The sequence below is a fragment of the Manis pentadactyla genome, chromosome 17 (genome assembly GCF_030020395.1).
Source record: "Manis pentadactyla isolate mManPen7 chromosome 17, mManPen7.hap1, whole genome shotgun sequence".
NCBI classification, from domain to species: Eukaryota; Metazoa; Chordata; class Mammalia; order Pholidota; family Manidae; genus Manis; species Manis pentadactyla.
Window position 1 is genome coordinate 25,879,189 of NC_080035.1, and position 144,179 is coordinate 26,023,367.

Here is a 144,179-nt window from a genome sequence, read left to right on the forward strand (position 1 = left end):
GTACTGAACAGATTTCAATGTCTGCTGTGTTTAAGGTCCACTGGGTTGTGAAATGGCTGCTCCCTTCACACAGATGTTAATGTCTCCAGGCTCTTCTCTGGCATTGTGACTTCTCATTTACATATCTGCAGCAAGTTTGGTGTTCCTAAAGTGAGATACAACTCCTTGTCACTACTCTTTGTTATAATGAAACATGTTTGAGGCAAAATATGGGTGACTAATTTTAGCTCATTAAGGCTTAAGAAGAAAAATATTAAGGAACATAGCAATAGGTATTCAGGCATCAGTGCTTCATTAATTCTTTTACTGGTTAAATACCTGAAGCTGATGAATATAAATTACTTAAAAATATACAGTTTGAAAGTTTTATACTCTTTTTTTTTTTAAATTCCAACTGTGAAACAGTATCAGATAACAGTATCAGATCTCTTCTAGAGAACGCAGATTTTTATTTTTTATATGTTTAGCATATTTTTCATGTAGATATGTATTTTTGAGCAATCCCCAAGCTATTTAGATGTCAATCAAATAAAATGGAAAATACATGGATTCTAGATGTAGAGGTTAAAAAGCTATAGTGTAGCTAATTTTGTTTTGCATTCAGAGATATCATTGTCTGTTTTGATGAGGTTGAACATACTAATGTCTGAACTGCATGCCCAGCCATATAGCTGGCATCCTTCAACTAAATCTATTGTCCTTATATATATAGTCAGTTATTTTGCTACATGCCTCTACTCCAGTAAATCAAACACACCTTGACAAGGAGCTGCTCAGTCCTGGTATTCATGAAGACACACTTGATTGTTTTTTCACCTCAAATGCTAATAAGAATGCTACTTTTGATTTTGGCTTTGCAGAAATATGCTCTTGAAGTACTCAATAGTTTATACTCCAGCTGGTTTTTCAATTTCCTTGGTAACAATTTGCTGTGTTTTGTATTATATTTAAATGGAAATCCTTGTAAATGTAATTTAGATATTCCTAATATTGCTATTAAGTATCATTTAAAATATCCTTTCATATTTTTATATAGTTCTCAATGGAAATGATCTTTTATTAAGTTTTAAAGAGAACATTGACAAAACACTCTTACTTACACTGAGTTCATAAAAAATAGAAAATGGCAATACTGTAAACATTTTCTTAAAGCTATATCCAATTTAATTGGTCATCTAATTGATCATTGAGATATGTATGTACATGTATATATTTATTTATTTTGCATTTATTAATAGAACAATTATTTTTATTTTCTTCAAAAAAATTACGAACTTGAAAAAACTTCTATCATATTTATCTTTAATTATTATTTCAATATTTAATCTTTTAACTTGGCCATGTGTGTATTTCAAATTCATAAGAAAAAACAGTTTAAATAAAATTTTAACTCAAAACAGGAATTGAAATCTATAGCATCTACTGTGTACCTAAAATTTCAGTGACAAAGTAAGAGATGTTGCCTTCTGAACAAACTTAGGTAGGAGGGCAAACACGTATAGTTTAAATAACTTTTGCTGTAAACAAAGAGTAGGCCTGGTGGAGCAGCAAGGCCAAGTCCACAGATGTAACTACCGGTGCTGGGAGTTTATTTCAAGGAATAAGCTATATCTTGGATAATGTTCATGATAATAATGGGGTGACAATTATGAATCAGACCCTGCACTAGGAAGTTTACACACACACATATATATAAATGTTCATACTTCCCAGTGAATTTGTCTGATTCAAATTGCCACCCCATTATTTTAAATTTATATGTTATATATGTATTACCATTTCATCATTTTAGGTACATAATCTAGAGAGCAGAATAATAAGTTTGTTGTGGTTTGTTAAGTCTTGAGTTATAGATGAACACTCCTTACTTAGTTTTTGATGCCTTTATATGTATGCACTACCTTTAAGTGCATTTCTGTTTGAGATCATTTACTGGGTCCCCATAAGCTCCGTAATAAAAGACTGAGCTCCTTGCTATGTGGTAGACTGTTTGTCTCTTCCAATCTGCTTTCCGGCAGTGCCTCTGATAATATTTCCCCATCCCTTTAATGTCAGAGTTGACTTTGTGACCTGCTCAACAAAATATGGGAGGAAGTGACAAGTGTCACTGTGAAACAGAGACTTTAAGAGCCAGCATGCCCTCTGCTGACTTCCTCCTGCCAGGCCTGTGAGCAGCACTCCAGGTAAAGGCTGTTGCATCAACTGGGGCCCAGTGTTAAGACGGCAAGGGACAGAGCTGCAGCTGACCTGTAGTAGATATGAATGGAAATTCAACCTCTGTTGTGGCAAACTACGAACATTCTGTTATTGTTAGTTCCTGCAGCATAATCTAACTGATTCGGAGAGACACGTTTTGACTTCCAGTTTGGGTCATGATCTGTTCCTTTACCTCTCCAACCACTACAATATGTTATCACTGAATCTTTCCACCTTATCAATATTCTGTAACTCAAATCATTCTAAATACTAGTCAGTGAAGTCATTTTGAAAGACAAGTTTTGTCATTTTCTAATTCTTATACAAGTAATGCAGAAGCTTCCCACTGTTCCTGGGTCAGGATTTCTCTCATGGTCCATCGCTTGTTTCCAGGCGCCTGACGCCCGTTCAGTCACCAGCATCCCCCAGGTCTCTCTGCTCCAACAGTGGTCCTCTTACCTCCTTTCTAACTCCCAGCACATTCCTTTCTGCCCCAGGAACATTGCCCTACACCTGCCTACCACAAATTCCCCATTTCCATTTGTAGTTTTCCTTGTCTACTTTCAGACCCCAACCGAGTCCTTACTCTTCAAGGAACCACTCCAAGTTCCTCAACAGATTAAGAAATCTTAATCACTTCGAAGTGACAAAACTAGATAACAGAACTGTTGGAATGATACGAGCTGTAGCTATATCCTCTGTCTATTGTGTAGAATGGTGTTTATATACTGACTCCAATTCTTAAAACAAATGTACATGAAGTATTTTCTCATTATCACAGGTGAGGGCAATGGATTTCAGGGATGTTAAGTTACTTGCCGTATATCATTTAGTATTTAGAGGTAGAATTTATTTTTCTCAGTGTCAAAATTTTCTTTCTGTTATAATATACATTTAAGAAACCAAACAGAACTTATTTTATGGATAAGGCTATTGTTTAATTTTCCTCAATGAAAGCCAGAGGAAAATTGTGAAATTTATAATTATTCTGTACCTGCTGAATCACTTAGCTCTTAAAAATGGACTATACTGCTTTTTAATTCTTTTTGCTATGACTCCTTAGTCTCCAATTCAAATCTTTGTGACATTTTATGCCAATTTTGGTAGTAAATCACTTGTGATGCACACTTTAGTTTAAAAGATGTCCTTAGACTGGGATTGCCTCAGTTTTCTAAATGAGCTGGTTTCTTACTAGGTACACTACCTGCCTTGACTTATGTTCTATTGAGAATTTATCTCCATTCCAAATTTACACAGTCTGCAGATGTACCATAATAATTTTTAATTGTATGTCAGCACTATTAAAATTAACTGGGACATAAAAGAGACATATCTATGTCATTTTTGCTTAGAATTCAATTATGTTCTAACACTTATTTTACATAATTTAAAAGTAAAAATAGGTCATTTATTTAAATAATTCAACTGAAAGTTCAGTTACCTCTTAATTACCAGGTCAACTAATATAAATTAGCAATCTCCCAAATATAATTATTTGTCAATCATATCTCAATAAAGCTGGAAAAATGTCACTATTGCATACCCAGGGCTTAGCAACATGCCTAGCTTATATAAGTGACTCAAAAACTATTTGTTTAATAAATAAGATAACAAATAGTTTGTAACTTAATATGTTGACTTGCCTAAGAAACTAAAATATAGAGAACCCACTATGTTTTATATTGTATCTAATTGATACAATAACGTAAATGTAAATACCATAAGCATGGAAATGTAATATATATCTGAAAGAGACTTAAATTATATCCACAGGCTTTCATAGTTTGAAGAATTTATTTATAAAAAATGCTAATCTTCAATAATCTGTATTTAAAAGTCTCTGTTTCTTAGAATAATTGGGTCACATATATATTTACCTGGTAAAATCTTAAAAGTATGGATTTTTGGACACAGTTCTTGTAATCTCAGTATTCCTTTCAATTGTTGAAGTATTAACATGATGAATTAAGTCTCAAAGTGAAGGCAAAGATACTACTTTGAAATATATTTTGATTATACTTCTCTAGGTAGGGGACTTTTTTGGTATTTTGCAAAATAATGACATTTAAAAATATTTCCTAACCTCAAATATGTATAGGTATTTCCTTGGTATTATTCTTCTTATGCAGAAATAACAGGAGCAAAATATCCTAGGCATGCTCCATAATTACTATAAAAGGTCTATTTATTTCATATATCCATAGTGAAGCACAGATATAAATGCCGTAACTTTCCTTTTTCCTCTTCCTTTCTCTCTAAGCACCTTCTCAATTAATATATGAAGCAATTATCAAACACAGATTTAAAATGATAGGAAGCATACTAAATTATTTCATTTTTAGATAACAAAGGTAAATATTGGCTTTTAATTACTTATTAAGAGGAAATGATTGATTACATTACCTTATAGTTTTAAAGCAAAGTGACAAAATTTACTGGTGCTTTGAGTAAACACACACACACATGTGCACACACACACACACACACAAACTTTCCTTCAGTAACATTCTCTTGTTTTCTCTCTCTGCTTTCATTTGAAATCTTTATTGCTTGAGATATTTCACAGTTTTTCCAATACACATATTCTGATTATAGCCATTATATTGCAATAGACTTCATTTCCATTGTGGGGGTGAACATTAAGGGAAGTCAGACATACCTGGGGTATGGTTGTCTAGAACTTATGATGTGATAACAATGCACAAATGGTATGTGTATAATAATTAAGAGTACTGTAGAGATGTGTATTATCTGGTATTTATTAAATTTATTTTCAAACATATATTTTGCTAAAATCACTTTGAAGTAGACAGGTTCTTTTATTTTTAGTGGTGATAAGAATACCTGATCATATATTGAGGGAGTGGTCCACAACTTATGAAAATAAAAGCAATCAGAAAAAATCTAGCTCACACTAATATTTAAGTAATACACTACTTATTTCTGGAAATGAAAGATGTAAAGTTTTATTTATTGTATTTTTCTTCATTCATCATAACAGCTCTGCTTTCCATTTGTAAGTAAGACATCTCATGTTATTTTGGTAGCAACATAGTGAACCTTATGACAAGCTTAATCTGTCAGTCATTATGCATTCCAATGCATCACTTCCCCTTAATCACTTCATTATATCGGGACCTGCTTCTCTTATCTCTGTTTGCAAGCAGATGGAAACCATTATGGGAAAACCATCTTCACTTTCAAACAAAGATGTTTATTTATATTAAAATTTTCAATATATTCTGCTTACGTCTTTGCAATATAAACAACTTTTAGTTGGATGCCAGTAGTATCATAGAAATTTTTAATTAAAGAAAAATACTTCAAACTCATTTCAAACATTTTTAAGAAAATAGCAAACAAAGTATAACCAAATAACCCAAATCCCCACTGTATTATCTTCTTTTTCCTTGGGCTACATACTTAGCTAGACAAATAAAAATCTGGCAAGCCTCCTTGAAAGAAATATGCCCCGAATTTTATATGTCATCATTAAAATTCATTTCATTATTCAAAAAGCACTTATATTTAGCTCTATACTAGTATTTGTCTAGTTCATGAAAATTAATGTAAGAAAAGTCATAATGTACCATGACTGGGTTTCCCCCCAAACAGACCCTGACACAAGAATATAAGTGCATATAGTTGATTACGGAGTTGTATGAAATCCAGGAATGTAAGGAAATGGGAAGTGAAACAGGTAAAGAAAGGGAGTCAAAAAAAGAATACGTTATTGATCCCATAGGGAAATTCTGGGAAATACTGTAAAACAGTGTTGAGGTAGGAGGAATCTGGGGTATTAGGTCAAAGCTGCGTGGGTGGGCTGGGGGATACAGGATTGGGAGGGTAAGGGATGGAGGGAGAACTTGGCTGGAGGGTGGTGGTGGTAATTCCCAGGCACTTTTTGCCTTTTTGGCCTCTGGACAAAGCAGCCACATAATGTTCTAGATTGAATATAGAGAGAAGATGCAGAAACTGGCTGCCTGAAATCGGCTAGAGGGAAATGAGCAGGGCATTGACGTTATTTCCTATAGGCTGTCTGGTGTCTTTAATGTGTGTCTCTACTAGAAGTACTCTTCTGGGGGTAATAAAGAATTTAAAAGGTGGAAAACATTAATAAGGGAGTTAAGACATTCAAATTCTGGTTCCACATTAACAACTATAATGGGCTTTGATATTCTTCTTTGTATGTCATCTGTGTTTCTGAGATATTATTAATCTTGAACCATAGACATTCATAAATGGAAAACAACGGATTTAAATGATGTCGTCTTCACTGTGAGAACTCCAGCTCTCTTTGCATCTCTGCTAAATCATTCTTTGAGCATCAAAGTGGTGTTTCACAACTTGGCATATTCTATTTTCCTTTGTGCTGTGACACTAGAATTCTATGACTCTCTGGGTGTTTCTTTCCCTCCTTGTGCCATGAAGTGTGTTCTGGCCCATGTGCATTAGAGGCTGTGGTCTTACTATGCCTGAGATGGGAAGAGTGGAGATGTACATATTCAGATATATCTGACATATCTTAGTACATGTGGACAGCAACATAGTGAGTTAAAGTTCATTATCCTCTTGTATAAATATATTAAATGTTTTTGAAATGTCAAAACCGAAACGACGTTATGTCGGTTTAATGACTATTCAGAAAGAACTGGGAAAATATCCTTCTATGAATTTGCTGCTGACAGTTTAAAATGATTGAAACAGAATGTCTTCTGTTCATGAATTTTGAACATAGATGAATAGAGTGTCCTTATGTTCTCCTTCTACTAAGATGTTGTTGCTGACCTCCCACATTTCATATCCATCATAAGATGAAACCCCATTAGCAAGTTCACATCAGAATTTGTCCTCGTCAACTCAAGTTTGTCACAAATGATTCCCTGTTTTCCATTGTGAGGTTATGAGGGAGGCGTTGTGGAGAGATGTGTAGGATATACTTAAAGCCATAGCACATTGTTGTGATAAACTCATTAGCATTGCCATTATTTTAGGAATTTTTTATGTCATCTATAATATTGGACATATGGATACAACAATCTCATTAACCTCTTGATGGCTATCCAATACTCAGCAATTCATTACCCTGTGCCAAAGAAGACACCATTTTTGTTTCTGACAAAGGAGGTGAATTATTCTGTATATTTATTTCCCCCCTACTCTCACTTATTTCTTGACCATTCTTATCTGAATGGGAGATCACAGGTTCAGTTGTGCTGAACCAGCAAGAGGTGCTTCCAAAAGAGAAAACGTATATCCTCTTGTGAGTATTGAAGGTGATTGTTTTTTTTCAATATCAGAACAGGCCAAAGTATAACTGACAGATGGAAACTGGAGTCTTGGAGGGTAAGGCCCTAGTTTCATTTAATTTGATCCTATACAGAACCACGCACTATGCGAAGCATAATGCTTTCTGATGGATTTTGATTAGCTGTGCTTGGCTAGCTCCTCTTTACATTATTTCAGTTCACACTCGTTTTAAAGACTAGATGGAATTTCTTCATGGCAGGGGCACGTCCATTTGGGTCAGGGGTAATCAGGCCCAGCAACTATTTCCCTTGCTTACTCAGATACACAATAACCTGTATTCCCTGCTGCTTCACAGGAATTAATGAAACATTTTCCCCCTATTGCCAGCTGGATCGGTCTCTGTGACTTTCTTATATTTTGATTCTAAATATTATTGCAAAAACAAATGCATTATCCTTTAGACTTCACGAACAGGACTGAAAGTCACCTTGAGATTCACTTAGTGTTTCTCTCATCTTCAGTGTAAAACACATCTGAGTCCTCCCTGAGAATGAGAATCTGATTCCTAATGACCTCAAGGAAAGAAGACTCCATAACCTTTCAAATTTCTATTCTCTATTTATCAAGCTGCTAATATTGACTTTTTAAACCTGTTTCTGAAGATTAGGCTTATCTCATCCCATTTTTTTGCCACTCAATAAAGATAGGAAAATAGGTCTGTGTCTCGGGTTTTCTTTATCAAGTTGGTGTGTTTCATTAAGGTTTATATGACTTTTAGATAGGTGATATGTAGCCTATTTTTTTTCCTTTTATTTTCTCAATTATTGTTCTATTCTTATGGAAACTAAAATATCCACTTTTGAATAACAAAAAATGGAGTCGTTACATTTAGCTTAGTAAAGCTAAGTAAAAATTATATTCCTGAAATTAAGAGCATGTGAAAATTCAAATAATCTAAACTGTCTATGCAAAAATTGATACTTAAAGTTTTCTGTATTTGATGTACATCTTTTCTCATCAATCCCTTGAAGAGATGAGAAGTCATCTGTTTCTGAAAAGTAATTCACTGTTATATTAATACTTAAATAAATTATATTATTTCAATTTCTAGTTCAAATTTAGCACAAATAAAATATCAATAATGTGGATTTATATTAATAGTGATTTGGAGGTAGGTGTTTGGAGCTGAAGAGGAAGGTCTGATCTAGAAATAATGCAGATTTAATTCTATTAACATAGATGTGAAATAGTAGCTCTGGATGTGGAGGAGGTTGAGATTTCTCAATGAGGTAAATTTCTAATTATATTGATATCGGTTGAAACATCCCTGGTCCTTTGGTTAATACCTTCTCTCTTCCTCCCTTCTCTCTCTCTCTCTTTCTCTTTCACACACACACACAGTTAACCTATAGACCATCAAGGACATTGAAGGATCTTGGACCAGCCAGCTCAGTTTTCCTTTCAGGTCCTTTAGTTTCATGTAGCAGACTGTACTTGGTTTGCAAATAGTATAACATCTTGTTCTCTACACTCATTTCTTCAAGAATAGAAAAAGTGTGAGTTTTATGCTCTGTGCTTCAGAAGCTCTCCATTGATAAAGACCAAATGCTCTGGTATTTATCACTATGAATTATGCACTAAAATATTTGCTATTTGTTCACTTAAATTCAGGTTTAATATTCTGCTTTTCAACTTGTTCTTGCCTACAGAGCTAAAATGGCTTATGCTTTTGTGAACCTCATATAAGAAAGGCACTGTTTGCTTACTAATGCAGTATAGTTGCCTTTACATTTGTATTTTCTCCAAATGGAATTCCAAAGAGTAAAATTTCTTACATTTTGCAGGTTATGAAGTAAAACCACAATAATTTGATTCAGGCCATTTTAGAAGGTACAAGAATGGCAACTGAGAAGCCATGTGATTTATATTAATTGCACAGGTTTAGGAGTCATAATAGTCTGAGCTCAAATACCAACCTAATGCCATTGTGATTTTGTATCCATCTCTTAACTCTAAACCTCATTTTACTCATTAATTTAGTAGATAGAAATCTCATGCCTCATTGATTAGCTGGAACATTTACAAGAAATATGCAATCTCTGATTTATAGTGGGTGTTCCATAAATGTGCTTTACATTTTATCTATTTTTCTGTTTCTGTATTCAAACTAGAGGCCCTCTTTCCTTGTTCTAACCTTTCTCAATAAAAGGGAACTCATCAAAGATGACAATAGGGATATTCATATAATTTTTACATATAGACGTTGTGTGTTTGTGTATTTGCAGAAATTCTAAGATGGAATTTTATTCATGAAGTTATTTAGGTATATACAAAGAGAATTTAATGAGCTCAAGAGAATATGGGAGGTAATTTGGCCTTACGATATGATAATATTGAAATATTTTTATAACCTACTTAAAATTGATTTCTTCTTGAATTGACTACTTATGTTAATCAGAGATCATTAATGACTAATGATAACCTACTCTTTATATATAAATATCTGTTAGATAGTAAATAAAATCTAGAAAAAAATTTCCTTTCCTAAAATAATATTCAATAGCTAAACTTGACATAATAAAAAATTTGTAAGTAAACATACTTCATGCTGGTTTTATCAAAAGTCTCCCCTCGAATGATACAATAAAATAACAACATACGTCTGCTACATTAATATAGTAAGAATGCTACCAAATACATAATGAATAGCATTTCAATTTTGGGGGGAAAAATAAGACATAAGGATTATCTTAAGGGGAGATTTAAGTTAACTGTTTTCCCAGAGTCAGGGCTAACAGGTGCCCACACACATACCAAGAAAGCAAATTGACCTTTTATCTATGTTTTCTCTGACACTAACACTCATACTTTAGTCTCTTCTTTAATTGTACTCTATGAGCAATGGTCAAAAAAAGTAGCATTACTCTTTTCTTATGGGACAAAACCCTACTCTGATATTCCCTCTCATATGTTGCCTTCTGTTATTGCTCTTGTTTTGTTGTTTTTAAACACTTTGTATTTCTTGATGTAACTTACTCCCATCTTGATTCATCTTATTTCATTCTTAATCTTTTTGTCTATTGCTTAACTTTCCAGTATGGTCCATTGCTTCCTTGTTACTATTGTCCCAGATTGGTTTCTTTATCTGTCATATTAATTAAGGATCTCACTCTCTTATTCCACTATTCATCCCGACTAATCTCATTATGTACAAGTGAGGTCATGGGGTGATATGCTAAAATGGTGAGAGAAGTTAGTCGCCTCTTATTTGTCAGGCATGATTCTGATCAATCAAAATTATAAAAAGTAACAATAAATATGGGCCATTGCTTGACTACATACAAATACCTGGGGCAGCAACACAATAAATTGGCCCTACTTGTAATTCTGAACTCTTATGTGTGTTTACCTGCAGTGATAGTAGCTGAAGGGAAAGGTAGAAATGATGTTACCTGTTTGTAAACTAACTTCTTAAAACATTCCTGAAATGTATCCTTCAAATAAAATGGCAACATCTTCTGCTTTATTAGCATATTAAGGAAAATAGGAGCACATTTCACCCCTTAAGTGTGATGGGAACCTGTGTACACTGTGAAAGTTGAGGTACACCAAATCTCCTCCATCACATCAACATCACTATTCTGGACTTCTATAATATATACTACATAAATTCACTTTTTATATTTAAGCCATTGAAGATGCCTACAAAATGCAAATTCATTATCTTAGAGAATACATAATTAACAAACATTAACTTTTAGACTGACTATAATAAATATATTAGCTCTGTGTTCTGCTATCAAGAAAATCAGATTTACAAAATTTTACATTTTGAGAAGCAAAAAGAGTAGAAGCAAAAGGAAAATACTAACATATTGGTACATTGCTGAGACTCATTTTTATCATAAACCACATAGGGAGCCAAACCAAAAACACAAGGTAACAACACACAGTATCTTGGGTGAATACTTACTAGGTTAAATCATGGAGTTTGAAATCCCTTCTAGAGATTAATCAGTACACTATTAATATACTTTTTCCCAAGTAGGGAAAAATGTGTTTTTGAAATTATACACTCTTCTCTATCTTAAAGACACAAATAATGACATGTATTATGAATGACATGTGGAGGAAAGAAAGGGGAACTGGTCCGTGAACACATATACATAAAAAATCCTTACACCATTTGGAAAGAAGGAAAAACATTGCAAATGGCTGTACCCAAGAAGCGACAGTTCATCGGTTGCATTCTTTTAGGGTTGCTAGTAAGAGACCCATCCAATCACCTTAAGCAGTGCAGATATTTTTTTTAAATATGTGTGGACATAATGGACATAAACTCTCACGGGAAGAATATTAATAGCAATAAAGGTTAACATGTAGGTGTGCCTTCAGGAATGCAAGTGTTTAGTGTCACTTTACATTATATCATTTCTTTGTCATTAGAAATTTAGAAATCTCTATCAATGTTGGCATTTCTCTTCTCTTTATTCTTCTTTTACTGCCTCTGCCACTGATACTCTACAGTTTCTTGACTATGGCTTTTGCTTATTTGAAGTTTCTGCTTACAGCTAAGGCCCACTTACTGTCCATAAGTACCTCTCCTGTTCCATGCCATACATCTATACCCAGTATAATTGTCTGTTCTGACTAGCAATTGCTTGACTTGTTCATATTTCCTACTTATAATTTCCAAAGAAAAGGATTTCCTTGTGTCTTTCTTTGAGGTCATAATTCTTTTCAGGCCAGACTACTTCATATGTTGCTGGCTAGTTTATGAATTGTGGTTCTTAGGTCAGCTCATCTTTCCTGATCCATTCAGTTATGTCCAAAGAATATAGGATAGAATTTGGCCTCTAACATTGTTTTCTAGGTAGGAAACTTGGTGTGGATCAGAATGCTATGGGAATAGAATATGGCAGCCTCCATGACTGACCTACATGTGATATTCAAAGTCTGAGGACAATTTATTCTCAATAAGGTCATGTATCATAATTCATTCTTGATGAATTATGACCACAATTTCATTCCTTCCTACCCTCTGTGCAGCATATGGATTTCCACTCTTATCTCTTTTATCACTTAGTTTTGGGGACATACACATAAAGGTCCTTTTTGAGCTCTTTTAAAGAACTCAAAATAATAAAATTTAGATATCAGGCAATGGATAGCAAGACAATTTGATTAAATAACTTGTTCAATTCCACTAAGCTGTATTAATTTAAAGTAGTAATTGATCTTGTTCTTTCAGTCTGCATGCTTTCTCTCTATAAAATCTCTTGTAATGATGAAAGTGGAGATATGTGTATAGCAGCTAATAACTTTACATCATAGTTTGAAAAAAAAGTGAACGACTTAAGAAAGATGAATAGCATTACAAAAGCTGAAGTCTGCTTTGAACTAACAGATCTTTAAATCGTTTTTTCAGGTTTTATTACCATGTAATATGGCAATGCAAATGGGAAGTCACAGGCACTCTGGTGGAGAGACTGAGATAATTTGATCTTATATTTTATACTTTATGGACATGAAAAAAAATTGTAAGATGTCATTAATAATGACTTGACACCATTTAATAAATGTGAAGTTGAAAAACAAATTGTGATTGTATAGGCTGTGTTATTTATCTCTAGTGGCCCCAAACAAAGCCCTTAAAACAATGTATTTTCTTATTTTCATTTGGTCAGAAATTCATATGTCGCTTAGCTGAAGTGACTCCTTATCTCTCCCTTCCTCTGCTTCAGGGACTCTCGGGAGGTGGCAATCAAGCTGTCAGGTGGGGCTGTGCCATCTGTAAGCTTGCAGGGGCTGGAGGTTCCCTTGCAAGAGGGTCCCTCACAAGGGTCCAAGTTCCTTGCTCAGACATGGGCCTCTTGCTGTATGTGAGTAAGCCTGTAATGGGGCATCTGGCTTCCTCCAGAGCATGTGATCCTGGAGAAAGACAGGGAAGACGGGGTGATGTCTGTAACCTAGTCTCCAAAGTTGTACACTGTTGCTTCTACTTTATCATTATTTTTTAACATATGTATTGGTTGGAGGTGAGTCACAAAGTCCAACTCACACTCAAAGGAAGAAGAATAAGACTCCTTCTTTTCAGGGCAGTTTTAAAAAATACGTGGACATATTTCAACCTACCATAGAAATAAAAGTAAATTTCCTGAGGAATTTTCTACCGAGAATAATATGAAATCTTTAGTGATTGTAATTATAATAATGACCTTTTCCTGAGCAAAATGGTTAAGGGTGTTTCTCATGCATCTATTACATTGCGTTTTGGTCTATGACTTTACTTCCAAGGCCACAACTTAATGGAGCAAGGATTAGTGTCTGTTTAAAGGCAGCTTCCTATAGGCCAAACAAGACATATTGCATAGACTCTCTGGAGCATTCTGCCAATTAAATAGAACCACACCAGTTCACTCCCCTGCTTAGGAGAATGTGATTATGAGGCTGTATTAGGTTTCTGTTGCTGTTGTAAAAAAACAAATTCATCAGATTATAGCACGTTTATTATCTCACATTTCTTTAATTCAAAAGTCTAGATTAATTTGATTGGTTCCTTTGCTTAGAGTCTCACAAAGTCAAAATCACAAAGTCAAAATCACAAAATTGTATGCTGGCCTAGGATCTTATCTAGAGGCCCTGTGGAAGAATGTTTCCAGTCTTATTGAGATTGTCATCAAAAACTATTTCTTTGGAAGTGCGGAAGTGAAGTCCCATTTCTTTGTTGGCTGTCACTTGGGATTTACCTTCAGCTTGTAGAGGCCTCTTTCTGGTTCTTACACTCGGACCCCTACATCTCAGAGCTTAAAAAAGGGCATCAAATCATTCTTCTGCTTGAAATCACTCTGAGTTTTCTTTTTGTCACATCTCTTTGATCCTAGCTGGAGAAAGATTTTTGCTTTAAACCTATGTGGTTAGATTGGGCCAACTGGATAATTTGGGATAATCTCCTTTTTTTAAGGGCTGTAACCTTAATTATATCTAAAAAGTTCCTTTTGAGATATAACATAACATATTCAGAAATACTATACCAGAAGGAGTGACATTTTAGTACCAGAAAGTGTTTATATTCTTCTAATTTTTATGTATATTTTTATAATGGTCTTTGATCCTGGGAGTAACCTGAATGTATTTTTATTCCCAGAGTCCAAAAAGAGCTTCACAAAAATGTCAAAACATAAATGCATGTGAGTGTCTTGTTATCTAAGGAATGCAGAGTATATTTTTATTTTATTTGCACATGTATGTGGCGATGACAGGAAAAGGAGGTATTTGTCCACCTTAAATATTTTCTCTCTAATTTGTCCCATTTGTCCTTTTTAAGTAAAAAGCATCATAAATTTAACAAGCCTTTTTTAAAAAACTAATTATCTGAAAACCATCATAAATATAACATAGAAAGGAACAAAGGTACAAGAATTCTTAAAGGCCCATTAATAATTGTCACCCTGATCTTCATTGAAATGTAAATAGAATTAGATTTGCCCTTTTTTAGATGCCCTCTTAGTCCTGCACTGATTTGCCTCCCCCTATTCTTGTCTTGAAATTTCATCCCACCCACCCCTTTCTTTTCGACATACCGCTCTGTGCATACTTTAATGACGGCATTTATCATTCTCTCTAATGATCTTGACTTCTTATCTCTCTCTCCTACTGTTTTTCCCTTCACAGTTTTAAAGGACAAGAACTATATTCATTTCTAAATTTCCAGGGCTGAGTATAGTTGCAAGAATAAACTAAACACAATATAGTTTGTAATAAGTAAGAATAAACAATAAGCACATACATAGCATTGTATATGAGTGAGTAAGTGAGCAAATAAATGAATGAACATACTTTGGATTCTCTCTTCTCCTTTCGGTAAGCCTCTGTCTCGAGGTATAACATGTTAAATGTTTGCATGATAGGCCCAGAGAGATCAAGGAAAGCAATTTACATCTCACAACAAACATCCTATTATCTCAAAACTGTACAATATAATACAGCAAAGTTATCTTACACATTTGTTCATATGCTATCTGAAATTGTATTTTTAACATATTGATAATTTTTTGCTGAAGATGCATTGCTGCACAGGAGCACTAAAATAACCCTCAGCTGAAGCATAAATAAAAATTTTTACTTTGCTTTCCTTTTTATTATCAAAATGGTCACTTTTTTCATTTAAACTCTTGGTAGGGTCATTCAGCTTTGACCTGTCAAGCTTTCATTTCCTACTGTCTAAAATGAAACATCTCTCCCACCTGTAACTGACAGGAGCCACATTTCTTGTGGGATTGATTTCTTTCATCTCTTTCTTTCTTGTGCCCTTATCTTTATTTTACTTTCTTCTTCTTCTTCCAGTGATAAGGGCCTTATATTTTTTTGTTTTGTTCATCTTCTGCTGTTTAGCCTTCATTTATCAGATTCCATTTTCTTAACTTATATATTCAGCCTACATTTTTCCTCCTTTTATCTGTGATTTTATCTTGTCCTTTTCTCCCAATATTTTGGAATTTTCTCCATTTAACATGCTGACTTTTTTCACCTTTTATATCACTCTCATTGATTCTTTGGCTATTGTTTCTAATCTTTCACTTTCCTTATACATCTTCTTGCCTATTTTCCTAACTTTCTGGCTATTTTCATTTTATTCTATTTTCTGTCCTCATTATTTGTCCTTACTACTCATTTCAGCTGAACCTGAGTTTATCAGATTATTTGTATCTACTTGTGAATTTTTCTTCTCCTTATTATGCTAAGTGTACATACTCATTTTCTTTCCCACATCACAGCAATGAACATTTTGCACTGCTTTGTAGCAAAGCCTAGAAAATATTGGGTCTGATATTTGTGTAGAAAATTATACTTATTTGCCTTATAGAAAAAATTTCTGTGGTGTAGTATCATTCCAGAAATTATTTCTTCTCATAATTATATATAGGAAGAGACATAAAAAGACAATAATAGAATTATGAAACACAAAGTCACTATGCAGCTGTCTGTGGCTAAATATGCCTACACTGTAAGGAAAGATATAAGTCGTACTCCCATCTCTAATCTAGTCATTTTCTGTTAGGTATCTTAAAAAGCCTCCTCACCTTTTGAAATTACATGATATAATTAAAAATATTGCAGGGCTATAGTGTATTTCCCAATATATTTTATTCCAAAAATGTAACTAAATCATCTGACAAATGACTTAGAGTAATACAAGGAACACGAGTATCACCACGTTAAAACATTTTCCCCCAAAAGAAACTGTCTTCTGACTAATCCTATGTAGCTTTGTTCCACAGGCTCCTCTTGCTTACTGTCCACTTCAACTTTATCAGTGAAAAGTATGAAAGTACCCTACCTTCCTTCTGATTAATTTGCCTGTAAATTATACACTATGCAGTTCAGCAAACTTAGAAAACCAGCATATTTCTCTGATTCTGGAAATGAATTAAATGTTTTCTATGAAAAAAAGATCATTTTGGCTTGTGGCAACTCATACAATGTGCAAGGCAAGGATTTCAGGTATACTAATGTGTCCTAGACACCTTTCATAGAAGCAGTTGGCTCTCTGAAGCGTGCCTTTTAATGATTGATACCAAACAATGGAATATAACACAAGCTGAAGAAACTTATAATGTCTGATTTCTGTTTTGTCTAGTCTATGCCACCTCGATTACAAGACAAGCTAATATTTTAAGAAAGAAACTATTTAAGAAAATAATACTGCCAGTTTGCTGTGTACAAATACCTGTGCCTAGCCATGCCAGGCAAACACCTTCTCTGAGGTCGTACCACACCCTTTGCACAGTACCACAGAGAAGTTCTCTGCTCTTTTCTTCAAAAGACCCACTGAAATATCAAGATTTCGAATCTCTGCTTCTGTTAGTTTCACAAAGGCAATTTTATCTTCTCCACTCCCTCCAAGTCACCAGCCATAGTCTTCGATGAGTTCAGTCTGTTTATAAAATACAGAAGAGGGAGTCATATATTTAAGGCAGCTATTTTTTACTACCCTTTCAGAGGCCTCCAAGCAAGAATAAAGTACTATCTGAAATGAAGAACCAAGGATAATGCATGCAAGTAACGGTAACCATTACTCTTTGGGTTCCTGCAAAAGTTTAGCTTGAAACAAAGTCTTAGTTGTATGAATTTGCTTTGTGAGATTAAACAAAAGAAGGAGTACGGAAATAGAACAGGTAGGTGAGACAGTGGCAGAGATAATGTTAACGAAGGCTATGTTATAAGGTCCCTGTCATAAGGCCTTTGAGATACGCACACAGCTCCTCCCTGATCCATTCTTCTAAAGGACGAGGGGTTAGAGCATATATACCTTTGCTTCCTTCCCCTATTTTTTGAAGAGCACCCCTGGAGTTAACTTTCCCAAGTTTCTGAGTTGGGACTACTCAAACTGAGCAGCATCTTGGCCTTCAAAGTAGAGCTCTGAGGCAGAAAACCTGAGATCCATTCTGAGTGCTTAGGAATCACTTGCCAGTGTGCACCAAGCTCTCTTCCACATTTGTGGGTGATATGAGAAGTAGTCCAAGAGGATGGCAACAGAGAACCAAAGCATTTTTTAGAGGTCATCTCTTGCTTTGTGCAGATGGTCTCATGACTCAGCTAAATCCACACTGTAATTTTTCCAGTTTTTAACTAGATGTAATATGTAAACATAGACAATACCAAAATGCTAGGAAAAATTAGTCCTCACTTATGCAATTGCTCCTGAAACTGTAATTGACATTCATCATTTCTTTTCTTTTCTGCCATCCAATGTAGATACCCCTCGTTATGAGCCATCCGGATCCAGCATGAGTGGTAGAAGAGGAGGTAATAACAATTACCGCCTCAAGATCGGCTGCAGAAGTAGAATCTGCAGCTTATTCCAACCTAGTTTCCTTGGGTCCCCAATACAGCCTTGAGGCCAAGGGATGACTGAGGGATAGATGTGTAACCGACGTGACAAAGACAAGTTACAAGGGGTCTGAACTAGTCACTGACATAACTTACATGTTCTGTGTTCCAATTCTAGCTTTAATCCCAAAGTATAATGTCCATGGGTTATTGCAATCATTGTCTAATGATTAATATTTGCTGGACCCAAAAATACTTGTGTAGCTCATTTTTGACAGCTCCAATCCCAGAATCACTTCATGCCTCTTGAGAAGGTGTTATCTCTACTATGGACTCAGGAGATCTTTTACAAGTATTGGATTTTTCTCTGTAAGAGGCACAATTTTGCTCTAGATGCTTAGTGGTTGCTCTTGCCATTCTTCTTTTGAGATTTTTCAGAAACTCCATCCACTGTACTTACCTAGATGAAGCAGAGATATTTATCCACCCGCTCGCATCTCACATTTACTTAAGCTTCCTTCAGTGACACGTTAAGTCTTCTCCCAACTGCAGTTGTTGCTATGTGTGCTTAAGAAGCCCCTGTATAATTTTAGAGAAAAGCCTTGAGACAGAAAAACAGCTTTACTTGGAATCATGGTGATGTGGTACAGACACTAAAGTTTCCAAAACTTAATAAGAGGAACCTATGTATTTTTCTCCTGTTTAAGATTTTCAATGAACTGGGTAGAATTGTTCTCATCATGTCACAATGTTTAGTCTCTTCCTAACTGAAAATGACTTATTAGATATTTTGGACATATTTTGTTGCTGTCATTCTTTTATCTTGGAATACATGGCAGATATATTTTGCTGTTGGGAATCAATATCAGTATCAGAGGAGTATAATCTAACATTTAACATAGAACTTTTCATTTCTTGTGGGACATTAAAGTGTGTCAGCAGAATGAAAAATTTCTCACCAAATGATATATGAGCAGATTCTCATAAGGATGATGGATAAAACTGGAAGTACCTTTATTCCTGTCCCAAACCGTGGGCCAGGGGTATTTTAAATATTTTAATGCCTTTTTATTTACCTAGCTTAGAAAATCTGCATCAAGTATTTATTCTTTAATTTAACCCTAATATAGAATTCCCACCTAGAACATTTGACACTTGTGATTCAAGCATGAAAAGGAGAGGAACAATTCAAAGTATAAAACTTACATTCATCAAATGAATTCAGTCAATGTGGGCAAAAAAAAAAGGGGTCAAAAGTGGGTTTTCATCCATCATAACATGGATAATTTCTCTTCCTTTCTTATATATGGGTAAGATTAGAATGTTACAGCATATTAGATTCTGAGGTAGACATGATTTGTTCAATCCCATATACATTCTCTAGGGCATGCCTTCCGCTTCCTTCACTTCTGGCATTTGTAGCTGGGTAAGGGAACCCCCACACTTCCTTCCAGGAGGTCAGTGAGAGTCCCACTTGCCGTGGTAACTGGTTCCGTGAAACATGAAGCTATCCTTGCTGACGCTGTCAGGGCAAACATGATGCCTATCCTTTGGTTTGCTAAGCTACAGGATGTACCACCCGAAGTACTGGTCTTTGCAAGTATACACAGGTCTCCAGCCCTGCCTGAGATTGACGTCAACACGTTGGAAGCAGGAGGGCAACAACAAAAAATGGGATAGATAATAATGAAATAGTTGGAATCCTAGGTTCACCTATGCTTAATCTATATCAGTATTTTTTAGTTAAATGAGTCAATAAATCCTCTCCCACACCCTAGATGTTTTGCTTTAAGCCAATTTTAGGCAGAATTCTCTTTAACTTGATAAATCCTCCCTGTTCCCTGGTATGAAGTAAAACTTTATGATGAATGATGATTGTCCTATTCTCTGGAACTTGATCCAGTCCTGCTTATCATGAGTCAAAGAATGAGAGGCACTTGTCCTTTCAAGTTAAAAAAATACAGGTTTCGGTAGCACAGATATCACGCAAGGATATGGTAGGTAGTAACTGTAGCAAGCAAATGCATGTTTATTTCATCAAATTCACTCTAATGTAGGTATATCAAATTTAGTGCACTTAAGTATTGATTTACTTAATGGTACCTCAGTCACCTGAATTAATGGAGTATGAAAATGCACATTACTTATTCTATTTTATGAAGTGGAAAGAATCTGGGTCATTAAGTGCCTAAACATTCATGATGGGGTGGCATCCATCATGTATGCATATAACATTTTTAAGTATATAGTATTTTTCAGTTGTTCAAATATCCATCTTTTCAGCAAATAAAATGTCTACAGACAGTCTTCTTTTATATCTTCTAATGTTCTCCTCGACAGTGAGAAGGGATGGTAATAGTATATGAAAAACTCTTATCTTGAAGCTCTTGAAATCTTGGCAGAAGTGGTGAATTGTGTGCATTCCTTTGAAGTGCTTTGTTAATATTTCAAAAATGGAGCATCAAACCTCCTATGTGGTAGCAAAAGAGTCATCTCTATGCAAAAAGAGCACTTAGGACTTGGCAGACCTATTGGCTCAGATAATGACATCAAATAAGGATCCAAATCAACAAATATTTTATAAGCATGCACTCTATGGAAATCCTCATCTCCACTTAAGCATTATGTAGCTGCTATATATTTTCTGATAGAACCTAACATTATAGAGTTTCACCCTAGAAAATTCTTCATCCATCAAGTCTCAGCTGAAGCATTGCATTCCTTTACACAAGTAATCAGGTAAATTATTTATAATGTGATATATAAAACAATGAAAAAAGTACTGAATACTCTGAATTCACCTAAAGAGAATCAGTAGTGGCAATAGTGTGGTGGTTGTGGTGGTGTGTGTGTGTGTGTGGTTATACTTCACTGTCTAGAGAAAATACTATCTAAGGATTATTGAGGATTATTATAATTTAAGTTCTGTAGAGAGAGACTTTTTAAATTAACTACTGCATCATCAGAGTCTAAATTAATATCTAATGCAAGACAGATACTCAAAAAAATGTTGACTAAATGAATAAATTGATTATTGAAAGAAAAAATGTTACATTTGAGGTATAAGTATGGATATTTGGGGGAAGGGGGAGGATGTGTATTTTAGAAAGAGGTGAAAAGAAACATGCAAGTACACTGTCATTTCTGCATAGAATACTCAATAATGTTATGTCAGCATGTGCATGCTTTTGTAGGAGGACACTGGCAAGGCAGGAGGGGGAGTGGCGTTTGATACAGCTCAAGAGGGGGTAGACAGTGATGAAGCACTTTATAGTCACATGTACTGAAGATTTTCATTTATTTTGAAAAGCAATGATAAACCACCTGAGTGTCAATTAAACCCAATGAATAAAAAAATAGCTTTGGGTACAGATAATAAAGTGATGTAAAGGGTATATTTTTCTCACTAGTTTTATGAAAACAACTAATATGTATTTGTTTTAGAAAACTGCCACTTTTCAATAACATCAAATTTTAAAAAATTCTTATAAAAAATCACATTTAAAAATGTGGTAGTAATTTTACTCTTAGAAAGCAGTTTGAGTTGTTTCTATTTTTTGACTATTATGGATAATGCTCCTAGGATACACTCATATACAAGTTTTTGTATATTTCAGTTCTCTGAAATATATACATAGGAAGGGAATTTCTGGGTTATATTAACTTCATATTGAACATTTTGAGGAACTGCTAAGTTGTTAAATTTTTAAAAATAATAAACAATTAGTGATATCTAATAAAATCAAGTGATATTGTTTTGATTCACTTTCCCTATTGACCAATGATATTGAGAATGTTGCCATGTGCTTATTATTAGTTCATTAATATGTTCTTCTTTGGAGATATGTTTATTCAAATCATATGTCTTTCTTAAAATTCTGTTGTATTTTCATTATTGAGTTATAAGAGTACTTAGTATACTGTGGATACAAGTCCCTTATCATATACATGAATTGCAACTCTTTTCTTGCATTTTGGGGGTCACCTTTTAATTTTTTTTGATGGTGTTCTATGAAGCTCAGAATGTTTTAATTTCAATTAAGTCCAACTGTTCTTTTATCACATGCTTTTGGAGTTGTAGCTAAGATATTGTCTAACACATGATCAGCAACATTAATTTCATGTTGTTTTTCTAAAGTATTTATGGATTAACAAAGTATCATGTATTTATACAATAGAATATTATTAAGCAATAAAAAAAGAGATAGAACACTGATATATTCCATAACATAGATGAATCTTGAAAACAACAGGCTAAATAAAAGAAGCCACACACAGAAGACTAGATATTGTGATGATAAATAGGAAGTCAACAGAGATGGGAATATATTGGTGGTTGCTAATTTGTGGAAAGGGGAAAATGGGAAATGACTGATAAACAGTTTATGGTTTTTTTTAGTGAAGATCAAAAAGTCCTAAAGGTAGATTATGGTCATGGTTGCACAGCTCTGGAAATATACCTAACACCACTGAAATGAACACTTTAAATAGGTGGGATATATGTTGTGTAAATGGCATCTCAAGCTGCTAAAAACATTTTGTTGATAAAATTCAAACATTTCAAATCATAAAAACAAAGTTATATGAAACATAAGTATTCAGGAAAACAGAATTTTCAAAATCAGCCTTTATCATTTGATATATTTTATCACCTCAGTTTAAAAATATACTTACAAAGGTAATAAGTTTAAGCATCATTGGCCTTAACTTGGGAGAATATTCCGAAGCATATGTACTCATCTGAATGGAATGGAATATTAAATTAAGCATTTAAAAATGTCTATTTTTCCTCAATAAAGAAGGTTATAACTGCAAACCCTGTTCATACCACTGGCCTTGGTAGAAGAAACTTAATTAAGAGTAATTAATTTCTAAACTGAGAAACAGGGATGGAAAAATACTTTTTTTTTTTTTGCAAAGATAAAACTTCTACAAAATTTTGAAGAATATTGCTTGGGAGTAGAGATTTGCTGAGAGCAGTTGGCAAATGAGAGGCTCTTTAGGGTGTGATTTATGAGAAAATTGGGGGAAATGCAGCTATTCAGAAGTATTGCTGTGGTTATGAATTAGATGTTTTTAATGTTCTGTGACAGATGTGAGTTAAGAATGGAATTCCTTTTTAATTATCCTTGCATGGAGAGCTGTGTGTAATGCTCAGATCTGAGCTCTGATGTTTGTCAATACATTTCTTTAAACAGATATCTGGCAGATAACTAAGGAGGTGAAGAAAAACATTAATATCTGTATTTCATAAACCTCTAACAATTAAAGCATCATTTCATATGTTCATGTTATTTTTCGAATTTGCCTGAAAAAACAAGGGAGATTCAACTGCATTTAAATCCCTACTAACTTTCCTGAAAGTTTTTTGAAGAATTAATCAACTGCAAAAGCTCCTGAATAAAATGCTCACAATATAATATTTTAAGCCACAGCTAGCCATTAACGTTCTGAAAGATGAACTGCACACATGTTTCATGAAGATTTATATGAAGGGCTGATCTGAAAAATAAGAAGATGCTGATAGAGAATTCACCAGGCTTCTAAATGAGGCAGTACTTTCCCTGAATGTGTTTATTACCAATGTATTTCCATTGTGAGAGATGGTATAAGAACTTGGAAGCCACAAGCGTCTGGATATAAATATGAAGATGGCTTGACCTTGCGGATGATAAGTTATTTGCTACTGCTCTTGGGTGTTATTCCATCTGCTGCGGGTAAACAGCGTGATATTGCCAACAGGGGGAGCTACACATGGAAGACAAATGAAGCTGATTTTTTTTAGGACTGTAATTTAGCTGAACTGACAATATATTACACCCTAATGGCCCCTCGGAGTGAATTTAATTGATTACTCAACTTAGATATTCTCTTAGAGTGTCTTTGTACTGGATTGGATGCAAGCTGGGTGCTTAAGTTTGTTTCCCTGCTGTTAAAAGAGTCACTGCCATCTGGAGAAGATATCTGTTAATATTACAGGAATTTTTCCTATTGTTGCCGCTTTTGAAAAGAACTTAAAAAATTTGTGATAAGGCCAGAGAAAAAGATAAAACTAATGCTTTTCTCAGTGAGATCTCAAAAGATTTAGGAGATAAAGATCACTAACAATTTAAATGTGTTTTTAGCTTCATTTTCAGTCAGGTAAAATAAAAATAAAGTTTGTTTTGGATAGTAAAATTAATGTTTTAGTGTTGGAACTGTGTATTATAGACTTACACAAAATCAAATAATAATTTGGGAATTAGAATATTTGTAATAAGGAAACTACAACTGAGTAATATTGGTTGCCCATGTAATTTTAACTTTTTTAATGTTTTTTTTGTATTGAAGTATAGTTGATATACAATCTTATATTAATTCCAAGTATATAACACAATGGTTCAACAGTTACCCACATTATTAAATCCTCACTCCAACTAGTGCAACTACTGAAAGATGTTATTGAATCATTAGCTGTATTCTCCATCCTATGCTACCATTCCCATGACCAACTTATATTATGATTAAGAATTATTGTGCCCCTTTATCCCCCTCACTCTTCCCACCCACCCATTCATACCCTTCCTCCATGGAAAACACCGGTCACTTCCCAGTGTCTATGAGTCTAATGCTATGTTATCATTTTGTTTTGTTTTGTTTTTAGATTTCACAAATAAGTGAAGTCATATGGCATTTATATTTCTCCTCCTGGCTTATTTCACTCAATTTAATACCCTCTAGGTTCATCCATGTTGTTACAAATAGCAGGATTTCTTTCTTTCCATGGCTAAATATTACTCCTTTTTGTATATGTACTATGTATTTATCGATTCATCTATTGATAGACACTGGTTGCTTCCATATCTAGGCTATTGTAAATAATGCAGCAGGGGTGAATACATCTTTTTGAATCAGGGATTTTGTTTTCTTCAAGTAAATTTCTAGAAATGGAATTACTGGGTCATGTGTTATTATTATTTTTTATTTCTTAGGAACCTCCATACTGTTTTCCACAGTGGCTGCAACAATTTACATTTCCACTAATAATGTAGGAGGATTCCCTTTTCTCCATATCCTCACCAACACTTGTTATTTCTTGTCTTTTGGATGGTGGCCATTGTAACTACTGCAAGGTGATATCTCATTGTAGTTTTCATTTGCATTTCACTGATAATTAGCAATATAGAGCATCTTTTCATGTGCCTGTTGGCCATCCATGTTTCTTACTTGAGAAATGTCTGTTCAGGTTCTCCACCCATTTTTTTTTAAATGGGTTATTTGTTTTTTTGGTGTTGAGTCATATGAGTTCTTTATATATTTTGTATGTTAACCCCTTATCAGATAAATCATTTACAAAGATATTCTCCCATATTGTAGGCTGCCTGTTTGTTTTGTTGATGGTGTATCCTTTGATATGCAGAAGCTTTTTAGTTAGGAGTCCCACTTGTTCATTTTTATTTTGTTTCCATTGTATGGAGTGATATGTCCAGAAAAAAATTGCTTATGCTTATTTTCAAGAGATTTTTGCCTATGTGTTTTCCTAAGAGTGTTATGGTTTCCCATCTTACATTTACATCTTTAATTCATTTTTGCATATGGAGGTAAACAGCAATCAAGTTTCGTTCTCTTGCATGTTGCTGTGCAGTTTTCCCAACACCAGTTATTGAAGAAACTATCTTTTCCCATTGTATATTCATGGATCCATTATCATAGATTAATTGATCATAAATGTGTAGGTTTATATCAGGGATCTCTATTCTGTTCCATTGATCGATGGGTCTGGTTTTTTTGTGCCATACTCTTTGATTACTATAGCTTTATAGTATAGCTCGAAGTCGGGGACTGTAATCTGCCCAGCTTTGTTCTTCCTCAGGATTGCTTTGGTAATTCAGAGTCTTTTGTGATTCCATATGAATTCTAGAATTATTTGCTCTAGTTCATTTTAAAATATGGTAGATATTTTGATAGGGATTGTATTGAATCAGTAAATTACTTTGGTCAGATAGTCATTTTGACACTATTAATTTTTCCTCTCCATAAGCATGAGATAGATTTCCATTAATTTGTGTCTTCCTTAATTTCTTTCATGAGTGTCTTATAGGTTTCAGAGTACAAGTCTTCCACCTCTTTGGTTAGGATTATTCCTAAGTATTGTATTATTTTTGCTGCAATAGTAAATGAAATTGTTTTCCTGATTTCTCTGACTGCTAGTCTGTTGTTAGTATATAGGAATCAACAGATTTCCATGTTAATTTTGTATCCTGCAACTTTACTGAACCCAGTTACTCTAATACGTTTTTGGTGGAGTCTTCAGGGTTTTCTATGTAGGATATCATGTCATCTGCAAACAGTGACAGTTTAATTTCTTCTTTACCAATTTGGATGCCTTTTATTTCTTTATCTTGTCTGATTGGCATGGCTAGGACCTCCCATAACTATGTTGAATAAAAGTAGTGAGATTGGACATTTTTGTCTTTTTCCTGATCTTAGAGGAAAAGCTTTCAGCTTTTACCATTGAGTCTGACGTTAGCTGTGGGTTTGTTGTATATGGCCTTTATTGTGTTGATGTTCTTTCCACTATGCCCATTTTGTTGAGAGTTTTTATCATGAATGGATGTTGAATTTTTTCAAATGCTCTTTCAGCATCTATTGAGATGATCAAATGGTTTTATCCTTTTTGTTAAAGTAGTGTATCACATTGGTTGATTTACAAATGTTGTACCATCCTTGTATCCCTGGAATAAATCCACTTGGTCATGATGGATGATCCTTTTCATGCATTTTTTAATTTGCTTTGCTAATATTTTGTTGAGGATTTTTGCATCTATGTTCATCAGGGTTATTGATCTATAATTTTCCTTCTGTTTTTTTTTTGTAGTGTCATTGTCTGGTTTTGGTATTAGAGTGATGCTAGCCTCATAGAATGAGTTTCAAAAATCCCTCCTCTTTAACTTCTTGGAGCAGTTTAAGAAAGATGGATATTAGTCTTCAAATGTTTGGTGGAATTGAGCTGTAAAGCAATCTAGCCCCGGACTTTTGTTCATTGGGAGTTTTTGATTACCATTTCAAATTCATTACTGGTAAATGGTTTTTTTCAGGTTTTCTGCTTCTTCTTGGGTCAGTTTTGGAAGTTTTTACTTTTCTAGGAATTTGTCCACTTCTTCTAGGTTGTCCCATTTATTGGCATGGAATTTTTCATAGAATTCTCTAATAATTCTTTGTATTTCTTTGGTGTCAGTTGTGATTATTCCTTTTTTATTTCTGATTTTGTTTATTTGTGTCCTCTCTCTTGTTTTCATGATAAGTCTGGATAGGGATTTGTCTATTTTGTTTATCTTCTCAAAGAACCAGGTCTTCTTTTCATCAATTTTTTTCAATTTTATTTTTCACTATTTTATTTATTTCTGTTCTTTTCTTTATTATATCACTCCTACTATCTCTGGGTTTCATTTCCTAACTCAAACTTTTCCTAGTTTCTTTAGTTGTGATTTTAGAATTTTTATTTGGGATTGTTCTTGTTTCTTGAGGTAGTCCTGTATTGCTACTTCTCTCTTAGATGCTGCTTTTTTGTGGCATCCCATATTTTGGACTGTTGTTTTTGTGTGTGTGTGTGTGTGTGTGTGTGTGTGTGTGTGTGTGTGTGTTCATTTGTCTCCATTTATTGCTTTATTTCTCTTTTGATTTGTTCATTGATTCACTGATTATGTAGAAGCATGTTGTTTCACCTCTATGTGTGTGTGGGTTATTTTTGTTTTCTTCATGTAATTTATTTCTAGTTTCATACCACTCTGATCTGAGAAGCTACTTGATACAATTTCCATCTTCCTGAATTTATTGAATCTCCTTCTGTGTGCTCATATGTGATCTGTTCAGGAGAACGTTCCGTGTACACTTGAGAAAAACATGTATCTTGCTGTTTGGGGTGAAATGTTTTGTATATATCTTCTAAGTCCATCTGATCTAGTGTGTGGTTCAGTGTGTCTGTTCCTTGTTTATTTTCTGTCATGATCTGTTTATTGATGTAAGTGGTGTTTTACAGTACCCCAATATGATTGAATTGCATTCTATTTCTCCCTTTAATTATGTTGATATTTATTTTGCATATTTAAATGGATAGTATAACTTTAAAAACTAATGATGCATAAAAAGAATTATTCTTATAATTAAAAATAGTCATAAAATCAATCAATGGCCATTTTAAAATATAAAAATCTTAATTATAAAAATCTTTTTTCTGATACAATAGCAGTTAAAAAAAGGCCTAATCAGTTTTATTTATTTATGTATGTACTAGAGAGTTTGGGCGTTTCATATTGTGACAATATAAAAAAAAAGTACTAATTAAAAATGTTCTGTAATCCTCCTAGGTCAAGTTTACAACAAGATCTCAGATATTTTTCTGATTTGATATTCATTCATTCGTTTATTTATTCACGAAGAGTTGTTTATTAAGTATATTCTGTGTGTCAAGCATTAAGTTATGTGCAAGAAAAATAATGACTCAGAAATGCCCTCTGCCTTCAAATTGTGTGTAGCTTACTAGGAAGAGACAATTATTTAAATATATGACTGTAATAAGATTACAAAGTTAGAAATATGCATAATATATACAGGGCATAAAGAAAGCTGTTGTAATGCTTACTTGTCAGTTATGATCTGTCTAGAATCTATTCTATAAAAGACATACTAGGCAAAAATCACTTTGAGGCTCTGTGGGTATTGTTTAGAATAAAAAAGGCCATGCCCTTTGGGAACTTACACACTGATGGGATCACATGATCTTAGCACATTTCCAAGTTCTTGCTGATCATCTCTTTTTTAATGATCTACTAATGTCTTAACATCAATATGTACCAAACTAAACTTGTCTTCTTTCTAAATATTTTCCTACATTTGCATCTCTGTCATTTTTCTACTATCCAAAGCATGAAGACTCAAGAGTTATTTTCTTCTGCTCACTTATTAGTCACTTGCCCCTCTCACACACTCTTTTTATCTCTGTTGTCACTACACAGTCCATTTTGTCATACTACCTAAATTTATCAACATCTTTAGTCTTTTTCCTTTCCCATTCCAATTTATATTAAAACAGGTTCCTAATGAATTATAAGAGTTATTCTTCCAAACTTACTATTCTCTAATTATATTAATGATTCCCCTATACATTTAGAAAAAAAAAACCTTAACCTGCTATTAAAGGTACTCTTTACTCATATTCAATGTGTACCTAGTTGTCCAATGTTCCTAATTATTTCCTGGTATATTTCAATAGTTCATTTAAAGGTAAAAACAATATTTCCTTTATCCTACAAATTTCTTATTCTGTGTTCTTTTTTTTTTTTTCTTGTCATTCATTCTGCAATGTATTTCTCCAAGCAGAAATCCCATTTCTCCTTGTTAGGTAGAACATTATATTGTAGCCTTAAGACTTTCCTCAGTAGAGTCCTACTGACAGACTTTCTCATAAATACAAGCTTTTGTGTGCACCTGTAACAGAAATGATCCTTTGAGGTTTCTATGCTGTAATAAGGAAAGCATTAGATTTAGACTTAGACATTGAGGTTCGACTGATGTGAACCTGTCACTATTACTCTTGCTTCTGTGACTAGCCAAATCCTATGCTGTCAGTGTTAATCATCACATAAGTAGTAATAGTTATCAATAATAGTAATGCTGATGTCCTTAATATTTGATAATGTAAATAATTCTTAACACAATTTGGAAAATGTTAATCAATGGGAGATATTTGACCTAGGTTTTAATCTTTGGTTCTTATCTTCTATATGAAAAGGTGATTTTCTTAGGGTTCATTGTCTACTATTACCATTGGGCCTACATAAGTCATTTTGGGTTTAAGCAAGAGTAAAGGTAAAAGTGAAGAACTGGTCTTTATACTTACTAATCACTTGTGAGATATTTATATTGAATAAAGACTGAATGACTAAATGAACTTCAGTAATAAATACTTCATCTCCCTTAGGTAGCTTTAGGTTATATACAAAAATCAGTAAGTATGTATGTTATAAATCCCTTTAAAAATAATGTGATTTAACAGCAGCATGTTCAAAATTATCACTGTGAGTTTTAATTTTTTTCAAAAAGTAGAAGAAAATGATGGTTCGGTTGAGAAGAACAAAATTAGTTTTACAATCTCAACACCTCTCATAATGAAGACCATATATGCTAATAGTGAAAATTAGGTTTGGAAAAAGGAACACAAACAAAATTACAGAGATCTATGAAGCTATTTTTAAAAATGCCATAGGTAATGCTTCAAGAAATACTTTTTGAGTTTTCATTGTGACTTAGACACTATAGTAAAAATAAGCTTTACACTGCTCTTAAGTTGATGTGTGCTTAATTATTTCACTTCTCTGTTGATCTGTTAGCACAAAAGTACAGTTGAAGAACAAAATAAACAAAAAGGAAACCTAACTCAAGCAGCTCTTAGATCCTCAGTGTCATTTCTTCATCCTCCAATTCATACTGCCTAGAAGATTGTAAGAAATATAAAATACTGTTGCATATCAAAATATTATAACACTTTAGGTGGGAACCAGGAGAATATGTTTTCAGAGATTTTTAAGTGATAATAAAATGAAAGATATAATTCCTTTCTTTAAAAATAAAATAATCACCTTATAGAACAATGTTTCAATTTGTCAAATAGTTTGCAGATGTACCTATAGATTGTTATTTTAATTTATTCAAGTGAAGTCACTGCTTTTAGACAGTTTTCCACAGCTGAATCTGAAGCATTTTATCTGAATTCTTACCTCTGGCCCATTTAATAAGAGAACAACTCAGAGAACTGGAGTGTCCTCTGCATGAACGCCAAACTATGCTTTGATTGAATATGCTTCCTGGCACCCGTTTAAAACACACACTCAGCTCACTAAACTTCCGAACAGTGGAGATTTCACTGAGTCCTTTCTTACTCTATTAATGTCCAATACCTATTTCATAAGATTACAGAATTTAGAGCCTAAAGGGACCTTCCTCTAGTTTAATTTACAAACATATAAACTGAGGTCCACGCATTGAGAGACTTGCCCAGGGTTAAATAGCTTCCTATTAAGAGTAGAGTGAAAACTGGGGTTCCCTCTCACTCTCCCTCTCTCTCTAATTTTAGAATAAATACATAGTCATTTTTTAGTCTGTCTGCTGGCACTATGTAATTGATCTTCCCAGACTTGTGTACATTAAAGTCATAAGATATAAAGTATCCTCCATAAAACTATGAAATAATTCTATAATTCTAAATGCATCCATAAATCTTATTTTGAGTTCAATCATATGCTTAGTACATGGACATAAATAGGAAGTTTTCTAACATATGCTGTACTAACAAAAAAAGAAAGGCGGATATTTTTAAATAAGCCAAATTTTAATATAGATAGGAGACATTTCTTTATAGTCCTTGGAATTTCTCAATACTTTTAAAATTACAATGTGCAAAAATGTTCACACAATTTGACAATAATTGGTAAAGATACATTTATTAACATATACCCTGGTTTTGTTTTATTTTGTTAAACCCGTGCCTAATGGTAAAATTTATTTGGGTAAGAAAAAAAAACAGAATCATCCACAAAAATAAATATAAAATGAGCTATAAGCATATTAGCAAACTTCCAGTTAAAGCAACTTTTGTTTGGCATAAAAAAAAACTTTCAATGAGTCAGTATCAATGATATCTGATTTTTGAGATACAGTTTTAAAACATTAATATTTCAATATTTCATATTTTCTATTATAAATTAAAACACTGCCTATGATATCATGAAATCAGATGTCCTAAGGAAAATAGGGAGACTTTAAAAAGTTCAGTATTCATTAGAAGTATGCTGAACAACATTAAACTTTTAACTTTCTATTTTAAATGCCAGTTAATTTTTCTTCTGATAATCAAAATACAGTTTAAAAATGATTTTAGAGGAAACAGTAAGAAAGAAAAAAAATAAATGTATGGTTATTTTTAGTTCCACATGGTTAATTAAAGCTAAGGATAATTAAGAATAATTAAAGCCTATGAAATAATGAATGGTTTTATGAGAGGACAAATAATTAAAACATTTTCAATGCATCTGAAGGTCAATTGCTAGATATCAAGAAAATGTATTTATAAAATGTAACCACATTATATGTGTATGTATTTTTCACTTAATAAGCATGTTTTAATGTCTCCTTTTTGATTATTTACAAAAGTTGTAAATGAAAAAGATCAAGCAATATTATTACCTGAAATATATAGAAAAAGAAATAAAGGAGAATGAGTGCTAATTTTTATTTATGGGCTATAACCTCATTGTTGCTGGACTTACTCTGAAGGCCAGGTGGGCTAAGGTCATGGCAGCCTCTTATTCATTACCTAATGGAACTATTCCAGGCCTCTTTCTATATATATCTGTAGAGGTTGTTCCTAATATTTTAAGAGCATTGTAGTTTTATATTTTGAATTGCTTTATTTAATTTCCTCCAATTTTAAGAAATTAAGCTCTAGACAAATCTTAAAATCCCATAGAGAATAGCTACTTTTAATGGAACTTACCTGTAAAGCTTTAAGTGAGATCAAATGAGGGGGATAGCATCATATTCAGGGGGATGCAAATTATATTTCACAGTCTTTGGACACCTTTATTCAATGAGCAAAACTGATAAAAACTATTTTTTGAAGTACATGGGGCACTTGGTGCTACATGAGTGAAACCATTGATTTAGTTTAATCTGGTGGAACAGTGCTTCTCCAACTATCTGGGGTGAAGTACCAAGTTTTTGTTTTAGCTTTATTTTCTTTGCTTTTCCAGACTAGTGTTTTTGTAAAATAAAATGAAAAATTAATGACTAGAAAAACTCAATGAAAAAAAAAGATAACATTTAAATCCTCAATTTTCTAAATATTAGACTTAATAAACCTTACATAATATTTAAATGAATAAATGAGAACACAGCACAGTGGAAAGAAAATAATTTTAAAAATCATATGCATGGGTTATTGAAAGTGTATCAAGAAATGGATAATTTAAAAAATCATTATTATATACATAACATTTTGTTCTGTATTTTAAAGGTCTATGTTTACATTGAACAAAAACTATGGATATATCACTATAAAAGTTGTGATATGATGAATAAGCTTAATTTTTGCATTAGTTATTTTAGGATAAAGTGATGACAATACTATTTACCAGGGATAATGTGTATTGAAACTGTTTCTGTGTTTTCTTCTAATAACTCTCATTAGAAAACTTATTATTAGTAGAGAAACCTATCTGTGGGATTGGGAGAAGAATTATCAAAGCAATGCAAGTAAAGTAAGGATTTTTACTTTTCATTTTATCCAAAATGAAGCAAGTAATATAATTTCAAGAACTTCTTTAATTCTTCATCAGTATTTGTGCTATTAGCTTATTCTGCTTTATATTTAGATTCAAGTGATTTTTCAATGAGAGAAATGGGTCATAGTTTACAAATTAACCTTAAAATATCACATGTTTTAACATGGTTCTATCACACATGGTTAATTTGCACATAACATCTATGACTCATCGGACAAGTTCAAAAACATCTAACCTCGCCTGTTCAATTAAACACAGTCCTTCATCAAAGGTTTGCAAGTTCCAACAAGTCAAATTGCTGTACAAGTTCAAAAATACACATTCCTAATTTTTTTACATATTCTTCACAGTTTAGTAAAACCCACTGGATTGCCACTAGTCTTCAAAGCATGCTTGGAGTAGTAGCACCAATGCAAAACACAGTTATTTGTTGGTCTCCAGCTTCCATGCTCCTCTCTCACTTTACCATTCAAAGTTTCTCTGTAGAACAATCATTTCCTCTCAGAAAAAAAACTAATAGTTTGAGTAGAATAAACTATTTCTCAAAAACTTACTTGGCCTGAGCCAAGCGGTGTAATTCCTTCTCTAGTCATCAGTGTTGGTTCAATTTTAGGTGCTCAATTTAAATTGACTCTATCAAAATAAAACTCAGAATCTTTTCTTTATTTTGTAATGGTAAGGGATGCTCTATTAGCATAAATACAAAAATGTATCCCTAGAAGTTATGGCACCAGAAAGTGAGGCCACCTTAGAATGAAGCTGTGATTGCAGCAAGTAGATAAGTGAGATAGAAAGGCTTTGGGTCAGCAATGCAATTTGCCATAGTTAAAAATGGATGCATGTGGAGCAGACCTCATTGTGCAAAAGTACATAAAAACAAAATGGTACATAAAATAAGATGGCTACTTGTAATGAGGAATAGGAAGTGCAAAATAAGGAATGGGAGTGCAAAAATTGGGTTAAAATGAAAAATATATATATTAGATGAGAGTTACATAGGGAAACAATGTATGTGATTAACTGAAATCTTTAACACTTACTGTTATACATAACTCTACCTATACTTATATCCATATTCATATCTATATCCATATTTATAGCTATTAAAAAGTTATGTTCATGATGTTATTGAGATATTGGATCAAACCAACTTTAAAACCTCCCTGATTATGGAAAATACAAGGAGCTTGCTGACAGCATAACTTGTAGGATACCACTTTTGGGCACTTCAGATCATTTTATAACCCAAAACAAAAACCTGATTTTATTTTTACAGTTAATAGTCACTTATATACAACACACATTTATTATTCGCTTCTCATTCCTTCTTTTCTCCAAAATTTACCATCTCAATAGATAATTACAAAATGTTCTTTAAAGAGGTCTGCTGATGACAAAATACTCTCCATTTTTCTGAAAATAAATTTATAGTTGCTCTACTATGAAAGATAATTAAATTCAAGGTTGAAAGTCATATTCTGTCAGCAATTTAAAGAAAAATCTTATCCCACTATCCTCAAAATGCCAGTGAGAAAGCCAGTTAGCCATAAATATGACATTTCATGGGAAGATATTCTGTTCTCCCCCTCTCACCCCCAAACACTTCAATCTGCTCTTTAGAGTTATTTTTCTTTTTGAATCTGTGGTTTTATTCTGATATTTTTTGTGTGGATTTATTCTTATTTGTCTTCCGTGAGTTTTGTTGGTATCTATGGATCAGAATATCCTAGAATTTTTAACTTATTTCAAACCTTATTTCTTCAAATATCCTCTGGTGATTTTTTTTTTCCTTCTCATACGGAAGTCTGATTTCAGGCTTCTATGTTTCACAAACTCACACAAAAATCTATACTATACAGACATCAAAACTAAGTGAAAGCTTGAACACAGACAATTTTCAGAGGTGGATAAACTAAAACTTTTCATTGGCTCCAAATTTGTGAAGGTGACGTTTGGAGATTTGGAGAGGGTATCTAGAAAGGAACATCCTTTTTAATATTATTTTAAATGACATATAAATATTGGGATTTATATATGCACATTTGATATTTTTGCAAGAAAAATGTGATGTGTATACTGTTCAAAGTAAGCTCACCTTGTGTTACATTTTCCACGAGTATGAGTGAGTCACTTACGTGACCTGCTGATTGCTTAGCACTTTCATTTGAATCTGGCGTTAGGTAGTTATTTTCTTTTATTTGTGATGTACACACACACACACACACACCACATACAATCTTTTAAAGAGGTTAAATTCTGTTTTGGATAAAATTTATAATGTTGCTGCTAAGAATGAACACATTAAGAAAATCAATGTTTCTTAGCATAAAAAGAAATAGGGTATAAGATTGAAAGCCAACCATAGCTTAGATCCATGGTGCTAAAATGTTTTTGAGATGATAGAAAAGGCACAAAATTTTAGGAAGAAGGAAAGGTGGTGGTGACCAAAATGAGTGTTGTGAAGGTGTTTCTAATTGGAAACATCTTAGGATGAATCTCCATCATGGATATGCTTGCTCCCCACCCACATTAGATTTTAAAACAAGTTTGGTAAAGTAGAATGGAAGTAGAAAATGAGAAAGAGACATGGATGCATTAAAATCTTATTTATGATTTTTTTCTGTTTTGGAGAAGTTTAAGGTTGTAGAAGTATTTGTTCTATTTAAAACAGTGAAGTGAATTTATGTTGTATAACAAAAATAGTTTAATTCCACAAATCATAATTATCTGCCTCTGAATAGTAAACAATGACCTCTCTTTAAATAAAGTAGGTTGCATCATCTCGTATATTACTTACTAAATATGCATGTGTGCATGTGTGATTTTGCATCTTTATCTATTTGTTTTGGAGAGTTAAAGCAAATGCACATATAAATGGTCTTGGGATAACTTCCCATCCTAATATTGGTTATAAGAGTTTTAGCCACATATCCAGTCAGCACCAAGTTTATTGATGCAATAATACAATCCTCATTGCTCATGATATTTTATATACTGAGGATTGAAGTTGCCATAGCTGAGTCCATTTTTGAAAATATATGGCTTCAGCAAATTTAATCCATGAACTTCTGCTGTCAGTTTAACACATAGTTGATGTTGTCTCACAATGTGAAATCTCCTCATCCAGAGTAGAATGTGATGTAGAGAATGATGAGTTTTTAGATGATTTGTTGTCAGAAATGTGACATGCTGGAAATGAATCTTGCCTATGTATCCAACAGTACTCAACAGACGTTTAATCAAATTTAAGCAATCAGAAAAAGATACTGAAGTCATTAGCAAATGAATTGAACTTGACAATTCCATATATACACTGCTCTAAATTTATCTAAACAGAGGCAGCATGAAGAAATAAAAGTTATTCTTTTAAAACATGATTACACCCTCCTTTCTTAAGTATGTGAAGCTAGAATATGAATCATTGTGCTCTAACAAATGTATAAAATGAATGCAAAAGAGTTATATAATAAAGCTGTTCACACAGATAATCTACTCTATGGTTATAGGAAGCCCTTGGTCATCCAGTACATTGTCTAGTATAGAAATGTGTATGAATAAAATCAGGAGATCATGGCACTTTGTTCATTTCTTCATCCACTGACTTAAAAAGAATGATCAGTTACTACTAATCCAAGGAAGTAAATGTGACTTCATCATCTATGTGTTAATGATCCAACTTCCACATTCACAATCAATCAAATTTTTCAGGACAAATAATTTTTTTTCATCACTCTACATCTTTATGTTAGAAGATATAACTCAGATAATTGCTTTTGGTTGCTTTATTACCTCTAAAACCTTTTCTGTTTTGTTACCTTTGTTGAAGAAACTGATTTATAGGAAGAATGTCTTCACATGCAAAATGGCAGATAAATCCTCAGAAAAGACTGGTTAGTTCACTCTCTACCAACTATTTCAATTTAGACATTGCAGTGAATTTAAGAAACTTTTAAAGTCATAATTCAGTAAATTAAGAAGCCTGACAAAATACACATTCTCCCCAAATTACTTGTGGTTTAGAATGAGCTATTGTAAAAATATAGGGAGATGATTGTTTCCATTTCCTTTACTTGAATATGATTAAAATTCTCTGTAGTATATACCAAATAAAATAAAAGAGACAGAAACAGATTTATAGAGAGATTGTTCCCAATTGGGGTGGTGGGGGTAGGAATGAGCAAAATAGATGAAGGGGATTAAGAGACACAATCTTCCACTTATAAAATAAATAAGACACGGAGCTGTAATGTACAGTGTAGGAAATACAGTTAATGTTGTAACAACTTTGTATAGTGACAGATGGTAACTGGACTTACCATGATGACCATTTCATAATATAGATCAATATCAAATAACTACATTGTACACCTAAAACTAATATAATATTGTATGTCAGTTATTCTTCAACAACAACAAAAAAAACAGTTCAAAAAATACTCTAATTACATACTGCTTTGCAATGAAAACACATTTTAAAATATAAAGTGTGGTTTGGCCGGTCAAATATGAGCTATAGTGGCATCAAGTACAGATTAGCAATGAGTTTTGAGACATTTACCCATTTCTTAGGCATTTACCATCCTCCGCATAACTGAACATGTAGGCATCTGGTATTAAGACCTGGTACTATCCTCCATGGAAAGACAAATGCCGTGGAGAGAAAAATATGAGAAAACAAGGAAAACTGATTAATAGCTCCAACTGAGGTCAAACACTACAGAATTTAGGCCAGTGAGGAGGCACAGCAAGAAAAAGTCAACCCCTCACCCATGGACTTTCCATCTTGGCAAGTTTATTTGAGCAGTTAGAAAAGTGAAGAAGTAAGTTCATCAGAAAGACTGGGTGATATTGCAGAAATTATGAGAAGAAGATAAAATAGACTCTTTGATGTGCAGGAAAGGTTGTATTTAGAATAATACCTCAGTTTTAGGCTTCACGAGTGTGCGAACTGACTATAGATCCTACAAGCTTGGTAGAAAATGTAGATATTCACAGTTTGGGAGTCTGGGGTTACAGACCTTATCCTCAGTTGAAATATTTTAGAAACAAAGCTATACATAGTATTACATAGCAGTAATAGCCAGCCACAACTCATTGGATTGATACAAAGTAATATGGCTGTAAAGGTTTTTGTTTTTGTTTTGTAACTCTGAAAGATGTGTTTAGTACATTAAGAAAAATGAATACCAACATATACACTATACTATTTAATTTTAGATTTAATCATTAATGTTTATAAAGGATGGTGAGATTAGGTCAAATGTTCCCTTCTGGAAAAGGTGAAATGAAACATTATGTAAATTTATTTCACAGTGTCTTCCTTGTGATTCTTTTTTATTCTTTTTTGGTCCTTTTTTTTATTGCTATCTTTGATAGGTGGCCCTTCATGCAGAAATATCTTTCTAAATCTTTAGAATATCTTGGAATTGGTATTGTTTTGATTAATGAGCTAATTGTTATTCACTCCAGTTGGTCATGCTGAACATGAATATCCTTTTCTTAACTTCAGCAATACTCCTTATTCTCAAGGTTACCACTAAGGTGCTCACATGTTACCCTGTGCACGTTCCCAGACACCTGTATAAAGCAGAGCTTCAGAACTCTGAGCTCCCAATCAGCAATCCTTTTCTTTTAGTGTAAGAACATTTGCTGTATAGCCAAAATTTATGAAGGTTTTTACTATTTTTATTTAAATAAATCTGCACAGTAAAGTTGATCTTCTAAAGTTAACATTATGATAATCATTGTAATGAATACACTATTACCCCACAGTTTCCGTAATTCATATGTCTTATATGTATTTGTTTTGTTCATTGTTCCTCTAGTGCCTATCCTTAATCATATTTAAGAAGAGGAATTTAGTGTAATTCCTTCCTGTGTCACATAGTGTTTTGAATGTCTTAAATAGTTCACATGCTACAGTTAGATATATTTGATGTTCTTGTTTGGGTGAAACCAAGGTAAATGGGAGAAAGTTAGTTTAACTTTTCCATGACAGGAGTTTACCCAGATTATTTAAAAAGAAGAGAACATAAAAATATGTTTTCATTGAAATGTGCATATCTATTTTCCTATAATGTGATGGAAATGTTCAGATTTGAATTTCTTATTATGTTGGTAGGTGGAAAAAAGGTGGGTTTTATATTATTTATTTCTCAGATCCTGTGTGTATAACATCATGAATTATTAATTGTTTACTGATAAAGTAAAGTTTACTTAATAATTGTCATGGCTTTATTCTGAGGAGCACTGCACAGGGCATGTCAAATCATTTGTTTTGTCTGTCCACCTCAGCTGTATATATATTGTTGCAGTCAGATTGATCAAGAAACCGTGGCATCAATTGCTAAGGTGGCCAAATGAACTGCAGTATTTTCATATGGACATAACGAATGCATTTTTCACAGAAATGTGATAGAGTGTCTTTGATCTATAGGCAATGTAAATATAACAAAACTCCTGGTATTAATTCAGCTACAATCTGTCAATTATCTTTATATTTGCTTATGTGAATATATTTTATAATATAATACAGCTTCTATGAAACAAACTTGCTATTTATTTTCATATTTCATTTTAAATGTAAAGTACTAACTTTCCTGTAAGCAATCATTACTACAGTGAGAACATTGGGAAACATATTGGAAATTAACATAATTGTATCAAGAGTTCCCTAGTGGTCAAAAGCATTAGTTCTCAAATTGCATTATGAATATGCAAATCCAGTATTTTTGATTTAGGTCATTTGTCACTGATATCAAAAATTGCAAGTCACGGCCACTGCCTAAACTTCTGAGAGAGTGTCAGATGACTGGTGATTTAATTCAAAAGAACCTTCTGGTTCATCAACAATCTATCTGAACTATGTAAGATCCACTAATTTCTTCATGTTCTTATTTTGTTTAAGCACTAATATATATTCCACTTTTCCATTCACATTGTATTTTAGAATGATGAAGATGCATTGAATGAAAAGCATTTTTTCTGTAACTGGTGTGTTCAAAAGCAACTATATTTGGTTAACATATGAATTCAGAATCAAATTCATACTCTGTTTTCTCATCTAACTAGTGCTTATTCCTCTATCATGGAAGGATCATTACTTTTTAACTGTGAGTTCAGATCATTAATTTGTTAATTTTTAACTGTGAGATCAGATATTTGACTTGCAACTGGATTTATATAGCGTGCAAACACTTGTACAGGATATAAAATTCAAACAGGTCACAAGTGCATATGCTGTATTGCTAGATACTTATCTCATGCCATGACAAATAGGTGCAGCTCAGTGAATTGGATATTAGAATGTTATTTTGCTGTGTACTTTGGCCTCTGAAGTAAAGATAAAGCTGCCGTTAGTTGCATAGTAAATATTGCTCTTAGGACATTCAATTCAAATATAAGCATTTAAAAGAAAGCAAATAAAATTAGTTAATGATCAATAATTTTCAAAATTAATAAAAATGAAAACAGAACTGATAGATAGTAACCACTCTAGAGGGGGTGAGGATTTAATAATATGGGTAACTGTTGAACCACTGCATTGTACATTATGAAACCAAGGTAAGATTGTATATCAATGATACTTCAATAAAAAATGAAAAAAGAAAAAAAAGAAAACAAGACCAACATTGCTTATAAAAATAGCCCAAGTTCAGGACACCTGTTTTATAACTTTGTCAAATTATATGACCTCTCTAAGGTTTATTTACAGGATGATTAGGAGAATTAAATATTATTATTCATTTTAAGTAGTTAGCATCATGCTTGTATATGAAAGATACCACAAAGTAACTTAGAAAATGCATGTATTATTATAAAACTATGCCTCTGAAACAAGAAGTATTGCCTAGTGTTTTGAAATTATCCCTTCAATTTCATTTTCTATCAATGGCTGACTCATTCATTCTCACTCCAGCCATAATGCTTGCTTCTTGGATACTTTAAGCATTCATTTTCCACAGGCCCTTTGCACTCACTACTCTGTTTCCGTAAAGCCAAATGTCTTACCTCCTCATTCTTTTCAGACTTTGGCTCACACCACACTCTTGCAATGAGGCCTCCTCTGACTATGCTATTTACCACAGGTTACAATACTTATAAGCCCCACATAAAATAGCAACATTCCCACACCTGGCACTCATCATCTCCCTTAGCTTGCTTTCATTTTAGAAATTTTCACTATTTTGCTTATTATACATTTACTCATTCATTCATTCATTCACTATGCTCTTCTCCTATTTGCCATTTCAAATAAAATATAAACTCCATGAAACTAAGAAAATTGTCTCTATTCTTCAGAGCATAGTCCCCAGTACCAATAACAGTCTTTGCCAAAATCAAGAAATTATTTTTAAATGAATGAATCAAGAATAAATTCATTGTCAATGTTTACATAGTAAATAAAGTTTAGTATGCTATTTAAAATACAATCCAGTCTATACTTTTTAATCCATAATGATGCAAATCTAGTTTCTTCTGTCTCAGGGGTAGATTTTCATGTTTACAGCAATTAAATATTTTAAATCTGGGCTTAATTTTTTTTAATTAATGAATACAGAATATGTCCATGGGCTTTTGCCTGACAATAAACAGCTATTGTTTTTGCTCCATTTCCAGGTAATAATAGTTATTGGTCTATAGTCTACATCTGGAATCAAAAGCTACAGGTGAGCTGTCCAACAAAAAAAGATTTTTAAAGTATGTCACAATTGACACAGTATTTTTCAAATGCCTGCCACATTTGCTTTAGCTTTGCTAAAAGCTATGGGGAAAATCAAGATAAAAATAAATGCCGTTTCCTTAAAGATATTTAATATTTTAGGGAATTTAAGATGTGCATGATAATTATGTAAAAGGTAAACTATGATGAGTGAAATAAACAGTAAAATTATGACCTGGAAGAGGTAAAGCTTACATATTAGAAAATATTATCACTAAGGCTAGGAACTAGGCCTTTTGGCATGAAAAGTCTTATTCTATATGATTAATTATAAAAAAAACTACTCATTTGAAGAACACAAATATGACATATAACTAATAAACCTCACAATAAAGTCATTTGAAATAATAAAAATCAAAGGTAGGCCTATGACTTTTTAAAAGTAATTATATAGAACGCTATATTCAGAATTCACCAGATATGTGAAAATTTCATTGCCAGAGATTGTTCGTGGAGAATGATATAAAGCATCTTATTAAAAAGTTAACTATTTCTCTTCTCTTTTCCTAATGTCTTGCTTATTCTGCTAAATATATCCACAGAGTAAATACATTGAGAGTCTCAGTAGGTTAAACACAAACCTTAGCTCCTCAACAGAATTATTTCTTTGGGGCTGTTTATAGTTTATAGGGTATATAAGTCAGTACTGCATTAAAACTAGATGATCTATATTGGAAGTGTATATGAATGAAAACACATAGCATCATGGCAAGATGTTTATCAATTAGTTACCCAGTCTTCACTGAAACCTATATTGCTCAAAAGTAAATTTAAGAATATCAAAAGATTTTTCAGTTATAAAAATGTTCAAAAAATTTATTATTTGAGTGTCTGTAGTCCTGTAAATATTACTAATCTAAGAAAGTCTTTGACTTATTTAATTAACTAATTCCAATAGAGTGTCTTCTTTAGCATGCATAGAAGACCATAGTTGTTTAACAAAAATTGTCAAATTGTTTCCAAAATTCTTACTGGTCCTGAAAATGGTCTAGATTTATTTATCTGTTCTTCATAGGAAAGTGTAATATAAATTAAAATTCATAAATATGTCATAAGTGCAAAAAGATATGGCATGTTGAGAAATTCTTAAAAGACATACAAAATCAATCTTGATAATAAAAAACCTTTCTAACCACTCAAGTTTTTATTTGCTTATGTTTTTATTTGAAACATATATCCTCCTCCTTAGATCTAGTTTGTCAGCATTAACTAATTTTCCCCTTTATTTTTCTCAACATAAGACAGACATACAAACATACTCAATCACCATTTTAAAAAGCATAAGATTACTTAAAAATTATTAGTAGCAGTTCACATTTTCAGTCTTATTTAAAAAGAGATATTAATTCATTATTATAAACTCACATCCATTTCTTTATTCAAAAATAATGAGGTACCCTTTGACTATTAAAAACGATATCAATTTCCCTTGTCATGTGATTGCTTCAACTGCCTTTACCATAGCCCTTTAGCAAAATCATACACCATCTTATGTTATTCTTAGTTGTTTTTGTTAATGTCATTTTGCAAGATGATAATTCCTTTAAAACCTGTTACAGCATCATAAAAATGTGTCTCAATTGCTTACTCTTCTATAAACCAAACAATTCTGTAGTATTTCTTTTAAGGTGTTTGTTAGAGATTAGCAGGCAGAAGATACATAACATTCAGCATCCTCTCTCTCAAAGATCAAGCTCGTCAGGCAGGTCTTCTCTGTTCCTTGAACAACAAAGTCTTTCCTGCCTCGGGATTTTTGCACTTTCTGTTCCCCGTTCCAGGAATGTTCTGTGTTCGGATCCCATCCCTTCTCCCATATGCCTATCCTTTGTCTTAGGACATATCCTCAGCAGGGTCTATTCTGATCATTTTATTTAAATTCATCCTTCCAAAACACCTCACCTCGTCACATATTTGGTCATGTACTGTATTTATTTCATAGCATTTCTCACAATCTGTAATTACCTTGTTTATTCACTTAAACTGTCAGGCCTCCTTACCCCCTACAAGTGAATACCATTAGGGAGAACATATCTCTCTTTTCATTATAATTCCTCTCTCAAAATGAATGCTTGCACTCAATAAATGTATTTAAATAAATAAATATAGATATTTGTGAACAGTTTGAGGAAAAATAGCCTCAAGTTACTCTGAAAAAGGAAGCCAGATAAAGCTAATAGATTTGAAGACTTCTAGGCTGATTGTTATACAGTGAATGGAACATTTCTAGGTGAATAAAAATCATTCACCACTTCATCTAAGTAAAGAAAAACCCATGATTTAGGGCAGTTATTTTTTTTCTATTATTACTATATGAACCTTTAAAGAATCTGTTATCGTAAAAAACTACAAATACATCGTTTGGGCCAAGAAACTCAATTCTTACTATGGAGGAAAAATTGACAAAAACTGCAAGTTGAATAGTTTGTCACTTGTCACTTAAATTATTCTACAATTGCTATGCTATAATAGTCACTGTAAGTCATGGAATTAGCATTATTACTGTTGTTTTTGTTGTTACATTCGAAGTGACGTAGTCTAGTGTAAGCAGCTTCCGTGCTGTAGATTTCTGCTGTGACATTACTCTTCACAGAGAAGGAAAACCTCCTTACATAGCGTTGTCTTCTACTCTGCTGCCATCAGGTATATTGGGTGGGAAATGTCATTAGATTTCCTTCCCAAATCTAATTACTGGCAAAGAGTATATGTCAGACTGAATAGCAAACATACCAATTACCAATATGGGCTAGTATCACCCCCGTGTAGAGGCAGGCAGCTTTGGACAGCTGTTGTAGGTAATGTATTTTGCCTGGTGAAATCTGCTGTCCTACTCTGTCACACTGTCCTTCACATTATACCTACTGATAGAAACAACAGTATAATTTTTAACTTGCTGCCTCATTTTGCAAGTGATGAAATAGTTATAGGACTTACAGTTTTCTCATTAAAAACAAAAACAAACAAATGGCAGTAAAATTGAAGAGAAAATGCTTCAGCTTTTGGATTTCTATCTTATGAGTGTATCTATATCTCTCTGTATATTAATCTATGCTTAGTAAGCCAATATAACTTAAAAGTACCAATTTCATTGCACCTGCAAAGGCAGCATTTACTATCAAAAAATATACTGTCCATAGTGATGTTTCCTGTACCTTAAAGAATAATTCCTTCATAAACAAATTTTTCATTTAGAGCTAAGTTTAAATTACAGTAAATTTTAACAGGTTGGGAAATGTTATTGGGATTCCTGGTGCTGAGGATGTACATGAGGAGAAAGCACAAAACAGTGTCATTACTGGAAAGGAAATGATCCCATCTACATGAAATGCACAGGTAGCCAGTGTATCCGCAGGAAGCAATATTTCCACTAAATTGGAGCGATTGCAGTTGGATTCCTTCAGAGCCATCTCTCAGCTTGGCACTTAGATCTACAAATTCATGAGTAACTTCTAATGGTGACAGACGCACTTCTGGATCTGGTGATGCCATTTTTGCCAGCACTTATTTCTCTGAGGGAGAGAAGAATTGGGAAATCCATAGAAGCTGGCTCTCTGCTTTAGAGAAAATGTGTTTTTGGTAGAGAAGATTCACATTTGTGTTTGATTATCAGAGACAATCTAATAATACAAACTGTTGAAGAGAAACAGATCCAGACCCTAGTTAAAGGCAATAATGACAGATTTTATTCAGTCTTTTTCCAATAGGAAGAAGAGATTTTAATATAGAACTGAGCTCAATCGCAAAGTCAGCAAGGGCATCTGGGAATTTATAGCCAAAGAACAAAGTGAGAGGGTCAGTGGATGGACAATTTCTAAGAGAAGACATCATGGGTAGGGAGATTCTTGCTGCATGGACTGAACAGGATCCTTTTTGATCTCTTTTTGATTCTAGTGAAAAAGAGAACTCAGAAAAGCCTGTCTAAAGTACGGTCGGTAAGACAGTCTTTGCCAGAACTCATCTCTCAAATTCAACATGTCCAAATTGGAGCCCTCTTTTCCCTCCCAAATCTGTTTCTCCCCCAGTCTCCCATCTTACTAAGGATTTACCCAATCATCTCATTGCTCATAAAAATCTCTGAAGTCTGATCTATCAGGAAATCCTGTCAATTCTACTTAATAAATAGATTTTGAACTCCATCTTCAATACCATAACCCTAACCTATGCCATCATTTCTCACACTCTGTTCTGCAACAGCTTCCGTACTGGCCTTTCTTACTGCCTTCATGGCACCTCCAAGCTCCTGGCCAGAATATGTTTCAACCTCCCCATACCTGCCATAAGCCAAATGTAATACTATTAAAAGAAAATGAAGTTCTATAATATTTAAACCAAACTAAAAATTGTGATTGCATGTTAAATGTTAGAAATACATATCTTCAACCCTTCAAATTACATTCATTCACTTCTTTAAATAAATGCACCTGTACTTTTAGCATGCACATATACATATACATACACATACATGTATGCATTCATGAACACCCACTTTCTCTAATCTTACTCTATAATTCCTGTAAAATCATCTCAAATTAATTGTAACAATTTTTATGTTATTGCAGGACTAGTATACTAGTGGTTTGTGTGTGTGTGTGTCTGTGTGTGTGCAAAAGAGATACATATAAGGAGAGAGATGGGATTTTTGCATATTATTGAGAAATAATTGACATACATCACTGTAAAAGTTTAAGACGTACAGCATGACTGTCTGACTTACATATATTGTGAAGTGATTACACACTAGGTTCAGCTAACACTCATCTTATACAGATACAATAAGAATAAAGGAAAGAAGAGAAGAAGGAAGGGAAAAAGAATTTCCTTGTGATGACAACTCACAGGATTCACTCTTACCAACTGTCCTGTCTACATGCAGCAGTGTGAGCTAAACTCGCCACATCACTAATACTCCGTGCTTCCTGGCAACTCTCCTCCAATTTCTCCAACTGGTGGTCTTAATATAACCAATTTAATATAAAATTTAACTTACACTATTTTTCTGAATTAGGCACACCTGGGAATAATCACCTTAGCTGAACAAGAACTATTAGATCTCTTGATAGGGAGAGGATAAACAATAAGTTTATAATGTTAACCATCATTATATTAATGACTAACTCTATGTTTACTCTTTTGTAAGTGTCATCCTGAATACTTTTAGATTCATTTTTTTAAAAATTTTCTCAATATACACACAAATACACACAGAAACACAATGAAGTAGTGGCTTCTCAGAAATACTGTTTTTAATCAATAAATAATATAGAACATACAATATCTTTTTGTGGCTTGTCTTTTACTGATTTCTAGTTTTATTCTACTGTGGTCAGAGAATATACTCTGTAGGATGCCAATTCTTTTTAAGTTTATTGAGGTTTGTTGTATGATCTAGAATATGACCCATCTTGGTGAATGTCCCATTGGTGCTTAAAATAGTGTATTCTGTTGTTGGATGAAGTGCTCAGTATGTATATTAATTAGATATTGTTCATTCATTGACTGTGTTGTTCAGATTGGGGGTGTTGAAGTCTACAACTGTAAGTGTGGATTTCTTTAATTTTCTTTTCAGCTCAATTGGTTTTTGTTCATTTATTTTGAAGCTTTATTTTTTAGTGTGTACCAATTTAATATAAACCAATTTATATGTCTTCCTGTTGGATCAAACTTTCATCCTATGTAATGTCCCTCTTTGTCTCTAGTAACTTTCTTTGATACAAAGTCTAATTTATCAGATGTTAATATAGCCACTTGTGTTTGTTTTAAATTTATGTTGCATGTGGTATCTGTTTTTCCCAATACTTTTACTTTCAATTTATCAATGTCATTGAGTTTGAAGTGAGCTTCTTATAAGCTGTAAATATGGCTCAATATTTTAAATCCAATTATCTGTTTTTTGATTTTCGTATTTAGATCCTATACATCTAAAATAATTATTAATATGCTAGTGCTTTACTCTGCTATATTATTACTGATTTTCTATGTGTTTCCTCTGTTTATCTTTTCTGGCCTTCCTCTGTGTTCATTGAATATTTTTAAAGATTCTGTCTTATTTTATCTACAGATCTACCTAGACTTACAGTGGGGTTGCATCCTGATAAGCCCATGGTAATTTGAAATTGCATTTAATGCACATAACCTAGGAAGCATTGTAGCCTAACCTAGCCTACCTTAAACATGCTCAGAACTAGCCTATGTTTGGGCAAACCATCTAACACAAAGCCTACTTTATAATAAAAGGTTGAACATCTCATATAGTTTTTTGAGTGGTGCACTGAAACTGAGAAACAGAATAGTTGTTTGGTACAGAATGGTTTAAGGGTGTTTCTTGTTTACCCTCCCAGTCACATGGCCCACTGGGAGCCGTGGCCCACATCCAGAGGGAGGATCGAGCTGCCTAACAATAGCCTGGGAAAAGATCAACATTCAAAATTTGAAGTACAGTTTTTGAATGCATATTACTTTCACACCACCATAAATCATTAAGTCGAACCATCATAAGCCAGGGACTGTCTGGATAGTGGTTTGAGTGTTGTTTCATATTGATTTTATCATGGTTCTGTGGGTATTAAAATATGTGTCTGACATCACAGTCCACAGGTGCTATACTTTACCACTTTAGGTAAAATGTAAAACTCTCACTTCTATTTATGTCCCTGTACATTGTCCAGTAAAACATTGGGTATCAGATAGTGTTACAAATTTAAATTCAACCATCAGACATGACATAAAATTCATGAGGAAAATGGTAGTCTGCTGTATGTATATTTGCTTGAGCTCTTTACACTGTTCTTCCTTCTGATACTCCAGAATTCTTTCTTTCATCCTGACTTTTCTGTTCAAGGAACTTCCGTTAGCCAGTCTTAAGCATTGGTCTTCTAGCAAAATATTCTTGTAGTGTTCCTTCATCTAACAGCGTTCTGATGTCCCCTTAATTCCTGAGGATATAGTTTCACCGTATAAAATTCACAGTTGACAGTTTTATTTCAGCACTTAGAAAATTGTGTGTCAGGTTCTTCTGGCTTCCATGGCTTCAGGTGATTTCTTTTGTATTCAAATTGGTGTCCCAGCACACGCAATGCATCATTTCTCTCTTTTAAATGGCTGCTCTTAAAGTTTTTTTTTTTCCTTCTTCTTCTTTAGTTTTCAGAAGTGTAATTATGATATATCTTTGGCATGGATTTCTTTGGGATTATCCTTTTTGGGGTTTGCTCATCTTCCAGAATCTGTAAATATATGTCTTTTGCCAAATTTGGAAAATTTTCAGCTACTATTTCTTCAAACAGTCTTTCAGTGTCATTCTTTTGCTCCTTTCCTTTTGCGATTGTGACGATAGGGATATTGGAAGTTTTGTTGTTGATCTACAAGTCCCTGTAACTCCATTCATTTTTTTGTTTGTTTTCTCTTCATTGTTCAGATTGGGTAAATGCTGTCTGTCGCTCTGTTCTTAAGTTCACTGTCTCAGTCAACTGTGATCCATTGAGCTCTTCAATTCACTTTATTTCTTTTTTTTTGTAATTTTTTTCATTTCTGTAATCAATTCTTTTTTAATTATTACTAAGATTTAATTTTAACAATAAATTTTACTTTTAAAGTTTGAAGTTTTCACAAAAATTGAGCAGAAGTACACCACCTGATCTGTTACCCCAAACATATCACACACTTTCCCGTATTATTAACACCTTGCATCCGTGTGGTACACTGGTAACAATCAATGAGTCAACATTAATATATTATTATCAACTAAAGTTCATACTGTCAGGGGTTGAGTTTTTCCTCCTCGGTTCTTGCCCCACCACAGCAAAGAACTGAAGGGCAGAGACACCATGGTGAAGCAGAGTTAAGGTTTTATTTGAATACACTCCAAGGGAGGAGCCAGCCAGAGTCAAGGTAGACAAAGGCAGGTTTATTTGAATAAAGCAGAGAGGAAGGAAAAATACAGGGAGGAAAGCTAAGTGCACTGAACTCCTGCTCAGCACTGGGCAAATCCCTTGCCAGCTCCTAAAGCCAGTGTCACCTGGCATCCAGTGTCTGCTTGAATCTGTATGGTGTAGGAACTGAGTCCCTACTACCCCAGGATTTGGGGAAGCCACAGAGCACTGGATGGAGTGAGAATTTCCCAAAGGCAAGAAAGGAGATTTGGGGGCTACTAAAGAGCATGACTGTACAGCTGCAGTTCCGTCTGGGTCACTCAGTCCTGTCCAGTGATGGGAACTTTCAAGCCCAAATCAGAGCTCTCCATAGCCCCTTCCTGCTTATCTGCAGTAGAACAGAGAGAGTGACACACTCAAAGAAAGGGGAGTGTGGGCAACCTCAGGGAGCTTAAGGGTTTAGGGTCTGGGGATTTTAGGGCTCTTCGGATAAGAGTCAGCATAAGGCATGATGTAGACAGGTGATTTATAATTCCTTTGAAGTTTTATCTAAGAATAGGGTTATTTAGCTGACTGTGTTGGTTCAGACATCAGCATTCTTTGTCCACATAGGTTTATCTACACTTCAGAGGTCTGTCTCCTGCCATGGTTACAAAGTGAATTGATTAAGGGGCTTGAAAAAAGAGGTAAAAACCAGCATATAGGTTAAGTTAAAGAATAAGCTGGGCCTTTTTGCAGGCCAAGTAGATTTTACAATGTCATGATCTAATTGGTACAATGAAGACATGGGCAGTGCTCTGATACTTTTCTTTATCTGGGGAATATCTGGACATTTCAAGTCACTGCTGGCCTTTGGAACTTCAACTAATTAACTCATTAACTCTCTGAGTCTTTCCTGGCTCTGGTTTATCTTGTTAAGTCTTTGAGTTCCTTTTATTGGTCTCCACTGGCTTTATTTTCCCTCCACCCCCTCATGTCTGTTTTTCTTACTAACAATACACTAGCATTCATTCTTTCTGTTATATATACTATGTGTTTTAACAATGTATAGTGACATGTACCCACAATGACAGCATCATAAGGAAAGTTTTGCTACCCTCAAATTTCCCTGTATGTCATCTATTCAACCATCTCTCCTCCCCAAGAACTGCCAGCAACTATGGACTTTTTACTCTATTCTTAGTTTTCTTTTGTCCAGAATGTCATATAATTAGAGTCATACAGTATGTTGCCTTTGTAGATAGGCTTATTTCACTTAACAAATGAAATTAAGGTTACTATTTTCATAGCTTGATAGCTCACATTGCTTTGACACTGAATTATATTCCTTCTATAATTCAGTTTACAGTTTATTTGTTCACTTATTGAAGGAGATTTTTGTTGCTTCAAAATTTTTGCAATTATGAATTAAACTGCTATAAATATTTATATACAGGTTTTGTGTGGACATAGTTTCAACTTGTTTAAGAAAATACTAAGGATCATATGGTAAGAATATGTTTAGTTTGGGAAGAAACTGCCAAAGTTTTTTCTATAGTGGCTGCACCATTTTGCATATCCACCAGCAGCTAATAAGAATTTCTATTGCTCCACATCCTCTCCAGCATTTGGTCTTACCAGTGTTCTGAACAGGTGTGTAGTGATATCTAATAGTTGTGTAGTGATATCTCACTGTTTTAATTTTTACTTCCCTCATGAAGGCAATACTGAATATCTTCTCATATCCTTATTGCCATTTGTGTATCTTCTTTGGTGAGGTGTCTCTTTAGATCTTTTGCCTATTTTAAAGTTGGGCTGTTTGTTTTCTTGTTACTGAGTTTTAAGCATTGTGTATTTTTGGATACCAGTCCTTTTTCAGATTTGAGTTTGCAAAGATTCTCTCCAGTGTGTGACTTGTCTTTTCATTCTCTTAGAGCTCTTAAAACAACAGACAACTTTATTATGATATAATTCACATATCATCTGGTTCACCCAATTAAAGCATACAGTTCTTTCTATACTTGGCACATGTTAAAAATATAACTTATACCTACACAATACGAAGTTCATGGATATTCTCCTAGTGTATGATTTTATTTTGCTTTGAAAACTTATACACATTTTAAGAAGTTAAACTCATAAGGAAACAGACTAGAGACATATATATGTATATATATATATATGCATATATAAATTAATCATTTGAAATATCCTGATACATCTGTGTTATGTGTTTCAGAGAGAAAGAGAAGGAAAGGGAGAGGGAAATCTTTATGCTTTACAATATACTTTCACCTATTTTTATGTTTTGAAAACAGCATATTTTATAAAAGCTCCTGGGTGTTTATATGCTAAAGTAGCCAGCCTAATTCACAGCAGGATTGCACTGTTAGATTCTGACATTCAAACAAAATGAAATTCTGAGATTCCAGCATAAAAAAGTACACAATTTTAACTTCTATTTTGGTAGAGAGTTAAGTAGCAAGGATTTCTAAAAGGAATGTTGTTCCTTTTTTTATGCTTTTGAATGCATAGAATACCATTTGATGAGAATGCCTCAGCATAAGAATCTTTATTCTAAAAGAACAGGAGTGAATCACCATGGCATATTCTAAAACTTCAAATCCTAAGTCATTTAGGTTTCAGGTAAAACAAGCACACAAGTACTGTAGCCCTGTTAACTAATCTGTCTTAAGTATATGAACTATCCTCAAGTATCTAGTGTGGATTTTAGGTCAGTCCTCTCACTGGGTCCCTGCCTCTAAGAACACAGATATTACTGTGTTATTTTTTCTTTCTGAATATTAAAATATCTTCTGGTATAAAGTGACCTTTCCTTTAATCTTTGGTAAACAAGTTAGGAACACTTTAAAGTACATAACATTTTTTAAGAAAAAAAAGACACCATTCTCCCTCTCAGTTCAAATGAAATCATTGCAGTGGGAGCACTCCTCAGCCTGGGTAAGCACTGAAGTACACACAGAGATGGAATGAACTGCTTGTCCTTGGAGAGCTTAACATCTCAGCTCTTAGCCTAGTAGGGACAGTAAATGTGGGAACTCGTACTTACAACACAGTGTGATGAGTATCAAGGTAGAAAAAAAGAAGAGTTCCTCAAGTTCACAAACACAGGGAAAAGGCAAACATATGACCGGCATGTTTATTCTCACCCACTACCCCTGATATATATACCTCAAGTAACAATGGTATAAATACAGGAAGGAGAAATAAGTGTCTTAATGGTAAAAATGGAGAGATGTCACTCTATTTTTCATTGTGAATATCTATGATTTGGATTTGTTTTAAAGAAATCTTGACCTCTAAAAAGTATAAAGACCCATTTTTTAAAACTTTTGATAAAAAGCATTTTGTGTTGAGTGAGTTTTTCTTCTTCTTGTGGAGTAAATTTTGTCTGGACCTCTGTAAAGAGTTTTGAAAACTTTTGATAAAAGGCAGTTTGTGCTGGGTGATTTTCTTGAGAAGTAAATTTTGTCTCTGCAAAGTTAGAATCAACCATTGTTTAGACCTCCCGAAGTTAGTGAATATATTTTGTGGAGGGCTTATTCTGAGATCTGTGTTGAAGAGATTCTATAAAGAGTAATCTTGAATATCATCTAGAATATCATATCTAGTGCACCAATGAAGAAAATTTAAGATGTAGAAACTCAAACAGAATCTGTTTGTAAGACCACATTTGTATACTTGGTGTGCTAGTCAGAATGCTAATATGGGCTGCGTGTTCCCCAACCCCTGGTGTTATTCCCTTTAAATACTCCCCTTGAGTGTAGGTGAGACCAGTGACTCACCTGTAATTAATAAAATATGGCAAAAGTGATGGGGATGGAATGTCATCTGCATGATTTGGTTATGTATGATTTTCTCTATATATGCATTACTTAGATTCTCCTGGGGCTTTGATGAACAAGCAGTTATGAGGTGACCTGCCCATAGAGAGAGCAATATGGTAACAAGCTGTCCCAAGGAGCTGAAGTATTTATTTTAGTCCCACAATGTCAAGGAACTGAGACATGCCAATAACCATCTTGGAAGATGAGCTTGGAAGAGAAGTACATGTTTGAGTTATGCCCAGTTTACTGACTCATGAAAACTGTGAGATAATAAATGATTATGGTGCTAAGCCACTAATTTTGTGGTAATTTGTTGTGCAATATATGCAACCAATATACTTGCCAAAACATTTTCTATGTATCTCAATCTCTCACCATTCTACACTTGGTTAAAGGTAGTTTAGAATCCCTGTGTATTAAGAATAGACTTTTAAAAATGTTTTTAAAAGAATCGATTTAAAGAGTATGTTGAAGAAAAAAAACGAAATACAATGAATGTTTTATTTTGCTTTTATATAATGGAAAAGCCTTAAGGGAAATGTTCAAGGCTGCTTTGATGATTCCACTGAGTCATCAGCAACCCAGGCTCCTTTCAGCTTTCTTCACCCTTTGTCCTTTCTGTTTACAGGATGATGGCTGAAGCCTCAGACATACTCATAGTCCAGTAAGCTTGAAAAGCAATGAGATAAGTGCAAAAGATGCATGAAAGCAGAGCCCTCTTTTTAAGGAACTCTTCTAGAAGCACCACCCAACTTCTACTTATATTCCTTTGACTACAGTTTAGCCAACTAGCCACCCTTATTAGCAACAGACACTGAAAAATATAGCTTTTTAGTCAGGCAAATTATTCTTCCAACAAAACTGGATTTGTGGTAGTATGGGAAAGTAAAACAAGAGATTCTGGCTCTTCAGATACAGCTTTCTATCAATATATATTTAGGGCTGTCTGATAAAACTTTGGAGTAATGAGTATTATTTTATGTAATAGAAATAGGAGGACAGTTCTATTTTTTTCTTCTGAGAAAAATTTAGGTTCTGATCATACGAGCAAGTAATTTACTAACTAATCATTTCTGCAAATTAATTAATTTCAATTATAAATCATGATTTAGAAGGCTATAATCATTACTTATTTGGAAATAGATATGCATTTTTCTTCATACATATTGAACTCATTCATTCTAACTCACTGGGAAATGTATTTTGTAACAATTACAAATCATTGTGATGATTCAATGAGTATTATGTTGGTTCTGGTATTTTATTATTTGTTCTCAGTATCCTATATCGCATTTTCAATAAGAAAGAATGCTGGAGACTAGCATATATCTCTTGTAGCACTCTTCAACATTAATTACTTCTTAGCATTATACGAAATTAAGATATGTATTTTTCAAAATATTGATAGATTGAATTAAATAAAACATTGATTAGCAGGCAAAAATTTTACTTAATCCTTACTCTATTTCTACCCTATCCAATATCCTGTCAGTGTTAACATTATTCAAAATTTTAAACTGGGTAGAAATTTTATATTTTTCCAAGAATAATTTGGTGAAAGTAGTGAATTTTTTTCTTGAAGAATGATATACTTGGTGGGTATAAGAATAAATATTTTTAAAACGTTTATTGGAGTCTTTCTGGGAGTGACAAAAACAACACCTCTGCTTCACCCCTTCCAAAGTTAGAATCAATTGAGAAGTGAGAAACAGGATTGAATAAATGAAGATTAAATATACTTTTATTACTGATAACCTGATTAATAGTATAGCTTATATTTAAGACAAAGCATGCTTCCTTACTCTTCCACACTTCCTTACGCTTACACTGACACTAAACTGCTATTACATAGATGCCAGTCCAGAGGGACAGCTATAGATTCCACCCAGGTGACAGATCACTGACCTCCCGACACAGGTGAACGCATGCATCCAGGATAAGCTCCTCCAGAGCCAGACCTCAGAAGTCCCTAAGCTGCTCTCTCACATGTACTCCCTTCTGCCTGGTTTTGTGCCGCATGCCTTGTTTTATATGGAGAAGTTAGAGAGACTTGGAATTGGGTGGAAACTAAAGTTGGTCTTTTTTAACATTTTTGTCTTGAAAATTGAAGCCAATTCCCTTCTATAGAACACAAGAATGGAATATACTCCCTAGGAATTTTATGGCATTAATAGTGCTGCTTTTAATAAGTTCTTTAAACGTTTGAACACTAAATTCTCTTAATTAGATATATATTGAGCCTTAGTAAAAATAGCTTCCCCTAAGCAAACATTTGTTTATTTACACACATTGCTGAGCATTCTGCATTCATTAGGCCACTCACTGCTCTTTTCCTACCATCCTAGGACATAATATCATTACCATTTTTTGAGATTATGAAATTGAGGCTCATTCAGATCAGACACACAATTGTTCAAGATTACATACTAACAAAATTGTTAATCTAGACTCCTGTTATTCTGATTCCAAATTCTATTTTCTTAAACACCTATGGCATGTGCTCCACACCACATAGGTCTAAAATCATCAACAAAGCTTTGAAATATCATGTAAATATTAAAGTAAATGTTAAAGACATGCATAATTGGTGGGGCAAATTATATATCTTTTTCACTTTTTAAATAACTACAAAATTAATGTAGACTTTATATTACAACATAAATTTTATTTTGTAAACATTCTTGGGAATTTCAGAAATGTCATTCTTCTGGAGAGTAGACTCAGGTAAAAGAATGTTGTACTTTTACCTTGAGTCTATGAAAGTTACCAGTATTTACAGACGAAAGGCAGGGATTATATAAGAAAAGACTTTGGAGAAGGAAGGCTAATTAAAATGCAGAGAAAATGACTGAAAGCCTTCATTTCTAATACTATCACTACAATTGTGTTAGAAGTTCAGGGAGTACAGAAACAATACACAATGTTCCTATTTCCCAAGAGTTATCTGCATCCTATAGTAAGAGTTCTGGAGAGTAGCCTAAGATAGCCACTTAACCTTCCTTATCACTATTCCTTTACCAGTGTTCAATGGGTTACCCTTAACTAGCATTTATTTTGAATTTAGAAACCATTGTAACTGGTAAGATATTAGATGACCACATAGTTTTCCTAACTGAATCATATATACACATGGTTAGAATTCTCTTTAGCCCATTTGACTGATGTCTGCATTTAGGTCTAATGTACAAAAAAAATATTCAATCCCTTAGATTATTACACTACATAGCAATATCACAAATGCCTAGTTGTAACAGCAAGGTATTGTGTTGCATTAGACAAAATCAGAGTTGAAGTTCATGTTCTTTATTTATTTGTAACCTTGCTACTGGTGAAATTTGTGAATGTGATGAATAAAATTTAGGAGATTCACGGCACTTGAATGAAACTTAAAATGTATGATTTGGAAGTAAATGTTTAAGAATTGCACATAATTTTCAGGGGAAAAATCCTAGACTACATCAATATTGTTTTCATAATTCTAGAATCACTAGATTCACATTTTCTGCACTTATTTTGTTTCTAGTGCCACATAATAAAAAATTTGGTATTTAGAAGACTGCAGATTAGGATGCATTTTTAATTCTCTAACAGGCCTACCAAACTGTGAACAGATGGTAAACTCAATCTTACTTAATTGGAAAATTTACATTATGAGAAATAATTAGGAAAGTATTTGTGTTAAATATACTTAGAAATTGAATTGTTTGTGTCACTTTTCTAAATATCAGTTTATAAAGACTCTTTAATATTAAATATGTTCTGTTTTTATGCAAACCTTTTTTTAAGGAGTTAATGTTTATTTACAGAAAGAGAGCAATTGGTAACTAGCAAATGGAATGGTTACAGTGATATTTAAGATGATTGTTTAATAAGATTTAATAATCCCCACAGATTGGAGCTACTATTCCTATTCTTTTATTTCCTATAATAGCAAAGTATTTCTTTTCAGAATCATTTGTGGGGCAGATGATCAAGTTTTATGGATACACATTCTACAGTCTCATTCCCATTAACTCTGGAATTGTTTCACTGATAAATCTAACAGAAGAGATATAAAAGTGAAATTTATAACCCTCTCCTAAATCTTCATGGTTCCTGTGAGTGGCAGCAGATCACTCTTGCCTTGGTTGACACATACCACCACCGTGATAAAAAGGCTATAACAGTGCTGTTTTAATAAGATAGCAGTCAAAAAGGTGAGATTACCAGAGGCAAAAAAAATAAATGAAAACGGGGTAATAGAATGGAATAAGTTGGAATAAAGTACCACTTAGGGCATTAACAGAGAAGGATGACTGACAATATGTAAAGCTTATACTAGAATCTAAATTGGATTTTTGTAAATGTCAGTTCCTAACTGTAATATCCCAGTAACTAGTAAATGGGAAACTTGGTATTAAATAAACCAAGTACCTGGGAGAAAACAATGCTTCTACCATGATTCCACCTTAGCAAAGACATATCACGTGCGGTGAGGATGCAATAAATGGGGAGAGACTACCTACAAACTGCCATTCAGTGTGGCTGCAGTGTTGGTGTCCTGAGTGGGTTCCACTATCTTGCCTTATTTCCTTGCTGTTTCCAAACAAAGTAAACATTGTCTAAAGTCCAATGGGATAGTAGTAAGTAGTCTGTAGATCTAGTTTTGGATGGTGGGGACATAGCAGTAGCATCTAATATGGAAACACTTACTGGTTCATTGTTCAAATTATATAATAGTATCAACTACTAGGCCTCCAGAATTCAAGTCAGGTATTTCAGTTAAAAAATACACAATATGATCAAGGTCATTCATTCAGTACTGCAAGGCAAAAGTTGGAATAACCATATTTGATAATGATGGGCAATTCATCACACCTCTCATCACCTATGGGACATTCTGAAGCATTTAGCACAATCAAAATCCCTCATTAAGCACAGTACCCCTCAGCCCCAGGCAGTACCTGGTTCCATTTCACAGCCATGTAAATACATCCATGAATCTTGGCATACTTGGAGGTTATAGCAGATTTACTTTACACAAAGGAAAACTGAGAACCATATCATCTGAATATTGTCCAGCATCATATTAGTTGATGTAGGATGAGAACTAGAAAACAGATCACACTGTCAGCTCACTTCTGTCTTGAATTTTTCTTTAATGTAATTGAGAGCCAAGCCTTGTTCAAATGTAAGTTCCGCAAGCCAGGGAGTACATGTGTGTTTCTGTGCTACATTCCTTACATTGAGGCAATGCCTGAAATATAAAGATGCGTAATAAATACTGGTTCAAAGATTGTATGGAGGCTGATATTCACAATAATAATTTTTTAATGAAAATTGAGATTTGTTTACTAAATAAAATGGGATTAATTTTATGCTGACATGTCTGCTGAAACAATACTCAGGACTGGAAAGTGAAGATTTTTGTGGAGCACCTGTGAGCAAGGACTAGAAATGTTCTCAAAAGTAGCAAAGTGACAAAACTCTCTAAGAAACTGAAGGTTGCAATTAAGGATGTCCAATGTGCATTTACATACATTAAAAGAACATTTATCATTGATATGTTATCAGCAGGTCTTTTTCTTAAACAATTTAATTGATAATACTGTGGGAAAATTCAGTTGTTTCACTTCATAGGATGTGTAAGTGAACAATTATAAGGCAGTCCTGGAAATGAGGCATTGTGTTCCACCAAAACAATGACTTAAGTCCAATTTTAGGCTTTTAAACTCAGTTACTTAACTGCCTTGCCGTTTATTCTCTCCCTTAAATAAAACACCTGATCATTTGTCTCTGTAATGTCAAAAAAAAAGTTATACAGGAAACAAAAATCAACTGGTTGCTTGTCAAGACAGACAACATAAAATCATCAATAAAATGACAATTATGTAACTTTTCTAATGTTGGTATTGGGACAAAGAGATTATTTGTAGCTAATCTCCAACATTACTTATTTGGATATCTAGACAATTATAATGGTTATATTCTTGCATATCAAGTTTAAACACTTCAAATAAGAACTTTAAAGAAATGCATCATTTAAACTTGGAGATTTTCAAATTTTAATTCATATTTTAATAAACCTCATAGAGGAAATGCAACATTGAAAATATTCTATTACATATATGAAACAAAACAATGTGTGTTACAAAATAAATATTTTATAAAATAAAAAATAAAAAGTTCTTTGAATATTTTTATTGAGGTACATACCATAAAATGCACAAACCTTAATGTACAGATGACTTTTGACACATGTGTCCATTCATGTAACCATCACCTGTATCAAAATACCAAACATTCTTGTTAATTTTTCCCCCTTGACCTATTTCACCCACCCCCGCCCTTGTTTCACCCATAGCCCTTCCCCACCCTATCGCAACCACCAGTCTGTTCTCTGTATCTGTGAGACTATTTCTGCTTTGCTTGTTCATTTGTTTTGTTTTTTAGATTCTGTATATAAGTAAAATCATATGATACTTGCCTTACTCTTTCTGACTTTAAAAATTTTTTTAATTGCGTAATATATTCCTTATACCAGCAAAATATATACAAGTCATTGTATTTTTCTAGGAGGCAAATATTAAGGAATTGAAATCATCTGCTTGTTTCACATGTTTTTCAGTGATTTACTAGGGAAGTCAGCAACCACTTCAGTTTTTTTCTGCTGGTAAAATAGGAAATGTGTGTCCAGGGAAAATAAATTCACTGTGACTTTTCTATCTAATTTCAGTTGTTCTACTGCCATTGACTCCAGTGTGTCACACTGTGTAAGAACAATGGAAATTAACACTGTGTTGGGGCTGCCAAATTCATTTCACACAACAGTAATCACAATAATAATCAAAATAAGATATAATCACCCAAGAGAATAGGCACAAGTGCAAGAATCAGAATCCCAAAGAAATCAGCCTCAGTCTAAAGAAAGTCAGACAAATGTTTCTGAAGACACTAATTATTCTATTCCATGCCTTGTTTTGTTTGTTTTCATGAGCATCTGTTATGTGGGAATACATTTTGTTTTACAGTTTTGTTTTTTCTTTTTTTTTTTAAATAGGCAGATGTTTGTATTTTTTCATCCTAGTAATTGGAGGAGCAATTAGAGACAGTAACAATGGCAACAAGGAGGAAATTTGCCAGAATCTCTTAGTAAAATTGAATTTCCCCAGAAACTACCTGTGAAACATTTTACTCTATGTATCTAAGCAGAATATTTATGGACACCTTCTTTTCACTCTTTGCCATACAATCACTTTGCCTGTGAAGTAGGTGAAGAATGATGCCATTTTTTGGGGGAAAAAAAAGTTAAAAGGGATAAATCTAATTTGTGGCAGTATGTGAAAACAAATTTTCAGAGTTTATCCTTTGTATTTTATTTTCTCTTCTTTCATTTATATCCATCTATAAATCTCTTTTCTTTTTATTCTAACCCAAAGCCTTCATGAGCCTGAGATTTAATATGTATTACGAGGTCATACTCTGTTTCCATTCCCAAGTTGCCTAAATATCCCAGAATCTTCTCATAGCTTCTCAGTGAGAATTTTGAGTGCATGAAAACATATATTCAGTGCTTTGCAGGATATTATGAAATACTGATGTGTTAAACCCAAAACAACTCAGCACAAAGTAACAATATTGGGAAAATTTATAGACAATACTAAAATATATCCTTATGTGGACTTAAGGGAGCAGCTGAAAAATGTATGAAAGAAATAAATTCAAAACACTTGATACTGAGAATTATGCAACTTTAGGCTGAGGAAGATTTTCTTGAATAACATTAAAAGCAAACATGCAGTAAAGATATTAAAAGGTGAATTGTGTAAAACTCCTTTTTATGGTATGTAAGATCATATGCAAAGTTTAGAATTAAATGGTAAACTGAGAAGAGATATTTGCAATTTATATGACACATAAAACAGATAAAAATTTTATTAAGACATACAATGAATACAAATATTAATAAATTAATTATAGAATATATGTAAGTTCCCAGAAATTTGAAAGGAAAATGTATATAATCTGGGGGATATTAGATAAAAGTAAGAAATAGGGCATTTACAGAATATGTTAGTGAGTGACCAGTAAGCCTAAAGAGGTGTTCAATCTCACTATTGATCAGATACACTAATGATAAATTACCTGTATTTACCCAAATAAACTTGAAAACAATTAAAAGTTGAACTAAAATCTAGAGGCAGTACGCCATGAAGGGTAACCGCTCATGTACGTGGGTGTCCATGTAAGTAACAAATCATAACGAAGAGGGGTGAGGCCGTCTTGGTGAAGGGAAAGGCAGAGCCCGTCAGTTCACCCACGCTGCCTCCAGAGCTTTCTTTACACTGGTGTACAGGGAAGATATTCAAGACTACACACTGTGTCACTGGCTGTATAATTAAAATATGGAAATAGTGAAAATATTGTTTAGTAATGGATGGATATGAAGGGGTTCAGAACAAGCCTCCCCAAAATGTGTGCCACTTTGGCATGTGGACAGTTTTTGAGTTGAAGGCAATCAAGAAGCTGAGCACTCAAGAAAAGTGTTGCCCCTCCCTTAACTAGCTGGGAGAAGCTCAGCTGGGGGTCTTCACCAGAATGAGAGTTTGTACCAGAAATAAATTTCATCAGAGTGACACATCCATATGATGGAGCAAACATCTAATTACCAAATATCTGTTCTGCTTATTGCCCTGTGAACTACCCTCCTGCCCTCTGAGGCCCCAGGCCCCTATCCCACTCCTTAGCTCAAATGGCATATGTGCCTCAGTTTACCTTCCTGTCTTTGAACTTCTCATGTATGTGGGGTTCCTGTACATATAAAACTTTTTCCTCCCCAACAGATGAGTGCGGTGTAGTCATAAGAATGTGTCCTATATGGTAGTTAAGTCCTTCTATGATTAACTACATGGAAAACATTCAAAATAAAATGTTTATGAAAAGCCAGTTGCAAAATCCACTGAAATTTTGGTAGCATTCATATAATTTTAGGAATGTATGCTTACAATATGACACTGCATGTGTGTGTGTGTGGTTAAGCAAAAGTAATGAGGCATATACCATAAATATATAATAGGGCCCCAAGAGGTTGGGATAATGAGGCTGTGAATAGGAAGAAAAACAGATTGGAAAGAAAATAGTTACAATGTTACACTAAATGAGGTGTTTCAGTAATCAGATCTGATGGATATTATTATAATATTAGTATTATTTAGGGAAATGCTACTTTTGTTTATTAACTGAGCATTCAGATTTACTCTTAATGCTCTGGTAAAAGAACAGTTAGAGAATGGATATTCTTGAAGAATACAAAGATGGTTTAATGCCTATCCCAAGGAATCTGCTGTCTCTAGAAAGGATAACAAAATTATACATTGAGACATTCATGATAAACAGCAAAGGAGAGAAGAAGCTCACTTTGGTAATTCACAGAAGGAAATCATCATAACCACCTGGAGAGATGTTCTTTTAGAAGGATTTTGCTTATAAATCAGTCACTCATACAAATATGATAGACTAGATAAAATTTCAAAAGGAGTTAATGCTCCACACATTAAGTAAAGAATATTTAAAAGGGAGGTAGAGCATTAAAACACAGGAAAAGCATGCAATAAATTAAATTTAGTTTTTAGCAATTGAAGATTTTTAACTTTGTTGTCAGTCTATGGAATATTTTAGTTTTCAACAATTAATTGATTTGCTTTGCATCAGAGCTGAGAGAGGCAGCTTTACAGATAAGAATTTTACACAAAGTATTTCTCCTTTTTGGATATTTGAGTTTGCTCCTTCTAGAAATAAACCAGAAGAGAAGCCCAAATATAGTGTCTATATTAGCTTTCTCAGAATCTAAATTCCAATAGTGGTGCAAGAGAACCACATAGTAAATTCAGAGAAGGATGTGAAATGTGCCTCTCAAATTCACTAACTCTTAGTTAGTGAACTGGTTAAAATCTTAGTTTTTTAAGGATTACTAGTCAAGTATCACGTCTGCTTTACTTTATATAGTAACTATGAAAATATCATGTTCGTGAAACACTAAACTGAATACTGCTTGCAAATTCTGAGTTTATAAATTTATATCAACACGGATGTACATAGGCAGAGAACACTACATTGGGAAGTGTAACAGCATCTATTATATCAGACAGTCATTTTCAAAAGCCTTTTTCTTCTCCTGCTTGATTTGTGTTCCCTATTACTATTTATTCTACCATCATGCTTTAGTTTTCTTCTGTACTCATCACCACTTGGCATAGTCGGTTGTCTCTCTTCCCTGCCTACCCCCAGTAGAATATAATTTACATGAAAGAAGAGACTTCATTTTCTTCACTGCTTCAATGCTATCGCTCTCAGCCATGCTAGAGGTCAATAAAGAATTATACTGGGCTCCTTAAATGTGTTAGTCATCACCCTCAACACTGGAGATACAGTGCTGACTTAGACAGACACAGTCCTTGCTTTCATGGAATTTGCCTTTTTTTTTTTTTGAGGGTGGAAATAAGTTATCGAACAAACATGAACATACCTGAAAGTGATAAATGCTAAAAAATTAGCTATGTAACAGAGAATTCTTTAGATGAAGGAATGACATAGTGACATTTGTGAATGATTGGTAGAAAGCCATCAAATAAATGGAGTCATTGTGGCATTAATAGCTTATTAAGGACATGTAGAAAAATAGTAAAATATTCATATTGCTCTGATTATTACTCACCACTATTAACCTGCATGAACATATTAAATAGAAAGATCAATTGGTTGTATCAAGAAGGGGAAAAATGAGGTGAAATACAGAAAGTGAAGAAATCTTAGAAAAAAAAATTCTGGCAGTATAGTTCTATAAATCACTTTCGAGCGACATTTGGTTAACACTAAAACGTTGTTTCATGGACAGAAATACTTTTTCCCTAATGTTTAAAACGTTCTATTCCTAAATGGATACAGTACCTTACAGAGAGAAGGACGTTTTTCTTGCATCCCAGCAGGTCCCCAATGTCCTAGTGCAGACAGTTTGTTATAGTACAAAACAATCCTAGGTTCTCATGTCTTTATGCTTACTTAACAATGTTTATAAAATCAAATTTGCCTCCAAGTCATTAATATTATTATTATGTATTTTTATGTATGTACATACATATGTATGCATATATATATATATATATATACCCTATACATGACAATTTTATTTAAAGTTAATGAATTTTGTTCCATTTTTAACATCTGTATTTTTTGTTTGTGCTTCATATTTACTCTTACAACTTTCATTAATGCAAACGAGGCATTTCAGTTGACCCCACAGTGTCACAAAATGTTTTGAGAAACTGAAACCTGTGAGTAATAATGTACCTATATTTTGGGGACAGGAGTGGGGTGGGTGGAAATGCCTCCAGATCTCTTAATTCCAAGACAGTATATACTATTTTAGCAGTGAATACAGAAATCAGAGATACTATAAATTTTCCTGGAAGCCCACCTCTGATTCAGAGCGATGTATATATTAAATTATGCTTGTTATTGCCAAAGGTGTTGTATCTGAAGTTGAATTTCCCCAGTTTCTCAGAAGTGACAGGTAAGTTATAATCTCAGCATGTTCAGCATGCTTAATGAACTCCTTGGGGAGACCAGAATATCTGTAACACAATTAACTTCCCATTCTTATGTAAATGAAGGGTTTCAGAGTCCCTGATGGAAGCCTGTTTTTTGGCTACAGTTAGCAAATGTATGCTATTAAATGACACATGGAGACTTAAGCTGAAATTTAGACTCCACTAATTTGTGCTGTGACATGTGCAAAGTGCTTTGGAGAAAATGTGAAACCCAGTTGTTTAAATGTAGTTGATGAAATAGGGATTATCACCCTTGGCTAAACTGTCATCAGCAGCCTGATTGCTTTTATCATATTCTGCAGTACAGAAAGAATATTTGACGTCTCTCACTGGTAATATTTCCTTTAATATTACCATTCTCTCATTACATAATTGAAGTTACTTATCTCAGATAAAATGAGCACAATAAAAATAGCTTTTTTCTCAATCTTTCTCAAAAGTGAATATTCATTCAGCCAGTATTTACTGGATAAAATATGTCCTTTTCTATAAAAACCTTAGAATTATACATAAGAATTCTAAAGGTAAATAGTATTAAGATATCAATTAGAAAATGTTATGAATGCACAAAATTAAATATATTCCTTTTGGGTATTTTGTGACATGCATAGTATCTGGACAAGTTTTAGATAATTTACATGTTAAATCAAAAAAAACAAATCTGAAATAAAATTTGATTCTTTTATAGACCATGTAGGAATAATATTTAAAATAAAATCATCTAGCCGAAAAAGTATACCTATAAAAATGAACAATAAACATACTCCCCAAAGTCCTCCAAATACCTTTAAATATCAAGAAGTAGGATGACTATTTGATGGATAGAGGGGTTTTTTGGAGTAATGAAAGTGTTTTGTACTAGAAAGAGGTAGTTGGTTCCACCACCTTGTGAATGTACTAAATGCCACAAAATCTTTCACTTTATAATGGTAGATTTTATGTGTTGTGAATTTTACCTCAATAAAAAAAATCAAAAATATGTATCCAAAATACATTGTATTCACCTTAAAATATATATGGAATTTTAAATTAAGGTAAAATGTGCTTATTTACTCTTAAAATTAAAAAATTCTTAAAAATTAATTTCTTAAAATTAAAGATATTGTTTGATTCTGATAAATGCACTACATAAGAATAATTTGTAGAATTTGAGTCTTACCTTCCACACTGGCTCAGAAAGCCTCCACAAAGCTCTATTGTTTTTGTGCTTACCATTTAAGTCTTGATAGTTAAGAGAAAGTTGAATGTCTATTCTTTCCATAAAAATAATGGCTGGCTTCAGTAAAAATTGAAAAAATAAAAGGCAACAGAATCTTTGAAATCTTTCCTTATTTTTCCAAACTTCTTGAACCAATTTCTTAACCAATTTCTTCTTCATTCACAGATTCTGTTGTTCAAGATTTGTAAGATATTTATCAATAGTACCAAGGCTAAAAATGAAGTACTTCCTAATAATGTGGAAATAACTCGGCCTTGACTGAAATATAATTCTATCCAATATGGATCAGAACTAAACATTCCTTTTAAAAGAAGAACGGTTCCCAGTAAGATTCTGATTCTGATCCCATTTCTGATCACTGTGTTAGGCATTAGTTCTGTTATGTGGGTTTTCTTCCCTACATGTGCAGACAGTTTGCCAACACCAGCTGGGTGTCCTACAATTTAACACAATTCTTATGTTATCTATCTAGAGACAGCATCAGGTCCCACAGGGTAAGCACTCAGTCCCACAGACTGCCTCCACTTCAGACACCAATCACAAGACCAGGTTGTTAACTTTGCTTCTGACCTATGCCTATAAATCAGAGGTCCCCACAACCTCCTTCTTGGGTTCTATTAGTTTGCTAGAGCTGTTTACGGAACTCAGAGAAACATTTTACTTACTAGATTAACATTTTATTACTATGGCTCTGGGAGGAATGGAGTTCCCCACTCAGGGCAAATTCCTTAGGAATCTGATGAGACTGAAGGGAGACAAGGGAAAGGGACAGTTGGTGATTAAAGGTATGTTTCTCATGGCTAAGTTTCTCTCCCCCATGCTGCTCCCTCTCCTAGCCCTGGCTGCTCAGCTCTCTCTCCCTCAGCTCACTCCCAAGCCCTCCCTCTCCAACTGTGGGTACTCTCCTTTCCCCACCCCTTCTGGGAGGAACTCCATGGGCAGGCCCCTGGTGACTGGTGGGTGCCTGACCGGTTACCTACCAGGAACACAGGGGAGGAGAAAATAGCTTCTACTCTCCACCCCTTACCCCAGACTGGCAATTCCAGGAGGGACTCTGGTGGCTCTGCTGGTAAACATCACTTTGATGTGCAAACAAGTCCTTATGTGCATATCACTATCAATGCCAGGTGGGGATTCTGTTTGAAAACTTCATTTACCCAACAATTACAAAATCTTGTAATTCAGGACCTTACAGTATCCTTTTCACTGTGAGTGGAGCTGAATTTTCCTCTCCTTGTTTCTGAATTTGACCAGGGGAATTTAGTTGGAAAATGAGAACCTAGCAGATCTGATGAAATCAGAGGATTTAAAAGAATCACAGGTACCGTGAACCTACCCTCCTGCAAGTCTGTTACTGAAATAAGAACCTTGTAGCCAAGGCCACAGCTTACTGGAAGAGGGTAAGGGACTGTGGACCAGAATAGGGCCAAACTAACTGAGCCCAGCCTTGATGAGCTAACTCCTAGTCAAATTTAAGAAGAACATGTAGGGCTGGTTGAACTCAACCAAAAATACAGTCATTGAGTTTTGTGGTGGATTGTTATATAGCAATAGTAACTGATACAGTGAAACATAAGCAAAACAAGTGACACTATTTAGATCCTGGGTTAGAAGAGAAGCAACAAAAGGAAGGAGAAGAAGAAAGTAAAGACAATAAAATTTCGAAAATCACAAGGCAATAAGGGAAATTTGAACACTGATTGATTATTCAATGAAGTTAATTACTACTATCCCAGGTATGAGAAAATATGTAGTTGTCTTCATTAAATATTTATTCTCTTTTATATATACAGTCTAATAATTATGGATGAAGTGGTTGGGGAGGGGAGAAACCATTTCAAACAAGTATACAAATGAGTTGAAGTGGATGGTTAGTATACAGAGATCTGATATATTATTTTTTCTATGTTGAATGTCAGTAGAACTTTCTGTAATAAACACTTAAAGCAAAATCCATAGTGGAATGACAGGAAAGGTCAAGAGGTATTTTTGCTGCCATCATGGAACACTACGTATGGATTAGCCAGAGATGGTCACTCAAGTAGTACACAGGGTAGCAGAACCCGAACTCTCTTATCACATGCATTCTGAGAAAGATGACATTCTGAGCAGAATGTAGAGACTTTAAGATCAGCAAAATACACGTTTTTACTACATTAGTCACTTAGTGGTTTTGTGATCAAGTATTTTACTTTTTGAGTCACAGTGAATTATTGATAAAATATACTTTGCAAATCAATATGTGAGTTAAATTAAATAACAGAAATAATGCAACCAGTAAGTTATATGGCAAATTACATTTAAGTAATAGAGATTTCACTATTACTGGGGTGATCTATCATGTCTGTGATGTATATGGGGAAGTTCAGCTTCTTGTAATAATATCACTGAAACCATTATAGATTATATCTGTATTACTGTGTATAGTATCTGATAAACAAAGCTATAATTAAAATTTAACTTGGGATAAGATGTACAAATGTACATGTCTCTAATTTGTTATATTATATTGATCTAAAATCTAATTTTCAGTGTATGCTGGTTAACATTCTTGGGAAGTGGCAATACGTATTTTTATAATATACCTTCAGTATTTACCTCCCTTATTTGTTTTGGCATCATGGATATTTTTCCTGTAGGTCAATTGTCTTTTCCAACTTTTGAAAGTCAAGAACCAAAATACCCACAATTAACTGCTGGTAGAAAAACCATTCAAAATTTTTCTTTTGTGTCACTGATGTTTTTAAAAGCACTTAAAGATGCTTTGTAGAGACTTTTAATCTGTAAGTGTTTACTTTAGACCAAACTAGAAAAATTCAAAAAGAAATACCTAACTTGAAATATTTTTTACTTACGAAAGGTAGGTCAGCTTAAGGTGGAGATTCCTAAGAAGGTATAAAGTGTTTTTGACAACTTCTATGTTTAAAGCAAGGGGTTGAGAGACAAAATGAGGAAAGAGTATCTTTAAAGTGCCACTCTATATTTCTTTGTCAATTGCTGTGTAATGTAATAATGTATATTTGCCAAAACATTTAAGAACATTCAAGTCTGCTATAGAAAAGAAAAGAAATGAGCAAGAGTAAAAAATAAAGAGAAAAGATGAAACTAAGTATATGTAATAGGTAAGCAAATAGCTTTTAAGACCCAAATGAACCTTATAAAATGTATGAAGTAGTGCCATAGAATGTAATCTCCACGTTATAATAGAGATGAAGTAAATAGACTGTATGTGAGTAAAACTGAGGTGTAAGCAAAGTAACGAATTATATTTAGGAAGGGATGGTAGTAACAAAAAGATCCTAAATACTCGTAAGGGACAGTTCGTGTCATTTCATAGTGACAGCTATTCCCTCCCTAAATTAGCCACCCAGCAGCTACATCCTTTCGGCCCGCATGTCTCCTGCCCGAAGCTCAGCTCTGACATCGTAGCCGCTCCTCAGGCTATTTGCAGATTACAGTCGTGGCCAGATGCACTTGGCTTGGTGTCTTTTCAACTGAACAAGTGTGATTGGCTTTATACATCTGCAGCCACTAAGGCCTCTCGTTTACCACAAGCTTGGATCCTCAAAATCACACGATTAGTGGGGAAAACTGATGCAGCAGAGAGAGGAACAAAACATGTGGATACGACACAATGTAGAAGTCAGGAAAAGTGGTTCTTCCAACCTGCTTACACCTATCCTAAACATGTTAGCAGACCCATCTCTTTCTGCCCCTTTGCTGCTTGCTCTGTTTTAAATAGATTCACCAAACCATGCAGTTCAAATTCAGATTATTGGTTTATGATTCTTTCTGTTTCAGCCTTCCGGGTATATATATATATATACACACACACAATATACATACATGTACATATGACTTGCAAATATATATTATATTTTTTATATGTTATATATAAAAGTATAGTATGTATAGAGATACATAAAACAACTTTAGATGTGGTACTTTTAGAAAATACTAATAGGAATGTGCTATTTTTATCACATTTTATTGAAAATTTAAGTTGAAATTTTTATTTGCAAACCAATAAAATTTAAAGCATGGCTAAATATTGCGTCCTGTATATATTTTTTAATCCTAATTACTTTTTCTTAAAGTAACATGAAACAGGTCTGTGTTAATATAATGTGTTATACATATTTAATATATTGTAGTACATTATTTATGTTATCATTAATCCAACCTCTTCACTTTATTGAGAAGTTCATTCAATTTTTTCAGGGTGAGCATTGCTATTTAGGCCGCAACATGTCTGAAGGAACCACGTAGCATGTTGTACTGTATTCCTCTCAGACTATTTGGCAGCTTTGTGAACAGCCAAAACACATTTCCATTCATCTCTATGGTTGGTGACTAATCAAACTTCATTTTAGCAAGTGAAAATCTCTGACTTGTTCACAAGAAGTCAGAGTAGCAGAATACAACCTACAGAAAAGCCTCAAATAATTTTGACCAATTACTAATTATTGAATATTATATACAATAAATTATTTTAACAAATATTTTAAGCAAATATAACAAATATGATGAAACATTTTTGAAACTTAAGAGATTCAAAATAATACAAAATTAAAATCACAGTTTGATTACTGGGTAATTCCTCAGATAATCTGATGCACCCATGTTATAAAGTGGCTTGTTTTATATTAAAGCATTTATGAGCTTTTTGGCAAAATAGTCTATGCTTTTCTTACACACTATAAATTAAGCTCAATAGATCCATAAAATACTTTTATCCAGTGGTGATAGAGACCATAAAACTAGCTGAATAATTAAACAGTTCATTTTGCTTCAGAACTAACTAGTCTTATAAAGATCACTTAGGGAATGCCATTTTTATATTTTTTCCTTATGCCAAATTTCTGTTCTGGAATCTTAATGCCTGTTTTGTGAAAGATTATTTTAAATCTCATTTAAAGCTACTAGATTTCTCTAATGAATATTTTAGAGGTATGTCTCATGGCACTCTTAAAATTTTTAAAAAATAAGGAAAAAAGTCTCTTTCATGTCAAGAAACTGAATCATTACTTAATTCATTCAGTTATTTTAATCAAGGTTTATTGCATGTACAATTTTAGATATCAGTCTATAACAATGTATTTAGAAGGCATTTTTTATATGCCATGACCAAACTGAAAAGTGGAACGAACATTGTAAACTTAAAAGCTACATAAAAATTATTTTATATAAAACATCAAGTCATTATTGCATATTGATTATATTAATTTTATTGAAAATAAATATTTTAGTTAGTTTTAACAAAGATAGGCTGGAAGTTTTATGACATAAAGAACAGAGAGTCAAAATTAGTTATAATTAACTGAGCAGCATATTAGTTTGCTAGGGCTGTCGTAACAAAGGACCAGAGCTTAAATAATACTTTCTCACAGTTCTGCAGGCTAGAAATCTGAGGTCAAGGTGTTGGCAGGACTGGTTTATTCTGAGGCATCTATCCTTGACTTGTACAAAGCAACTTCTGTGTCTTCACATAGTCATCCTGCTGTCACTGTCTATGTACAAATTCCTCTTCTTATAGGACACCAGTCATCTGGATTAGATGCCATCCTAAACAACCTCATTTTAACTGGATTATCTTTTTATCTTTTCAGAGACCCTATATTCAAATGCAGTCACATTCTGAGGTCCTGGCAGTTAAGACTTAAGCATATGGATTTTGGGGGGGACACATGATAGTTGCCCATAAGGAAGACAAATTGCATTTTATATAAATGTTTATATAAATGATGATTATAAATTCAATTTACTTTTTAATCTGGAGAAGCATGCATCTCTGAGTGTCTGCCTGGTGTCCATACTGTTTATGAACAAATTGCCTAAATAGTTTTTTACTTAAACCATCAAGAAGCACAGACTTACCTTTTGTATCAGTCTGGGTTCTCCAGAGAAACAGAACAAATAGGTAACAAATGTATGTATACATGCATGTTTATTATAAGGAATTGGCTCACTCAGTTATTGAGCATGAGATGCAGATGTGCAGATCAGTGACCCAGGAGAACCGATGGTCTACTTCCAGTCTAGGCCTGAATCTTATAACAAAACCAGTTGCCCCAGATCAAAGACAGCCAAGCAGAGAGAACAAATTCTCCCTCACTCAGCTTTTGTTCTGTCTGTTCAGGCCTTCACAGATTGGATGAAATCCACAGACATAGTGGAGGGCAAATTGCCTTGTATGACCTACCGATTCAAATGTTCATCTCACCCAGAAACACCTTCACAGGCGTATTCCCAATCAATTTGAACCAAATACCTGGGCCCAGTCACATGGACACCTAAGACTAACCACCACACCCCTTACCTCCTACACTCCTTTCTCCCAACGCAGTGGCAGATGGATTTCGTGAGTTCTAAAAGTTTTACAATTTTGAGGGCCACCTTGCAGGAAAATTTTAAAATATAGTATTAAAAAAAATAGTAATTTAGAATGAGAAAACAAATCACATCCAAGAGAACCTTTAAAAACAGTAAATGATAGTGATCACCACGAAGAGACTACCTAGTTCCACTGTTTCCTCCCTACGGCTTTCAGGGAAAACAATGTCAGTCAGGATCCAGAAAATACCACACCAATGAATATAACACAATAATATAACAAGAAAATTATAAATAAGCAATTACATGTACTATCAGAAGAAAATCAGAGGTATTGATTGGGTATGAGATACATATATACATATATATATATATGTATAAAATGTATATGTTATATCTGAGATATCTCTAACATCTATCGTCAATCTATCATATATCAAATATATTGTTCAGTTATACTAAGAAAGCTCTTTCAGTGCCATCACTGGTCTTAACAGGAACCCAGGTAAACTCCAGAACTTGACAAGGCATGACTTTATTAGAGAAATGGAAAACTCACGAGGCCAGTCATCAGGTCAAGTGCCCATGAATAGACAGGTCAGCAGTACCAGAAGATCAGTAGCGCTTGGCATGGACTTCATTTCATGAAATAACAACTTCCCACTGTAGGTCTCCATAGGGAATTTGTGTTTTGCATTTAGAATCTCAAGGACATCTCTTGCTCCCACAAAACCAGTTAGCCAATGTAGCAAACAGTTTGCAGCAAGTGAATCTGTTAAGGGTTCTTCAACCCCAGGATGCTCTTTGTACTTTAGTTTGCTGCTAGCCCACAATCACTGGCCCTTTTCATTTGTTCAAATGATCCAGTCTTTCTTATAATAACAAACCTTGGATTCCTGAATAATCTTTCAATCCTAAAGAGAATGTAGCTTCCAAAGAGACAATGCAGCCACTACATTATCAATCCTCTTTGGGTAGAATAATATGTCTCTTTGGGGGCTATGAGGACCGTGGGACACAATAGCCATCCTGTTCTTAGCTTTATCCGGGACTTGTTTGTTCCAAAGAGCCTGACTCCTATCCCCACAGTTGCCTCGTTGACTCTGATTGTTGAAATCCTGTTGATCGTCACCCCCACAAGGCCATCGCAACCCTAAAAATAGCCCACTGACTCTTTTTGGTTTTCACAAAAGACCTTGGCCTAAAAAGTGTGGAATTCATTATTTCCTGGTCATCACTGGCAGACCACAATCATCTTTTAAAGACTACCATCAATAATATAATGAGTCAGAATTAATTATTCAGTATATGAAAAATAAAATAGTTGAAATGTGAAATAAAACAGGATAAAATGGAATTCATTCAGCTGGTGAGAACTAAAACAAAATTGAGAACATGCCCTAATAAAATATTTAGCCAACATATTTATATCATTCCTGTGCAGCCTGAGTTACATTCCTTACACTATTTCTTATAGCCTGAGTTTAACGTTAAATTCAATAATTCTTCAAGGTTCTGAATTTGCTATAGCATATTATTAATGTGGCAGTAATACTCAGGCATGTAGGACTTCACAGAAGTCCTTACATAATTTACTCTTAAATATGTTTTTCCTGACAAAGTTTAGAAAAAAAAATCCTCTTCACTACTATAGATGACTCATGAATATTTAAAATACTTGCTAGCTAGTATTTAAAATACTAGCACTAACACAAATAATTAAAAAGCAGAAGTAAGGTTCATTTTAGTTAAGAGCTCATCCATCTTCTTGCACAGGAATGGTCATGATTTGTTTTGACTGCATTCCATACAGTGGAAATACTGTTAATAAGCATTTCAAAAGATCCAATATCCAGAAACTAGAAGCAGAAGATAAAAACGTGAATCACTTATGTCTGAAATTAAATAAACAGTCTTTGTAAAAGAAATAGTCATCATGTTAAACCAGCAAAGTGATTTCAAAGATGAAATCATATGTTTGCACAGGTAAATATTATGGCTGATATATTAATTTTTTTATCAGAAATAGATTGTTTAGAAAATAGAACCATATGCATATTTTTTTTATTATTATTATTATTTTTAATAAAATGCTGAAGTGGTAGGTAGATACAAGATAAAGATAGAAAACATAGTTTAGTGTTGTAAGAGAGCAAATGTAGATGATAAGGTGTGTGCCTGTAGACTATGTGTTAATCCAAGCTAGACAAGGGCAATAAACATCCACGTATGCAGAAGATTTCTCTCAGAACAGGGGGGGTGAGGTTCTAAGCCTCACCTCTGTTGATCCCCAATTTCTCACCTGATGGCCCCCCTGCGACTGTGCCTGTCTTAGGTTGTTCCTCCCTTGAGGAATCTTACCCGTCTCTGGCTAACCAGTCATCTTCCAGGGCCATACAGGGAAATGTAAAGTTGGTAAGTGAGAGAGAAGCCTTATTGTTTGAAAAGGTTAGCTTTTTATTTCTTTGCATATTTATGCCCTGTAGCTTCTATGCCCAGCATTTGTCTTGAGGTATCTTTACCACTTGGAAGAATTATGATACTCGGTAAATTTGATAAGAGGCACGAATTCTATTTAAGGGTTGTAATTAGGAAGGAAGAAGAAAAGCTATAGAAGTAGCAGGCAGAAGAAAACATGGGAAGATTGATTATTTCTTTGACATATCTTCTTGTAGAGTAACTTCAGCATGTATAGGTTTTAAGCTACTACTTAAATTGCGCACACACATTAACATAATAGGAGTATAGTTACATAACCAAAGCATATCTGTAATTACCAGCCATCTCCAGTGAAACCAAGAAAACCAGTTAGGCACCTTAGGCATTTGTGAAAACTTATCTATGATATGGTGGATATTGTCCAATTGAACTTGAACAGTCTGAGAGAAATCAGACAAATTAAAACAACCCATTCCTGGGGAATGTTCACATCCCTTATGTTCTTTTAACAGTAAATAGTCTGTAGTTGTAAGATTTTGGAGCGCTACAATTTGCACTTCTCCTAATTCTTGGTTGAGTTCCAACAGTACAGATCCAGTCAAATTTGTTGTTTCACTGTATGCACAGGCCAGCTTAGATATCTCCTTCATTCCCATGACAAGTCCAGGAGCTGGTGGGATGAGTGCATCTACAGCTGTAGCAGTGTGTTGATCTTTGTTGGGATTTCTTGATGACCATCTTCTGTCATGAGTCTTCCAGAGAGTGCTGATGTTGGAAGTTCTCTTTCATATCATATCTTAGTTCATTTTCAGGGTAGCCCAATTAGGCTTTGATTTCTGTATAAAAGCAAACAGACCCTTTGCCTACACTTGTATATGCCCTTTATATCCTTGTGTAGAACTCATTGGAGGTTACCACACAGGAACTGCCCTTTTTTTTTTTTTGTTTGTTTGTTTTGTTTTGTTTTGTTTTTGGTATCACTAATCTACACTTACATGACGAATATTATGTTTACTAGGCTCTCCCCTATATCAGGTGTCCCCTATAAACCCCTTTACAGTCACTGTCCATCAGCATAGCAAAATGTTGTAGAATCACTACTTGCCTTCTCTGTGTTGTACAGCCCTCCCTTTTCTCCTACCCCCCCATACATGCTAATCTTAATACCCCCCTACTTCTCCCCCCACTTCTCCCTCCCTACCCACCCATCCTCCCCAGTCCCTTTCCCTTTGGTACCTGTTAGTCCATTCTTGAGTTCTGTGATCCTGCTGCTGTTTTGTTCCTTCAGTTTTTCCTTTGTTCTTATACTCCACAGATGAGTGAAATCATTTGGTATTTCTCTTTCTCCGCTTGGCTTGTTTCACTGAGCATAATACCCTCCAGCTCCATCCATGTTGCTGCAAATGAATGGATTTGCCCTTTTCTTATGGCTGAGTAGTATTCCATTGTGTATATGTACCACATCTTCTTTATCCATTCATCTATCGATGGACATTTAGGTTGCTTCCAATTCTTGGCTATTGTAAATAGTGCTGCGATAAACATAGGGGTGCACTGATCTTTCTCATACTTGATTGCTGCATTCTTAGGGTAAATTCCTAGGAGTGCAATTCCTGGGTCAAATGGTAAGTCTGTTTTGAGCATTTTGATGTACCTCCATACTGCTTTCCACAATGGTTGAACTAACTTACATTCCCACCAGCAGTGTAGGAGGGTTCCCCTTTCTCCACAGCCTCGCCAACATTTGTTGTTGTTTGTCTTTTGGATGGCAGCCATCCTTGCTGGTGTGAGGTGATACCTCATTGTAGTTTTAATTTGCATTTCTCTGATAATTAGCGATGTGGAGCATCTTTTCATGTGTCTGTAGGCCATCTGTATTTCTTTTTTGGAGAACTGTCTGTTCAGTTCCTCTGCCTATTTTTTAATTGGGTTATTTGTTTTTTGTTTGTTGAGGCGTGTAAGCTCTTTATATATTCTGGACGTCAAGCCTTTATCAGATGTGTCATTTTCAAATATATTCTCCCATACTGTATGGATCCTTTTTGTTCTATTGATGGTGTCTTTTGCTGTACAGAAGCTTTTCAGCTTAATATAGTCCCACTTACTCATTTTTGCTGTTGTTTTCCTTGCTTGGGGAGATATGTTCAAGAAGAGGTCACTCATGTTTATGTCTAAGAGGTTTTTGCCTATGTTTTCTTCCAAGAGTTTAATGGTTTCATGACTTACATTCAGGTCTTTGATCCATTTTGAGTTTACTTTTGTATATGGGGTTAGACAATGGTCCAGTTTCATTCTCCTACATGTAGCTGTCCAGTTTTGCCAGCACCACCTGTTGAAGAGACTGTCATTTCGCCATTGTATGTCCATGGCTCCTTTATCAAATATTAATTGACCATATATGTCTGGGTTAATGTCTGGATTCTCTAGTCTGTTCCATTGGTCTGTGGCTCTGCTCTTGTGTCAGTACCAAATTGTCTTGATTACTATGGCTTTATAGTAGAGCTTGAAGTTGGGGAGTGAGATGCCCCCTACTTTATTCTTCTTTCTCAGGATTGCTTTGGCTATTCGGGGTCTTTGGTGGTTCCATATGAATTTTTGAATTATTTGTTCCAGTTCATTGAAGAATGTTGCTGGTAGTTTCATAGGGATTGCATCAAATCTGTATATTGCTTTGGGCAAGATAGCCATTTTGATTATATTAATTCTTCCTAGCCACGAGCATGGGATGAGTTTCCATCTGTTAGTGTCCCCTTTAATTTCTCTTAAGAGTGACTTGTAGTTTTCAGAGTATAAGTCTTTCACTTCTTTGGTTAGGTTTATTCCTAGGTATTTTATTTTTTTGATGCAATTGTGAATGGAGTTGTTTTCCTGATTTCTATTTCTGTTGGTTCATTGTTAGTATATAGGAAAGCCACAGATTTCTGTGTGTTGATTTTGTATCCTGCAACTTTGCTGTATTCCGATATCAGTTCTAGTAGTTTTGGGGTGGAGTCTTTAGGGTTTTTTATGTACAGTATCATGTCATCTGCAAATAGTGACAGTTTAACTTCTTCTTTACCAATCTGGATTCCTTGTATTTCTTTGTTTTGTCTGATTGCCATGGCTAGGACCTCCAGTACTATGTTAAATAACAGTGGAGAGAGTGGGCATCCCTGTCTAGTTCCCGATTTCAGAGGAAATGCTTTCAGCTTCTCACTGTTCAATATAATGTTGGCTGTGGGTTTATCATAGATGGCCTTTATTATGTTGAGGTACTTGCCCTCTATTCCCATTTTGCTGAGAGTTTTTATCATGAATGGATGTTGAACTTTGTCAAATGCTTTTTCAGCATCTATGGAGATGATCATGTGGTTTTTGTCTTTCTTTTTGTTGATGTGGTGGATGATGTTGATGGACTTTCGAATGTTGTACCATCCTTGCATCCCTGGGATGAATCCCACTTGGTCATGGTGTATGATCCTTTTGATGTATTTTTGAATTCGGTTTGCTAATATTTTGTTGAGTATTTTTGCATCTACGTTCATCAGGGATATTGGTCTGTAGTTTTCTTTTTTGGTGGGGTCTTTGCCTGGTTTTGGTATTAGGGTGATTTTAGCTTCATAGAATGAGTTTGGGAGTATCCCCTCCTCCTCTATTTTTTGGAAAACTCTAAGGAGAATGGGTATTATGTCTTCCCTGTATGTCTGATAAAATTCCGAGGTAAATCCATCTGGCCCGGTGGTTTTGTTCTTTGGTAGTTTTTTGATTACCGCTTCAATTTCGTTGCTGGTAATTGGTCTGTTTAGATTTTCTGTTTCTTTCTGGGTCAATCGTGGAAGGTTGTATTTTTCTAGGAAGTTGTCCATTTCTCCTAGGTTTCCCAGCTTGTTAGCATATAGGTTTTCATAGTACTCTCTAATAATTCTTTGTATTTCTGTGGGGGCCATCGTGATTTTTCCTTTCTCGTTTCTGAATCTGTTGATTTGTGTTGACTCTCTTTTCTTCTTAATAAGTCTGTCTAGAGGCTTATCTATTTTGTTTATTTTCTCGAAGAACCAGCTCTTGGTTTCATTGATTTTTGCTATTGTTTTATTCTTCTCAATTTTATTTATTTCTTCTCTGATCTTTATTATGTCCCTCCTTCTGCTGACCTTAGGCCTCATCTGTTCTTCTTTTTCCAATTTCGATAATTGTGACATTAGACCATTCATTTGGGATTGTTCTTCCTTTTTTAAATATGCTTGGATTGCTATATACTTTCCTCTTAAGACTGCTTTTGCTGTGTCCCACAGAAGTTGGGGCTTAGTGTTGTTGTCATTTGTTTCCATATATTGCTGAATCTCCATTTTGATTTGGTCATTGATCCATTGATTATTTAGGAGCGTGTTGTTAAGCCTCCATGTGTTTGTGAGCCTCCTTGCTTTCTTTGTACTGTTTATTTCTAGTTTTATGCCTTTGTGGTCTGAAAAGTTGGTTGGTAGGATTTCAATCTTTTGGAATTTTCTGAGGCTCTTTTTGTGGCCTAGTATGTGGTCTATTCTGGAGAATGTTCCATGTGCACTTGAGAAGAATGTATATCCTGTTGCTTTTGGATGTAGAGTTCTATAGATGTCTATTAGGTCCATCTGCTCTACTGTGTTGTTCAGTGCTTCCATGTCCTTACTTATTTTCTGCCCAGTGGATCTATCCTTTGGGGTGAGTGGTGTGTTGAAGTCTCCTAGAATGAACGCATTGCAGTCTATATCCCTCTTTAGTTCTGTTAGTATTTGTTTCACATATGCTGGTGCTCCTCTGTTGGGTGCATATATATTTAGAATGGTATTATCCTCTTGTTTGACTGAGCCCTTTGTCATTATGTAGTGTCCTTCTCTATCTCTTGTTACTTTCTTTGTTTTGAAGTCTATTTTGTCTGATATTAGTACTGCAACCCCTGCTTTCTTCTCACTGTTGTTTGCTTGAAATATGTTTTTCCATCCCTTGACTTTTAGTCTGTACATGTCTTTGGGTTTGAGGTGAGTTTCTTGTAAGCAGCATATAGATGGGTCTTGCTTTTTTATCCATTCTGTTACTCTGTGTCTTTTGATTGGTGCATTCAATCCATTAACATTTAGGGTGACTATTGAAAGATATGTACTTATTGCCATTGCAGGCTTTAAATTCGTGGTTACCAAAGGTTCAAGGTTAGCCTCTTTAGTATCTTACTGACTAACTTAGCTCCCTTATTGAGCTGTTATATACACTGTCTGGAGATTCTTTTCTTCTCTCCCTTCTTGTTCCTCCTCCTCGATTCTTCATATGTTGGGTGTTTTGTGCTGTGCTCTTTCTAGGAGTGCTCCCATCTAGAGCAGTCCCTGTAAGATGTTCTGTAGAGGTGGTTTGTGGAAAGCAAATTCCCTCAGCTTTTGCTTGTCTGGGAATTGTTTAATCCCACCATCATATTTGAATGATAGTCGTGCTGGATACAGTATCCTTGGTTCAAGGCCCTTCTGTTTCATTGTATTAAATATATCATGCCATTCTCTTCTGGCCTGTAGGGTTTCTGTTGAGAAATCTGATGTTAGCCTGATGGGTTTCCCTTTATAGGTGATCTTTTTCTCTCTAGCTGCCTTTAACACTCTTTCCTTGTCCTTGATCTTTGCCATTTTAATTATTATGTGTCTTGGTGTTGACCTTCTTGGATCCTTTCTGTTGGGGGTTCTGTGTGTTTCCGTGGTCTGTTCGATTATTTCCTCCCCCAGTGTGGGGAAGTTTTCAGCAATTATTTCTTCTAAGATACTTTCCATCTATTTTCCTCTCTCTTCTTCTTCTGGGACCCCTATAATATGGATATTGTTCCTTTTAGATTGGTCACACAGTTCTCTTAATATTGTTTCATTCCTGGAGATCCTTTTATCTTTCTCTATGTCAGCTTCTATGCGTTCCTGTTCTCTGATTTCAATTCCATCAATGGCCTCTTGCATTCTATCCATTCTGCTTATAAACCCTTCCAGAGTTTGTTTCATTTCTGCGATCTCCTTTCTGGCATCTGTGATCTCCCTCCGGACTTCATCCCATTTCTCTTGCGTATTTCTCTGCATCTCTGTCAGCATGTTTATGATTCTTATTTTGAATTCTTTGTCAGGAAGACTGGGTAGGTCTGTCTCCTTCTCTGGTGTTGTCTCTGTGATCTTTGTCTGCCTGTAGCTTTGCCTTTTCATGTTGATAGGAATAGTTTGCAGAGCTGGGATGAGTGACAGCTGGAAGGACTTCCTTTCTTGTTGGTTTGTGGCCCTCCTCTCCCACTTCGCGAGTTGCTGGGTTCTCTCAGGTGCGGATGTGGTCTGGATATTGTCCTGTGTCCTCTGGTCTTTATTCTAGGAAGGCTTGTGTTTGTTATATTTTCATAGATATATGTTGTTTTGGGAGGAGATTTCCGCTGCTCTACTCACGCCGCCATCTTCCAGGGAATCTCCCCATATGCATATTTTTTCATCAGAAGTGTCTGTTAAGTGACTTTTAATTGACAAAGAATGATGTTTTTTTGGATGAAATTACTTAGTATACTTTTTATTTAAGAAAAATAACCTTTTTTATTTATTTTACAGAATAATAGTTTGTAAAAGCAGTTTTTATTGTATATGTATATGACCCACTTCATTTCCCAGTATCTCATGAAATAATTCACCTTTGTTTATCAAAATGCAAGTCTTTCACACATTAGTTGAAATGGATGTCTTTATCCTTTTTATGTCAAGATCCCCAGTTCTTTGTATGATTGTAATTTATTACATCAGAAATGGCTAAGATGTAAATTTAAGTAAATTTATGTTAAATCAGTGATTTATACCTGGAATAGATCAAATACAGAGATTTGTTAAAATACTCTTTAAAGGAATCTTCACTAGTGAAGGTGAAATTAAAGGAATCTTAAAGGGACTGGATTATTTTCAGACTGAATAAATTCTGTACTATTGAATAAGTACTAATAGATTCAGATTTACACTTACTGAGGACCAGTTATGTTTCATACATTGAGTAAATTTGTGTTGCTTATCCATTTCATATTCATAGCAATACTGTGAAATTGTTTGATCACATTAAGTGAATTAGTAGTATGGTGTGAATTTGGTTTATTTTTTGAGGGCCTGTAAGAATTCATGGCCTCACTTTATTTATACATTTGAACCTGTTTCTCTATCTCTATCTGTTGAACTCTATTCATTTCATAATTCCCTCTTCGCTTAAATATCAAAGTTGGAATCATTTGTTTAGAAATGGAATGCCTACTGATAAACAGTCACCAGCTGAAGCTGATTTTACTTATATAAACTTTCTTGCATCATCTCTTCATTTTTATGTCAATATCAACCTTTTTATACATCAATTGCTGGCCATTTGGGAGGACTTCTGATTTCTGTACTGATTATGTCTTATTTATATCCATTAATCATACTCATGACATAACAAACTGTATCCTATCCTCAGAAGACTACAGTATTTATCCATTGCCTATGAAAAAGGAGAAAATATAAGATGTATGTTTTACAGTACTATCTCTATCTCTTTCTTAGATTATTTTATTCTACACAGAATATGTTTATCACTACCATCTCTATAATTTTTCTCATGTGATTCTTGATCTAAATGACCTTTATCATATGATGTAAAAATCCATACCATCCCTCAGTGCCTAGCTTAAGTAATTGTATTCAATAATTTCCTTTTTGATAAATAGTCAACAACTGAAGCTGATTTTACTGAATATAATCTTTCCTCATTTGCAGTTTTTGAGCCATGGGTTAGACTGAGTCCATAATTTGCTATTTACCTGTCCACAGTAAGCATCATCATTGATAATATTTAGGAACTTTTATGTAAAATTGGTGGAAAATATTCAGTCATGGAATTAGTGGATTTTCTTATTGACAAGATGATGTCGCATGTGGTGTGAGATGAGGTCCAGTTATGTGCACAGGACTACCTTATAGTATATGAGTGATGTTTTAATGTTAGATTATATACATTTACTTAAAACTGTAATATGAGAAGAGTAAGCAACTTGTTTTTTTAACGCATTTTTTTCTAATTATTTTATTTTAATCAAGTTATTGTTTTTAAATGTGTGTTTTAACATTATGAGCTGAATAGGGAAGCAAAATTGTATTATTGTTTTTAGCCCAAATTTACTGATGGTAAGAAACTTCTCAAAACTTTTCATTCAGAGGAAAGACACAGTCCTTATGAATGTAATAGAAGTAAACCAACTAATGATAATGAAAATGATTCTAATAAATGAAGACCAAAGTAGTTCATGCTAGTTTTAATTGGAAGGTTTTTTCCTCATATAGCTAAGTATCATTTTTGTAGTCATAACTTATAATGAAATGCTAAAACTGTTATTTGCAGGAGGTACTAGCTAATTGTGCAATAGAATCATCAGATCTGAGGTAGTATTTAGATACAAAATATACAAATAGACTTAAAGCCAGTGGATTTATTGAAAGAATGAATGCTGAAAATCTGTCAGAAGCATATCTTCACTACTTAACATGTAATATTAATGCTTTGAAGTTTTCTTATAAAGTAACACTTTTCTTTGCTAAGAAGGAATATATATATATATATATATATATATATATATATATATATATATATATATATATATATATATACAATTGCTGAGACATTACTAGGAAATTGTATCAAAGAAATATTCCTGGAAATGTTTGATAATGACTGTGGCAAAGAGGCTAATTCAAGTCCTACTTTCCAATGAGTTTGTAGCTCAATTCAGGAGCTGTCTAATAACATGAGAGAGTGATATACAGGACAAACAAACTTAACAAAGTACTTGGTAATTATGCAACTTAGGTATGATGGTGTTTACAGAGAAAAAATTAGTTTTTCCTCATTGTAGTGCCAACAAACACAACTATCTCTGACCTATATAATGAAAGCTTACATTACCAACAAGTGTTTGGAGTGTAAATTTTGTGAATGAAAATATTCTGATAATGCAGCTGCAATGGTAAGAAAATATTCTGGGTAGTTACCAGTTCAAGAAACTTGCTGAAAATTCAAAGCAATTAATATATCTCTTCCTTGATCAAGAAAGTCATGATAAAAACAAACAAAACAAAACATCAGCTGAATTCAAGAAGAATCTAGCAAACTGCAAAGCAAATATCATATTAAATTTGGACTTTTCTTTTTATGACATGATTAACTAATATATGACCCTTCATAACTATTATTACATGCTTAGGTACTGTGGTTACTAAGGAGAAATTTCTGGCATGAATCTCCTGTATAAAAATAGATGAGTTTGGTCCCAAATTTGAACAAAACAAACCAGTTCAGATATATCAACTAGACAATTGGACTTGCTTGTTAGTTGGATATAGTCAATAATTTAAATGAATTTATAACCTTCATTCATGAAAGGAAGACAACATGATTTTCAAAAGCAAAGATCAAAAGGCAGAAATAAAATCAGATGTTTGAAAGACCAGGGTTTCTTCATATTTTTATGACATTATTGAGATAGTCTACAAATGACCATAATAATCAAAGAAGTAAATGGTGAACCCTAAACGTTTTCTATTTAATACAATATTTTTCATTATTTTCAAACTTAAACAGGAGCATCCACATATTAGAAATTTATGATCTGAAGAATCAATTTATTTCATTGAAAGATTTAAATTTAATCCTAACTTTTCTGGATAAATTGTGAAACTACTTCCAAAAAAAGATTGAAATACATCATACATTTCATTTTAGATAAATTTGAAATTGATTAATAGTAACCTTACCATATTTGCTTTAAAATATTTTCTTTCATCCCTACTGATGTATCGCTGTAGATTGGTTTTGTGCTTTGATTGTTATTAAACAAAACATACCAGTTCAGATATGATACAGGTTTTACTTTGTTTTCCTTTTTCCTGTCAGGTTTGTTCAAATTGTATTTATTGAAATGTAATTTTATGTTTGTTGACTCCAATAACAAAAAGTAGTTCTTCTATTTTATATGCCTGTTTAAACTCATTTCATTTTTCTTATAACTGATTTCCATTTTATAAAGGTATCAGTAGGACCGAAAGAAAATGATCTTTCACCACTGAGTTACTCTCATTACTTCTTTGTGCTGTGGTAATATGTATATTTGTCTTATTTCTTTGTTACACTGTAGCCATTTTCATATACTCTGAACTGGTAACGTAGACCCTACATGTTCATGCTTTTGCAAAGTAATAAATGAGTGAATATATTTCCAAAGCATTTGCAGTAAGCAATTAATACAAAAAAATGGTTACAAGAGGGAGTTTTGAGCTCTGGTTACATCAAGTAGCAGGAAAGAATCATAAATTTGTAAAGTAGCTGGAATGAAGGATGATTTATAGGCAACTAGATAAATGGAGTGTTCAAGACATTTAAAGTTAGTCAAATTTTGGCTTTTTAAAAACTATGCTAGCTAAACAAAATACTGCTTCAAACTCAGTTTATCTTGCTGGTTGCCTTTTCAGGACGTCTGGTTAGAAAATGGGTTTGTAAGTAAATATTGGAGACAAAATGATCTTGTCTTTTTGACCTTCCTTATTTTCCAAAAATCTCCTTTAACTATTGTATCTAACCTGTGTTTTTAATATATATCCTCGTGTGTTTATCTCTCATCTACCTATCTCTAAATAGATCTATAAGTCTATCTACAAATAGATCTATATCTCTATCTACAACCAGTCTCTTCAGTTGTAATTCTGCATTTCCAATTCCCAGCAAGGCTCTGTCCACCTGATATCCAGTCTGCATCTCAAACCCCACAGACTTAACCTGAACTCATCATCTTTTTCCACAAGCCAGTTCCTGAAGATGAATTTTACATTTTTATTAGTACCATAATCTTTTACTCATTCAGATCTTCCAACTTGTAGTCATCTCTGCCTTTTATTACTACCTTTTCATACACCCTATTGGCAATACCGCAACATGCCCAGCAGCGCTTTCTTCTTTTATGACCTGCTTGCATAATTTCTGACTCCAATGTCCTTCAGCCATATTCATATGTGCAGATCATAACAAGATTTTAAAGCCCAGCTACAATATCAGAACCTGCCTAGTCTTCCCTGATTCTCTCAGTATGAAGCAGTCACTCCCTCACTTTACTATTTTAACATTCCATTTTAAACATCTTTTGACACTGCTTTGGGAACAATTTTACTGCATACTGTCATTTTCTTTGGCGGCAGAGGCTGTCATTTTCTCTGCATATACTGTAACATCATGAAAAATCTCTCACTGGCATGTTGTAAAATCAATCTTTGCTGAATGAAATTTTAGCAAAGGTTTCTTAAATTATGTTTCTCCATCATTTTAATCTCACATAGAGGAGGGGAAAGTATATATTTGAGCCTTTTTTGGCTTAGACCACAAAAGTAAGCAAATATTGCTTAAAATATTGCAAAAAAAGTAGGGTCATCTTGCCATTGAAATGCTGATGATTGGAAAATACAATCTGCTACATCATGTTACATCCTGAATGTATGAATGAACAAAAGAAAGAGAAGCAGAACATTTCTGCCAAGATAGCATCTTGTGGAAAACTTTGTGGTTATTTTGTCACCATTCATCACATCTTTATTAGCTGCCATTCTGGTTCCAGGAGCAGAATACAGTTGAGCCTACCTGAGTCAATCAAAACGGTCCCATTTCCCGGCCAAGGGATGGCTTTCAGGTTACTGTAGGAAAGAATATAACACAGACCTTGTTTTTGAAGTGGATTTAGAAAGTTTAAAAAACAATTTTTAAGAACAGATATATTGATTTTACTTTGTGTTTTAACATATTTTATAAAAATAATGGTGGAATTTTGGATAGGATGATTTCTGTTCTTCTCATACTTTTTATCTCAGAATTTCACCACTACTTAGCAGTCATATTTTATGCACTACAGGAAAACTAAGGTGGACAAATAATTAACAGAACATCTTTCATCCTCCTTCTTAGAAATGGGTATTCTTTAGTTAGTGCTCTCTAATCCAAAATATTTATAAATATGAATAATTTTCCAAAGGACTCCAATTGCTGAGGAGAGGCCAGAGGTCTTAGGCAGTTCTGTCCTGGGGCATGCACTAAAGGAGATTATGTTGCCTTCCCAGGTGTTAAGCAATTTTGTGACTCGTAAACTGTAATCCTGGATAAAGTGTGTTTTGAGATTAGCAGCGGGGGTTTACTCTTATTGCTGTTGTTATTTTCCCTGCTGGGTAGAAACTAAGTATCATCTCCCCAGGTGACAAATAGGTCCCAGCAAGGCAATAGCCACTAAGTCTCTTAAATGTAGCTTCCAAGTATTACAGATATATTTGGCAGAAGCTAAAATATTGTGAAAAAATTAAATGCCCTTATCTACCTGAATAAAATAGATTAAGAGTCTCTGCAGTGATTACATTGTGGAGACATCTCTTCTTACTCAAGCAATTTCTAAATTCTCCTCAAGTGTCATCTGAGATTTAACTTAGTCTTCGAATATAGACCTTATCCTTTTTCCTTCAACCAATAGGGGGGACACTAGAGCAAAAAAGAAAAGTTTATAACCCCCAGCAAGGTTTAGATATGCTATCTTTTTTAATGCAAAAGTTATAACACAATAATATAATTTACATTCAAAGTGGTAGATCTGGAAAGAAACAACATCAAATTCACTTTTTTCCCCTTGAGACATAAAGAGGGAATAAAGACTAAGAAGTAAGAAAGACAAATCTTGTTCATCAAGGTTTCTGGATCTTATGGTTTTTAATTTGATATTAGATATCTCAAAGGATAACAAATACTGCACCTTTTTTATAGACATACTTTAACAAACCACCATTCTTTTATGCGTAGTCTGTTTGCTTTTCTCCTCTCTAATTATGGCAAATCTATAAAACCAATTGTCTTTGTTTTCAGTTATTAAAGAGATTTTTATTTTCCAGTGGCTATGTCTATGGGCTGGTAATACTGCTGGGTGTACATGAAGATTATTTGTCCCTCATATGACTTTTTTTAGCATGCCAACCCCAATACTGCCACTGTTACCTAGTCTGCTCAATAGGCCAAAGTGTGTGTCTCCCCAGGCACAGTTTTAAGAAAATTTAACCCGCAAGTGCCTTTACACAACCTTGAAAGGAAACTGTACACCCAATTCTGCATCCTTCTTATCCCCCACAGGTTGAGGAAACACCACTGCTAACTGATTAAGGTAATATTTGTGGTGGCAGAGGACAAGAAACCAACCAAAAGAGTCCTCTGAAATTTAATTTTGTCCTTTGTACCCAGGGAGAGATCCCATTGAATTTGGAGGACTGCAGTTCAAAGGTCACTTTATTTATCTCAGTTAAAACATGTTTTGAAAATGCTTTCATTAGAAAGCTTGTATTGCAAGAGAATTTCTCGGCAGATAAGGAATAACTGATGGTAAATGTAGTTAAGAAATTTATTGACAATGTAATGCAATATTTGTCACATTTCTCTGTTGAATCTATTTGGATTAACAGATTCACTTAGGATTCCATCAGGGCCTTTGAAAGAGGTTTCGCTAACTGTAATTTCAGTTCAATTGCAATACGCAGGACTTCTTCTAGTTTCTATATCATTTCTTTATGTCCCCATTTCCTACAGATTTTTCACTGTCCCTTTGGGTTGTTTGGTTAATATCTATTTTAAATCAGAATCAGTGATATCAATCCATATATTTCATTCAGTTCATTTTTGTTTGTTTTCATTCAGCAATTAAATTATATCCATGGTATTGAATGCATTAAGTTGACTGATTCAACTAAATACATGTATTGCATGGTTGAAACCCACATAGCTACCACCATAAAAACCGCTGTAAATATCTTCACATAGGACTACTTTATGAGTATGTGAATATTTCTTTAGGGTATTATTCAAGAGTATATTCATATATAAGTAAATAACACACACAGTATTTCCAAATTGCTCTGCTCAATGACTATACCAACCTATTTCCATTCTTTGATATATATGTTAAATTAAGATTATTATATTTAATGATCATGAAATTGATAAAGGCTTAAATAAATTATAAAATATATATTATACTGAATATCTTCACAAATAAACTACTTTCTGCCTTAAAGATGTGAATGTATTTTGGTATACTAATGTTCAAACACCAGTGACACATATGCATTCAATATATGTATCTTATAAAATACACACATCTTTATATCAAATGCATGAAAAGTCAGAAAAAAATTATATGTATAAAATCTGATGGAAAAAACTACCTGGAAGAATATATACTCTTCATCAAATTTCAAGTGTGTGTGTGTATGTATTTGTTTTGTTTTAGATTTATATATGTATATATTTTTTTCCAAGGGGCCTGCTTCTATCAAATTTCATTGATAAAATATGACATATTTTTCCTGACCTAGCAATCATTTGAAATAAACATGCTTTTATGCTAAAAATAACATTGAAAGAAAAACAAATATTTCTGTGAATTAAACATTACTAATAGTATTTCCTAGAGTAATAAATAGCTATATGCTACTATCATTTGGAAATAACTCTACAGCAATACAAATGGAAAATATTATGGGTTACTTTTATTAGAAATTGCAAATATATACTATATTCAATGGGAAATTGAAAGAAAACTGGCAGGACTTTGAAAAATGAGGATATCTGATTAATGAAAATGTCTTCTCATCAATTCCTCTTTGAATTATTCAGGTAAAAGGAAGCAAAATTTACTTCCATCACAATTCAATTTTTAAATTAGCAAGGGTAACATGAAGAAGAAAATAATTCAACTCCTACATTTATTAATTTTTCTTTAGTAGTTTAACTTGCTGGGTTTGCAAATTGTTGAGGCTGAGTGTGATATATCATCTTAAGAATGCTCCCTGGGTTCCTTTCTAGTGCATTTATAGTGTCAAAGATAGATTAATCAAATGCATAAACCAATAAAGTTATTTTAAAAGAAAATCATTAATCCAGAGTTGTGACATGATAAAGTTCCAGATAGAAAGAGAAAGAATTATTCCATTATATGTTTTTAAAAGATGATGTATGGAATAATTCAAATGATAGGAAACTAAAAACAAATATTAAAGTAAAATAGAACTACTTCTTAACCTTAAATTTCTAAGGGCATTTTTATGTCAAAAAATAATTATTTTTTCACTATAAAAATATCATCACATTACATAAAATATGGAAGCAATCAAACATAAAAACAAAACTACTCATAAGACCACTACAGAAGCAGGATTACTGCACAAAAGTGAATAATTGTTCCTCTCAGTTTTTCCCTTCTCACAGAATTGTAATCACAGAATATAAAATTTGTATACTTTTTTTTTTGCTTCATAGTAACCTATATGTACGTTTCACATGTTACCACCCAGTCTTTATTAACTGTGATTTTAATGAATGCAAACCAAGTCTAACTAGGTATACTATGATCCATTGAGCTATTTTCTTATTGTTGGACATAAGGATTTTTCCTGTATATTTGCAATTGCAGATAAGCATCTTTTTATTTAAGTTATGTTAGTTCCTGTGTCACATTACATTAATTATTATTAAATTTGAATTATTTGTCAAAATTGTTCTCTTGGTACACTTGGGTTTCCTGTAACAAAATACCCTATATACCAGTAGCTTGTAAACAACAAAAATCTATTTCTCACGCTTTTAGAGTCTGGGAAGTCCAAGATGAAGTGCTAGCAGACACAGTATCTGTGAAACTCACTTCCTGGATCACAGACAGCCATCTTCTGGTTGTAACATCAAGTGGCTAAAATGGAAGTGCTTCTCAGTATCTTTTTTTTTAATTTTATTTTGGTATCATTAATCTACAATTACATGAGGAACATTATGTTTACTAGACTCCCCCCATCACCAAGTTACCCCACATACCCCATTACAGTCACTGTCCATTAGCATAGTAAGATGCTATAGAATCATTACTTGTCTTCTCTGTGTTGTATAGCTCTCCCCGTGCCCTCCCATATTATACATGCTAATCGTAATGCCCCCTTTCTTTCTGCCCCCTCTTATTCCCCCCCTTCCCACACATCCTCCCCAATCACTTTCCCTTTGGTAACTGTTAGTCCATTCTTGGGTCCTGTGTGTCTGCTGCTGTTTTGTTTCTTCAGTTCTTTTCTTTGTTCTTATACTCCACAGATGAGAGAGAGTTCATTTGGTACTTGTCTTTCTCCATCTGGCTTATTTCACTAAGCATAATACCCTCTAGCTCCATCCATGTTGTTGCAAATGGTAGGATTTGTTTTCTTCTTATGACTGAATAATATTCCATTGTATATATGTACCACATCTTCTTTATCCATTCATCTACTGATGGACACTTAAGTTGCTTCCATTTCTTAGGTATTGTAAATAGTGCTGCAATAAACATGGTTCATATGCCTTTTTCAAACTGGGCTGCTGCATTCTTAAGGTAAATTCTTAGGAGTGGAACTCATGGATCAAATGGTATTCCTATTTTGAGCTTTTTGAGGACCCTCCATACTGCTTTCCACAATGGTTGAACTAATTTACATTCTCACCAGCAGTATAGGAGGGTTCCCCTTTCTCCACAACCTCACCAACATTTGTTGTTGTTTATCTTTTGGATGGTGGCAATCCTTAATGGTGTGAGGTGATATTTCATTGTGGTTTTAATTTGCATTTCTCTGATAACTAGTGATGTGGAGCATCTTTTCATGTGTCTGTTGGACATCTGAATTTCTTCTTTGGAGAACTGCCTGCTCAGCTCCTCTGCCCATTTTTTAATTGGATTATTTGCTTTTTGTTTGTTGAGGTGGGTGAGCTCTTTATATATTTTGGATGTCAACCTTCTATTGGATCTGTCATTTATGAATATATTCTCCCATACTGTAGGATGCCTTTTTGTTCTCTTGGTGGTGTCCTTTGCTGTACAGAAGCTTTTCAGCTTGATATAGTCCACTTGTTCATTTTTGTTTTTGTTTTTTTTTTCCCTTGTCCAGGGAGATATATTCATGAAGAAGTTGCTCATGTTTATGTCCAAGAGATTTTTGCCTATGTTTCTTTCTAAGAGTTTTATGGTTTCATGACTTACATTCAGTTCTTTCATCCATGTCGAATTTACTTTGTGTATGGGGTTAGACAATGATCCAGTTTTATTCTCTTACATGTAGCTGTCCAGTTTTACCAACACCAGCTGTTGAAGAGGCTGTCATTTCCCCATTGTATGTCCATAGCTCCTTTATCATATATTAATTGGCCATATATGTTTGGGTTAATATCTGGACTTTCTATTCTTTTCCACTGGTCTGTGGGTCTGTTCTTGTGCCAGTACCAAATTGTCTTAATTACTGTGGCTTTGTAGTAGAGCTTGAAGTTGGGAAGTGAGATCCCCCTGCTATATTCTTCCTTCTCAGGATTTCTTTGGCTATTCAGGATCTTTGGTGGTTCCATATGAATTTTAAAACTATTTGTTCAAGTTCGTTGAAGAATGCTGTTGGTATTTTGATAGGGATTGCATTGAATCTGTAGATTGCTTTAGGCAGGATGGCCATTTTGACAATATTAATTCTTCCTAGCTAAGAGCATGGAATGAGTTTTCATTTGTTAGTGTCCTCTTTAATTTCTCTTAAGAGTGTCTTGTAGTTTTCAGGTTATAGGTCTTTCACCTCCTTGGTTACGATTATTCCTAGGTATTTTATTCTTTTTGATGCAATTGTGAATGGAATTGTTTTCCTGATTTCTCTTTCTGTTAGTTCATTGTTAGTGTATTGGAAAGCAAACAGATTTCTGTGTATTAATTTTGTATTCTGAAACTTTGCTGAATTCCGGTATTTGTTCTAGTAGTGTTGGAGTGGAGTCTTTAGGGTTTTTTATGTACAATATCATGTCATCTGCAAATAATGACAGTTTGACTTCTTTACCAATCTGGATGCCTAGTACTCTTTGTTTTGTCTAATTGCTGTGGCTAAAACCTCCAGTACTATGTTGAACAACAGTGGGGAGAGTGATCATCCCTGTCTTGTTCCCGATCTTAGAGGAAAAGTTTTCAGCTTCTCACTGTTATTTATGATGTTGGCTGTGGGTTTGTCATATATGTCCTTTATTATGTTGAGGTATTTGTCCTCTATTCCCATTTTGTTGAGAGTTTTTATCATGAATGGATGTTGAATTTTGTCATATGCTTTTTCAGCATCTATGGAGATGATCATGTGGCTATTGTACTTCTTTTGTTGATGGTGGATGACGTTGATGGATTTTCAAATGTTGTAGCATCCTTGCATCCCTGAGATGAATCCCACTTGATCATGGTTTATGAACATCTTGATGTATTTTTGAATTCGTTTTGCTAATGTTGAGTATTTTTGCATCTATGTTCATCAGGGATATTGGTCTGTAATTTTCTTTTTTGGTTGGGTCTTGCATGGTTTTGATTTTAGAGTGATACTGGTTTCATTGAATGAGTTGGAAGTATTCCATCCTTTTCTATTTTTTTTTGGAAAACTTTAAGGAGCATGGGTATTATGTCTTCTCTGTATGTCTGATAAAATTCAACATCTAATCCATCTGGCCCAGCGGTTTCACTCTTGGGTAGTTTTTTTGATTACCAATTCAATTTCATTGCTGGTAATTGGTCTGTTTAGATTTTCTGTTTCTTCCTTGGTCAGTCTTGGACAGTTGTATTTTTCTAGGAAGTTGTCCATTTCTTCTAGGTTTTCCAGCTTGTTAGCATATGGATTCTCTTAGTATTCTCTAATAATTTTTTGTATTTCTGTGGGGTCTGTCATGATTTTTCCTTTCTTGTTTCTGATTCTGTTGATGAGTGTAGATTCTCTTTTTCTCTTAATAAGTCTGGCTATAGGTTTATCTATTTTCTTTTTTTCTCAAAAAACAAACTCTTGGTTTCATTGATTTTTTCTAATGTTTTATTCTTCTCAATTTTATTTATTTCTTCTCTAATCTTTATTATGTCCCTACTTCTGCTGACTTTGGGCCTTATTTGTTTTTCTTTTCCCAATTTCAATAATTGTGACTTTAGACTGTTCATTTGGGATTGTTCTTCCTTCTTTAAACAGGCCTGGATTGCTATATACTTTCCTCTTAGAACTGCCTTCTCTGCATCCCCCAAAAGTTGGGGCTTTGTGCTGTTGTTATCATTTGTCTCCATATATTGCTTGATCTCTATCTTAATTTGGTCATTGATCCATTGATTATTTATGAGCATGTTGTTAAGCCTCCATGTGTTTGTGAGTCTTTTTGTTTTCTTTATACTATTTATTTCTAGTTGTTTACATTTTTGGTCTGAGAAGTTGGTTGGTAGAATTTCAATCATTTTGAATTTACTGAGGCTCTTTTTTTGGCCTAGTATGTGGTCTATTCTGGAAAATGATCCATGTGTACTTGAGAAGAACGTGTATCCTGTTGCTTTGGGTGTAGAGTTTTGTAGATGTCTGTTAGGTCCTTGTGTTCTAGTGTGTTTTTCAGTGCCTCTGTGTCCTTACTTATTTTCTATCTGGTGGATCTGTTCTTTGAAGTGAGTGGTGTGTTGCAGTCCCCTAGAATGAATGCATTGCATTCTATTTCCTCCTTTAATTCTGTTAGTATTTCTTTCACATATGTTGGTGCTCCTGTATTGAGTGCATATATATTTATAATGGTTATATCCCCTTGTTGGACTGAGCCCTTTATCATTATGTAATGTCCTTCTCTCTTGTTACTTTCTTTGTCTTAAAGTCTATTTTGTCTGATACTAGTACTGCAACACCTGCTTTTCCCTCCCTGTTGTTTGCATGAAATATCTTTTTCCATTCCTTGACTTTTAGTCTGCGCATGTCTTTGGGTTTGAGGTGAGTCTCTTGTAAGTGACTTATATATGGGTTTTGCTTTTTTATCCATTCTATTACTCTGTGTCTTTTTATTGGTACATTCAGTCCATTTACATTTAGGGTGAGTATTGAAAGATATGTACTTATTGCCACTGCAGGCTTTAGATTCATGGTTAACAAAGGTTCAAGTGTAGCTTCTTTACTATCTAACCATCTAACTTAACTCTCTTATTAAGCTATTATAAACACAGTCTAATGATTATTTCTCTCCCTTCTTACTCCTCCTGCTCCATTCTTTATATGTTAGGTGTTTTATTCTGTACTCTTGTGTTTCCTTTGAGTGCTTTTGTGAATTGTTGATTTTATTTTTTGCCTTTAGTTAGTATTTGGTTGTTCTGCTTTCTTTGCTGTGATTTTATTTTCTCTGGTGACATCTATTTCACCATAGGAGTGCTTCCATCTAGAGAAGTAACTTTAAAATATCCTCTGGAGGTGGTTTGTGGGAGGCAAATTCCCTCAACTTTTGCTTGTCTGAGAATTGTTTAACCTCTCCTTCCTATTTGAAAGATAATCGTGCTAGATACAGTATTCTTGGTTCAAGGCCCTTCTGTTTCATTGCATTAAATATATCATGACATTCTCTTATGGCCTGTAAGGTTTCTGTTGAGAAGTCTGATGATAGCCTGATGGGTTTTCCTTTGGAGGTGACCTTTTTTCTCTCTCTGGCTGCCTTTAATACTCTGTCCTTGTCTTGATCTTTGCCATTTTAATTATTTTATGTCTTGGTGTTGTCCTCCTTGGGTCCCTTGTGTTGGGAGATCTGTGGGCTCCATGGTCTGAGAGACCATTTCCTCCCCCAGTCCGGGGAAGTTTTCAGCAATTATTTCTTCAAAGACACTTCCTATCCCTTTTTCTGTCTCTTCTTCTGCTACCCTTATAATGTGAATATTTTTCCTTTTGGTCACACAGTTCTCAATATTCTTTCATTTCTGGAGATCCTTTTATCTCTCTCTGCCTCAGCTTCTCTGTATTCCTGTTCTCTGATTTCTATTCCATTAATGGTCTCTTGCACTTCATCCAGTCTGCTATTAAGTCCTTCCAGAGATTGTTTTATTTCTGTATTCTCCCTCCTAATTTGATCCTTCAACTCTTGCATATCTCTCTGCAGATCCATCAGCATGATTATGACCTTTATTTTGAATTCTATTTCAGGAAGATTGGTTATATCTGTCTCCCCAGGCCCTCTCTCAGGGGGTTGTCTGGGTGATTCTGGACTGGACCAAATTCTTCTGCCTTTTCATGGTGATAGAGGTAGTTGTAGGCAGGTGGCACATGTGTCAGCCCTTTCGTGAGATGTTGAGTTCTCACAGATGTAGATGTAGCCTGGCTGTTGTACTGTACAATTTGGTCTCTCTTTTAGGCGTAGTTGTATTTGTTGTATTTTCAAAAATATATATGGTTTTGGGAGTAGATTTCTGCTTCACTACTCATGGCACTGTCTTGGCTCCTCCTCCCCCTCAGTCTCTTTCATAAGGGTATTAATCACATGCATGAGTCCTCTACCTCATTACCTAATCACCTCCTAAAAGCCCCATCACCTAATTCCATTATTTTGAGGACTAGGTTTCAGGTTATGAATTTTCAGGATACAGATACTCAGTCTAAAAGGAATAAATTATTTAAGATTTTAAATCTTGATTGTCAACATGTTTTCCAAAAAGTTATTTATACTTGTAATATCAATAGAAATGTATTTATAATGTGTGTTTCATTACATTTTCTCCAAAAATGAAAGTTTAATTTAAAAGCTGGTATGCACTACACTCAAACATTTCTACTTTACATCCTTAAAATATTTACCAGTTATATTAATTTTATCAATTATTTTAGTAATGTTTTTATTACTCTGTGTTCATTGATTATTTTTATTCTTAATTAAATTACTATCACATTTTTGCAATGCATTACTGATTATGCAAAAATAATTCAAAAATATAACAATTTTTATATTTCATTGGTCAGCTGTGATTTTTTTTGAAAACCCATTAATGCCAGTGTTTTTTTATGTTTAAAACATAATTTTTTTGATAAAAAAATTTTTATGCTAATATTCACTCTATATAAATAGAGAAGATATGTTAATAGCTATAATTTCCCACCAATAATAATACTATCACCAATGTGATATCTATATCAGGCTAACAGGAGCACGCATTTTGGTTTGAAGTAAAAATTTCTGCATTTTCTTCACAGATGGAAATAAAGGTTTAAAAATTGTGCGGTTTGTGATCCTATAAAATATCTTTTTTAAGATTGAAAAATACAGGTAAAAATGCTCCTTTCACCAGTAAACTTAAATGCAACTGTGCCTTATATTTTCCCCTTTCTCACATAAAGTTATTTTTAAGAGTACTGGCCAATAGCGTCAAGGGAGATAGAAATGAGTGTCTTGAACTGCAAATAGATTTAAGGTGCAAAAATACCTGAAATGTGATCAAAATTTCCTGATCACCCAGACTCATATTTTTTCTTTAAGATGTTGTTTTCTTTTAAAAATTTAGTTCAAGTGGATTAAAGATGGTGGTGTGAGAGGAGAGACAGAGGCTTCCTCCTAAAACTGGATACAATTTGAAAATTTAATTGGTGCAACTAATCCTGAGAGAGCAACAGGAAAGAGGACAGCGCCAGACTGCACACACCTGGAGAAAAGAGCAGACCTCACCCAACGGGGTAACGTACCAGAGCTGTGGCTCCGCGGGACATGAACCCCTCCCCCACCCCAGCTCACTGGTGGGAGGAGGAGAAATGGAGCAGGGAGGGAGTGGAAGGCTTGGGACTGCTGAATACCTAGCTCTGGAGTCCTCCGCTGGGAGCACAAACCTACATTTCATGGTGCTTTCATGAGACTCGCATGACTACTGGGTTGGAAATTTAATACAATCAGAGTTCCTGGGGAGACTGGGATTCTGGCTGCTTGTGGAAAGCAGGGAACCATATCTGGCTGCTCTGGGACAAAAACATACCTGTGTGACTGGCCCACTGGCTCAGGCAGTGGAGACAGGCAGAGCAGCCAGGAGGCGGGGAACAGCTCTTTCCTCCCCCCAGGCACCAGTACCGCTCCCCTGTGACCCCCAACATTGCTTCAGGGGCTGAGCAGCTCCAGAATAGAGCTTCTGGACACTAGAGGGCGCCATGAACAAACATGAAATGCCAAAGGCACCTTGCCCAGAGTAAAACTGTTAATACAACTCCTGAGAAAGATTTAAATTATATGGACTTCATGACTCTTCCTGAAAGGAAGTTCAAAATAAAAATCATAAATATTCTAATGGAGGTATGGAAAGACATCCAAGAACTCAGGAATGAATTCAGGTTGGAGATTCAGTCATTGAAGAGCATGATAGAGGGTATTAAAAGCAGGTTGGATATGGTGGAGGAGACAATAAATGAAATAGAAACTAGAGAAGAGGAATACAAAGAAGCTGAGGCACAGAGAGAAAAAAGGATCTCTAAAAATGAAAGAATATTGAGAGAACTGTGTGACCAATCCAAGCGGAACAATATTTGCATTATAGGGATACCAGAAGAAGAAGAAGAGAGAGAGAGAAAGGGATAGAGAGTGTCTTTGAGGAGGTAGTTGCTGAAAACTTGCCCAATCTGGGGAAGGAGATAGTCTCTCAGGCCATGGAGATCCACAGATCTCCCAACACAAGGGACCCAAGGAAGACAACACCAAGGCACATAGTAATTAAAATGGAAAGATCAAGGATAAGGACAGACTGTTAAAAGCAGCCAGAGGCAGAAATAAGATCACATACAAAGGAAAGCCCATAAGGCCAACATGAGACTTCTCAGCCAAAACCTTACAGGCCAGAAGGGAGTGGCATGATGTGTTTAATGCCATGAAGCAGAAGGGCCTGGAACCAAGATTAAGTTATCCGGCAAGATTATCATTTAAATTTGAAGGAGGGATTAAACAATTTCCAGATAAGCAAAAGCTGAGAGAGTTTACCTCCCACAAACCATCTCTGCAGTCTATTGGGGAGGGACTGCTATAGATGGAAGTGTTCCTAGGGTTGGATAACTGTCACCAGAGGTAGTAAAACCATGGTAGGGAGGGTGAAGCAGCTGATTGTGAGGCAAATGCAAAATTAAATTGACAATCCCCAAAGTCAATCAAGGGATAGACAAAAAGTACAGAATTTGATACCTAATATATTAAAAATGAAGGAGGAAGAAAAAGGAGGAGAAATAGAAAAGAACCTTTACATTCTGTTTGTAACAGCACACTGATTTAAGTTAGACTCTTATATAGTAAGGAAAGTAACCTGGAACCTTTGATAAAAACAAATCTAAAGCCTGAAATAGCAATAAGTACATACCTATTGATAATCACCCTAAATGTAAATGGACTGAATGCACCAATTAAAAGACATAGAATCACTGCATGGGTAAAAAAACAAGACCCATTTATATGCTGCTTTCAAGAGACTCACCTCAAACCCAAAGACATGCACAGACTAAAAGTCGAGGGATGGAAAAAGATATTTCATGCAAACAATAGGGAGAAAAAAGCAGGTGTTGCAGTACTAGTATCAGAAAAAAATAGACTTCAAAACAAAGAAAGTAACAGGAGATAAAGAAGGACATTACATAATGATAAAGGGCTCATTCCAACAAGAGGATATAACCATTATAAATATATATGCACCAAACACAGGAGCACCAGCATATGTGAAACAAATACTAACAGAATTAAAGGAGGAAATAGACTGCAATGCATTCATTTTAGGAGAATTCAACACACCACTCACTCCAAAGGACAGATCCACCAGACAGAAAATAAGGAAGGACACAGAGGCACTGAACAACACACTAGAACAGACTGACCTAATAGACATCTATAGAACTCTACACCCAAAAGCAACAGGATACACATTCTTCTCAACTGCACATGGAACATTCTCCAGACTAGACCACATACTGGGCCACAAAAAGAGCCTCAGTAAATTCAGAAAGATTGAAATCCTACCAACCAACTTTTCAGACCACAAAGGCATAAAACTAGAAATAAACTGTACAAAGAAAGCAAAAAGGCTCACAAACACATGGAGGCTTAACAACACGCTTCTAAATAGTCAATGGATCAGTGACCAAATTAAAATGGAGATCCAGCAATATATGGAAACAAATGGCAACAACAACACTAAGCCCCAACTTCTGTGGGACACAGCGAAAGCAGTCTTAAGAGGAAAGTATATAGCAATCCAAGCATATTTAAAGAAGGAAGAACAAACCCAAATTAATAGTCTAATGTCAGTATTATCAAAATTGGAAAAAGAAGAACAAATGAGGCCTGAAATCAGCAGAAGGAGGGACATAATAAAGATCAGAGAAGAAATAAATAAAATTGAGAAGAATAAAACAATAGCAAAAATCAATGAAACCAAGAGCTGGTTCTTCGAGAAAATAAACAAAATAGATAAGCCTCTAGCCAGACTTATTAAGAGGAAAAGAGAATCAACACACATCAACAGAATCAGAAACGAGAAAGGAAACATCACGACGGACCCCACAGAAATACAAAGAATTATTAGAGAATACTAAGAGAATCCATATGCTAACAAGCTAAAAAACCTAGAAGAAATTTAGCACTTCCTAGAAAAATACAACCTTTCTAGACTGACCAAGGAAGAAAAACAAAATCTAAACAAACCAATTACCAGCAAAGAAATTGAAGTGGTAATCAAAAAACTACCTAAGAACAAAACCCCCAGGCAGTTGGATTTACCTCAGAATTTTATCAGACATACAGAGAAGATATAATACCCATTCTCCTTAAAGTTTTCCAAACTATAGAAGAGGAGGAAATACTCCCAAACTTGTTCTATGAAGCCAACATCACCCTAATAGCAAAATCAGGCAAAGACCCCACCAAAAAAGAAAATTACAGACCAATATCCCTGATGAATGTAGATGCAAAAATACTCAATAAAATATTAGCAAACCGAATTCAAAAATACATCAAAAGGATCATACACCATGACCAAGTGGGATTCATCCCAGGGATGCAAGGATGGTACAACATTCGAAAATCCATCAACATCATCCACCACATAAACAAAAAGAAAGAAAAAAAACCACATGATCATTTCCGTAGATGCTGAAAAAGCATTCGTCAAAATTCAACATCCATTCATGATAAAAACTATCAGCAAAAAGGGTATAGAGGGCAAGTACCTCTACATAATAAAGGCCATATATGATAAATCCACAGCCAACATCATAGTGAACAGCGAGAAGCTGAAAGCTTTTCCTCTGAGATCGGGAACTAGACAGGGATGCCCAGTCTCCTCACTGTTATTTAACATAGTACTGGAGGTCCTAGCCATGGCAATTATACAAAACAAAGAAATACAAGGAATCCAGATTGATAAAGAAGAAGTCAAACTGTCACTATGTGCAGATGACATAATATTGTATGTAAAAAACCCTAAAGACTCCACTCCAAAACTACTAGAACTGATATCGGAATACAGCAAAGTTGCAGGATACAAAATGAAAACACAGAAATCTGTGGCTTTCCTATACACTAACAATGAACTAATAGGAAGAGAAATCAGGAAAGCTGTCCAATTAACAATTGCATCAAAAAGAATAAAATACCTAGGAATAAACCTAACCAAAGAAGTGAAAGACCTATACCCTGAAAACTATAAGACACTCTTAAGAGAAATTAAAGAGGACACAACAAATGGAAACTCATCCCATGCTCTTGGCTAGGAAGAATTAATATCGTCAAAATGGCCATCCTGCCCAAAGCAATATACAGATTTGATGCAATCCCTATCGAATTACCAACAACATTCTTCAATGAACTGGAACAAATAGTTCAAAAATTCATATGGAACTGCCAAAGACACCGAATAGCCAAAGCAATCCTGAGAAAGAAGAATAAAGTGATGGGGATCTCACCCCCCAACTTCAAGCTCTACTACAAAGCCATAGAAATCAAGACAATTTGGTACTGGCACAAGAACAGACCCACAGACCAGTGGAACAGATTAGAGACTCCAGACATTAACCCAAACATATATGGTCAATTAATATTCAATAAAGGAGCCATGGACATACAATGGGGAAATGACAGTCTCTTCAACAGATGGTGCTAGCAAAACTGGACAGCTACATATGAGAGAAAGAAACTGGATCACTCTCTAACCCCATACACAAAAGTAAATTCGAAATGGATCAAAGACCTGTATGTAAGTTATGAAACCATAAATCTCTTAGAAAAAAGCATAGGCAAAAATCTATTGGACATAAACATTAGTGACTTCTTCATGAACATATCTCCCCGGGCAAGGAAAACAAAAGCAAAAATGAAGAAGTGTCCAAGCTTAAAAGCTTCTGTACAGCAAAGGACACTATCAATAGAACAAAAAGTACCCTACAGTATGGGAGAAAGCTGTATGGAGGTTCCTCAAAATGCTCAAAATAGACTTACCATTTGACCCAGGAATTCCATTTCTAGGAATTTACCCTAAGAATGCAGCACTCCAGTTTGAAAAAGAGAGATGCACCCCTATGTTTATCGCAGCACTATTTACAATAGCCAAGAAATGGAAGCAACCTAAGTGTCCATCAGTAGATGAATGGATAAAGAAGATGTGGTACATATACACAATGGAATATTATTCAGCCATAAGAAAGAAACAAATCCTACCATTTGCAACAACATGGATGGAGCTGGAGGGTATTATGCTCAGTGAAGTAAGCCAAGCGGAGAAAGAGAAATACCAAATGATTTCACTCATCTGTGGAGTATAGGAACAAAGGGAAAACTGAAGGAACAAAACAGCAGCAGAATTACAGAACCCAAGAATGGACTAACAGTTACCAAAGGGAAAGAGCCTGGGGAGAATAGAAGGGTAGGGAGGGATAAGGGCTGGGAAGAAGAAAGTGGGTATTATGATTAGCATGTATAATGTGGGGGGTGGGGGAAAGGAGAGGGCTTTGCAGCACAGAGAAGACGTAGTGATTCTACAACATCTTACTATGCTGATGGACCGTGGCTGTAATGGGGTTTGTAGGGGGCCTTGGGGTAGGAGAGAGCCTAGTAAACATAATATTCTTCATGTAATTGTAGATTAATGATAACAAAAATAAAAGAAGTTATTTCAGTGGTCATTTATTCAACAGGTATTTATTGCATATCTACTATATGCTAGGTATAACAAAGACAAGTAATGATGTTCATGGAGCTTCTATCTTAATGAGAAAGATACAAAATAAACTAATGATGACTGATAGTAAATAACAGAGGATAGAAAGTGCAGGTGATGTGTATGTGGGAAGAAGGATCAGAGAAAGATTTTACATATTGTGCTTATGGAAGGCCTGTCTGAGGAGAGGACATCTGAGCAGGTTTTTGTGAAGTTCTACATAAACATAAACATAAACAATTAGTAGCTTTAAAAAATGACCTAAACTCAAACACAAGTTAATGAGAGTAAAAAGAAAGGATAGAGAAGTATTGCTAAATTCAAACAGAAGGGAATTTAAAATTAAAATCTCTAAGTGCAAGAGGATGGGGTATGTTATACACATGACTGGAAGCAGCACAAAGCTCTGAGTTTATCAACTGTCAGGGCTCCTGCATACTGTTGTGCAGGCCACGATGTTTATACCGTGCACAGTGCCGAAGCATGCTGTCCAGACCATAGTGGCTGGCATCTTGGCAATAGCTGACCTATACCAGAGCCTTTTTATAGATTCTGTAGGTGTACAAGGTAAAAGCTGATGATGGACTTTTCCTTGGATTAATTATAAAGAGTAGGAGAGAGAAAAAAGGTAAGCAGACCAGGCCATTTACCTCCCATTGGTATTGAAAACTCTTACTAGGAAGTATGAATTTCCTCCAGTTACCTCTCCAGACTCATAAAAACGTCTATCTGTATCCACTGCAACCTACTTTTGAATATTTTTTTTTACTATTGCAGAAAGAATGGTCTCTTCAGAGTGTTTACAAGCACCTGTTCTCTGTTTCCTTCAAGAGGTTGTTTCATTCCATATCATTGCTTTTGCCTAGGTTTCAAGCCTCTCCCTATCACATGTTCAAAAAAAGTTAAAATAAAAAACTTACAAGTATGTTTCAGTCTTGTTCATTTTAAATAAGACCTCAAAATTCTGCCTGAATAACTCACCTCACTGATGTCCTATATTTTTCTGTCTCTTTACACACTTTCCTGGAAAGAATAAGATAAACTCCTTATTTCAGTTTCCTTACCTGCTATGTTTCTTGAATAACTTATTTCTACTTTGACTACTTTCCAATAGAAAAAAAAGCGTTTGTAAGAATAAAACTGACCATTATTCTCTTGGCAATCTTTCCTTCTACCAATATTAAATTTTCGTCACACTGTGTTAGATGCCTATTTTCTTGTACTATTGATCATAAACTACTTGAGGAGGGACTCATGCAATTTACTATTCCTACTATGAAGCCTAGAATATGAATATAATGAGCGCTTACACAAATATTTGTTGGATGATTGTTTGAATGAATGAAAGAATGCTAACTGACTAGATATTAGCTATACAACCTAACCAATATTTAATTCAGTCCCACAGCTGAAAACCTACCCTCTGAGGCACTCTGATAAGACCTGGTTGTGTAAAGACAAACAAATCAAAAGCCTTATAATGGCTTTTGTCCTTAGTTTATCAGAAGGATTGAAAATGGCAATATAAATATTAAATCAATGTAAAGAGGTATATGCAAGATTGATACTACAGAGAAAAGAGTAATGTATTTAACAGAAATGGCAAAATAATGCCTGGCAGAGTAAATGGTGTTAAAAAAATCTTAGAGAAGTAGATGTTCTCCAGGTGGATTAAGATAAAAACTATTTGTGTAGAGAGAAGTGCATGTAAAAAGACAGGTCAAAAAAAAATTATAATTACATTATGAATAATGAAGTGGGGAAATGCCAACAAAAAGTGAGAAAACATTAGAGTCACATGATTCTAGAAATACATTCTTAGTACCTGTTATTTATCTTGGATATAACAGGCTTTGTTGAGGAGTGACTTGATCACAACTACATATTTTTTAACAAAAGATTATTCTGAAAGCAAAGTGGGTAAAGGTTAGTTAGTGAAAGTGAAGAATTTTTAGAAATTTACTATTGTCAGGCATTCGGTCAAAAATGTTCTATTTTTTATTTTACTTTTCATCTAACTCTTATAATTAACACAGTCTTACAGATGAATAACATAGGGGATAAAGAAAATAAGTACCAAAAACACATAGGAGCTTCGATTTGAGCTTTGTTTTTGCTGATTCTAAACTACATATCTTGAATAATGAAGAATAAGAATCAGGATAATTATAGCTACTTAGAGACTGTCATGAAATTGATTCTATGCTACATTTTTAAATATATCCTCACATTTAGTTTTCATGACATGCTCAAATAAAAGCTATTATTATTCCCATTTTATGGAAGAACAATCTGAGATTCGAGGGTTGCATATCACACTCAGGTTTATGCAAAGGGTCAGTTATAAGAACAAAAATTGTCTGGTTCCAAATTCCAGTGCTTATTCTACACTAAGGCTTCATTGTAAATCACAAGAATTGTCTTAGATAAATTGAAAATAAGGGTTAGAAAAACTAAATTAGAAATAATTACAAAATGAGTAATGTATTAAAATATGTAAAAATATATAAAATAAGAAAAAAGAATTGTAAAAGAACACATTTACTCAGTAAAATCAGACTATTTGAGTGAATTTTAGGAAACAGTTGGGAAATAAGAACAAGAATGGAGTAAGTAATATATCATGGGTGTCTTTCAAAAGTGAACTAAATCAAATAACCATATTTCATCATATTTGATTTCTGTTTAAATTGTTGACTTAAAATATTGATATAAAACATTATACCAATTTGATGCAATTTTAGTTTAAAAAATTACTTCTGACAGCTATAACCATCATTCACTGATTTACTAATCTGTAACAAGATAGATAAAATTGTGTTACAACTTGTGATCAATCCATCTGACTGTGGAAACTTCAATCATTCTGCATAACTGATACATCTTATGAAAATAAAACACATATAAAATGGATTAAAAAGGGATTTCAATGTCTGGCTGAGTGGAAATTTGCATAACACAAGTTAAAAATCTAATGTTTATATCTCTGTTTATAAGAACAGGAGCTCAACATATTATCAATGTAACTTTTATTTGCAGTATTACCAAATTGGAAGTTAAAATTATCCTATTTGGATTATATCAGAGACAACATTGTTATTTAAACTTACTATAAATGTTTGCCATTTTATATGTTTGAAAGCCTGAGTAATCTCAATTAGTAGAACTTAGTTTAATAATTATAACATTATTTGTAAATATCAAATCCCACATATAAAAAGTAAAAATTATAATGTGTAAAATAACATTTTGACACAATTGATACACTAAAGATTTTTTAGTCAAAACATTTACAAGCTATGTATATAGCATATATATATATATATATTTATTTATTTATATGCAGATAAATAGTGCCTTAGGAACAAAGTAAATCAGAAGGCAATAAATGGGCATGGGACCATAAGAGTGGTAATTTTGGATTAAATTGAATGCTAGAGGCTACTGTATGTTCTTATAAAATGTAGGCATAAAATTCCTCGACAAAATAATAGCAAACAGAATCCAGCAACATATAAAACATAATTATACTCTAGGATCAATTGGGACTCCTCCAAGGAATGCAAAGTGGGGTTAACATCTGAAAATCAATAGTGCAATATACTATAATAATAGGATGAAAGACAAAAAGACAAATGATCACTTCAATAGACACGGAAAATCCAACCTCCTTTCATGGAAAAGCTGCTCAACACACTAGGAAGAGAAGGAAACTTCTTCAGTCTAATTAAGAGCCTCTTTAAAATCCTACAGGGAACATACTCTTAATGGTGAAAGATTGAACGTTCCCCATCATTGAGAATGTCCAATAACACAATCTCTTCAAAATTGTACCGGAGGTAATAATCTAAGAAATTAGGCAAGAAATAAGAAGGAATTTTCCAGGTCTATAGAAATATTCTAATAATTAGAGCTGCCTCATCATAGAACTATTTACCTTGCATTTAAACTTCCACACTAGTCCCGAGCTATTTTTTTGTTTTATTATTATATTGGTTTCCCATTTTAAATACATCTCAGCCACAAAGAACTACTTTCATGCCTTTGGGCAGGGGGTGGTGATTTCCAATGGTCCTTCCTTTGACTCTGTATTTTTCAAAGTTGTGTATTACTTTACAAGCTGAATTTGAATGTCCCCATTCTGATACCCCTTCTATTGCCCTGGATCTTAACCCTTATCAAATTATTTGGTTATATGTTCTAGGACTCATATTTATTGCATGTGCTTTCAAATTTATGTTATTTATAAAATAATGTTATTAAAAATCTCTTCTTTGTTTTTCCCAGATGACATATAAGTTCTGTGATAGGAATGCAAATCAATCTCATTGTTATTCTTAGTTTATTTAGGACAGTACCTAGTACAAAAGTGTAGTAGGAAGAACATAGTGGTAATATACCTATTAATGGAAATATCCAAGCTCATATGAATAACCATCCAGCAGGAATTATGGAAAAAAGTACAGTTGATAATGGGTCAAATTGCTTAATATAGTTTAAAGAATTTTCTAAATCTAAGAATTAAAATTATAATGTATGAGGTTAGCACACCTAATTTTCCAAATAATTATCAGATTTTACTTACATTCATGAAGATTAGGGAGTTATAATAATTAAGATTGAAAACATAAATAGTGCCTCAAGCAAATGATTCTGTAGTAAAATGCACCTGGAATTTATTTTAATAAAATTTTATATCAAAGAATAATGTATATGTAGAAAAATGCACAAGAAAGAGTATTGCGAAGTAACCACTACCCAAACCAAGAAAGAAAATATTGATAGAGGTATAGGATTTTTCCTTTGGTTTCTTTCAAGATTTTTCTTATTCCTTTGATTTTCTGCAGTTTGGATGGGATATGCCTACTACAGATCTTTTTTTGGTATTTATCTTGTTGGTGTTTTATAAGCCTAGTGGTTCAGTGGTTTTGCATTTCTCATTAATTTTAGACATATCTCACCTGTTATTACTTCAAATAGTTCTTCTCTTTCTTTCCCTTCTTCTGGTATTCCTATTACACATGTTACACCTTTTGTAATTCCCAGAATTCTTGCGTATTATGCTTCATTTGTTTCTATTTTTTTTCTCTTTAGTTTAAGAAGTTTTTATTGACATAAGTTCAGCCTCACGAATATTTTCTTGGCCATGCAGTCTACTACTTAGCCCAACAGAGATATCCTTGATTTCTGTTACCATGTTTTTGATCTCAGGATTTTTTTAATATTCTTTCTTCGAGGTTTCATTTCTCTGCCTACATTGTCCATCTATTATTGAATGTTGTCTCTTTTTCCACTGGAGCCCTTAGCACAATTGTTACATTATTTTAAATTCTTTATCTGATAATTCTGAAATCCCTGCCATATCTGAGTCTGGTTCTGATGCTTACTTTTTCTCCTCACAATGAGGTTTCTGCCTTTTAGCTTCCTTGTAGTTTTTGTAGAAAGCCAAACATGATTTACCGAGTAAATGGAACTGAGGTACATAGACATTTAGTGAGAGGTTTTATGTTCATTTGGCGAGGAGTTAAACTGGGTTTACAGTTAGTCGTTGCTGTAGATGTCAGAGGCTAACATTTCCTCTATTGTCTTTGGTTTTTGTTTCCCCCATTATCTTTGTATTTCCCTAGATACGGCCTAAAAAGGATTTGAGTCCTGCAGTGCTTTCAATTCTAATCCCCTATTATTATACAGGAGCTTGACTGGGGTGGGGGTAAGGTGTGAGGTTTCTCTGTTGGGGAAGAGAAAAATGATTTTCTAAATCACTAGCATGAAATATCAGAGGTGTCTTTACTTTCTCCAGTAAAGAAGCTCTGTCTGGAGTAGTGGGGGCAATTTCAGTTAAATGTTAAAATTACTATAAATGATGATTATTCTTTAAGAAGCATCTCTTTTTGAGACAGGGACCATGGGTGTAGTCAGAATAGGGTGGGGGCCTTTGGAAAAAGCAAGGCAGGGTATTTACAGTCAGAGCAATGTAACTACATGCAAGGAAACCTCCTACCAAATCTCTGTGTTAAACATTAAGCTCTGGAGTCATTTTTCAGTGAGATCAGTTAATATTCCCCAGATAAAGAAGAGTAGCACATGTTTTTATTATGCTAATCATTTGTAATCATGTGTAAGGTTCCCTTAGCATGCTAAAACACCCAGGCCTATGTGCTGTCTTTCCTCCTTCAGATCTGATGAAGTGATTTGCAAACTGGGCAACTAATTTAGCATGCAGACCCAGCTGTGAACAACATAGTAAAAGGCAGGAAGAATTCCACCTTAAAATAAGATTGCATTTTAACACTCAGGAACTTTAAGAAGTAAGATGCTTAACTCACTCTTTAGCAAACAGATAATACCTCAGCCTACCTTGGGGACTGGGCAGGCAGCCTTTGATATGCTCCCAGACCAAGATGCAGGTATCCCAGGGAGAAATCAAAGCAGAAAATTCCTTATGTTAAGTTAATTCTAAATATTCAGGGACCACTTAACAAGTCCACACCCCTCAGCCTTTGTTCACTTTCCCAAAAATCCTCAACTGCCTATAAAATCCCTAGACAACATACCACTGTGGGCTCTCTTGTCCCCTCCTGGTATGAGTCAGGAGCTCTGCCCTCTCACTTTATCTCTAAATAAAAGCCTCTATCTTGTTCTCCTACCTTGAGTGTTTGCGAAGCTCATTCTTTGGCTCCATGAACAAGAACCCTGGCAGCATTTTCTCAAGTGGCAAAATGGTGAGGATGTAGAAAGGGCACTGTGACTAGAAGGAGCAGTATCTTGTGCTAATCAGACTATACTATCCCTTCTACCACAGGGTTAGAGGCAGGATACCATGAACAGATACATCTTCCAAGGTGAGGAAACATAACTGTCAACCCATGATATGCCAAACAATACTATATTTTATTGGGCTAAATATATTTATTTAATGTTTAAAATGGTAGAGTTTACTTCCTGCAGTTTGTTTATTTATTTATTTTTCTATTCCTAAATCTAATACACTTGCTATTCACCCATCCTTCTAATAGAATGATAGCTTCTTTAAAAATATAATTCAGGGCTTGAGATTTCAAGTCATGATATTTGGTATGACACCTAAATTCAGTGATAGGTTTGGAAGTCAGCCTTTATGTGAATTAGAAATGAGTTATTACACTAAGCAGTAATATATCTTTTTTTTTAAATTTGGGTGTTATTTGTTTCATATTACTTGTATTACCTTAATGTATATCCTTCCTTCTCTACTTTTCTATCGTTCCTGAATTAACAAACTGCTGGTTTAAGTATAAAGAAGTTGAATGAACACGTTTCATATTACTTTCTATCTATCCCACTCATGAATTTATTCTTCTCTTAAATCTTTTCACCCCATATACTGTCACCAACCTTAGTGTCTCAAGTAGCTTTCTTCTATTTCACTGCTGGAAATAATGGTGTCACATCAGTTTTTAAATTTATGGTAGTGTTTTTTTGTGTCCTTCATTGAGTAGTCATTCCTTTGTGCAATCTGCATTTCTACTGCGACCATTGCTTCCCTTTGACACATACAAGGTTGATATCCAGCCAGTATGTAACAGTGGCACCAGTTTGCTGTGGTATGTTAAACTATATTTTGCTAGCTGGAGTTCATGCTAGACTAAATATTATAGAAATCCAACCTCACTCTGGATCATGTGCTTCAAAAATAATAGTATTTATAATATGGCAATGGTAGTTTCCAGATTATGTTCTGTTAGTTTTTGGTTTATTGTTTGCTGAAATATTTATGTTTTACTTCAATTGTTGGCTAGTGTACCCAAACACACCTCTCCCTTCATATCTAACTTCTGGTCAAGTGGATTTAAAAACAAATATTTGCCTGAAAACTCTGACAAGACAGGCAACTATAAATATAGTGTCTACTTAGTAAAACCTCAAGGCTATTTCTTAACTCAGCACTTTAAACTTCACTTGAGCAATTTCCTTCAGCTCCATAAAATGAAAAACTGAACTATCCAAGATTTTGTCCATAGTAGAAAATCCTTGAGTTGCAAGCACACAATTTCCTTACAGCTCCAGAAATTTAATGACACTTTGAATCAATAAAGATACATGAGAAAGGAAGTTCTAAAAATAGTGAGCCAATAACTCTAAACCAAGATTCTTAAATCACTCCTCAAGGATAGGATTGCTTCAAAACTTGGTACTTTTTGTCCAGAGTTTTTTAATAAGAGTGCAAGAGCTTGAATCAACTTCGGAGCTTCATCATTCTGTTGAAATATAGGGAAATCATCAGTCTCACTGACACATCTTATTCTGTAACTGAAGTATGTTTTTCTTTAATTAGAAGATTTGAATTACTAGTCATAGGCCTCAGCATGTATAGGGACAAAATGTGGAAAGCAAGATTTGTATGAGCTGTTCCTTCACCACCTGCAACCTTGCATAGGAAGGTTTAAATTCTTATTGGTTATTTTCACCCAAAGGGCCATGCCTCCTGTTTCCTCTGCACTAATATTTAAAAGCATATAATTGTAAACAACAAGACAACAATACTCTGTGTTTTCCCCTCCTTTGCTTCTATGTCATACTCTTGGAAGAATAAAACTAGGCACAGAAGATCTTTTACTTTGAAGCAAAAAAAATGGAATAGCAATATTCCCCTAATTAAAACAAAGCATGGCATTTCTATATTTCAAAGTCACTGGAAGATATATCCAGTGTTTCTTTCACTGCATTTGCCAGATCTTGCATCCTGGATTGTCTAGCCCTTTAATTAGAAACACCATTAATTCCTCTCTGAATAAATTTACTGAGTAAGAACCCTCCCATCCCTAAGGAGTATAGTAAAGTTCTACAACTTTTAGAGTTGCATTCCAGTCATAGCTTCGTCATGAACCAGCTGTGTGACCTGTGATGTTCCCCTTGAACTACCTATACCTCTGTTTACTGATGTGTAAAACAGACTATAATGCTAACCTCACAAGGTTACCATGAAAGGATTAGATAGAGTAACACATGTCAAGTTCTGCCGTAGAACTTGGTGCTCCAAACGGGTTAGTTGCTGTCCAGTGCAGTGAGAGACTGATGAACACATACACACTCACACGATAACAAAACAAGTAAAATAAGAACCTAAGCATGACCATTTCTCTCTCCTTTGGAGATGGACAAGGAAATACATAAAGCTTGGATTTTTAAAGTCATCTCCTGAGACCATAAAGAGAGGCCAGCCTCAAGCTCACATTAATACAGACAACAACCATTCAATGTCTGGCAAATGACCCATTCTACCCGTAGAATGTTGCATTCTTCAATTCTTCTTGTCACTTCTCCAGGAAAATGTAATAAATTCTACTAGCTCTGATTTCCTAAGAGAGGCAATGTTTTGTGATAGCAGGTGTTACAAGATACTTATGCCTTGGGGCTTTCCAGCTAAAAGGCACCTATTTCCTAGACCCTTTGTCCTTATCCAAAAGGCATTCCAGCTCCTCACCATGGGTCATTCAAACCTGACCAAATCCTATGATCACAGAGAAATGTTAGCCTCAGCTGCTCTTCTAACTTTCTAACTTGGTTTCCATTTTCATTTCTGGCATCTAGAATTTGTCTGCCTTGATTTTTGCATTAAGTGTGCATTAATTACTCTAAAGTGACTCACTGTACTCAAAAATAGTCATACTCATGGAATAGCTTTACTATACAAGCAAAGGATTCACAACACTAACAAAAGAATAGGCAGTGAAAGGTACCCTGAGAGCTCAGGCACAGGTTTATTCATTTTCCCACCGCAGGTCGCACAGGTCTCAAGTCATCAGCAGCATGCACAGATGCCCGTCAATACCAGGAAGTCCAAAGTGTGCACATGGTGGGGATCCTCTTATGTAAGCTCGTTATATAAGCACATTCCACGTACATGACAGCCTAAACTGTCAACGACCCTCAGGCTTCAACCAAAACCAGGCTCAAATAAAAATCCATTTACTGTTACTAAATAATGATGACAAGTGGTAAAGCCTGCTCCTAAGACAACTCACAAACTCACAGTTACAGAACATTATTTATTTTTATTTAATTAATCTCATAGTTTTGGGTCAAAGGTCTTATCATGCTCCAAGAAACCTTAGAAATAACCATATGGTCAATCCAGACTTACTGAGAATAGCCCATGCTAGGCAGTTTTGGATGTAAAAGTGTATCTAAAACTTGCTGTTTTCTTATTTTTCCCCAGCATTTGAATGTGAAATTAGAGAAATAAGTTGGGAAAACAACCCTTTAATATCACCTCAATTTCTTCTGTTGCCTGAATGTCCCTTAACTTCTCATTTTTACATTTGAAGAAATGGAAGCTGAGAGTTTGATTAGTTGTTAAAAAGTACAAGGTAGTAATGAGACATTTATTTAAAGTTGTTGATGAACACTACTCTGTCAGAGAACATAGCTGGATCTGTATATAATGAGGTGAATTCTTCTCACAAAAACCCTGTACTCATTCAGTCTGTGGGTTTGCGATGTGGCTACTTTGGAAGAGGATACTGCAAGGGTTATTTTTTCCATTTCTGGGATCCAAGAGAATTATGATGTCATAATCACCAAACCTGCGCTCCTCATAGCATGGCCATCTTGGATTAAATTGGTTTCCTTAACAAAAGTTCACATGGTACCTAAAACAGTGCCTTGTGTATATTAGCAATTCAAAAATGTGTATTGAATTGTCATTGGATAAAACAGGAAACTGGAATCAGAAAGTTCATCTCAAAGTTTATTTGAAAGAACTCTTTAGGAAAAGCTACAAAATCAACCAATATGATTTATATTTTATATTTTTCCAAGATAAGCAGTATTTGGCTCTTTATTAGAAAAGATACACATTCATGTCTGGGGTTTCCAATTATACCAATGTGTACTCTTTACTATTAATTGTGAAACTCACCCAAGAATGTTAATTTCTTCAATGCTAGTAGAAATTCTTATGTATAGTTAAATCAATAGTAGGTGGAGAAAAGTAAAACCATATATGTAGCAAATAAAATAAAATTGAAACTACAGAACCAAGTAGAAATCCAAGCACTCTCATCAAAAGCAGGTGTTACAAAAATATAATACAATGGAAGGGAATCATGGTAAACATGGTGCTTAGAAAAAATAATGTAAATGTGATGGTCAATTATATTTCATTTTGAAAAATTCAGGAGATTTTTAAAGGAGGAACAGTATAGCAGACATAAGTAAAGACTTTGGAAGGATGACTGACTCTACCACTAAGTAGTATTAAAGTACAATGTAGCTTATTTTCTAAGTTATCACTTGGAAATATTGAACTAAATCATTGTAGGTGTTTAGAATTCTTTTAATAACAGGATAAGCTTTTAAATTTGATGTGTCCATCCCTAAAACAAGTTTTCACACTATTATACACTAGTTAAATGCTTAAAAATGTTCTATGAAAGAATAATCTGGTATACCGCATAGAGCATCCAATTTGAGAATGAAGTATAATAAGCTTCTGTTTTGTTGCTTATTTTATTTCAGCCTTTAACAAAGGTTGAGAGCATTTTAGTCAAGACAAGCTATTCAAGTAGGTAAAATACGTCTTACACCATTCATTTACCATTCCAGTTGCCTTCACCACCTTCATCCTTCCCTCTGGATTTACCACCCTTTAATACTTCACAAAGCTTTTCTAATATCAATTACATATTGTAATGTCTCCATTGTGCATTTTTCTATAGGTTAAATTCTCAAACCCTGGCTGGGTGATAGCTCACCAGTTATAATTCCCTAGTGATTTGTTTAAATGGGTGCTGTTCTTCTCTTATTGCATCAACCCCTTACACAAGAAACATTTCTATTGTAAGATAAGACTTGGAGAAAATGTCTTACTCGCAAATGTAGCTAAAATTTCAGAGACCTTTGCAGGCTTGAGAAAGAAAATGACTTGGGGCACCAGTTTTCTTGGTGTCATCTTTGTCACAAGGCCCTTTTAAGAATAACCCAACATTGTCACTACAAATGGACACTTCATTTTTCCAGTTTCTCAGACCAAAATCCTTTGAATCATCCTTTGTTGCTCTGTGAGAGTTCATTGAATGTGTCCCCCTGTTCAACTGGTCATCAAATGTAGTCACAGTTAATGCTAGATTATATCAACAACTCATCTGGTCTCAGTAACTCAATTGCTACTCTACTTTAGCCCAAGTCTCCAACATCTTTTGCTTGTGTCACTGTGATTGCCTCCTAAACCATTTCCCTGCTTTTCTCCATCACAACCCCTCAGTCTACTTCCAGCATAACAGTCAGAGTGATCTTATTCGAAGGTAGTTGAGATCTGTTAAACATCTCATAGTACAAGCCAAGCTTCTGGAAGGATCCTAGGGCATCCGTGCATTTGTTTCCTCCTTGCCTCAATGCCTCCTGCTTTTCCCTTTGTTCACTCTGCTCAGTAACACCCATCTCGTCTCCATGTTTCTGTCAGGCACACTCCTGCTTCAAGTCCTTTGAATTTATTCTTTCTTTTGTCTCAGAGGCTTGTTTCCCAGACATATGCGTGGTTAACTGCTTCATCCCTTTCTGATCTGTATTCACAAGCACCCCTCTCTGGAGGTCGTCTCTAAGCACCCTGTGCCCTGCCCATTACCTTTCCCTGTTTTATTTTTGTCCTTGGCTATTTTTCAGTGACAATATGACAATAATTGACTGTATTCTTTCTCTCTAATTGTAAAATGAATGCAATCAATTGAGGAAATTGAAATAATGGACACTTTCCATGCTTGCTGATGTTACCAGAAAGTATTTTGGCTGCATATATTAGAAAAGAGTGTGTTTTCCACTTTACAAGTGTTATGCAATTTAAAAACATATCACATAAGGATTATTTGTGAAATGCCTAATAAGAGCCAAGCATCATAAATAAACTGAATAAAACTATTTAAGCCAAGAAAACGCTTATTTTATTGTACAATAATAATGAGGAAAAGCAGTCTCCATTTTAGGTTTTACGTATGTGTGTATATGTGTGTTTTTTGTTTTGTTTTGTTTTGCCTGTGATTCTTTCACTTTGACTGGAACTATTATTCAGTAGAGAAGTCCTTCAAATGTAATTGCAAAGTCAGGGACCCTACAGGGAAATGGGGGATCAAAAGCTCTCATCACTCCAGATGCTACAAAGCCTTTCCTTCCAGATGCTACCGATTTTATTCCCCAGGTATTTTTAAATTAGGAATCTGTCTTCACTGGTTCAGGAAGACAAGAGGTCAAGCTAAATCAGATGATTCACCTAAACCTATTGAAAAAGAAAGGTGCCCTAGGAGTCTTGTTGCTATTGTAAAGGCTTATTTTAGTGAATCCGATTGCTGAGTTTCTAAATATCTCAACAGTTTGACAAAACTTGATATCTTGACTTGATCAGGCCAGAGTCTGGAAATAGTGAAACCTTTATCAGTAAGTCTGAAATCAGAGCAGCTGCTCAGAAACAGCAATTACTGCTCACTGTGGAAAAAAGCAGAAGTGTAGCTGCCCTGACTAGAATTTTAGGGACTTCTCTGCAGAAACCAAGACAACATAGTTTCTTCTTCCTCAAGTATATTAATAATTACTTTTGAAGATAACTTTAGAAGATAGATGTATATTTAAAACTCTATTGTCATGGAAAAGTATATATAAATAAACCTTTCATTTGTTTGTTTTTGGTATTATGAGGCAAAACTGACAACATATGAAAAAATACATTAAATGATATTGTCTCTTCCTAACTCAGAAAGGGATAATTACTGACAAACATCAAAGGTTGTTCTGAGGTATTTGTGTCCAAGAATTGTTGGCAGAACTCAGAAGATATGTATCCTTTGACCCTTTATCCTAATATTCCCAAGTATTCCATATCATTCGTGCAACTCCATAGTGCTAGAATCAAATGCAGACTTAACTGTATGAGGAATATTCTCACAGAAGAAAAGAGGGAAGGTAAGGGGAGAGGGATAAAAGAGAGAAAGAGATCGAGATAAACGCTTTTTAAAATTGTGGTGGTGATTTAAGGGTCCAAGTGAAGAACACTAGTCACAAAAGAATGATATAATTCCCAGCACAGCTTCAAGTCCACGTGGCTACAATTTACAGTCTGACATGGAGCAGGGTCATGACCTCTTGTTGTCTCTCTGTTCCCAATGGCAGTATGAGAACCGATACCGATCAGTGATGTGGAAATTGATATTAACACTCACACGTAGATGTTGGGAGGACTAAATGAAATAATAGTAAATAAAGATGATGATATTAAAATGACTATTATAGTTGTTGCTTTGTCAGTTAAATGGGGAGAATAATATCTACAAATGATATAGTGGAATGGCTAAAAAAAGTAATACATTTAAGACATTGAAGAGCCTCAAGAAAATTTTTGAAAATTCTGACTTCACTTTTTGATTTGCAAATTAGATATTTTTTGTCAATTTATGAGAAATTCCCACATTAGTAATACACCTATCAAACTGAGAAGTTGATAGTAGTATGTGGATATCAAACAAGAGATGTTGCAGTATTTCTAGTACTTCTTATAACTTGGAATTTTTCTTAATTCCATTAACAAATATCTTAATTACTTAAGATTATCCTAGTGAAGGAAGTCATTCCAGGATTACAAAAATACAGACTCATAAATATTTGGAAAGTATGCTTTTCTATTTTTTAAACTTGAAAATATAAAATGCTTTGAAATATGAATTAAAGCTTTATATGTTTTAAATACATTTTTTCCAGTGTATTTTTAAATGGATGAAAATATAAGAGTACATTTAAAATATAAAATACAATAATGCATATGAAAATATAGATTACATTGTCTATAGTTTTCCTTTAACTGAAAGACATGTTCTAGAAATTTATGTGAACAAAGTAATTTTTTTATCCCTTAATATATATTTTCCAAACATTTTTATGTTCCCAATGTGAATGAGATTTTGACATCTGAAGGATGTCGATAGTGTACATTGATCTTTATAACCTTTGGGCTTTTACCATCTGTCAGGAATTATCATAATATTAATAATTCATTCCTTTTGTTGGTTTTCCATTTGTTCTAATACTTACAAACTTCACTAAATTATTTGCAGTGATTTATGAGTGGATCTTCTAATTGAAAGATTCAAAACTGGTCAGATTAGATTATAGATAGAAAAAATGAAAATGTATTATAAGAGCTACAGAAAAGATTTAGTGATCTTCCATACCAAGATATAATAGGCAAAGTTTTAATCCTTTTTACATGTTTTGAAATGCTTATGTAATATTAAAGTAAATATTAAAATTTAAACTTCAATAGGCTTTAGAATTAATGTAATGAATAATACAATTAATTTCTCAGGTCTAACTAAAATTCGTATAGATAATTTTCTTGACCCATAGAACACAAAAAATCAGTTTGCATTATTGCTAACTGGTAAATTCAATCTCCACAATAATTTTTTCTCTGCATTTTGTCCATCACTATTTTCTGCCTTTCTTTTTTTTCTTCTTGTATTATAACAATTTTAAAAAACATTTTGTCATTTGGTACTAGTGATACAAAACAGGTACAAAACAATTTTGTTGATTAGTCTTGAACCATTTGAGTACTCAAGAGTTTTTATGATTTTGGATTCATATTTATCAGAAAACAGCTCCAACAGCTAAATTGCCACTATTTTTTGAAAGATTCCTTGTAGACCACAATACACTAGAAAATACTTTATGGATAAAGTTTCCAAAATGAACTAAAAATGATGATAGTTGGCAATGTCAGTAAGATGGCATTCAGGGAATTTAAGTAGAGGCAGGCTTTTTCCCCCTAAATAGTGATGTTTTGCTGTATTATAAAGAAGCAAAGGTTAATTTGACAACTGGCTTTAATATATTCTTCATGCATATCAGCTATACTAGAGATAGCTTTCTATAATATGAATATGAAATCATCCTGGCTCACCTTGCAAATTAATACTGGCTCACCTGATTATATTTTTAAAAAATTTAACTCACTTGCATAATTTTATAATGTCACAAATAAAAATGATTTCCTATTAATATGTAATAATGATTAATCATTTATTTCAAAACTGCAGATTTTTCAGGAATGAAGTTAAATGATCCTCTTATCACTTAATTAAATCAGGACATTTTGAAGTAGTTTCACGGTTGTAATAATATTAAGTCATTTGGATTAAACTTTTGATTGACTATTTCTAAAGAGGAATTATTCTTAACTTTATTGCAATTATGTTTTCCTAAGAAAGTCTTGGAAAATGCTTTTCCTATGATAACCATAAATTATATATCTGATTTTTGAAAATGTCATGGATTTATTTTAACTATAGAAAAGAAAAAGACATTTATCTTTTGAATGTCAAGATTATTAATACTCAACTTTAAAAGCTAAATGGCAAATTAACGCCTTCATAAATCAATATGGAATTTTCAGGAAAAAAAACAATTTTATTTTTAATTTTTCTTACTCCACTTTAGGGCTCTGTGTTTTGAAGTCATGAAGCCTTGAGGAGATTTTCACTTTGAATAAATTATATGATATTGTGCATGATTTTATTTACCATTGGGGCCAGAAATCTAACATAAAAAAATTATGTACAAGTAAGTATGGTATTTTCAACAAACTTAACTATATAACAGAAATTCCCAGAACATGGCATAGTAAATGTACTGCAGTTAACTTGAATACCAAGTTTTCTTTCATTTCCTGGAACAGGGAAGAACTAAGCTTTTCTGCTTCACTTCAGTGAAGCCAGAGCAAATGGTTTGTTTTTGATAATATGAGCAAAAGCAGTAGCTCTTACTTGTAGGTAGAAGCATTTTATTTCTCATCCTTGATTCTTAGACCATCCCATATAAGCATTTAAGGAAATGTTTATAAGGAAGTGACTCTGAGACCAAAAGAACAACAAATGTTAAGATAGTCCTTGGAAGATTGAGAGTGTTTGGGACTGAGAAATATACTTTATTCATTTGGTGTTTGTTACCAAAACATAGCCAGCCTATCCTGACTCATATACATGACATCAGAATAAGTTCATGATTTATATACATTTATTTCAGTAAGTGTACTGCAGTTAAATAAATACTCAAAGTCAAATTCCATTTAACAATTCATCACAAAATCTGCATATATTTTTATCTTCCATTCTGCTTTCAGGGTTAATTTTTGAGTGTGGGATAATCTTTTTCACATGTTCATAGTATTATACTTAGAGGGGTAATTAAATAGTATCTTTTAAAAAATTATCTGCTCTTTACAGAGAAATAAAATAAGCATTCACTGTAAGTTAATATTTTCATACTTTATAATCCATGATGAAGCATAAATAACATGGAATTATTTAAAAAGTAACTGTCCAGGGACAGAATTAACATCTCTCTTTTTAGATAAATGGGTTATAATCATTTAAAATATGTGGTTATTATTTATTAAAAGTTACAATTACACCATATATATATACATGTATATATATATATATGTATATATATATATATATATATATACAATAATATATCTAACAAATCATTTTGTTAAAATGGTGCTCTACACAATAAGTTGGGCATTCTTATGTTTTTAACTTAACATTTCTCTTAAAATTATACAGTTTGGCATATATATATATATATGTTAAATAAGTAAATATAGCCTAATTTTTTACAGGCTTATTTATTTTTTTAAATAAACATAAATATACTGAGAGATGAACTTTCCTTTTTCACATATAAATGATTTGTTTTCTTTGTATTTTCTAGCTTTCCTACAAATTGCAGCTTTATAGCATTCAAAAAATAAAAATTATACAATTATAATTTCAGATAAATATATTTTAAATTTTAATTTAGGGAATTTTTAACAAAATGATGCTTTATCTTCTATGAAATTATGAATTTTCTTGCTCAGACTTTTTAAAGAAATAAAATACATGAACCAAATTATAAAAATCACCGTATAAAATTGTTTACTCATTTTTGATTAGTTCAATGATTCTTGTCAAATTAGGTTTCAAATGACCATTTTAATATTTCCAAAAATTTAATCAGCAGATATCTTTTTATTTCACTATTCTTTTTGTTGTTGTTGTTGTTGTTATCATTAGTCTACAATTACATGAAGAACATTATGTTTACTAGGCTCCCCCCTTTCACCAAGTGCCCCCAACAAACCCCATTACATTCACTGTCCATCAGCGTAGTAAGATGTTGTAGAATCACTACTTGTCTTCTCTGTGTTGCACAGCCCTCCCCATTACCCCCCTACACATTATACATGCTAATCATAATGCCCGCTTTCTTTTTCCCTGCCCTTATCCCTCCTTTCCCACCCATACTCCCCAGTCTCTTTCCCTTTGGTAACTGTTAGTCCATTCTTGGGTTCTGTGATTCTGCTGCTGTTTTGTTCCTTCAGGTTTTCTTTGTTCTTATATTTCACTATTCTTAAATTATAACACCTATGTATTTAAAATAAAAATATGCACAAAGTAAGTTATACTGGCATACTTTTCCCAAGCAGACACATACACATACATGCATATTAAACAAACACACAGATGAGTTATTAATATATTTTGATTAATGTGAAGTTATCATTTATACTACACATAGCAAGTAATTTCAAATGATAAACAGAAGATGCCAGTTTTAAACTAATAGTTCTCATGTATCAATAATCTGAGATTATACTGTCACTAGCTCCCTAAAGTGATACCACATATGCCAGATATTGAAAGTTCAAGAGATCTCAGAAGCAATTCTTTAAGTCACACTTCGAGTATCAGGTTATTTGAATGGTTCTGTAGAACAGGAAAAGATTGGGCCATGATGTCTGACAGCTCAGGGCTTGGATGATAGCATAACAGCCTGCTATTTAACTAAGTTTTCTCATCTTTGTCATCTGTAGAAAAGGACCTAATTTAACAAGATATTTAAAATAAGTGAAAAGCAGTTAGTAAATTACCTAGTACTCATTAACTCTTCAATATTTTTAAATCACCTATTAAATAATCAAAAACATATTTACAGCATTCCTACTATATTCCAAGCACTGTGCTATTTGAGTATAAAAAAATTAGTGTATAAAAAGAAAAATGGGCAAATAAAATTATTTCTTTTTGTTAATAACTAAGGTTAATAATGAAGACCACCAATTTTGTTTGTTGTTTCATTATATTATGAAACAATTTTAAATTGCTGTTTAGTTTTCCAGTATCTTGTAACCATTCATTTATTTAGAAAAATATTTTTATCCACATACACATTCCTAACATTGTTAGCAAATATATATATGGTGCTTTAAATAAGGTCACTCATTGTCTATCAGTAATAGATCAGTCATGGCTACATAGCATATTATTCAAAACACATGATGACTCAGAATAACCTGTATTTATTTAGCTCACAAGTATTTAGATCAGCTGGGAGATGGCTGTTCTGAGTTTTGCTTGATTTTTAAAGGTCTGCTAGAGGATCAGCTACAGATTGGCTTTGCTAATCTTGCCATGGTTTTTTAATGTATCTGAGAACTTGACAGGGATGAAACAGTTGACTCAGCTCTGCTCCACATGGCTCTTATGCTCCAGCAGGTTAGTTCGAGCTTTCTCACATGGCAGTCCTCAGAAAATCCAAGAAAAGAGAAGAAATTCACAGGATAACTTATGCAATAGTGTTAGAACACTCACTTCAGCACTGTTGGCCGACTAGAGCATATTACAAGGCCAGTCCTTGTACAGGTGTAGAAGTATACTTCACTTGTTGGCAAGTACTGCAAAGTCATTTAATAAAGCTTTGTTACAGGGAAGGAAATAATTGCAGTCATTATTTTTCAAAATATTAATATAAAAGGATAAAACAGACTTAATGACTCATGGAAATAAATGTACACTCTGAATGAACCTAATGATGATTTTCCATTTTATCATTTGCAACTATGGCCTTATCATGAACTTGGAAATTAAATCATCTGAAATTAACAAATGTACATTTTGTTTAATTCAGTTTAATTCAGTTCTCAATATAGTAAATAAAGTAAATGTCTGCGAGAACTGTAAAAAAGTGTTAGGTACCTCTCCAGGCTGGCTTTTCATTTTCCATGACATTGTGCACCAAACTTGAGTACTCACTCTTCCTCCAACAGGCCTGGTAATTTCTCTCATTATTGCCTGACTTATGTCCTTCCTCATCTCCATGTCACACAGGGCTATATCAGCATAGCCAAATATTCCCCCTCCATCAAATTGTGTTTCAATTTCTAGTTTTCTCCACAACAAAACCCCATATCTACAATCTCAACCTGAATTTTTTTTTATTTTCATAAAATATTAATTCATATAACATTTGATATAAAACCACTTTAATTTCAAATGTAATTCTTTATGTGTATATCTTTTCTTTGCTACTAAACAATGAGGCCCTTAATAGGAAAGATTATACTAACCAACTCTGTTTATCACTAAAATAACAGAAAAATAATAATTTTTAAAGCCTACAAAGATGAGAGTATCCATAAAGGAGACAGAAGTTGGATATTTTGATATTATTTTCAAAGGTGAATGGTTGATGCAGAAAAAAAAATGATTTAGGAGAATGGGATAGGCAGACTAGGAGATGTCTATAAATGGAGATTTTAATAGAAATAAACCAGAATTACACCCTTCCTTCCAAATACATGTATGGAACTCCAGAGAGATTATGAAGTGGAAACATGAGATGATTAGGACTTCAAGGGTGATAAAAATCTCATTATTATCTCAATTTAACAGATGATGACAATGACATTAGAAAGGTTATATAATGGTTTAAGGTTGCATACAACTATTAATTTGTGAGACTTATATTGGATCCCCAAACTCAACATCTTGAATTAAACTTAAGAAAATCTTCCTTTACTTTGAAACTCACATTCCATTAATAGCTGAGTCCTGTTCATTTTACTTAAACAGCCTACTTACAGCACATTTTCTACTATACTCTATTTCTGGTCCTAATTTTTTTATATGCTTAATTGTAATACATTTCTTCAAATTTTCCAATAATAACAACAAAAGGAAGGGGATTTAGAAAGAGGATTCTATGCAAGTTAGTTACCATTGTGATAATCATGGAAAATGGTGAAAATAAAACTGTTAAGGAATGAATGTGTCTTTCAGCCACAAATTCATATGTTAAAGCCATAACCCCATTGTGAGGGCATTGGGGATGGGGCCATTGGCAGGTAATCAAAGTTAAATGAGACCATCGGGTGGGCCCTCATGATGGATTTGTACACTTTTAAGAAGCAATACCAAAAAGCTTATGCTCTCATGCCCAGCCCCTAACAGACGATGTCACACACTGTAAATAAAGGTAGCTGCCCTCCGCAAACCAGGAAAGGCACTCTCAACCAAACCAGACCATGCTGGCACACCATTTTGGATTCCAGCCTCCAAAACTATGAGAAAATTAATTCCTGTTGTTTAAACCATTCAGTCTGTGGTATTTATTGGTTGCATCCTGATCTAACTAATATAGAATCGTAATCCATAAATTGGTTATATGGATTAATTGAGATAATATCTTAGAGACAGCATTCTAACAAATGTATATTAACTGCCTTTATTTCTTCTACCTTCATGTCATTGTACTTAGATAGTTGCACCACATTTGTTATCTGCAAAAGCAATGTTGGAACACTAAAATTTTATTATTAAATATTTAATGTATATGTGTGTATATATATATATATATTATAATTGGAGTGATACTTTAATATATGAAGGGAAAAATTAACTGAAATTATTTGAGGGAAAATAACTTCTTAATAGGTTCTTAACTTTTATTATTACATTATTTTTGCATTTCTTTGTGTATATACACTTACAACCAAAAATCTGTCCTTTCTGATGGAAGTTTTCATGTAACTTATTTTTCCTATTTTTCTCATGTATTTTCATCTGGGGAGAACTTACAAAATTCTTTTGTGGGTGCTTTCTCTTAGAAGACATGAGGAGATAGACTGATGAAGAAATTTTAGCTAGTGGAGCATCATCATAAAGGCTGCAGAGTTCAAAGTTAAACTAATTATATAAATACTGGCTGTGTGACTGTGGGAAATTCACTAAAGGTGTTGGTACCTTCATTTTTTCTTGTATAAAATGTAGATTAAATAGTATTTATTATTTACAATTGTTATAGAGAATTCAAGGTATTTTATTGGTAAAAGCACTTTGGATTGCACCTACATGTGGTTAAAAAGCCAATAAATAGTTACCCAGTAAAAAATAAAGGGATGGCTCAATAGCAATGTCCTTTCCTTAGTTAAATGTAAAAGAAAATTAGTCTTTAAAATGTAGAAAATCTTAAGAATTTTCAAAATCTAAAATAAAATAAAAGGTAAAGTAGAAATATAGAAGTAGTTCCATTAACTCAAAGGCATTTTGTAGTCATCTGTTGCTGTGAAACAAACCACATTAAACCTTTGTGGCTCTGTAGCTCTGGGAGGAAGAGGGTTCCCCGCCAGGAGCAAGTTCCCTATGAATCTGCTAAGACCGAAGGAAGACAAGGGAAAGGGTAGGTTGGGGATTAAACGTTTATTTCTCATGGCTCAGTCTCTCTCCCCTGCACTTTTCTCCAAACCCTGGCTGCTCATCTCTCTTTCCTGGCTGTGGCACACTCTGCCCCCTCTTGCTTGGCTCAGCTTTTCAGCTCTCCGTCTCCAACCAGCAACTCCACTCCCCCTGCCTCCTCCAGGAGGAACTCTGTGGGCAGGTCCCTGGTGACTGGTGGGTGCCTGACCAGTTATGTACCAGGAACATAGGGGAAGAGAGAATGCCTGCTACCCCCACCCCTTACACCAGACCAGCGTCTCTGCCCTGATGAATGTCACAATGATGTGCAAACAGTCCCTTATAGCATATAACTATCAAGTCCAGGCAGGAATTGTGGTTGAAAATTTCCATTTACCTACAGGCTCACAAAATTTTCTCATGATTTTCAGTAAGGTCTGGGTTCACAGAGCAACTTTTCTCCTGGTCTTGTGATGGTCACTTGTGTGTCTGCGTTTGCTCAGATGGGCCTTTGGGCTGGATGAGCTCTTCTTTCTCTCCATTTGTCCTCCCCATGTCTTCTTCTGCAGGGTAGCATATGAATTACATAGTGGCTTATGCATTCCAAGAACACAAATACAGAAGCTCTTAGGGCTTCTTAAGACTTGAGTGTGACACTCAAATGGAATCCCTTATGTAATGTTCTATTGGTTAAAACAAATCACCAGCCAAGACCAGAATTCATATGAGAAGAATCTGCAAATGGGTATGAATATAAGAATGTACAGTTCACTCAGGACCACTAAAGTAAAAATTTGCGGTAGATCTACTGAATGGCAGTAGATTTATGAAGTCAGTCAATGAATCATAGATATCACCTCAGGCATTATTTGGGGATTCTTGTTCCCCTGAGATCCTTTGGCATCATTACATAAATGAGATGTATTGTTTAAGTTACCTTAAAAATCTAAATAAAATATAATTATTAAAAGAACAAAAACCCTTCTACAGAGTAAATGTGAATATTAGTTAAAATGGCAAAGTGGATATATAAACTTTAAAGTGTGTATGTTGTTGGCATGCAGGAGGCAGATTTCAGCTCCAGGAGAGTTCACTCTGGATTTGGTGAGATCAAATCATGACAATGGAACCTCGTGGGTAAAAAGATTTATACTGCTCTTTATTCTTATGGTGGCAGGTAGAGTTCTAGAACCACATCTGCATCCAGCAAGTCTGCAATCCACAATTCACCTCAGCCTTCACCTCCAGGGCAGAGCCCTGGGTGAAGCTCTTTATATAGCAACATAGACAATAATGGCTCATTATCAACAGGTGTGTAAACGTTAGCCTACACAGTAGGCCAACTGCATCATCACATAGATTAGGGTTGGATAAGGATCCTGGCCATGGTAACTTCCATTTTCTCTACAGTTGTATGTACTTTATAAAGTGTATATAAATTGAGCTATATTAATGTGGATAAAGCAAAGGTTCCTGTGGCCAAGATTCTCACCTGGCCCTGGTTGGCTAGCTCACTACACACATGTGGGCAATACATTGTTATTGACTCTATATAAAGAGCTCTGCTCAGTGCTCTGGGTGACATGGTGGCACAGCTGTAGGGCTGCAGGAGAGCAGAGTGGTGGCAGTGCCAAGGATAGACACTGAGACGGCTGCAGGGGTAGAGAGGCCCATAGGCAGAGACCGTCTTGCTGCATATAGACTCACTCTGAGTGGATGGTATTCTAATGATTGACCTTCCACCATCGAAATAAAGTTGGGTATAATCCTTTCCCCCCAAGAATGTTCTACTGTCATTCTTTTGGTCACATTGAATCCATAGTGAACTTGCCTAGGACTGAAACCCATCAGCAAGATAAGTACACCTTATAAAACATATAAAATGAATTATACCTTATGATGATAAAATAAAACATCAGTGAGTGAAAGCCATGCAGATTTTTCAAAACCACCGAAAGACAAATATCAATTATTCATTTATAATTTGAGAAGTGTATTCTTATCCACTAGCTGATGAAATCCCCCTCAAAATTCTATATTGTATTATATTGCTTCTATTTCATAAATTAAAGAAATGAGATCTGGAGCCTATGTGGTATGGTAGTTCCGGTATTCCTAAAGACTCTCCTGCTATAACATTCAGATAATAAATAAAAACATCAAAATATGTGTTTTAATGCTTTGCTGAAGTTGCTAGAAATAAAGGTAGAATAAAGAAGGAAATGGAATAAATAAGGATGAAGTAATGAGTATGTGAAAAGTAGGAGAAGGTTGAGAAGGAAAAGGATAAAGAATGATCTGAAACCTAAAAGATTACCAATAATAATTAATAAATTGAATAAATATTTATAAATTGTCTATTATTTTCCCATATTCTTTTCTAGACACTGAGGATATATTAGTGGGAAAAAAGAAGATGAATATTCCTGCTTTTATATATTTTACATTTTAGTAAGGACAAACAAGCATTAAATACATAAACAAGTAAAATATAAAATATGTCAGCAGAGGTTCATCTTGACTGACACATTAGTGCAGCAATCTACAATTTTCACATAGCAATGCAAAGTTTGTTGGCCTGACCTTTTGAAAGCCAAAGAGTGCACATTTTACCTACTTCACAGAATGCAAGGACAAGATCTATAAATACTGACAGTAAAAACATGTTAACATTTTTCAGTTGTTAGACAAAATACAAGACAAGGACTTTATATTAATAAAATCAAATAATTTCTAAAAATAATAAAATCAAGATATGGAAAACAGCTATGCAACATGGCACTTACTATATTTATAATATACTGCATTTCAAAACAAGCTTTTATTCCCATTTTTCAAATGAAGATTGTGCAGAAAAAGTTAACATGGCAGGTCTGAGGCTATCCTTGGAAAGGACTGACTGACTGTCTTGTAAGTTTGTCTGTTAGTTGACATCTGTGACCTTGAATTTCAGAAGAGGTCTCACCATTACCAGAACTCATGAATGGCTCATTGTACCTAAACTGTTTTTCCAAAAAGTATGGTTTATACTAAAATCCTTCTGAGAGTCTGGAAGTTTGGTATATACAGAACAGAGAGTGCCTATGTGATCAGCCCCAGTTAAAACCCTGAACACTAAGTCTCCGTGGTAAAGGTGAATTTCCTTGGGAGACAATATTGTACATGTTGTCACTACTCATTGTTAGAGGAAATAAGCAAGTCCTGTGTGACCTCACTGAAGGAGGACTTGGAAGCTTGCTTGCTTTCCTCAGAAATGCACCCATGAGCTTTGTCCGTTTGCTTTTGTTTTGTATCCTTCTGCTGCAATTGATTGTAAGCACAAATATGACTACATGCTGAGTCCTTTGAGTTCTTCTAGAAGATTCCCAAACCTGATGTTGGTCTTGGGGACACTGACACATAGATACTTAGCTGACATTCGTTGCCTTCCCCATTGTGCCTAATTTCAGTGATTTCACTGATAGGAAAACACATAGTCAATTGAAGGCATAGAAGATAGTAGTGAGCAGAATAGTGCTAATATTGCTCTGAAGGAGAAGAAGTGATTCTTACCAGATGCAAGGTCATGCCGGTCATATACTCAGCCTATCTTTAACAGACTTTTATTAAAAGCGTTGTATCAACAAGATGAATAATCATATCAATAAATTATTATTTTAAAATCATAAGTCACTATCCCCCTTCTTCACTATCTCCAGAGCCTTTAAGAATATTTAAGAGGAGTTTAGTAGGTTTGTCACTTGTTAACATAAATTTTAACTGGAGAGAAAGCAGAGACCTTTCTTTCTTGGTCTTCTTTTTTAAAAAATTGCTAAAGAAATTGCCCCTGAACAGGAATAGGGAAGAGGGCATGATGTAATTTTAGTCTCATATTTAATTAAATATTTTCTTTTACTCAATATTTCCAAGCTCTGTTTCTCTAAACAAGATTGTACTCTTTTTTTACCCAAAGTCATTCATCTCTCCAGGCATGATAAGGCTGGGTAACACCAGTTTTTCTGACCTATACATATCGGCTCATCTCTATAGATAACAGAAATCAGAGGAATGAAGGTTGCATGACAAGACCTAGTGTCAGCAGACAACCCAGGGCACCTACATAAGAACATCAGGTCCAGTAAGTGTGTTGCTTATATTGTGTACCTGTGCTCTGGATACCCGTGCATTGAGGAAAGTGATATGGGATGAAAGGAAAGAAGAAAACAGTCTGTGGAAGGGGAAGATCAGCAACAGTATGAGGAAACTAAACTGAAAGAGAAAAAGAAACTTCTGCTTTGGAATTTGTCCTTGGATTAATTTCACCTCCTGTCTGCTTACTCTGTCAATATTTAAAGAAGGACTTTGATAATTAAATAACTATCAACTAATAACTTATCAAGACTTGTTGACAGTTTAATATTTACTTTTTATTATGACTTACATAATTCTTTATTAAATAAATATTTGTAAAGGAACTAAATTTTACCAGGTATTAAGAACACACTATTAAGCTCAGATAATATAATTTTCTTAACCATGTATTAACTTTAAGGAATGAAAATATATCATTTCAACATATATTACTTGATTGTTACTAAAGTGGTCACATAAAAGTGTTCAGCTTTTTCTAGTGGATATTGGTAGAGAAAGGAATAACCTTTTCCACCTAAGAAAATTAACAATATATTTTTATTTTATTTTTAATATGCTGTAAAGTGTATTTTTAAGAAGGAAAGCAATTTCCTTCTTTATGAAATACAAAAATAAAGATGAATGGTGTGAGAGTTAGTAATTAAGATGACCTTGATTTAAAGTTATTAACTAAGTATTGGACTGTGTTCAGAAATTAAGACATAATACCAGGCCTTTGGATTAGGAGTGTTTGCAATCATTCATTATTCCATAATTGAGGTCACTGTGCCTATAAAATGTACTATGTCAAAATTAATTCACTAAGGCAATATTTAGAGTCCTTTATGCACTAGGAGTTTGAATTAAAGTCTGTGAATTAACAACAACAATACATTACTTTCTATTTTCTTCCCAAAGCATTAATACTATCTAAAAGTTATCTTTACAACATATATTCCTATTTCTTGAAAGTCTTAAATGAGTATTATATTTATTTAAATGCAAAATATAAATCATAAGGTGAAATATTAAAGCTGGCCAACATTGAAGGAAAATGACAAAATTAAACTTTTCTGATAACTATTTATGGTAATTTGAATCTTTGACTGTTACAACTACAGAGATTATCACAAATGTCACGTAATTTGGATAGTTTTTTTATTTATAGAGAAAGTATGGGAGAATTTTATATGCCTGTTACTTTGCACTTAATTATATTATGTATAATATTTTTGAAAACTATAAACTAAGGTTAAACTAATTGCTAATAGACCATTTGTAAAACCTTTATTATTATTATTGCTTTATATAGCTATTAACTAGACTTATTGCACATTCTTCTTTGATTAATACAATTTATTTATAAATGACTTAAATTTTTAATTTTAAGAGAGTCAAAAAATGCTGGGGTTTCCCCTAAGGACTATTTAAAAGATGTGGGAAGATTAAGTAAGGATAGGCATGATTATAAATTTTAATGTCACTGTGCTATTTAAACTACAGTAAACTCAGAAAATTCAAGTACAAGCTAATAAATGTGGTTGATTGAAAAAAATGATCACATTCTCTAATCTTCCCTATGCTTGCCATTTTCTATGTGACCATAAATCCTCCCATCAAGAGATGAAATTGATTTCCTTACTCTTTCACTCCAGGCTGGCTTTGTGCTTTTCTTCGGTCAATAGAATTCTGAGGAATGACAACATGTTGGTTCCAAGCTTAGGCCTCAAGAATCTTCACACATATCTACTCTCCATTGAAACTACCATGAGAACAAGCTGAGCTAGTCTATGAGAAAATAAGTACAGGTGGACCAGCAATGATCTGTCCAGCTAAGAAAATCCTAGAGTCATCAACCCACAACCAAAACATTAGCTCATGACAGCTGCAAGAGCAGAATCAGATGAGATCAACAGAGTCTACTCTAGGAATATTCACAAGCCTAGCTGATGGGCAGACAAATGAGAAATAATAAATGTTCTTATTTTAAGTCACTGAAATTTGTGGTAGTTTTTTAAAGAGTAATAATTAACTGATATTGCTAAGAAGCTTTTTTGTATAAATATTATGTTGAAAATAAAGTCTGAACAAGTATTTTGGAAATATTTATCAATGTGCTAGTATGAGATCTTGCTGATGCATTTGTTATAGTAGCAAAAATGTGCAAGTGCTAATTCAATTTCAATTGAACTGGAATAGATTTTAAAGAAGGGCAAATTTGGCAGAAAAGCAGAATGCATTTTAAAAAATGAAATGTATAGAATTGAAAAACTCAGTTAGTGAAACTAAGGACTCAATAGTTGTGTTTAAAAGTATACTGGACAAAATTGAAGAGATAATTAGTAAACTAGAACACTGGAAGAAAGAAATATCCCAAATGAAAATATGAGTGTTGTCACAGGAGATGTAATCATAAGGACAAATACACTAATGTTTGGAGGACCAGAAGTAGAGGAGGAAGAAAATAAGTCAGAAACAATATTTGAAGAGGTATTGTCTGGAAGTTCCATGAAATTCATGAAAAAAGTGAAGAACAAATTTAAAAATCATTATATAGACTATCAGGATAAAAAGCAAAAAAAAAAAATCAGAGATACACTATTATAAAATGGTTAAAAATAAAATATAAAGACTAATAATGTTAACAGTAATTTATTTTAAAGTGAAGAAACTGACTTTCAATTTATATGTAATTTCATTAAAGAAAATATAAATAGGAGAACATGGATTGAAACACAGTTGTACTTGAGTCAAAAGTTCAAATGTTTTCCACTGCACTGTATTTCTCCATTTCCTATATTCTTAACTCTTCTAGACGCATCACCCCTGTTTTATTTAATTGCACCTAAACTGAATAATGACTTTACTTTTAGTGTTTTCATACTTTTATTGTTAATGGAAATTGTATCTTCTAATTGTAGTGATCACCACTTAACATAAAATTTTATGCAGAGAGTCATCTAATAAGTGTTGCGGATAACATGTTCTGGTCATTTATAAAAGTTTTCTATAATATGCAGTAAGAGAGTCAAAAAATGCTGGGGTTTCCCCCTAAGGACTATTTAAAAGTCCTTCCCACCCAGATTAAATAAGGGATTTATATTAAGGGGGAAGATTAAATAAGGATGAAACTATCATCTTCGTGAGGGTGAAGCAGAATTGGAGGACACAGCTTTCATCAGACTCCAAATGAGTCTTCCTGTATTCTCCCCCTTGGGATATGGAGGTGGGACAAACCATGTCTGCCAAGCAGGTGTTTAAAACTAAAATGGCTTATATGACAAAGCATTACCATCATGATCCAACTGTCATCTTCACACAAACAACAGATATGCAATGTCGGTATCGACATGATGTGTATTCTTAGGATATAGTATGAAAAATTAGAATGTTAAAATCAATTAGAATTGATTTATATTCCAATTTCTTCTCACACTGAGAATGCAACATGACCCTCTCACTTTCCTCTTCTATGAAATGGGAATATTAAGAATGGTTTCCTCATTGTGTAGTTTTGTTAAATAAACAAATATTGCTTGTAAGCCAATTATCACAGTGCCTAACACAGGGAAACTACTGAATAATGATTAAAAAATATTATTTCTATTTAAATATAAAAGTCTACCCTTAAGGGTTTATAGACATATGCATAAACAAAGTTCTGATAACATAAAAGGCCTTTTCAAAAGCTGGAAAAAAACTGAGTAGATATAAAATTAATAACAATTGCATTTGTATAGGCAATGCATTTTAGAGAATGAATCTCTATTTAGACAATTTGGGAGGAAATCTTTCAGTTATTTTTGGTATTTGTCTTTCTCCACCTGGTTGTAGTAATGGTTCTCCAAAAGTGATTCATCAATTTCTGTTTTAATTTAGGGAATTCTCACAATAAACCTTCTTGTGATAAACATAAGATGGAAGGTATTACTTTAATCATTCTGTGTCTGTTAAATGTAGTAAATACTTCAGAATAGTTATACACATATCATATATCAAAAAATGTGCACCAATGTTAAACTCATCCAATTAATACATAATAAACAATCAGAAGATATTGACATATTTTGGAGATGCTTAAAGATCTCCATTTCAGAAATAACCTTTTCAGAGTACAGGTATTTCACCTCCTTGGTTAGGTTTATTCCAAGGCATTTTGTTCTTTTTGATGCAATTGCAAATGAAATTGTTTTCCTGATTTATCTTTCTCCTAGCTCATTGTTAGTATATAGGAACACAGCAGATTTTTGTGTATTAATTTTGTATCCTGCAACTTTGCTGAATCCAGTTATTAGTTCTGAGAGTTTCTTGGAGGAGTTTTTAGGTTTTAATATGTATAATATCTTGACATCTGCAAAGAGTGACATTTTAATTTTTTCCTTACAAATGTGGATGCCTTTTATCTCTTTATCTTGTCTGATTGCTGTGGCTAGGACCTCCAGTACTATAAGTAAAAGTGGCCAGAGTGGACAACCTTGTCTTGTTCCTGACCTTAAAGGAAAAGCTTTCAGTTTTCTGCCATTAAATGTGATGTTGGCTATGGGTTTGTTGCATATGGCCTTTATTATGTTCAGGTACTTACCCTCTATATCCATTTTGTTGAGGCTTTTATTATGGGTGGATGCTGAATTTTTTCAAATGCTTTTTAAGCATCTATTGAGATGATCTTGTGGTTTTTATCCTTTTTGTTAATGTGGTATATGATATTGATTGATGAATATTATGCCATCCTTACCTCCCTGAAATAAATCTTACTTGGTCAAAATGGACAATCATTTTGATGTATTTTTTAATTTGACTTGGTAATATTTTGTTGAGCATTTTTGCATCTATGTTCATCAGGGATATTGGTCTGTAACTTTCTTTTTTTGTGGGGACTTTGCCTGGTTTTGGTATTAGAGTGCTGCCGGCCTCATAGAATGAGTTTGGAAGTATTCCCTCCTCTTCTACTCTTTGGTCAGCAAAGGACATCATCAGCAGAACAGAAAGTCAACCTAAAGTATGGGAGAATATGTTAATAAATTATTTATCCAATAAGGGGTTAACATCCAAAACATATAAAGAACTTACATGCCTCAACACCAAAAAAACAAACCCAATTAAAAAATGAGTGGAGGACCTGAACAGACATTTTTTCCAAAGAAGAAATACACACTACCAGCATGCACATGAAAAGATGCTCCACATTATTAATCACCAGGGAAATGCAAATCAAAACCAAAATGAGTTATTTCCTCACACCTGTTAGAATGGCCACTATCCAAAAGACAAGAAGAAATAACAAGTGCTGAAGAGGCTGTGGAAAAATGGGAACCCTCCCACACTGTTGGTGGGAATGTAAATTGGTACAACCACTGTAGAAAGTAGTATGGAGATGCCTCAAAAAAATAAAAATAGAAATACCATTTGACACAGTAATTCTACTTCTAGGAATTTACCCAAAGAAAACAAAGTCCCTGATTTGAAAAGATGTATTCACCCCTATGTTTATTGCTGCATTATTTACAATAAGCAAGATATGGAAGCAACCTAAGTGTCCATTGATAGATGAATGGATAAAGAAGATCTGGGACATATACACAATGGAATATTACTCAGCCATAGAAAGAAAAATCCTGTCATTTTCAACAACATGGATGGATCTAGAAGGTATTATGCTCAGTGAAATAAGCCAGGTGGAGAAAGACAAATACCATATGATTTCACTTATTTGTGGAATATAAATGCAAAGCAAAACAGAATGAACAAAAAAGCAGTAGACTCATAGACACTGAGAGGTGGTTAATGGTTACTATAGGGGAGGGGTTGTGGTGGCTGGGTAGGGAGTTTGAGGGGGACAAAAGGGCACAAAAATTCACAATCATAATATAACTTGGTCATGAGGATAGTAGTATTGCAGGGAGAATATAGTCAATAATTCTGTAATGTCTTTTTTTTTTATTAAGGTATGATTGATATACACTCTTATGAAGGTTTCACATGAAAAAACAATGTGCTTACTACATTTACCCATATTATCAAGTTCCCACCCATACCCCAATGCAGACACTGTCCATCAGTGCAACAAGTTGCCAGAGATCCAGTATGTCCCTTCTCTGTGATACACTGTTCTCCCCGTGATCCCCAACACCATGTGTACTAAACATAATACCCTTCAGTCCCCTTCGCCCTGCCTCCCCACCCTCCCCCACACCCATCCCCTTTGGTAACCACTAGTTCATTCTTGGAGTCTCTGAGTCTGCTGCCATTTTGTTCCTTCACTTTTGCTTCATTGTTATACTCCACAAATGAGGGAAATCATTTGGCATTTGTCTTTCTCCACCTGGCTTATTTCACTGAGGATAATGTCCTTGAGCTCCATCCATGTTGTTGCAAATGGTAGGATTTGTTTCTTTCTTATGGCTGAATAGTATTCCATTCTATATATGTACCACCTCTTTTTTATCCATTCATCTACAGATGGACAATTTGGTTGCTTCCATATCTTGGCTATTGTAAAAAGTGCTGTGATAAACATAGGGGTGCATGTCTTTTTGAATCTAACAAGTTGTATTATTTGGGTCTATTCCAAGGAGTGGGATTCTGGGGTCAAATGGTATTTCAATTTTTAGTTTTTTTGAGGAACTTCTGTATTGCTTTCCACAATGGTTGAACTAGCTTACATTCCCACCAGCAGTGTAGGAGGGTTCCCCTTTCTCCACATCCTCGTCAGCATTTGTTGTTCGTAGTTTTCAATGCTGGCCATCCTTACTGGTGTGAGGTGGTATCTCATTGTGGTTTTAATTTGCATTTCCCTGATGATTAGTGATGCGGAGCATCTTTTCATGTGTCTATTGGTCATCTGAATTTCTTTGGAGAACTGTCTCTTCATATCCTCTGCCCATTTGTTAATTGGGTTATTTTCTTTTTGAGTGTTGAGGTGTGTAAGTTCTTCATATATTTTGGATGTCAACCCCTTGACAGATATGTCATTTACAAATATATTCTTCCATACTGTAGGATGCCTTTTTGTTTTGTTGATGATGTCCTTTGCCATACAAAAACTATTGAGTTTGATGTAGTCCCACAAATTCATTTTTGCTTTTGTTTCCCATTCTTGAGGAGATGGGTTCAGGAAGAAGTTGCTTATGCTTATATTCAGGAGATGTTTGCCTATGTTGTCTTCCAAGAGTTTTATGGTTTCAGGACTTACATTCAGGTCTTTGATCCATTTTGAATTTACTTTGCGTATGGGGTTAGACAATGATCCAATTTTATTCTCTTACATGTAGCTGTCCAGTTTTGCCAACACCAGCTGTTGAAGAGGCTGTCATTTCCCCATTGTATGTCCATGGCTCCTTTATCATATATTAATTGACTATATATGGTTGGGTTTATGTCAGGGCTCTCTAGTCTGTTCCATTGGTCTATGGGTCTGTTCTTGTGCCAGTTACAAATTGTATTGATTACTGTGGCTTTGTAGTAGAGCTTGAAGTTCGGAAGCATAATTCTCACTGCTTTATTCTTCCTTTTTAGGATTTCTTTGGCTATTCAAGGTCTTTTGTTGTACCATATGAATTTTAGGACGATTTTCTCTAGTGCATTGAAGAATGCTGTTGGTATTTTGATAGGAATTGCATTGCATCTATAGATTGCTTTAGGCAGGATGGCCATTTTGACAATATTAATTCTTCCTATCTGTGAGCATGGGATGTGTTTCCATTTATTGGTATCTTCTTTAATTTCTCTCATGAGTGTCTTGTAGTTTTCAGAGTATAGGTCTTTCACTTGCTTGGTTAGGTTTATTCCTAGGTATTTTATTCTTTTTGATGCAATTGTGAATGGAATTGTTTCCTGATTTCTCTTTCTGCTAGTTCATTGTTAGTGTATAGGAATGAAACAGATTTCTGTGTATTAATTTTGTATCCAGAAACTTTGCTGAGTTCAGATATTAGACCTAGTAGTTTGGAGTGGAGTCTTTAGGGATTTTTATGTACAATATCATGTCATCTGCAAATAGTGACAGTTTAACTTTTTCCTTGCCAATCTGGATGCCTTTTATTTCTTTGTGTTGTCTTATTGTCATGGCTAGGACCTCCAGTACTATGTAGAATAGAAGTGGGGAGAGTTGGCATCCTTGTCTTGTTCCTGATCTTAAAGGAAAAGCTTTCAGCTTTTCACTGTTAAGTATAATTTTAGTAGTGGGTTTGTCATATATGGCCTTTATTATGGTGAGTTACACACCCTCTATACCCATTTTGTTGAGAGTTTTTATCATGAATGATTGTTGAATTTTGTCAAATGCTTTTCAGCATCTACGGAGATGATTATCTGGTTTTTGTCCTTTTTGTTGATGTGGTTGGTGATTGATGTTGATGGATTTTCGAATGTTGTACCATCCTTGCATCCCTGGAATAAATCCTACTTTATCATGATGGATTATCTTTTTGATGTATCTTTGAATTCAGTTTGCTAATATTTTGTTGAGTATTTTTACATCTATGTTTATCAGAGATATTGGACTGTAATTTTCTATTTTTGTGGTGTCTTTGCCTGGTTTTGGTATTAGAGTGATGCTAGCTTCATAGAATGAGTTTGGAAGTATTCCCTCTTTTATTTTTTGGAAAATGTTAAGGAGAATGGGTATTAAGTCCTCACTAAATGTTTGATAAAATTCAGCGATGAAGCCATCTGGTCCAGGGGTTTTGTTCTTAGGTAGGTTTTTGATTACCAGTTCAAATCCGTTGCTGGTAATTGGTCTGTTCAGATTTTCTGTTTCTTCCTTGGTCTGCCTTGTATGGTTGTGTATTTCTAGAAAGTTGTCCATTTCTTCTAGGTTATCCAGTTTGTTGACATATAATTTTTCATAGTATTCTCTAATAATTCTTTTTATTTCTGTAGTGTCTGTAGTGATTTTTCCTTTCTCATTTCTGATTCTGTTTATGTGTGTAGACTCTCTTTTTTTTCTTGATAATTGTGGCTATGGGGTTACCTATTTTGTTAATTTTCTCAAAGACCCAGCTCTTGCTTTCATTGATTTTGTCTATTGTTTTATTCTTCTCAATTCTATTTATTTCTGCTTTATTCTTTGTTTTGTCCCTACTTCTACTGACTTTGGGCCTTATTTGTTCTTCTTTCTCTAGTTTCATTAATTGTGAGTTTAGACTGTTTATATGGGATTGTTCTTCTTTCTTGAGGTAAGCCTGCATTGCAATATACTTTCCTCTTAGCACAGTCTTGGTTGTGTCCCACAGATTTTGCAGTGTTGAAGTATTGTTGTCATTTGTCTCCATATATTACTTGATCTTTGTTTGGTCATTTGTCTCCATATATTACTTGATCTTTGTTTGGTCTTTTGTCATTTGTCTCCATATATTACTTGATCTTTGTTTGGTCATTGATCCATTGGTTATTTAGGAGCATGTTGAAGCCTCCATGTGTTTGTGAGATTTTTCATTTTCTTTGCATAATTTATTTGGAGTTTCATACCTTTATGATCTGAGAAACTGGTTAGTACAATTTCAATCTTTTTGAATTTACTGAGGCTTTTTGTGGCCTAGTATATGATCTATTCTTGAAAATGTTCCATGTGCACTTGAGAAGAATGTGTATCCTGTTGCTTTTGGGTGTAGAATTCTGTAGATGTCTGTCAGGTCCATCTGTTCACTGCCTCTGTCTCCTTATTTATCTTCTGTCTGGTTGATCTGTCCTTCAGAGTGAGTGGAATATTTAAGTCTCCTAGAATGAATGCATTGCATTCTATTTCCCCTTTTAATTCTGTTAGTATTTGTTTCACATATGTGGGTGCTCCTGTGTTGGGAGCATAGATATTTAAAATGGTTATATCTTCTTGTTGGATTGACCCCTTTATCATTATGTAATGTCCTTCTTTGTCTCTTGTTACTTTTGTTGTTTTGAAGTCTATATTGTCTGATACAAGTACTGCAACTTCTGCTTTTTTCTCTCTGTTAGTTGCATGAAATATCTTTTTCCATCCCTTGACTTTTAGTCTGTGTATGTCTTTGGGTTCAAAGTGAGTCTCTTGTAGGCAGTATATAGATGGGTCTTGTTTTTTTATACATTCAGTGATTCTATGTCTTTTGATTGGTGCATTCAGTCCATTTACATTTAGGGTGATTATCTATAGGTATGTACTTATTGCCATTGCAGGCTTTAGAATCGTGGTTACCAAAGGTTCAAGGTTAATTTCCTTAATATCTAAGAGTCTAACTTAACTCACTTAATATGCTGTTACAAACCAATCAAAAGGTTCTTTTCTTTTATTCCTCCTTTTTCTTCCTCCTCCATTCTTTATATATTAGGCATCATATTCTGCATTCTTTGTCTATCCCTTGATTGACTTTGGGGATAGTTAATTTAATTTTGCACTTGCTTAGTAAATAGCTGTTCTACTTTCTTTACTGTGGTTTTATTATCTCTGGTGACAGCTATTAAACCTTAGGAACACTTCTATCTATAGCAATCCCTCCAAAATAGACTGTAGAGATGGTTTGTGGGAGGTGAATTCTCTCAGCTTTTGCTTATCTGGAAATTGTTTAATCTGTCCTTCAAATTTAAATGATAATCTTGCTGGATTAAGTAATCTTGGTTCCAGGCCCTTCTGCTTCATGGCATTAAATACATCATGCCACTCCCTTCTGGCCTGTAAAGTTTCTGCTGAGAAGTCTGATGTTATCCTGATGAGCTTTCCTTTGTATGTCATCTTATTTCTCTCTCTGGCTGCTTTTAATAGTCTGTCCTTATCCTTGATCTTTGCCAATTTTATTACTATATGTCTTGGTGTTGTCTTCCTTTGGTCTCTTGTGTTGGGAGATCTGTGGATCTCCATGGCCTGAGAGACTATCTGCTTCCCCAGATTGGGGAAGTTTTCAACAACTATCTCCTCAATGACATTTTCTATCCCTTTCTCTCTCTTCTTCTTCTTCTGGTATCCCTATAATGTGAATATTGTTCCATTTGGATTGATCACACAGTTCTCTCAATATTCTTTCATTCTTAGAGATCGTTTTTTCTCTCTGTGCCTCAGCTTCTTTGTATTTCTCTTCTCTAGTTTCTATTTCAGTTATTGTCTCCTCCACTGTATCCAACCTGCTTTTAATTTCCTCCATTGTGCTCTTCAACAATTGGATCTCTGACAGGAATTCATTCCTGAGTTCTTGGATATCTTTCTGTACCTCCATTAGCATGTTGCTGATTTTTATTTTGAACTCCCTTTCAGGAAGAGTCATGAGGTCCATGTCATTTAAACCTTTCTCCAGAGTTACATTAATTTTACTCTGGACCAGGTTACTTTGTCGTTTCATATTTGTATGTGGCGCCCTCTAGTGTCCAGAAGCTCCACTCTGGAGCTGCTCAGCCCCTGAAGCAATGACGGCAGTCACAGGGGAGTGGTATTGGTGCCTTGGGGGAGGAAAGAGCTGTTTCCTGCTTCCTGGCTGCTGTGCCTGTCTCCACTGCCTGAACCAGTGGGCCAAGCACACAGGTATAAGCTTTTGTCCCAGAGCAGCTGGATATTGATCCCTGCTTTCCACAAATGGCTGGAATCTCAGTCTTTCCAGGAATTCTGCCTGCATTAGCTTTCTAACCCCGTAATCACATGAGTATCATGAAAGCACCATGAAATGTAGGTTTGTGCTCCCAGAGCAGATCTCCAGAGCTAGGTATTCAGCAGTCACAGGCCTCCACTCCCTCCTTGCTCAGTTTCTCTTCCTCTCGCTGGTGATCTGGAGTTTGGGGAAGGGCTTTGGTCCCACCGGGCCACAGCTTTGGTACGTTACCTTTTTCCGTGAGGTCCACTCTTTTCTCCAGGTGTATGCAGTCTGGCGTCATCCTGTTTCCTGTTGCTCTCTCAGGATTAGTTGTACCCACTATATTTTCTATTTGTATGTGGTTTTAGGAGGAAGCCCCTGTCTCTCCTCTCATGCTGCCATCTTTAATCCTCTCCTCCTTTTGCCCCTGTAACATCTTTCTTTGTTGACAGTAACTGCACTATCAGGGGTGAGGATTCAATAATATGAGTAGCTTGCTGTGTTGTATATTTTAAACCAATATGATTATCTGGGATAATTCAATAAAAAATATATAACCATAAAGAGAAGCATATGAAAATGTATCAATAAATTAGGTATAATCAAAGTAAATCAAATTATATCTCCACATCAAACACATGTAATACAAAATTATGCTGATTTGAATGCTTCAAAATTAACATACACAAAGAAATGAAGAAACAGTAGCTGAAGGACACGCATTATTCATGCTTATCTGACACTGCTTTACTAAGGTAATAGCTTTAATATTTATTGGAAAACAATGCTGTTTTCAGATGGCAATGCATCATCTTCTCAAAGCTTTATTACTTAATTGAAAGGAGAAATTTTATTTCACTGAATTCTGTCCCTAGGATATAGTTACTCCACATGTCCTTAGTTTAACAGTATTTCAAATTCAGGAAAATCATTTCTGCATCTGTCTTGACAAGGATTTTAAGTCAGGAAGAATTAGTAAAGACTATACTGTAGAAAGTAGGAGTTGAAAAAACAAAACCAAACTCGGATTTCAGCTTAATTTCCTACCACTTTAATAAATAAAACACAGTGGAGGCATCCCTTTTTATTTTATTGCCTCAGAGAACAGAGAAGCCACATTGAAACAGAACTCTCCTCTTGGGATGGCATCCAAGATTGGCAGACTAGTCTTTTACACTAGTAAAAAATAAATAAAAAGTTCAGAGAGCTCCTGCTTATACATTCACACTTATTAAATCCAATTTTAGCAACATCTCTGTTAAAATGATAACAAATTCCCTGAAGCTTGTATTACTCATCCCCTTTACTCTTCAATGTCTTTATTTTAGACTTCTATTTAGATTTTAGGATAAAGTTCAGCTTCAGCTAATTTAGTATGCAGTGTTTACAAAAAACAAAATTGCTTCCAGTACATTAACACAGAAAGTATATTTGCAAACATTCAATATACCCTGCTTGTTCTCTGGCCCCTGGGCAAAGGTAATTCCTGCAAATTTTCTTTCCCAGGAGATACCGCTGAGTAAATTTTCTTACCATCACAATAGATACTTATTTTCTTCCTTACTTATAGTCAACACCTATCTTTTACTTTGAATAAAACTTTTTGCAACTTAAATAGCAAGAATTCATGAATACAATTACCATGAGGAGAGAAAATGGCAAACTTTTATTCATTTGCTAGACAATCATATATTGGGTGTCTACTATGTGCTAAGATGGTTTGATTATTGGGATGCAACGACAAAAATCATAACTCTTGCTCCCCTGCAGGCATGACAGACATGGCCAGGATAAAAATCACTGCTTCAGTTCAAAGAGGTAGAACACTGACAGGAGATTTGGGTTTTTAAAAATTGTAGTGGAGAGCTTTTAGGAGTCTTTAAGTCAAGGAGTAACAGGAGATGGTTTGTTCTCAAAACACCTTTTTGGCTTCTCAGCAGCAGGAATGAAAATCAAGAGAGCAGCATGGATGCTGGTATGTAGGTCCAGGTAGCAGACAACAGTGGTCCTCAGAGATTGGATTACAAGAGCAGTAGGGTGATTTTATAAAGTGGTCAGACTTAATTAGTATATCAGTGTAGCAAGTAATTTCTTAAAATGTGGAATTAATGCCTTTTCAATATATTTATCTCCCTCATAAATGTGTGAAAATTTGAGTAGTACAAAACTTCCAAAGGAATATTTTAAGCTATTGAGATGTTTGTAAACTATTGGTTAATTTGAATCTTAACAATAATTAATTTAAACTAGATGAAAAAGTGTTGTTATAGGTCTATATTGTCAGTCATTATTTTCTATGATAATTTCCTAAGTGGAAAACAAAAAAGGATAGCTAACAGTTATCATTAAGAGAGAAGTATCATCTTTAGAGTATAACTGGAATCATATTTTAAAAGACGAGAATATGA

The 144,179-nt window shown here is 34.2% G+C and overlaps 1 long non-coding RNA gene across 1 annotated transcript; it reads left to right on the plus strand.

Moving 5' to 3' along the window:
* Positions 1-40,669: 40,669 nt before the first annotated feature.
* Positions 40,670-98,573, plus strand: LOC130681399 (uncharacterized). The gene is made up of 3 exons (XR_008994525.1): positions 40,670-40,708; positions 42,216-42,265; positions 97,950-98,573. It is a non-coding gene; the product is annotated as an uncharacterized LOC130681399 (long non-coding RNA).
* Positions 98,574-144,179: the final 45,606 nt, after the last annotated feature.